This window comes from Curcuma longa, chromosome 20 (genome assembly GCF_044706935.1).
Source record: "Curcuma longa cultivar G26 ecotype Majalengka, Jawa Barat chromosome 20, ITB_CL_G26_1.1, whole genome shotgun sequence".
NCBI lineage: Eukaryota > Viridiplantae > Streptophyta > Magnoliopsida > Zingiberales > Zingiberaceae > Curcuma > Curcuma longa.
In genome coordinates this window covers 11,668,607-11,796,293 of record NC_133880.1, presented here as the reverse complement: position 1 = coordinate 11,796,293, position 127,687 = coordinate 11,668,607, and the positions used below count along the sequence as shown (strand labels likewise).

At 35.9% G+C, this 127,687-nt stretch overlaps 11 protein-coding genes, 1 long non-coding RNA gene and 2 pseudogenes across 17 annotated transcripts; 6 read left to right on the top strand and 8 right to left on the bottom strand.

Annotated features, from left to right (window-relative positions):
• Positions 1-12,833: 12,833 nt before the first annotated feature.
• LOC141813059 (transcription factor MYB114-like) lies at positions 12,834-13,653 on the bottom strand. The gene is made up of 3 exons (XM_074700963.1): positions 13,503-13,653; positions 13,280-13,409; positions 12,834-13,200 (listed from the first exon to the last, which is right to left on the bottom strand). The coding sequence occupies exons 1-3, from the start codon at positions 13,639-13,641 to the stop codon at positions 12,834-12,836; spliced, it is 636 nt and encodes a 211-aa protein (XP_074557064.1). The 5' UTR covers positions 13,642-13,653.
• A 6,600-nt stretch (positions 13,654-20,253) lies between these two features.
• On the bottom strand, positions 20,254-22,777 carry LOC141813928 (E3 ubiquitin-protein ligase MPSR1-like). The gene is made up of 2 exons (XM_074701937.1): positions 21,956-22,777; positions 20,254-20,433 (listed from the first exon to the last, which is right to left on the bottom strand). Exon 1 carries the CDS (start codon positions 22,692-22,694, stop codon positions 21,960-21,962), a length of 735 nt encoding a protein of 244 aa, XP_074558038.1. The 5' UTR covers positions 22,695-22,777; the 3' UTR covers positions 20,254-20,433; positions 21,956-21,959.
• A 2,199-nt stretch (positions 22,778-24,976) lies between these two features.
• Positions 24,977-29,436, bottom strand: LOC141813974 (beta-1,3-galactosyltransferase GALT1-like). Its single transcript, XM_074701978.1, is given in 8 exon segments — positions 24,977-25,137; positions 25,140-25,185; positions 25,345-25,452; positions 26,039-26,218; positions 26,301-26,429; positions 27,398-27,679; positions 27,781-28,016; positions 28,683-29,436. Coding segments are annotated over 8 exon segments (1,896 nt in total).
• Positions 29,437-38,333: 8,897 nt separating this feature from the next.
• On the top strand, positions 38,334-44,492 carry LOC141813106 (uncharacterized). Of its 4 annotated transcripts, none has more exons than XM_074701008.1 (9): positions 38,367-38,419; positions 38,555-38,616; positions 38,688-38,977; positions 41,696-41,767; positions 42,304-42,368; positions 42,436-42,589; positions 43,244-43,327; positions 43,410-43,499; positions 44,287-44,492. In XM_074701008.1, exons 3-9 carry the CDS (start codon positions 38,732-38,734, stop codon positions 44,413-44,415), a joined length of 840 nt encoding a protein of 279 aa, XP_074557109.1. In that variant the 5' UTR covers positions 38,367-38,419; positions 38,555-38,616; positions 38,688-38,731; the 3' UTR covers positions 44,416-44,492. The 4 variants fall into 4 exon arrangements, with proteins under 4 accessions (XP_074557107.1, XP_074557109.1, XP_074557108.1 ...); XM_074701007.1 differs by having other exon boundaries at positions 38,368-38,419; positions 38,691-38,977; XM_074701006.1 differs by lacking the exon at positions 38,555-38,616 and having other exon boundaries at positions 38,334-38,419; positions 38,691-38,977.
• Positions 44,493-48,267: 3,775 nt separating this feature from the next.
• Positions 48,268-51,124, bottom strand: LOC141813105 (zinc-finger homeodomain protein 9-like). Of its 3 annotated transcripts, none has more exons than XR_012600381.1 (2): positions 49,828-51,124; positions 48,268-48,432 (listed from the first exon to the last, which is right to left on the bottom strand). XR_012600381.1 is itself a non-coding variant. In XM_074701005.1 (1 exon), exon 1 carries the CDS (start codon positions 50,942-50,944, stop codon positions 49,904-49,906), a length of 1,041 nt encoding a protein of 346 aa, XP_074557106.1. In that variant the 5' UTR covers positions 50,945-51,124; the 3' UTR covers positions 49,630-49,903. The 3 variants fall into 3 exon arrangements, 1 of the variants encoding a protein (XP_074557106.1); XR_012600382.1 differs by lacking the exon at positions 48,268-48,432 and adding an exon at positions 48,467-48,663; XM_074701005.1 differs by lacking the exon at positions 48,268-48,432 and having other exon boundaries at positions 49,630-51,124.
• Positions 51,125-55,490: 4,366 nt separating this feature from the next.
• On the top strand, positions 55,491-56,484 carry LOC141813900 (gibberellin-regulated protein 4-like; annotated as a pseudogene).
• Positions 56,485-62,919: 6,435 nt separating this feature from the next.
• LOC141813292 (uncharacterized) lies at positions 62,920-64,070 on the top strand. The gene has a single exon (XM_074701231.1). It carries the CDS (start codon positions 62,920-62,922, stop codon positions 64,018-64,020), a length of 1,101 nt encoding a protein of 366 aa, XP_074557332.1. The 3' UTR covers positions 64,021-64,070.
• Positions 64,071-64,408: 338 nt separating this feature from the next.
• Positions 64,409-64,774, bottom strand: LOC141813058 (peptidyl-prolyl cis-trans isomerase-like; annotated as a pseudogene).
• Positions 64,775-68,752: 3,978 nt separating this feature from the next.
• LOC141813294 (large ribosomal subunit protein uL6-like) lies at positions 68,753-71,234 on the top strand. The gene is made up of 3 exons (XM_074701232.1): positions 68,753-69,173; positions 70,765-70,887; positions 70,968-71,234. Exons 1-3 carry the CDS (start codon positions 68,811-68,813, stop codon positions 71,052-71,054), a joined length of 573 nt encoding a protein of 190 aa, XP_074557333.1. The 5' UTR covers positions 68,753-68,810; the 3' UTR covers positions 71,055-71,234.
• Positions 71,235-72,516: 1,282 nt separating this feature from the next.
• Positions 72,517-73,063, bottom strand: LOC141813344 (transcription factor ILI4-like). The gene is made up of 2 exons (XM_074701294.1): positions 72,948-73,063; positions 72,517-72,849 (listed from the first exon to the last, which is right to left on the bottom strand). The coding sequence occupies exons 1-2, from the start codon at positions 73,047-73,049 to the stop codon at positions 72,694-72,696; spliced, it is 258 nt and encodes an 85-aa protein (XP_074557395.1). The 5' UTR covers positions 73,050-73,063; the 3' UTR covers positions 72,517-72,693.
• Positions 73,064-74,854: 1,791 nt separating this feature from the next.
• On the bottom strand, positions 74,855-76,350 carry LOC141813342 (uncharacterized). The gene is made up of 4 exons (XM_074701293.1): positions 76,091-76,350; positions 75,956-76,005; positions 75,647-75,875; positions 74,855-75,576 (listed from the first exon to the last, which is right to left on the bottom strand). Exons 1-4 carry the CDS (start codon positions 76,278-76,280, stop codon positions 74,957-74,959), a joined length of 1,089 nt encoding a protein of 362 aa, XP_074557394.1. The 5' UTR covers positions 76,281-76,350; the 3' UTR covers positions 74,855-74,956.
• Positions 76,351-82,394: 6,044 nt separating this feature from the next.
• On the top strand, positions 82,395-85,858 carry LOC141813057 (beta-D-xylosidase 4-like). The gene is made up of 4 exons (XM_074700962.1): positions 82,395-82,817; positions 83,083-83,364; positions 85,077-85,246; positions 85,651-85,858. The coding sequence occupies exons 1-4, from the start codon at positions 82,395-82,397 to the stop codon at positions 85,856-85,858; spliced, it is 1,083 nt and encodes a 360-aa protein (XP_074557063.1).
• A 12,047-nt stretch (positions 85,859-97,905) lies between these two features.
• LOC141813056 (uncharacterized) lies at positions 97,906-106,845 on the bottom strand. Its single transcript, XM_074700961.1, has 5 exons — positions 106,683-106,845; positions 106,368-106,483; positions 105,890-106,063; positions 97,966-98,030; positions 97,906-97,921 (listed from the first exon to the last, which is right to left on the bottom strand). The coding sequence occupies exons 1-5, from the start codon at positions 106,714-106,716 to the stop codon at positions 97,906-97,908; spliced, it is 405 nt and encodes a 134-aa protein (XP_074557062.1). The 5' UTR covers positions 106,717-106,845.
• A 13,983-nt stretch (positions 106,846-120,828) lies between these two features.
• LOC141813094 (uncharacterized) lies at positions 120,829-124,889 on the top strand. The gene is made up of 5 exons (XR_012600376.1): positions 120,829-121,033; positions 121,106-121,179; positions 121,281-121,341; positions 121,451-121,532; positions 124,802-124,889. It is a non-coding gene; the product is annotated as an uncharacterized LOC141813094 (long non-coding RNA).
• Positions 124,890-127,687: the final 2,798 nt, after the last annotated feature.

Here is a 127,687-nt window from a genome sequence, read left to right as displayed (position 1 = left end):
TAACACGCATTACAAGGCACCAAGAGATAAGAACAAGGAACCGATGACAAAAACTCTATAAGACTCCACTCCCAAAAGAAAACTCCACTACCAAAAAGAAGACTCCACTACCAATAAAGAAGACTCTATTACCAAAAGAAGATTTCCCCCTCATCCTTCACCCCTAAGGAAAATCCTCTAAAAATAGCCTCCTCTACACAACCAAGGCGTCTAAGACCTCCTACCTGAAGTTCTCCACACCCTTCCATTCCATCTTCCTTTTCTTGTAATCTAAGTGTATTTGATGTGCTACTAGTCCAAATGTGCTACCCAGTATTGTAAGTGTGTTCTTTCTTTGACTTTTCTTTTGCTTGAAAGTCTCATAAGTCTTCAAGTTTATGTAATCTTGTGCATATATTAATACTAGTTTAGTTTACTAATGCCTAAGTAGAACTTCTTCTAAGCCAAGAAAAGAAGACTCTGGTCCTATTTTTCCTGTTTCTATCCTTAGTCCTTCTCTAAGTAATCTCCAAACAAGATGAACAGTAACTGTGAAAAGAACTAGAAGTTAGGCTCATAAGACCTGAATAAAATCGGTGCAAAGTTCCAAACCTAGTTCTCTCACAGGTGAGGCTCATTGGAAGATAAACAGGATAAGAAGACTAATCCTTAGGGGTGAGCAGTACCCGTCCGGCCCGCTAAACCCGCCCGCCACCCGTATCCGGAACCCGCCAACCCGCAGGTTTAAAAAAAATTAAAAATAAAAATGGATAGAAAATTGACAAACCCGCTTGTACACGGGTGGGTTTCGGGTTTTAATTTTAAAATCCGACTAAATCCGACCCGCCCGCCTATTTATATACAAATAATAAAATATATGTATACATATATTAAAAATGATTTGTTTAATAATAGATAAGGACAAAAAAAGAGGTGTTTCCAGCAGCAACCCCATTTCTCACACTTCGGCACTTTCCTCTCTCCCAACTTTCAAGCTTCAGGAGTCAAGAATCAAGGGTTTCAAGTATGTAATTTTCACTCTTTAGTTTCAAGTTTCAACTTTTCACTAGTTGTGTGGAATTTCGGGTATTTTCTCTAACTCTTCTCCTGGAACAAAACATTGATTCGATTCATCCAAGCTCTTCACTTCCAAATTCCGATTTTGTTAGATTTTTGCTTGGTTTGGTTAACAATAATTTTTATTTTACTGCTGTTTGTTTTGTATTAAATATCAATTATCATTATCATCACTTTTATTCTACTTCCAATGCCATTATCTGTGTTTTGCTTCTGCTGTTATGCAACTCGTTTGTTTTTTTTTTTTTTTTGTTGAAGCTTACTTTCTTGTACATTCGATAACCCGCCAATCCGCCCGCCAATCCGCCCGCCCGCCGGCACCCGCCACCCGCCGAATTTGATGCGAAAAAAAAATCGAGTTGGGTTTAAATTTTATTAACCCGCCAATGGTGGGTCGGATGGGAAAATCGCACGAACCCGTCCGACCCGCCCGCTTGCTCAGCCCTACTAATCCTACTTCTTAGCCTCGAACTTGTATCAACCACATAAAAATCCAAAAAACTCAACCATAAAAACTCAACATAAAATCAACACAAAATACAAAGCCTGCAAGAATTGGTATCAGAGCTTTAAGACCTTGGACCATGACAATATATGACGTCAACCCCTACTCCTAGCTTAGAGTACTTGGACCTAGCTCTTTATCCAATTAGAACAACGACCACAGCCGACTTTTATAAACATCATTGTTACATAAGGACGAAATCCCCTAGCCATGCTTTACACGTTCTGCATAGCTAAATACACTTACAAATCTATAGACAAAACTAGGAAGAACCATAGAAATCTACCAAAATCAGAACCATATAACTTTAAAACAACTAATACAAACGGAAGAACAACAAAATTAAGACTTAAATGATCTAAAGAGAAATATTAATTGTTTGAAAGATACTCAGGACTCTTTACTTCAAAACAACTAATACAAACGGAAGAACAACAAAATTAAGACTTAAAAGATCTAAAGAGAAACATTGATTTTTTGAAAGATACTCAGGACTCTTTAAACAGAATATTTAGTCAACTTAATTTACTTACACTTTCAAAGAAAAAGGATTTTCTCATACTAGCTAAACTAATAGAAGAAAAATAAACCTAGACAATTTGAATTACAATCTAAAGATCTACTGATCCAAGTAAAGAACTTCTTAGAAAAATCAAAAGAATAAATAGAACACGATTTTAAAACAATACATGGTATTTTAGAAGAATTAAAATATAAATGAACAAACTACAATATGAGAATACATATTATGAAGAAGTTTTGAACATTACACGACAATATTCTAAAACCAAAAAAGACAGTTATTATAAGGTAGGCTTTCTAGAGAAAGGAGATCAAATCTTAACACAACAAAACAATACTATAATAGCACTACCAACTTCATTACACCATCGGATATTATTAGAAAATAAATTATTACATTTAGAAACTCAAGTACAAAAGAACAATCAAATAATGGAGTGGAAGAATAGTATAAACCTCTTAACCAAAGATCTCAGTAAGCTATCTACAGGGAATATTATTCAAAAAAACAACCAAAAACATATTCTTTTATATATATATATATATATTACATGAATTATAAATATTATATATGTTAACAAGCTGGGCCCGAATTAAGTTCATTAAACTTTTAAACGAGTTATATTCGCAATGAGCTCGAGTTATTCGTAAACTATTTAATCTTATAAGAATATATTTTACTTTATATTTTTAAATATTTAGATTATATTTTTTATTTTTAGTTAATATATTTTATATTTAATAAAAGGTGTAATCGAACCGAATCGAGCCAAACAATAAGAGGTTCGAGCTCAGCTCCGATGGTTTTTCCCTAAGCTCGAGGTTGGCTCAAGTTCGATTCAAACTTTAATTCTTATGCTTGAGCTCAGCTCGTAGCGAAATTAAATAGTTCATAAATAGCTCGAACTCGGTTCGAAAATAGCTCATTTAAAAGTTAAACTAAGCTTAATTCGACTTGGCTCAATAACTGATAATATTTATAATTCATATGATAAACAAGTCTCTTAACGAATATGTTCGCGAGCCTCTTAACGAACATATTCACGAGCCTCTTAACAAATCAAATATTGTCAAGCTCATGTTCAACTCGATAATGTTTTCAAGCTCGAAGTCAAGTTTAAGCTCGGCTCATTAACTTAATTGAACAAACTTTTTTCGAACCAAGAACCAAATAGCTCGCGAGTAGCGTGGCTCGTTTACACCCTTATATTTAAAAAATATTAAAACCATATCGATAACTGCACAATACAGTATTGAAACTGTATCGTTCCGGTTCATAACCGGAATCTCGGCATAGATCGAGATTTTAAACCATGAATACAACGATTAAAAGGAAATGAGAATATAATCAAAATTTTCTAAGATATAACATGAGTAATAAAATCAAAAGACATTTTTTGAGGCAACAAAACCATCGCAATCACAATTCATAACACAAAAAATGCTCATAAAATAAATTTGTAAAGAGAAACATAGTCATTACCTCGAACGCCAGCATGTGTTCTCAAAGCTCAAGGAACTAATTTGGGATATTAACTTAATAATTTCTAACTTCCCTCATTCAGCACCTGAAGTCTTGAAAAAGCTTCTCAATATTCTTGAGAAATGATTGTTCTATTTAACAAACAATTGAAAGAATGCAAAACTTGCATTTGAGAGAAAATATAAATGCATTAACTTATGAGATGCCCAGATGGCCTATTCCTCAATAATAGCTTTTTGAGCTTTCAATGACTCATGATGAGAGCTTCATAGATATGCAATGTATTTAAGACAAATAACATAAACACCACGGTAGAAGAATACACTACCACTGGCAAACGCCTGAAAAGAGTTTGAGTTGAAAGAACTAAGCAAGAACTTAGTACTAAATGTTTTGGAGCTTTTGAATCCTGCAAGTTTGCATTCAAGAGTGAGGACACACTTGGATACTAATGATGACCATCACTCCAACATTTTTGAAAGCGATCTTCCAGCAAGCCTAAAGATTAGAAAACAATGAAAAAATTAACTAAATTGATTGTTTTATCTTAACATCAACAAGATCGTCAGTCAAATGAGTAAATGTCATTCTCCTACTAAATTTTAGAAGTGCCAGCACACAACAAATACAATAGTCTAAACAGAAATTAGTACTTCAACTAGTAAGGGTTACTTCACATTGTACTCTTCATCTACCCACCACCATACCTGTGTTCAATGCCAACAATAGAAACACTAGTACCTAAGTCCAAGTAATAGACACTGGGTGGTAAGTGCAATGATAATAATTTCACAGCAAGTACCTTTTTCCCTCTAGCATGAGAAGATATAATGAAGTTACATGGAGACTCAATTGTAGCAGCTGACTACAATTTCCATGCCTAATTTTGACTTGACCATTTGTCATATTCCAAGCTTCCTACATTATGAAAAAGAAAGGACAACAAATGGCAAACCATTTATATCAGTAGGATATATCATTATCATTAAGGAATTGTTAGATATATATCTATAGTGCAGACCACTTACCAAAATTTCCTAAAGTATCTATTATATTAATGATAAGTATTAGAATAGACCATCTTCAGACTGTTCTTTCAGTATATATCTATCAAAATTACAACAGAAAAATAGGTCAAGATAGATACACATAGCTAGATATGGGCATACGTGCATGCTGCATGTATCTGCTGAGCAGCCCTCTCCCTCATTTCTGCAGTACCAATATTTGGTTAATCATCACCAACAATAACAGAACTATCAAAATCAACTACTTTGGCGTCTCTATTTTTGCAGGACAAGTGCATTATCACGCAAGCATGATATTACACCTTGCAAAGAAGAATAAATACGGATCAGTGTGACCTTCAAATGTTCCTTCTCATCCCCTGTGCAACCATAATGTACAGAGAATAAACAACTTCCAGACATGAATAAGGTACATAAGGTACATTATATATATATATATATATATATATATATACACCTTGGAAAACTTGCTTGAATATGTAAGTTGCTTGACAAAAACAAACTGTTGTTGGATAAGTAGGAGTTAAGGCATTTTTATCTCACCTACCTCCATAGGCATTTTTGTATGGCAAGTCTTGAAAAGATCATCAAGAGCTGATTGGAAATGAATATCCAAGAGTTCAGTTACAAAGGAGAGTTCATCATTGAGTAGGACTATGCCACCAAAGAAGGGGTACCACTTTTTCATTCATTTCATTCTCACTAACTTTGCTACAAAGCTATTCTTCTATCAATGAAACAACAGGTTTACTAGAAGAATCTATACATTCACAACAAATAATCAAGAAATACATAGAAATAACTGCATAAGCCTTAATACTAAGAGGAGAAATTCTTGAAGACTTAAACAGGTCGATAGGGTAATAGAGAATTAAACTTGCAAGAAGAGAACAAAGGGCATCATAGCCAACTCCATTACCTGTCATATCACAACCAAATCATTTTAACCAACCCTCGAAGTATAAAAAAGTTAAACCAGTTGTCAGGCTATAAAATGAAGTTCTCTATAATAATTATTTTAAGACATTCCAGGATGGGACCTGAAATGCATATCCAATTGCTAACTTCAGTTCATCCCGAAACTGAAATAGCACAATACTCCAATGTTATTTCAAGTGCAGACGAAAGTAGCCTGCATGTACAATAATTCTGAGAGTGCATATGACAACAAAACAAATATAAAAAGTATAGACAAACCTTCATAGTTAGAGATGCATTAAAATCCCTTTCACCATCAAAACCTGGAACTGGGGAACCTTCAAAAGAGGATAATATTGTCATTAAGATTGGTTTAACAAGGTGGACTGCTGCCTCTTCAGAGTTTGAAAAAACCGAGGCACAACAAAGATACCCAACTTCAGTGATAGCTCCAAGAAGAATATTTGAGTTCACAAAGATGGATATTTTCCTTGAGGCCTAAAAATATCTAAGAGTGAGAATTCACATGAGCACATAAGAAAACTGCAAATCATTGAGTCAAAGTAGTTTCTGAAGAAAACAAGGCAATAGTATTTATGGCAATTTTTCGAGTAGGATTTGGAGCATACAAAAGTAGTATGGAGCATAATTTAAAATCTTGTATCGTTTCGCAGGGGTGAGCAAAAATTCGGTTAAACCGAATAAATTGATCAAACCAACTGAATTTAAAAATTCGGTTTGGTTATTTCAAAATTTCGATTATTTTTTCTTAACAAATCGGTTAATTCGGTTTGGTTTCGATTTTAAATTTTCTTATTCGGTTAAACTGAATAAACCGAATTAATCAAAATAAAAAAAATAATTTATAAATTTCTAAGTTAGTAGACTTATAAATCCCTAATTAATTAGTAAATTTTTAATAATATTTAAAAAATTCGGTTATTTCGGTTAATTTGGTCGAAAACTGAATTAATTGATATTTTATCGGTTCGGTTTGTTCAATTTTTATTTGAAAATTCGGCCGATTAGGTTAGTTTAAAAAAATTTGATTCAGTTTGATTTTGGTTAATTCGGTTCAGTTCGGTTCGGTTTGGTTCGGTTTTAACCGAATACTCAGCCCTAGTTTCGCCCTATTTAGGCAAAATAATTCGTTCTGCTCAAAGACCCTATGGACGCATCCCACTGGCCTGACAATGCGTCTAAACATGTCATGCTGGCTCGGTGACACATCCGTATGTATCATGCAGGCCTAGAGGCGTTACAGAATAAGGGGCCAAAAGTTTTTAACTTGGTTTGATACACATAAGCTTAATTAAAATCTAATTAAATTATCAAATTAGTTTAATATATATATATATTTTTAAATTATTTTTATTTTTAATTATTTAGATTAAATTTTTTATTTTTAGTTGATATATTTTATATTTAAATAGGGGTGTAATCCAATTGAGCCAAGCCAAACAGTAAGAGGTTCAAGCTCGGCTCGGCTCGGTTCATTTTTCCGTAAGCTCAAGTTTGATTCATAATAAAATTAAATAGTTCGTAAACGGTTCAAGGTCAGATTAAAAATAACTCATTTAAAAGTTAAACAAGCTTAATTCGAGTTCGACTCGTTGATATATAATATTTCTAATTCATGTGATATATACATATACGGAATTGCTATGCTGAGCGCCGATTTCCTGAGCGCCCGTGAGCGCTTCCATCCCGGCCGTTCATTCGATCGCGCGCTCAAACTCAACCGTCCAAAAAATCGCGATTGCACAATGTTTCTCCTCGGACCTCCGCCGCTTCCCGCCGCCCGTTCATCGTCGTCCGACCACCGTCGGCCGCCGGACCAGGCCCGTTGGAACCATCGTCGTCCTTAGTCTAATGAATTATATAGCAAAGAAATCTAGCTGATACTTCACCAACCACTAAACCTGAACTAACATCTCAATATAGCATGGAGCATGAGAAGCAATGCAATATTTTATCTTGTATTTTGCATACCTACTACCGTGTAGACATTTTGGAAGACTAGAAAAAGACACCAAGAGGTGATCTGACATCAAAGAATGTATCAACCTGATAGGAAAATATATAATATATAATAGTAAGCTAGTTAAGAATAATTTCTTAGAATCAATGGAATCAAAATATCTCCACAATGGCATGATATTGTCCACTTTTGATCTTAAGCCCTCATAATTTTGTTCTTGGCCTCTATCCAAAAGGCATAATCCCAATGGAGATATCTTCCATCCTTTTAAACACATGATCTTTTGTAAGCCCTCATAATTTTATTCTTGGGCTCTATCTAAAAGGGTTCATCCTAATGGAGATATCTTCCATCCTTTTAAACGCATGATCTTTTGTATGTGTTTTAGATGTGAGACTATGTTTGCACCCTTGCAACCTAACAATCTCCCCTTAAACAAAGGACCACAGGCTCCTCCTCAAACGAAAAGCCTCCGTTTGATGTCCGAATCCTCGATCCATAAAAGCGGCCTCACTCTAATACCACTTGTTAGAACCGATATCTCTATAATGACATGATATTGTCCACTTTGGGCCTAAACCCTCATGGTTTTATTCTTGGGCTCTACCCAAAAGGCTTCATCCCAATGGAGATATCTTCCATCCTTTTAAACCTATGATCTTTTTCATGTGTTTTAGATGTGGGACTATGTTTGCACCCTTGCACCCCAACATAATTAGTTCATCCAAAGTGACCTGCCATGAGACTTCATGTGATTTTATAAATGTCTTTGAAGATCTCATTGCAGTTCAAATGCAAGTTTCCATCAACTTGAGATATTCAAGTCATCTTAGTCATGAAGACTTATGCTTTGATATCTTAAGTAAGCGTCTTTATGAAGGTGTGAACCCAAGATGATTGAGTATAAGCCAAAGTGTCTAAAGGTGATTGAGTAGTCAACAAAGGATTCACCACTCATTTTATTAAGAGGCGTATATCCTATAACCACTTGTTAGGATTATTACTTGTAAGTCTTTAGCCAAAGTAGAAACACGTCAAGAGGATGATTGTCTTAGATAAATTTATTGAGTAACTTGAATCCGTAGGATAAAAAATTACTGTTTAAGCTAGGTGTGACGTAGTTAGCCCAGTGGGGGCTAACACATAGACCATGTCTTGAACTAAGCGGGTATAAGATTAGTGAAAGGAACAGATACATGAACAACTATAGCTGTTAAAGGGTTCAGAAATAGTTCTAGAATCAACTGTGATTTTTCAGTTAATTGAGGGTCATGATGGACCACTAGGTGTCACTCATGATCGATCCATAATTAATGATTAATTATGGACGATCAACATAAATCTGGAACCTATAAGGTCACACGCACAACGAGTTTCTCCAAGAGACATTAAACGAGTTTGTGAATTATGTTTCTCAGATCGAGAGAAACTGAGTCCGATTGGACATGACGAAGGGCAAATATGGAAGATATTTCACCGAAAAGGAAGTGCGGATGGGTCACGCCTTTTGAAGACAAAATGTGCCCTTTTTAGTTTAATTATGAACCAAATTGATTTAATTTTAATTAAAGGTGGTTTGATTTTGAACCAATCCGATTTGATTGTGAACCAAACTTAAGGCTAACGATTTGGAGTTTGTTAATGGATGCGGGTTTTTGGTTAGTGAACCAAATCCGTTGCAGATCTATAAATACAACTCATAGTGAGTTATTTACAAAGATTAAAAACCTAATTGTTAAATTTTAAATCAACCTCCTTTCTTTCTCCTCCTTGTCGCCCAACACACAAAGTCTCCACCTTGAGTTATATATCATCACCCACTTGTTCGGGGATCTTGTTGCTGCCGGCCAAAGAACTCCTTCCAAGTTCACCACCTGCTAAGAATCTTCTCTAAGATCAGCATCCTCCCAAAGGTCGGTCATCCTTGAGCCAAAGGAAGCTACAACCGACGATGGAAGTAAAAAGCATGATGAATTCATGTATCACTTCAAATTCAGATGTGAATCCAGGCAAGAACATTGGCATTGCTTCAACTACTCTTCTTCTGCAAGTGGAGAAGCATCTTGTAGCCATACCATTGTCTCAACAACAATTCAATCGGGTAATATTGGCATCAATGGGATACCTTCGTCATCTTAGGAGAAAATAAGTGACCAAGCTCTCAGGCATTTACATGGTGGATTACCACGTGTGCAAGGTTCCTCTGAGATTCCTGATGAAGGAAACAGTATAACAGTAACCCAGCCAACTGCTGAAACCTTTGGAATCTTATCTGAAAATTTATATGATTTAACAAGAAAAAAAGCACTTGATGGAAGATGAACCTCCCAAAGGAATTGACCTTAACAGACACATTGACCAAAGCATGGTGAGTGCTGCTGACACAACTCTCCATTTACAGGATCCACATGATACGTACTTTTCATAGAGTAGGTAATGACCACATGCATCTTCTAGCACGAAATATGTGAAGCTTCAAGAATTATCAAAAGAAGATGAAGAACCACTGTATGCCTCTCCTGTGAATTCAAATGAGACCATCCCAGATGTCGTCCTCCAAAATGGTGTATAAATATTTAAAGAGGCTTCCAGAAAAGAATCAAATAATGAGCCTAATAGTATCTCTATCTCTCAAGATATCTCTTCTGGTATTCATTTTGTCGAAGATATTGTTGATGAGATCATGGAATCATCAGAAACAGGTCATCCTCTTTGTTCAAAACCAACTACTTTGTTAGCCTCCAACAACTCAAAGGTGCAGCACATAATAATCTCTAAACTTTCAGATGTAGATAGACTTGAGCTGCAAGTTGAAGGTCATTGAAACTTGATTTTTTTTTTTGGTCAGATATTAATGGTGAAGACCATGAACCTTCTGAGAGAACCTCCCCTGCTAAAAATGAATTGCACGATGATGTAATATGTACAATGGAGCCGATTAGGGTTTGAGAAAGTGGCCCACACCCTAACAGTCGCAGATCTCCTAGCAGAATCGAATGGCATGGCCAAAGGGGTGGTAAAGAAGAGGAGATCGAGATCGAGATGAGGAAGATCTAGAGTTTCATTGCCGAGGGAGAAAAGAACCTCTAAGGGGCATTTGGTTGCAGGGTTATCATTGATAAAGTCACATCAGCAAATGAGTTATAATTCAGGAATATTGATAAAGTCACATCAGCAAATGGGTTATAAGAAGAGGAATATGATAACCTTGGTAGTTTAAGATTTTCTATAATTCTGGAGGTTAACGAAATTTTTTTCATAATTACCCTTCAATTTTAAAACTTAATTAATTAAAATGTATAGTGAAATCAAATTAAAACCGAGTTAATTAATTTATAATTTTATAAATTTAAAAAGATAATTTATTTTAAATTTTTAAAAAATAAAATTAATAAATTATATTTATTAATTTAATATATTATTTTATTAGAATAATTATTTTAATACATTATTTTATTAAAATATATAAATTTATGTTAAATTTTAAAAAATAAAAGTAATAAATGATGTTTATTAATTAAATAAATTATTTTATTAAAAAATTATTTTACTAAATTATTTTATCAAAATAAAATTAATAAATTATATTTATTCATTTAATGAATTATTTTATTAAAATTAATATTTTAATAAGTTATATTATTAAAAAATATATAAATGTATGTTAAATTAAAAAAATAAAATTAATAAATGATGTTTATTAATTTAATAAATATTTTATTAAAATAATTATTTTAATAAATTATTTTATTAAAATAAAATTAACAAATTGTATTTATTAATTTAATAAATTATTTTATTAAAATAATTTTTTAATGAATTATTTTTAAAATATATATATAAATTTATTTTAAATTTAAAAAAATTAATGAAATATATTTATTAATTAATAAATTATTTTATTAAAATAATTATTTTAATGAATTATTTTATTAACAATATATATATAAATTTATGTTAAATTTTAAAAATAAAATTAATAAATGATGTTTATTAATTTAATAAATTATTTTATTAAAATAATTATTTTAATGAATTATTTTATTAAAATAAAATTAACATATTATGTTTATTAATTTAACAAATTATTTTATTAAAATAATTATTTTTATGAATTATATTTTAAATATATATAAATTTATTTTAAATTTTAAAAAATAAAATTAATGAATTATATTTATTAATTTAATGAATTTTTTATTAAAATATTTTATTTTAAAATTTATTTAAAATTATAAATAAATTATATTTATTTTTTGATATGTTATCAATTTATTATCATTAATAATATTATTAATATTTATTAATTTAATTTAATTTAATTTATTTAAATAAGGATAATATAGTAAATAAAAAATTGATTATGTTTTATTCCATCAAAATAAATAAGTTGACTCAAATAACATAAGGTTATATTTTATACTCCATAATCTTGATCATGTGATTACTAGGTAATCACATAACCAAGGTTTTATATGATAACTGAACCAAACACACCCTTAGAGTTTTGATCTGAGGAGAAGATGGGTCGCTTGCCTTGGAGGGTATTGCCTGTGCAGATTTGTTGTTGCCAACTCCCACGGGCAAGCACTTGAAAGGAAAACCAAGTCGGATTTTTTTTAGTGTTAGGGTTATTACCTCACTGTCACTTTTTTCTTCAGCAGAGCCGTGATTGTCATTAGTTTTTTCGTTCAGTGCTAATTATTGTAGCGTCTTGGCTTATATTTTCCACAGACAATACCAATTTATTCCGGCCAAATACCGTTGATGATCAAGTCACTGACTAACAAACTGCTGACGTGTATGCTCCTCGAAGATAGCCGTCGAAAAAGATAAAGAAACTTAAAAAGTACTAAAAAAAGGAGTTAAAATGGTGCATCAATTGAGAGAAAACTTTAAACCTTAGTGATCAATAAATGGTTCAGTTTGATGATATAAGACTATGACAAATATACACATGAATCGAGAAAGAATAAGATTAAAAAAATTAATTAATAATAAAATAAAATAAAATTTATTTAAATATATATAAGAATATAATAGAAAATCGAGTTCTATAACATAGAGAATCTAGATACTCAATCCCACTAAATTCTATATAGTTAAATAGAAGAATCTATATAATCAAGCTCACTGAGTCATTTAGCAATGCTTAGTTAAATTTAGAGAGAGTAAGCTTTTAGTCGTTCATTTGTCGTTCAAAGTCATAATTTTTTGGAGTTTTTATGCGTTTCTTTAGCTGCAAACTTAACTTAAAACCTTCAGTTAATCAAGAAAAGAAACTTTTATTCTAAGCACTAAGATCATTATTCATGTGTTTGAAGATAAATCTCCACGTGGCTACATGAACAAATCTCCCCAAATTCCGGCATCTTGTTCGAAGAATTCAAAGTCAAAAATGCCTCTCGGCCATTGCCCGTCGGTCTCAAAGCTCGCTAGTTGCTCGAAAACACCATCCTGATCTTCGATCGAAAGTGAGAAAGAAGCATCCAATATCTCGTCTTCATGGATCAGTACTGCTTCTATGCACTCCTTTCCACTGCCATGTCCACTTAATGGAGTCGACTCACTCTTGCACTTGGCCATGCCCGTGCCTGTGCCCGTGCTCGACTTGACTGTGAGCTTCTTCTTCTTCAACACGGTGTTCCAGTAGTTCTTGATTTCATTATCTGTTCGACCGGGCAGTCGTCCGGCTATCAAAGACCACCTACAAGGTTTAAACTTGAATGACAAGCGAGAAGCACACTCTATAAACACAAACACACATTCTCTTCAAAACCATGCACCTGTTTCCCAAGAGGTTATGGAGCCTGATGATGAGGTCCTCTTCGTCGTCCGATATGTTCCCCCTCTTGATGTCCGGCCGCAGGTAGTTCAGCCATCGAAGCCGGCAACTTCTCGGGCACCGATTCAGGCCTAAAGCAAATTAAACCCCCAAAACCAGTCAGAGACACAGATCGAATTAACTCAATCCTAAATTATAAAATGTTGAGATCTAGATGAAGTGACCTGAAGCTTTGGGCACCTTCCCCCACTTGCCTACGCCATGAGCTGCCACATAGTCCAGTAGGATCTTGTCTTCAGCAGCAGTCCAGCAGCCTCTGTTGAACCCTAGTTTACTAGGAGGTGAGGTTTTCTTGTTCTCCATGTTTAGTTGACAGGAGAGGTGTGCATGGGAATGCTCCGGCGATGGATAGACCAGTCTCTTTATAGAGCAGTGTCAGTGAGAGGATCGGAGCTGTAGTTGAACTGGCGTAGGGCTGCAGGGCTATTGTTTGTGGTAGGTCAGCGCCGTGACAACGTCGTCGTCGTCTCCAATCTCCATGGACGTTACCGAGAGAGAGAGAGAGAGAGAGAGAGAGAGAGAGAGTGCTTAGGCCTCGTCCATTGTGTGGTTGCATGTTCTAACGCTCCTTAAATATATCAAAATATTGCCTTAACTTATTTTTTTATTTAAGAACTATTATAATAATTTTGAGTAAAAATTACTGCAACGTTAAAAAAATAATTACCATACATCAAATATTATTATATTAAAATATTGTTTTTTAATTTGGTTATTTTTTTTAACTTAGCCAAATTTATCTTAGCAATTTTATTCAAAACAACTGTAATATGCACGCTATATTATATTAATTTCAATCAAAATTACTACATTAATAATGAAATATAAATATTTTTAAATGAAAAATAGGATGAAACTCTATTTTACTATATCACCTTTTGTTTTTTTCCTAAAATAGAATTGTCACACAAATTAATCTTACTAGTTGACTATTTATGGGTCCATACAATCAAAAAAAAAATTCTCAAAATGGAATAGTTATTCACACGAACTTAGTGTCAATAATGAAATTATTTCTGATGGGGAATCAATGTTGAATCTCACCTGTCATTGAATATATATATATAATATGGTCGTGGGGCCGACCATGTGGGGCCGCTAAGGTGGCGGATTCATCTTTTTTGCAGAAGAATATATATATAAGCATTATCTTGATTTCATCGAGATTCGAGTTCTTATCCATTTATATAATTCTGTTCTATTATAACCAACTCTGCTATATTCCAGGAACGAATATATATATCATTATTGAACTCTCACATGAGAGCTTTAATTTGTTCCTTTTTATCACTTCTTAAACAACGATAAATTTTGAGTCATGTCATATCGATCCTAATATGATTTTATAAAATTTTTATTTTCTTTAAATTCAAAAGTCTAAGTCTGAAGATAGAACTTCTTTTATTTTATCTAAAATAAATTAATAGAGTAACTGTGCACACTCAAAAAATCTTCAAAATATTTATCTCAATATAGATTGAAATTTTATTTTTTTTATTAATTTTCTTAAATATCAATTCAATAAAAGGTGGAATCCGTCATCCCAACAGTCTTACACGGTCGGTCCCACGACCATCTATAAGGAGATAAATCGAAAAGTTACAATTGACTACTATGGAGAAGGACATTATCTCGATTTCATTGAGATTCAACTCTTGTCCACTTCAACAAATCTATCATGTAATAACCAACTATTCTGCAAAAAAGATGAAATCCGCCACCTTAGCGGCCCCATACGGTCGATCTCACGACCATCTGTGAGGAGGTAAATCGAGAAACTGTAGTTGGTCATAACGCAGAAGGGTATTGCCTGGCTTCGTCAGAATTCGAACCATTGCCCTCTTCTGCAAGTCTGCTGTGTCGTAACCAACTCAGCTATGCCCCGGGGACATGTAGTAACCAACTCTTCTGCAAAAAGGTGGATCCGCCACCTTAGCGGCCCCACACGGTCGGCCCCACGACCATCTGTGAGGAGGTAAATCGAGAAACTGCAGTTGGTCACGACGCAAGAGGGTATTGTCTGGCTTCGCCAGGATTCGAACCCTTGCCCTCTTCTACAAGTCTACTACGTCGTAACCAACTCAGCTATACCCCGGAAGCAACCAACTCAAACCATGATATCATATTCCGAGGGGCTAATGCAATTTTATAAATTGAGTCGGACGATCATGATTTAGACACGTCCATATATATATTTTTAAAATAACAAATGAGGCCGAGACCACACCAAGTGAGGCTTTAAATTAATTACACGTGACGAGCTCATCAAGCTGTCCACGCACTTTGTTAGAAAAATGGATTGATTGAGCGCGACATTTTAGGTTTAGTACTTTTTAAATTTGTCATAATACTATCGTAACTGTCCATTTATTAATTAAAAATATTAGATTAGGTTTAGTACCTTTTAAATTTAATTTGTCATATATAATACTATCATAAGTGTCCATTTGTTAATTAAAAATATTAGATTTGATGCCATGTGTATAGATCTTGTATTCACTGTTGTTTTTCATGACATAAAATAATGGGTTACTTATTGTCTAAGTACTTCTTATCGTTTTTATAATGATTTTGATTTTAATATTTGCGCATAAATTTCAAAAACACCCTTGTTTTTTTAAATCATGAGTGCACTTTTAATTTCCTTTTATCAGAAGAGTCGCTCGTCACATTCAGTCCATCTATAAAATTACACAATTATCTTCAAATATATATACTATATAAAATTGAACTCGATATTAGAGAGGGTGAATAACATTATAAATTTTATAAAATTTAAAAAATAAAAAATAACTTTAAACAATATAAATAGATACAACGGAAAAAGGATAAGCAATTGAAACAGATATACTAATTTTTTTATTTCTATAGCATAAATTGTTAGGACGCATGATATAAATAAATTGATTTTTATTACGATTAATTTCTTTCTATAAAGATTTTAAAGATGGAGAAATCTTTTAAAAAATCTAAAATAAAGCACATAAGATACAATAATGTATGAGAACAATATAATGGTAATGTTACACTCGAGTTATCATATTCGAAAAATAAAGCGCGATGTTGCAGCACGTAGTTAAAATAGCATCTGAAGAGCACTGAATGTGAGCACTAGCACGTTAAGAATGATTGAGAATAAGATGCTTGAAAGCTCTGTCTCGTTGCTCTTTTTATAGGCCTTTATCAGATGCTGATGTGGCACCTCCCGGTCGACTGGAGCATCCTCGGTCGTCTAGAAGTCTGTTGACATGTCTGCAATGTTTATCTAATAATAAATATTATCCACGATCTTGACTGATTGGGATCCCCCGGTCGCCTAGAGTTAGGTCAACTTCCTTCTTTGACCTAACTTTCCGTATCGTAAGATTCCATTTATATCGATTGCCTAGAAGCATCTAGGATCGCCCAACTCTCACTCTAGTCACCTGCGAGATCTCAACTCCAACAATCAAAAGTTATCTCCAGTCAATCGCTCGGGCTCCGTCGCAATCATTTGGAATCATCTAACTTTGCTTCCTTGCACTTAATACACATAATCAGTATGATATTGATTATAGCTTTATTTGCGCGTACCTTAGCTAAATGTTCAGCTCTCACCGATCCATCTAGTATGATTTGCTAAACCACAGTTTCCAGTTACCTCCACTTGAACTTGTATGCCTAGTTCATAAATAGGACTTTTCTACTTTGTTCCCAACCAAATCTTCTAATTGTTTGATTTCCAACTAGGATTTTACACATATCTAGCTTCACTAAGACTTAGCCAATTTGCTTGATTCCTAATTAGGATTTTCATCAGTCAAGTAATCTATTTTACTTGACATAAAATCATCATTTCACAACAACCTAACTTTACATTTAATTATACATCAAAATATTGGATTCACTGTAGTGCTCCCAATACCAACATATTGTTCAACATTATTATCTTCTGCCGCATGCATAAAATTTTATATCGGTCGGATATGTTGTAACAGTTACGAAATATGATTGTTATTGAATAGAATAAGTCTGAGTTATAGCAACTACGATTTCATAATTACTACAACGTAAATGTTAAATCTGTATAGTAGTAATTATGAAATTATAATTATTATAATATAAATATTTTTAAATATATTAAATACATATAGTAGAAGTGTTTGATAAGTTAAGATTTAATATATGTGATAGAAATAATAATGTTGAATAATATAATTGACAGCCGCTGTGTCGTTATAAGGGGGAATTGGTGGAGTAAAGCGTCCTTTTTCATAAAAACTTTTAAAAATATATGCTTTTGATAATTTCAATGCAAAGAGAGCCTTTGATTATTGCCTTAATATTTTTTTTTACTAAAAAGCGGTTTTGTGGTGGTAAAGGCTGCAGCCTAATTAAAAATTACATGACTTTTAATATTAAACTATTGAAAATATTGTTTTTTATATAAAAAAATGAATCACGTTTCTCACGTTTGTCTTGTTTATGAGTTAATTTGAATTATGGATTAGCTGTCAAATTATTAAATTACTTTCAATTATGCATTCAGTACAATATATTAAAGCAATAATCTCACATGATATCTTATGATTAACATGTACAAATGATTTTTTAGGGAGAACTCGGATCCATGATTTTGAGATGGTGCCCATGCCCCCAGGGCATAGCTGAGTTGGTTACGACATAGCAGACTTACAGAAGAGGACAAGAGTTCGAATCCTAGCGAAGTCAGGCGATACCCTCCTGCGTCGTGATCAACTGCAGTTTCTCGATTTACTTCCTCACAGATGGTCGTGGGGTCGACCGTGTGGGGCCGCTAAGGTGGCGGATCCACCTTTTTTACAGAAGAGATGACGTCCATTCATAATAGCGAGCTTATGGCAAAATTTACGGGCGAAAAGAAATTATGGTCAGGTCGAGAACCCGCCTTGGGGTGGTTAAGGTGGAGCTATCGCACAGGGCCTCACTTTCGATGGGCCCAAATTAGACCTCAAAGCCACTTTTTATAGGCAACTCATTATCATCATCATCAAGTCAATCCCAAGCATTATATGATAAATCATGATGAGATTTTTTTTTCTATATCAAAAGAAATCATAATAATAAAAATGAGATTATGTCCCTATAATGATTAAAATTATGCATATCAAAATAATATTTTTTGAAATCTCCTTGAACACTTGGTTTCATAGCTTCGTGATCCCAAAGACTTTCTCTAAAGTAGTTGAAATCTTCATTAGAAGTGATATTGTGTGGAGAAGCCAACTATTAAAGAATGAAGCATTGAGAGTAAAGTTTAGGGCAAAATATAAAGATAGGCATAGTAAGTTAATCATGTATGATCCTATAAAAATATAATTACTATTCTTGTCCGAGATTGCGATCTTACAAGTTAACGAGAGGCAATTGATAAGGAGGCTTCGAGGGTGAAGAAAATGCATGGGATGTCTGCAACACTCAACGGGAATTAAAAAGAATGTTGAAGTTGGATTCGGCATGGCCATTCCGACGCTGAAATTAGCACAGAGATTAAGAAAAGTGGAAAGCAAATGAAATAGTAGAGGAGTCTTGAGAAGAGTTTGAATGTGTCTACGTACCCCTGCGTCTACGGAAGCAAACGACCTTTTAAAGGGTTGCAACAATGCCTCTGCGTGGCCCATGTGTTTGCTCACGTCTTCTGGACGAAATAGTTACGTTGCACACGTCTTCCAAGAGAAACGGCTACATTACTCACGTTCTCTGAGAAAAATGATACGGTAAGCCACGTAGGATGTAAGCCCCCACTAGGGGCAACCGAGTTGAAGCAATTGGGTGGATCGAGCCGAAGGAGTCTAATGGTTGAGTTGAAGGAGTTGGATGGACCAAGCCGCAAAAGTCACTCCAAGGAGTCGGGTGAACCCCGTCTGAAGAAGTCAAATGGATCGAGTCGTAAGAGTCGATCCAAGGAGTCGGACGGACCGAGTCTGAAGGAGTCGAATGGACAAGCCACAGAAGTTGATCCAAGGAGTCGAGTGGATCAAGCCTGAATAAGTCGGATGGACTGAGCTCCAAAAGTCAATCCAAGAAGTCAGATGGACCGAGTCTGAAGGAGTTGGATGGGGGTCAATCCACGGAGTCAGATAGACCAAGCCCCAGGTGTCGATCTAAGAAGTCAAGTAGGCTAAGTCTGAAGGAGTCAGATGGACCGAGCCGCAGAAGTCAAGTGACTCCTTTTGACCTTCATCTATGCTTGACTCTTAATTTGTTGACTTGACCTTTGACTTGGCCCGGTCATGTGTGAATCTCCTTATCCACCACATCAATTACCTTTTGAGTAAATTTGATTACTTATGAAATGATCAGGATTTTCTATGGTATAGTTTCATGAAGTAGAAGACTATTTACTAACATAATCAAGATTTTCTTCATCTCTTTCATTTATTGTGTTGTTGTTGGATTACACCAAAACTAGAGGAAACCGGTTGCGATGATGTTAGATCTCTAGGTTTACCCTTCATTGCCATTTTTATGAGATGCCATGGAAGAGGAAAGATGATGGGGTTATTGTGTGAGGAATGTGATTCAATCGGACACTCGATGAGGACTTACTTAATGAAAAGCTAGATTTAGATGAGTCGATCATCCGGTTGACATGATAGGCTCAAGGTCCTTGGTTTGAAGGGTCACTGACTTGCAAGCTTGACGATGGGATAGATTCCTACAAAAGCACATCGGGTGTAGTAGTCTTGGAGAGTGCCTAATGGGATGCCCGTATGGCTGAACCATGTCGTCTTCATTAGATGATGTGCTTTGCGGAAGTTGGATTTATCTAGAGAATCTCAATGGGATTCTCCATTACCTATGAAACATTAGATGTGCTTTGCCGAAGCTTATGGTTTCTTCCTCACTCAGAATCTAAAAGTTATTACAAGAAAACTTACACGGATACAGAGAACAAGATGAATAATGAAGCCTTAGGAACACTCTAGTTGACAGTAAAACCCTAGTTCCTTCAAACAAATAGATAATCACATAAGCCTTTCAACAAGCTATTCACTTCATTATTTTCAATATTATCTAAGCAGTGGCTACAATCCCCTTCTCATCTTCAATGCTCTTCAAATGCTTCTCGACCATCTGTATGAATGATAGTAAAGTGTCAATGATTTTTGCATGCTTACATTCACAACAGGGATGAACAACTCCAACAAATTAAAATAAAAAAAAACATAACAATCACACACTTCATGCATTTAAAATAACAATAATCATCATAAAGGACACTTAACTTTTAAAAAAACAGTACAAGACCAAGAATTTGCAGTACTATGCAATTGCATCTTGCTTCCACCTTGGTCGAGAACAGAGTTTTCATAGGTTTCTCCTGCCACTGTTCCTGCTCCTGCCATGCTTTGTCAAATCCTAGGACACACCAAAGCACCATTAAAACCATCCTAGGACACCACAAAGCAACCATGAAGCCCCACCTGCTTTCTTTCTCCGCTGGTCCATAACTCCACTCCACGTCCATTTAAACGCCACAAGCTTCTCCCTCTTCACCTTCCACCCGCCATTGGCTAACTCCTGTGAAAGTTCCCTCCCACCAATGGCATCTCCCCTTTCTAACACTTGTTCTTCCCCGTTCCTGCAATTATTCCTTGTGCCACAGTAGAGAACACAAAGATTCTTTACTACTCTCTCACTCTGTGAGTGTGTGTGCGCGAGCGTGTTTTGGATCATGTGAGGTCTTGCATGGGAGGATGAGGTCACAGTTGGCAGCCAAGGATGACTTGCCGGCTACGCTCTCTTCTGCTTATCCAATTTGGCCGGCAAGTCGTTCCTGGCTACCAATTTGCCTCCTCCTCCTCACGCTGGACCAAAGATGAAATCTTGATTCATCTTCTGTTCTTAAAGCTTTGTTCTGAAGCTATACAAGAGAGGATGTGGCCTTTAGCTGTAAGCTTGCTTCTAATTTTATCATGTTATGGCCATGCTTCAGCAGTGAAGTAATGGAACAGAACGCGAGATGTTTCTATGGGTGGGAGATGGAGAGAAGTGCCCTGTTTCAAAGCACTGCACAAGAACCAGGTAGATGAAAGCAAAGCTACAGATCTATAATAAATTTTTACAGAGCTTAAATGCAATATATAATAGACAAAAATATGAACTGGACAACAGCAGGTTCTTGTTGAGTTTTAGATTCATGTGATGGATAATCAAACACAGTAATGTGCTGGAGAATTATTCTTAGCATATGGAATGAGTAGAATTTGATGCGAGAAAAAACAAATGCTCAAATGGTTCATTGTCAATCGTTATCATTCCATTGAATCCAATCGAAAAAGAACGAAACAAGAAATCACATCACTTTGACAAATTTGCAAATTTTGATAGTAATTGATTTGGTAGCAAAACTCCAAGCGTGGTGAATTATCCAACAAAAGTATCTAATAGTTCGATGTTACGGATGGGAGAAGATTGGTAGATTTCTTTCAAAATGATTCAAATGCCATTCCAGCAACCAATTCGAATATTGGCGTCGATGAGATCAAGGGAAGAAAAGAATGGTTCAAACGGATCCAGAGATAAAGTCGATCTTTATTCCAACGCAAAGCACAGAAAAGATGGGACAAGAAAGAGAAGAATGGTTTTGACCGACCTGACTACATAGCTCCAACACCACCGTCTCTTCCGCCGCCTCCGCCGCCGTCTTCTGATGTTTCCGGCGAAGACGAGGAGGGTAGATCGAGATCGCTGCGTCTGCTCCTCCGGCTGCCGCTGTAGATGATGGTGACCCAAAGCCCCCTTCTCCTCCTACTCCTTTCCACCTCGTTGCCCTCCGCTTCTCCGCGCCCCTCGCCACCAACCATCTTCGATCCGGCGTCGTCCTCCGCTGGCATCCGGAATCGGCACACGGGGCACGACCCGCGTATGCCCAACCACTTCACGATGCACCCTTCGTGGAACCGATGCCGGCACGGCATCTCCCTCACCGCATCCGCCTCGTCTCCTCCGCCACCCAGCCCGTCCAAGCACACCGGGCACTCTTCCTCCTCTCCCAACACATCCCGCACCGTCCTCATCGCCTCGATCGACGCCTTGGACGCCGGGGGTGGGCCTCCGCCCACGCTGCTCTCGGACAATAACTCCGCCACAAGCGCGGCGTCCCCCCGCAGCACCACCATCCCTTGAGTCACGGGGTTGAAGAGCACGATCCGATCGGCCGGCTGGGAATCCTCCGCCGCTTCCTGCGGCGGCGAACCCGTCACTCCAAGGATGAGCTGGACGAAGCGAGGCGGCCTGCCTTCTTCCCCTTCGCTCAAGGCGTTCCGGATGAGCCGCTCGAGGCCGTCCTCAGCAGTCGCCGCGGCCAACGACTCCTCTTCCTGCGCCGCCATCGCTCGCCGCCTCCCAAGGAGTGCTACTTCTCTAACTGACCCTTCCACTTCGAACGGCGAGCATCTTGTACGAGCTCAGAAAACTGTCGAAGGCGGAACTCAATTCTAATCAACCCATTTTCTACCCGTCTCCCAATTGGAGAACCATTGGAAACCGCCAGTAGTAGGACAACGCAAGGAAGATATTTTTTTTTCGGTGGCGGTGGACCCCGCATGTAGTGGCACAGCGGATCTCATCCCGATGATAATAATTGAGAGCGGCAGCCGGCAGGAGTGGGAAAAGATATTTTCTCCAGGCGGATTCGAACCACAAATTCGGCCGAAATAGCGAACCGGTTCGATTCAAATCGAATTAGGCTATTCATGATTATAAGCCAAACTTTTCAATAGGACATGATACAAATAAATTTTAAAATATTATAATTCAAGGCACTCATTTATTAATGATATTTAAATATTTTAAAGAATATTTTAAAAAATTAATGAAATTACACTAATTTTTTTTAAAAAAAAAGAATAAAATCACTATATTTCCTCTAAATTTTTCAAGAACACAAAAAAGGGACACAACTACCAACTAATGCTAAATAATAATATCAATATATATTTGAAATATAATTAACTAATTGCTCCACCGGGGTATAGCTGAATTGGTTACGACTCAGCAGAATTGCAGAAGAGGGTAATAGTTCGAATATTGGCGAAGCCAGGGAACACCCTCTTGCGTTCTGCGTCGTGACCTCAACTGCAATTTCTTGATTTACTTCCTCACAAATGGTCGTGGGACTGACCGTGTGGAGCCAAAGGGCCGACCGTGTAGGGCCGCTATTGTCTCTTTATAGTTGGTGGATTCAACCTAAATTACAGAAAAGATAAAACAATCTAAAATCTCTTTCCTTTAACAAACACCACAACAAATTCTTACTAGAGTAGTGAGTAAACATACCGTCTCATCTCCCGGTGCATTATTCGCTCCATCGTTTAGTATCATCGAACATGGATCCAAGGATGAACACTAGCGTAGCAACACCATGTTATCACCTGAGTTTTAGTTCAGTGATGATATCAGCCACTCTTTATGACTGCAAATGAATATTTGAGACAGCTGAGTAAATAGCTCTATGAACAAATGGCTTGAATTGAATCAGTGAGTGGATAAATGATACGAAAACAGATAAGATTGCCAACTATTTCAACAACTGTTCTTCCATTATGAAGCAAAGAGAGGTATCTGCTGTTTCCAACATCAGAAAAGAAGCCATTTGTTCATAGAAGCATCTTTGGTTCGAAACGCCAAAAACAAGCTCCAAAACAGATGGCCTGGCCATAGAAAACATCTTATCGTCATCCCTCCTTAGTCCTTAGGGTTGGGATTACTACCAAAGGATACATAGTGTGACTTAACCTTTGAAGATATCTTGAAAAGGCAGAGTACTTACAGTATACAAGTGGGTACTGATGGCGGTGAAGCTCGTGTTACCGAGACTTGGTGTTCTCTGGATATCCACTTGAAATCATACATAGGACACCTAAGTTGCTGTCCAAGAGATCTGAAACAGGAAAGTAGCATTGAATCTTAGCAGCGTAGAGAGGGGTGCCAACAATTTTTGGCTGCATTGATTCAGTTATGATGAAACATAATATAAGACGACATGAACACTTTAAGAACATGCAAGAAGAGAGCAAAGTAACAAAGTAAACCTGTCAAACACTGATGATCAAGAATGAACTAGAGAAATCATGGCATCGTCACTGTAGCTCCAAGAAATCATTAAACTTTGTGAAACTTTCCAAGGAATTTTACTGTAACAAGCAAGGTAGGACCATTGTGGTCGCTCTCCATTCAACTATCAACTACATAAGCAACTTCTCCCTTGAATAATAACCAGATGAGAATATATTATGGCATCAGTTTACTGGAGTAACAATCTCTCTTTCTCTTCCCCCAAGGTTAGAATAACACCACATTCTAAAATCAGAGTTACAGAAATTTATCATGTCAATATCTCAAAGAAACATCAACCAGTCAACCATGTTGAACTCTGCAGTTCGACAGCCATCAAAGGGGATTAGTTTAGGCAATAGCATCCGGTACAAGAATGCAGTGTTAGTTTCAAGCCAAGAAACATTGTTTCGAACTAGCCTACTCCCCGCAACATCTTGCTCATTTTGTCTCCAGAAATTTCTGCCACAGGCATAGCATTTCCCAAGGTTCCTGGTAATGAGCAAGAACATAACCAGCTTCTTAGTTTCAAGCCAAGATGACATTGTTTTGAACCAGCCTATTTCCCACAACATATTGGTCGTTTTGTCTCCTGAAATTTCTGCCACAGGCATAGCATTTCCCGAGGTTCCTGGTAATGAGCAAGGACATAACCAGCCTCACACCCATCAATATTAATCCTTTCTTCATTCACATATTTAATATCTGATCCTTTCTTTTCATCTCTTCTATCCATATGCCCATTGCAACGTCCTCTAGCTTGAACATCTGCAGGTTAAGGTCCTATCATTTAGTGAATCCTGACTGTAACAAGAAACATACGGACTATGAGGCGTATTCTGCATGAGTAATTCTAAGTGCACAGATTGTTCCTAGTATTTCAATATTTCAAGAAAAAAGTCACATCTAAACAGTTTGCACTGATACCCTTAAACTCCCCTCTTTGTGTTGCTTGTACACTGATTCTGCAATGTCGTGGGACACTGCATATCCTGGACCATGAGCCCAAGGGGGATACTTCTCATCAGGCCATTCCTACATGAATGTTAGCAGTTGAATGAGATCATTAGTTTCCGGAAGAAACTTTAGGCAGATGGTAAAAATATAACCATTGCAACCCAAAATTAAGAGGAAAGTAGAAAAAATACTTGTATAATTGTGAACGTAAATAACTATTAAAACACTTCCACTAACCACCTAGATGGGTGTCTTGATGGTGGTGATTGATAGTGTTTTGTATTATGAAAACTCAAAAAAAAAAAAAAAAACTAACTGATTTTATCATTAGTAATTTGAATTTAATGTCAAAAAATACAGGCTCTTAATTCGATGGGTGTCTTGAAGAGTTGAAGGGACACTTTCACCACATAATATAAGAGGGACATCTTTCCCTTAAGAAAATCATTTGCACATCTGTGTGCAAGTGTGTCAAGTGTAGGCACAACACAATATTCATTGAAATGATCAACACTAGCAACATAGGAGAGATTTCTTGTGTTGATCATCAGTATCGACTTCGACTTTTGATAATTTACCAGAATGATATATTTTGATTGTGGCGCACAACATTGGGCATTTCAAACCATGAACTCTGTGTATAATAATAAGCATAAAGAATCACCTGAATTGAAATGTACCACTTGCTCTCCACATTTCGGTGAGGTTGTGCATATGAGTTTATCCTGCCATATAAAAGTCCGCTTGTGATATTTATTCCCACTAACGAAGAAAGCACCTCATCAACACGAACAAAAGCATCATCATCTGTTTTCATTATGTATTTGGCTGATACAATATTTGTCTGTCAAAACAAGTAACAAATTTTAGATAAGAGAATATCAAATTAAGAAGGTAGGTCTTCAGAAACAAAGGTCCAAGCTTACCCCGTAAATACAAATAGCAATGGTTTTCAAGGTAATTAAGCTATAATAATCCACAAATGGCATCAATTGGATGTCTCCATATGTACCTGCCTCATCCCATAGCTCCTCATTTACCATTAGATTTTTATGCTGCATGATAAATCATACCACGTGATTTAGGTAACCCAAGTATGCAAACCAACACAAACTACAATCATGGAACCCAAGAGAACAAAAGAGTGGTTTATTTAGTCGAACTCTCAACAAAAATTCACAAACTATAATGTGGACTGGGATTAATTTTCTCGAAAATAACGGAGAAGAAATCTATCAGAGGGATAAAAAATTGAACATGCAAGTATGCAACAACTTCAGAAGTAAAACTGTCTGTCTGGTCCAAGGGAAAGAATAAACCCAATCTGAATTGTTTTTATTCTAAAAGCAATATCCATGGCATTCCTAATCATCTAAAAACAATTGCAGTGCTCCACTCAGGTTTCCTAACCTTTGCCATCTTAATAGTTGGATTCAAATCTTCTTCATATATTCCTTGGTAAGAAATTCCCATGAACCTATTGACTAGGTCCCTAATTATAGAACTGAAATGAAATGAACAAGATAGTGCCAAGTTAACATATAGCATTACTCAGGTATAATGATTCCTTTTAAGATTGTATAAGCCAATGTCCAATGGCAACAAATGCCTTTCTTGCTAGGCTGACGAACCTAGCTCCATATCATGCACACTCTTCACTTATTTTCAAATCTCTGAAATTTCTGACAAAGTGCTCTGTAATATTCCAAAAACAACCCAAATTATCAAATCCAAACTCCTTGACCTCAGAAACAAAAAGTAGAGTCATTGCTTCCGGTTACTTGATTATTGTCAAATGTCAATTCTTACAATTGCAAAAAACTATTATGTAGGAACATCATCTTGTAAGAACTAATATTGATATTTATTTATGACATAAGCACTGACTTCAACTTATAATTTAAAATAATATACTATTTCTGATGATCCAGACAGGAGATGAGAAGAGAGAGAGCAAAGAGAGATCTAATTGCATTTAAGAGATGCTGATTGAATTCAGAAATGATAAAGCTGCCTTGCTCACCAGGCCTACAAAAAACCGCACAACAACTACTCTAGTCCTCACAGCATCATACTGCATCCATGTCCTTCTAACTGCCATTCTCTGTTTGAAATTGTTTGCAGTTGAAAAGATGCCAATAAAAAGTTGAACAGCTTGGTGCATAATTATGGGGTTTGACTTCAGCAATTCTAAATCGATAACATGCTCAGAATCCTCAGATGTAGGTAAGCCACTGGCAAGGATAGATATCAACTTTATGTCTCCTGAAATTCTTACTTCACTAACAAGCCATGGCTCCAAGCTCTAACAAGCCAAATAAGTCAAACAGAAGACGTAAACAATTGTCAAAAGTTACATAACAACTTGAAAATAATAAACAGATAATTTTCAATGTAGTATATTACTTCTCTGAATGCAAAGGAAGTTATATGTCTTCCATCTACAGTCATCTGGATTCCCTCTATGCCCACTCTAATGGTAGCAATGAAAAGAAATCCTTGCTTAAAGGGAAAATATTTTCTCCGCTTATCTCCCTCTTTATTGAGTGAAAAAGAATTAGAAATATTGTGATGCATATTTGAGATGAAAACCCTATTTTCATCATTACCGACTATTGAACTGCATCCCTCCAAATCATCCACTGCAACTAACAAAGAACCAGGAACAATTAGAAAAAAGAAATATAATTGAGGATACTGCATTACTAGATCTTTCAAATCCAAATCTTCCAGTAGATCTCCACCAACCTCAGCACCAAATTTTCAACAGACAAATTCATCAAAGTTATAATACTGTCTATCACCGCATTAGCAGCAACAGGCAGAGTGTAAAGGATATTTGCATGTCATCACAGCACAAGTCCGAGCTACTTGAACAAATAAATGTGGCATTTGGCGGCTGTAGTTGTCTAGTACTAAGTAATTTCTAGGATCTAGTAACACTACTAATCAACAAAGAAGAGAAACTCGGTAATCTGCCTCTTTGAGCAATAGTTTTTGTAGTTTGAATAAATAGCAAGAATCAAAGTTAAATTGAATCAGACAACAGAAAAGTGTAGGAGATATCTCCATGATAATCAGAACCAAAAATCCATTACTTTATGCTCTTTTTAAATGATTGTTAGAACTTAGAAACTTGAACGAAACTTCTGAAAAAACTGAATACAAGAGATGACCAAAGTTAAAGTAACCAAATGTTACTAGGTGAAATAAATTAAATTCAGAGCGATATTCATGAAAAACTATGTGCAACCAAATCATTAACATTAGCATCTTAATAATGTCGTCAACTTGCTCAAAATGATTACCTTTCTTACTGCCATCAGTATTTGAAGAAGGACAACGCTCCTCTGCACCCCAATCTTTAGTTGCAGACCAAGCATTCTGGACAATCACTGGATCCTCTGTTAATTTATCACCTTGAAGACGAACATTGTAGTGAAAAATTATAGGAGGATCAGGTTCCCCAGGAAGAGCTGTTCCTACTAAATCAATGCGGAAATTGCCAAGGAGACCTTCAGGAGTACCAATGAGAGTAATTGAAGAACCTTGAATCAAGCCGCATGGAATTTTCAATTTAAATGTGTCATTAGCAAATTCTGAAGCATTCATATTTTTAATAGAATAAGGGCATTGCTTATCTTTGTCTTTCTGCGGATTACTTTTGTTAGATGTTTTGCCCTCTATTGCAGCCATAAGGCTTTCCCATGCAGAACTAGCTTCCGCAATTGCCTCAATAGCTTGAGGTAATCCGGTAGAATGATTTGCTAGGTGACCCAAATGATACCATGTTTGCAAAGACCATTTCCCTATCTCAGAGAGATTAATTGGCGTAAAAAGATGCTGGGTCATTTCATTGGCAGAAGCTATGGAATAACCATCCCCTGGATTTTGGATTGCAGGTGCGTCTTCAGAAGCCACCCACTCAAGCTGTTCTGAAGAATTATGAGACAGGCGACTTTGAAGTAATCTTTCAGCTAGGGTGTTCTCCAATATCCCATATCGTAAAACCAACAAGGTGAATAGAAAAATTAATATAACACCTCCAGGCCATATCTTCATTTTTTACAAACTGAGTTATAAATATATTATCATACTATCATTCCCATATCCAGGCCTTTGGAAAGCCAGATGTTTACACTTTAAATCCAGAATTGTCTTTGATTATAATGTACAGTTTAAAAGTCAAAGCACCTGCATCTATGATAAAATAGAATTTAGTGCTTACATATAGATCATAAGATAAGAGCAAAACATTAAGACAAAATGTCAGTGTTATATCTTAGAGTTAATACTAACTTGAATGTTAATGAAAGTAAATGATATGGAAAATTACACACATCTGGATTTTTAATGCCAAGGAAAAAAATAAGAAACGAAGATAACTAGGTTCTCAATTCTTGAGTTCTTGGGGGAAAAACATGATTAATAGGATTGGTAAAGGCATTATTTTGCCAATTTACAGTCAGAAAATGAAGTATCATCCTAAATAAATAGAAATTATGAATACAGCAGCAATCACAAAAACTAAGAAAAAAAAAATGAAGTTAAATAATTTCATGTAAAAAGACCCAACAAAATGCATATTAATGTACATTAATAGCTAAAAATTAATAGTATTGAATGGAAGTTAATTAAAAGTATATTATTAACTAGCATACTCTTAGATTAGAGATCTAACTTACAAACTTATCGAGTCCAACAACTACAAAATACATCCTTTCAAGATTCAAACTTTAATTCAGCCCAAAAAACATATATAATTGTCAACATGCAAGGCATAATGGTGGATTTTCCACCACCTAAGCATCCCATACCAATGTCTCAACATGCCATGAATTAGGTTTGCTTTGTTGAAGATAGCAGTCGAGGATATTAATCAAAAATTGATTTCAATTACTGATGATTTATTATGTTTGGATTGCAATCGCAATCATATTTATCATTATTTCTATATTTCTTATTATTGAATTGAATGCATCTTATTGAAATTTGTAAACACTTACAGTGATTCCTTATCGATTCTATTCACCGTGCTAGTCATCGGAAGGATGATTACCAACGAACAACCCTTCACGCTTTCACGAATCAATTTCCTTTCAAGTCGGATGTTGTTCTTTCCAAAAGAAGCAAGATGTCTCACACCAGGAGTTTTCCAAAACTAATCTCTCCCTCTCTGTCTTGCACTTGGATGCACACTTTTAATAAAGGGGAGAGTGGAGAGGGAGGGGGCAGGGGAAGTGGCAGGCAACTGCCCCCCCCCCCCCCCCCCCCCCCCCCCCCCCCCCCCCCCCCCACTACCAACATCTTCCACTTGTTCAAATCAAGTCACAAAGACCAAATAAAAACATTCAAATGATACTTAAAAAAATAGTTCGTGCGACAGCAAACATATTGAGTAATTAATATTAAAAAAGTTGTTACACTTTACATAGCCACTCTTCAAGATAAATTGGAGACATCGATATCTTGTATTTACCCTAGATTAAATCATTTACATGAACATGAACATGAGCATTTCTAAACCCTCATAATGACTATTATATCAAGAGCATGTTCAATATCTTTAATTAATACAATTATTCACAATCACATTTTATGTACACAACAAAAATGTAATTGGTCAACCAATGAATAAATATTAAAGATGTAAATCTATTTTAATCTTCCTTTTTAACTAGAATTTATTTATTTTAATCAGTTATTTTTCTAGTCATGTTCCATAGACCGAATCATCCATAGTCATTAGAATACATAATAAAGTAGTAGATCCTGATTAAAATTTCAAGTGGACAATTAAATAGTCAATTATGGTAAAACTGAGATTAACCTATAATCTTAAAGGTCTCACATAGTAGAGAAGTAAGGATTCATTCTCCTACAACCTTTATTGTCGCTATAGCACATGTGGTATAAATTATATACTACGATGTTATTTTCTTTACTACTAAAGAGCACATGTTTTTCATTTTTTAATTTTAACATAGTACATATTTTGATCTAGACATTCTCAATGTCTAATCCTGAATTTAACTCATGAATTCTAATATGGCAATCAACAAGTTTAGTAAATAGTGGATATATTTACTCTGATCATTATTAATTTACAATTATCTCATTTTGATATAACTATCAAGGTGACCCTAACTTACAGATATATCTCCTTTCACAGCTTCATTAGTTATCTATGTGAGAGGACGAATCTCAATCCGTCAATATTTTTATTGAGATTTTATCTAAATGTAACAAAGACATATATATTGAATAGATTATGGCATTTCAAAATCAATCATCTTACAATATCTGATTGTCTTTACAATATATTATGCTCCCAAAGACTTCACATGTCCTTGAAATGACTTTTTAGTCAATGTCTTAATAAAAGAATCAATAAACATAGCACGTGTAGGGATATACTCAAGAACTATCTTTTTCTTGTCAACAATATCTCTTACAAAATTATACTTAATATTATGTATTTTCCCTTGCTGTGATATTTAGGATCCTTAAAAAAATTATAACAGCTTGATTGTCACAGTACACTATAACAGGACTCCCACTTAAAGCTGTCAATTTGGGTTGGGTCCATCGGATTGGCCTGCCCCGTCAAATAATTTAGATGAGTTAGGTTGAAATTTTATCAACCCATTTTAAAGTGGATTCAGATGGGCCGATCCGCCTAAGCCCACGACCCACGTGGGTCGGCCGCAGCGGGCTTAGGTTGGCCCGCGAGTGAGAAAATTTATTTTTTAAAAAATTTAAAATTAAAGTAGAAAACTCAATGGATTAGTGGACTTGACCCGTCTAAATCACAATCCAAATTGAAAAACTTCAACTTGACATGTTTAAACTATAATCTCAACTTAAAATTTTTAATATTTTTAATATTTTTTAAATTTTTGATAGGCCCATAGGTTGGCCAGCCTAACTCGCAACCCACTTTGGGTTGGGTTGGGTTGAAAATCCACCCACTAAGTTAGTGGGTTAACCCGTCCCGCCCCGCCATATGATAGATTTCTAATGAGTTAATCCACCCATCTATGGATTGACCCGTTTGATAGCTCTACTCCCACTGTTCTCAGCAATCTTCAGCTGCTTCAGGAACCTTCTTAACCATACAGCTTCTTGTACAACCGTTGAACAAACCACATACTGAACTTCCATTGTTGACAACCCTACACAAACCTGTTTCAACGAGTCTTTATTCTAAATTTCTTCGGCCTATGTGTTTATTCTAAATTTCTCTCCTTTGTCTTTATTCTAAATTTCTTTGGCCTTTTCAAAGAGTTCCTTCCTTTCCAAAGAGTTCCTTCTGCTTCAACGCCGCCACCTATTATAGTTCCTCCTTGTCCACGTGCCTTGCTCTCCTCTCTTTTTTCCTTCCTCTACTTGGGAGGTTGGCCCAGACTCTCCCTTCGTTCTTTGCCTCTCTTCCAGCCGTCGGTAACCATCCTTCCTATTCTTTAGGCCAAGAGCAGAACTCTTCTTTTCTTTCTCTTTTTCCTTTCAAGCACCAGGATTCCAGTAATCACAACTACAATTTCTTCTTCTTCCTCTTCCTGTTTTTCCCATAGTAAAAGCAACATCACTTTCCTTCTCCTTAATTTCAAGGATAACAAGCTTCTTCCCTCTCTTTATCTTCCTCTCTTCTCATTCTCAGTCTTTCTCTTCTTATTCTTCTAGCAATGTCAATGCCAGCAAACCTTCCACTTTTTCTTAATAGTAACAATCCTCTCTTTCCTTTTCTTCCTCCTCTCCTCCTCTCTAGCTCCATATTTTTATTATCATATTTATTATAGTATTTTCCATTTATTACTTTGACAATCTGTATATATTGGCTTGTTAGTCTGCGAAAAGAATCAATGAAGCAATTGTCTTCTCTTTACTTTTCTCTTTATTCTTTCTTTCTATCTCTATCTATTTCAACAGTCAAGATCTACTTAGATGAGAGACATACCCCATTAATTTATCAAGTCAAAATGCTACATAGTGGCTATCTCATCTAAGCTTATAAAGCACCTCTAAAAGCACACAACTCAACATGTGTTAAAGATAACTTAGAAGTACATAATTTGGTCTTCCCAATCTAATTAGATGGTTTTTTTTAAATCATTAATCTAATTGCACTTCTAAAGCATACGATCACCATATAGTTGACAATACAAAAAAAGCCTACAAAAAAAGTTATTGGTTAATATATTATTAACTGATAAGTTATTACATAACATAAACAGACTACTTAATAAGTCAATAACCCAAATTTAATTAAAAATTACCTAATTCCTCCCAATTGAAGGTACAAACAACATTGCCTCATCAGCCTCAAGCAGAAGACAATCACACTGTTGCATTTGCAACGCCTTAATCACTCAGTTGCTATAGTAATGTTCTTCCTCCAATTTGCTTCTGCCTTGTGTTCGAGAGTAGTTGTGTGAGATATGCAAAACCATGGCTTGAACTTTTAGACAACCGAGACTCATTACAGCCATTGCATGCTCGAACCCAGTCTCACAGTTGTGCCCTCTCCCTTTCACCTCTTTTTATTGAATCACATGGTATCTTAACTGATTTCTTGACAATCAATCAATTTATCCAACTAGATTTCTTCCTAGGATATTCTAAGGAACATTAAAGGGTTCTCATCATATGCTCAATCTCACAAACATAGCAAGATGATCTTTGAGAATGTCAATCTCAGTTGATCCAAATCAAGATCAACTGATTTTGACAACCATAAAACAAAGTAGTAAGGTAGCACTTACTATGACTGAGAAGGAATAAAATCAAAGCATGGAAGTAGAAGCAACAAAAGAACAAAATGTAAATAGTAAGTAGCTGTTTAACTACAAAAAGCTATAACGAGAAAGGATCATTCCAAAACAATAAGAACCAATGACCAATGACCAATTATTTTACGCCCACACACAAAGCATAAAACACTTGTTAAGCATCCTCCTCTTCCGTTACTTGCAAGTAGTAAATCGTCAAGACCTTTTATACAGTAATCCAAATTTCGAACTAGTAACACACTATCAATTTTCTTATAGAGTGCAAAGAGTAAGACATTTTGCCTACATCTATAGGTGTCTGTTGGACTCATCATTTTCTCACAACTTACTGCTGCTCACCAATCCCTCTTTTTCAATTTCTGAAATAGTGTCGCCCCAACCACCTAAACTTAGCTCAAAATTGCGCCCAAGCCAAAATAAATACGAAAAATAATAATAATAAGCAGATTCAATATCCCTTCCTTTTCTACAAAAGAAACACCGATCTCTAAGCGCAAGGGAGATATAGGTAACCATACCTCAGAATCTGAGAGAGATCAGTGGCCAAAGGAAGTAAATTACGACAATTAGGCTCGATCTCATAGGCTGTTAGTGTCTTTGAACACTAAAGCAACTGCGAACAAAGCTACTTAAAAACTCCCACAGTAAGGTGACAACGCAGTAGATTGAGCAAAAATGCGTTGCTCGAATGAACGAATATCACATCAATTAGGGAAAAAAAATTGCAAAACCAACAAAACAACGCAGCATTCCGCGTCAAATCTGGCTGAAAACAGAAGGGGGAAGAAAGCACAGACGAGATCGAACACGGGAACGGCAGAAGAATCATACCGCATTCAGCCCTCGAGCAGGCGACGAGGTGAAACCTCTCCGTGACTCGCCTTTTCCACGCCGAAGCATCGAGAAGAATCGAGCGACGTTGTGCGAGTACAGAAACAAAGACGAGGGAGAGAAAGAAAGAAAGAAACAGAAATATTCGTATCATAATTCAAAAATAAATCAGCGGCGAGTCAGAGACGCATCCGGTGAAGGTAAAAGACTTTTAACTGACCAAGACACGTGTTCATAAAAGGTAAAGTGCATGGTGTATATTGAGTATCTTCGCGACGGTAAGCGCACCGAGATGATAAAGTAAGTCTATATTTTCTTCGACTTCTTCTCCATTTTTCTTTTTTCAAGTATAAGAATTTAAATATTAATAATTAATTGATTGATCGATTGATTGGAGGGATTTGCAGTTAAGAAATTGCATGAGTCGCGTTCGCCAACTGACCCACGCCCGCACGACCTCGGCGAATCGGGATCGACTGCGGCTTCGCCATCTCGCCGTATCCACCCGCCTGCTGATTCGCTTATAATGTGGTCCCCAGAACTTCTCCGACGGAGTGGCAGGTAGAATTGTCGGGTTTGAAACACGTAAGTAACGAACTATTTAGCGGACCCATCTCCAAACCTACCGACAGATCTGGAGCGGGCCCCACTTGCAAGGGACCAATGGAAACCTGGTACTGACGAGTAATCGGAGTGGGCCCCGCAGTCAAAGTCGAAAAGAGCGTCAGTGTTTTTGATGCCGGTCTTCCATTGAGAAAGAACGACAAACTAATCCCTCACCGTCACGACTGGCAATCACAACGAAGGTATGAGAATGGGTACAAGAACAATCCTCTTTGTCATTACATTTCGATTGGGCCAACGGCCTGAGACCTGAATTTCCACGACTAACTAATCTTCTTACCGTCACGACAGGCAATCACAACGAAGGTATGCAATAGGTACAAACAGGAATCTTCTCTGTCATTACATTTCGAGTGGGGCCCACGGCCTGAGACATAAATTTCCTTGAAGGGACACGTGGCAGCGAGACGTGGACTATAGATATGGACCTTATTATGATTTTGTTTGGGCAAACAAGCCAATTTATGAATAAGTTTTAAAATATGATAAATTAAACATTTTTGGGTTTTAGTTGTCCAAATATATGTGCTAAAACATCAAATATAAGTATTTAATAAATTAATTTGAAATATAAAAATTAGAACTATAACATATTCAGCGGCATGTTCTAATTTTCTATATAAAATACGTATATAATTTCCAAGGCAAAAATCAAGAAGGTATTTTTTAAATCCTCACAATCACATCCCATTTTAATTTTTTTAATAGTTATCTCATTTTACTATTTAATTGTGTATACTTTCTTCATTGTCCTTTAATACTGTTCAGTATTATTATCTTCTCATCTATTTTTCTAAATCAATGGAATATATTATAATAATTATGAAATAGTAATTACTATAATATAAATAAAAATAATAAGAATTCGATTTCATAATTGCTATAATATAAATAAAAATTTATATCACAACGATTATATATAGCTATTACAACATAAATAAAAATTTATATTATAATAACTACGAATATCTCTGACTGATTCAAAATTTAAATAGAAAAACTAATACTGAAGTCATTTAGGTAACTATATACTGCTCAACGGTAAAATGTAAAATTTTTTTGATAAAAAAAAACAAAATGAATATCCTTTATGATGAGTTGAAAAATAAAAGATCATCTTTTGTCTTTTGCCATAATTTTTAATTCCTCGAGAAAAATCATGATCTCGGAGAAAAATCAACATGTATTCAAAATTTATTTCTGTTCTCATACATTTCTATTTATCTCGAGATCATACTGATTATTCCTCAAATCATATTTATCAATTATGGGGACCATGTAACTGTCCTTTATTATAATGTTCGTCATATATTCGCTTTTTCTTCTGTAAACAATGTAATTTGTCATCTTAGTGGTCCCACACGATCAATCCCACTATCAATTTATGAGAAGGTAATTCGAGAAACTGTAATTGGGTGTTGTAACTAACTCAGTTATGCTTTGGGGACGTCATATATTCGCCCACCTATGTTTAGTGGATCAATTTTTGCGATGCTTTTATCTGTCGTAATCAACTGCAATTTCTTAATTTACCTTCTCACATATGATTATGAGATTGCTGGAATAACGAATTCTAATTTTTTCTAGACTAACTGTGTGTCTGAAAACAGTAAATAAGTCATTATTTATTTATTTATGATTAAATTATTTAAAATTTCTCCATTAAGATTTAAGAATTACCTTATGATATTAAGTATGAAAAAAATTTTAAATAAAAAAAATTAATTACTCATGGAAGTTTATCAGGGTGTTCTAATTTGATACATTCCGTGAGCAACTAAATTTTTTATGTTTAATATTATAATTTAACTTTTAAATCATAACATTTTTTTAAACAATTTAATTATAAATAAAAAATAAAAAATAATATTATTTTAGGTGCTCGGAATACTTTTGAGTGCTCCAAATATGATGTTGGAAATAATAATGCATTTTAAAATGCACATAATATCAAAATTATATATATTATTTAAAAATAAATGTGTCAAGAGTGTTGGATCTCGACCCGTAACTGTAGGTCGGCCGTTGAGTAAGATTTTTTTTTTTTTTTGACAATTTAAATATTCTAGGACGATCTCTACTCCAGTTCGTCGTCGTCGTATAAATTCAAAAGTATAAATGTATCTCCGTCTAATAATTAATGTATCAAATTTTTAATTCCATAAACGAAAAAAAATATCTCACAATAGATCGTAACTAAGGGTGAGACCTGGTCGAGTCATTCTAAGCCGGCCTGAATTGCTTAATTACTTCAAAAGTCAAATTAATAAAAATATTAAAAAATTTAAAAATAAAAATATAGAAAAAGAAAATGTAAAACGGACCCTCCAGCTTTCACCTGCTCCGCCTCATGCACCCGGTGTCGTTCACCCGGCGCCTCGGTGGCCCCCACTTCCCACTGTCAGAGCCGTATGTCGCGGGTGGCAGAACGCGTCTCGGACGACGCGGCAACGGCGCTGCCAAAGTCGCCGTCAACACTTGACGGCACCGTCAATTCTTCGCCTACTTCTTCCCCTCCGTTAGTCACGGTTCCAGAACTTTCCAATCTACCCAACGCGCCGGTATCTTTAAATCGAAGCACATGGGCCGGACCACTTCTGCGTCCAATAGAAGGTGCGGTATAAAAATGGGCAAGAAATAACGAGTACTAAAGACTCACACAGGAAACCATGGTCCACTAGGGGGGAGAACCGATGGAATTAATTGCATATAAAAGAGCTAACCAACAAGGGATGGTTTGCCCCAAATCCATCGACGATCTCGCGACGAAGTCCACGCCTCGATTCTGAAGTCGTCGACAGGTCTGCGATTGCTCCTCCTCCTTTCTCCTCTCGATTAGGTTTTGGTATCTGTAGTGCTCTATATCGTGCCTTCGTTGTGTTTTTTTCGGCCGATCGCCGTTTGTAATCTGGTTCGATTTGCGCGGTTGCGTTTAGGTTGTTGCTGTTCGATTCCTTGCCGTCCTTTGCTTCTTGATGAACACTTGCGGAAACAATTTGTATATAGATATTCTGGACTTTGGCTATTGATTAACAAACTAGTTCCTTTGTAATCGGGTTTTGTGAATAGCAGGAACATTTAAGAAGGAATTTTGGTTTTAAAGAAAGAAGGTAATGGGCGATCATGTGGTGTTGCATGTTGACCGCTTGATCGCACCCGAAACTACTGAAACGATAGCAAGAGAGGAGGATTCGACGCCATCTTCGGAATCTGGTACCGTCTCTGGGGAAGAAAAGGAGAATATCAAGGTTTCTGAGGAAGAAGAACCTCTTATTCAGATGGTAGACTGCCGCATCTGCCAAGAGGAGGATCACCTTAAGAACTTGGAGGCCCCATGCGCTTGCAGTGGTAGTCTGAAGGTTTGTAAATTTTGATCGTTTTGCTTTCTTGATTTGAATTCTTTAATCATGCCAATCGGTTCAATATATCTTAGTTATTTTAGTCTCCTTCCTCTTCAATCAAGTGGAATTAGTTGTAGCTTCAATAGATGATAAAATGCCAATTATTGAGATGGTAGAGACATGTTTAAATGCAAACTAATGGATTTTATATTTAGAAGAGTGAAAAATATTCAAATAGAAGATGTTAGAAGTAGAATAAGATAAATGATTGCAAAGGCGATTTAATTAACTTGAAACATAGAGCTTGTTAGAGGAATCACATTCATGTATCTGATTCTAAATAATTGGGAGAAAATTGCATGATGTCGACACAAAAATGATTCAATTAATTTGAATATTTATTACTAGTTACATAGCTTCACATAGTACTCTAGAGGGGTATGAATTCCAAGTAGTTGTGAGAAAAATGACATGATGGTGCTAAGTTCCTTACTTCAAGGAAAAAACTGACAATGATTATGTTTCTTTATTTTTGTCAAAACCAATGTCATGCAACTGATTCCCATGGAGTTTTTTTCTTCCAATATTTTTGTTTGCTAATCTACTTCATAGGTTCTAACAGATCAAGCATGCCACCGTCCCACTTTATATTGCATTTTGTTCTTTTATTTGCTTCAAAAAATTTCTCTGGCTAGTTGTTTCTTCTCTTTCATGTATTCATTTTTGCAGTAAGTGATCTTGATACTAGTAAATAGATGAACCTTGTGGAAAAATGGATCTAGGAATATGCAAACGAGTCAATTTAATGTGCTCATTAGCAAGTCATTTGACTCAATCTTCAAGCATGTAGAATATGGCTATTTATCTTGCATTTTCCTACAAATTTCTTATAGTTTTTTATGGTTAGATGATTTGTCAAAAATTGAGTTGATTATTATCTCTCCTTAAAAATGTTTTCAGATAAACGAGACTATTACTTTCTTCTTGCATTGAAGTCACGAAAATGCATAAACAACTAGTTGGAAACCAACAGTCAAGCTACCGATAGAGGAACTAATACCATTTAATACCTTGGATGGTGAAATATAGACACAAAAATTTCTTCTTTACATATTTGGATTTTTCTTGTGTTGTTCTGCTTTTTCATGGAAGTTTCTACCTTTTCCTTTTTTACTTCTAAAGAAGAAAGTAACCCATAAAAAAGGACAGTCCGATGCACGAAGCTCCTGCCAATGTGTAGTCCCAAGAAAAGTCTATGGTACGCAGTCTTACATTGTATTGCAAGAGTGTTTCTGCGACTCGAATTCGTGACTACCAAATCACATGACAACAACTTTATCCTACATAACATAATTAAAAAGAGAAAAATTTACAAACATCAAAGTGAGACGAGTTTCATTTCTCTAAATATATTTATGAAATGGCTAGACTGTGTCAAGAAAATTTTTATCTCAAAGGACTTGGTCAACATTAAAAAAAATCAAAACGGTTTGCAAGTTATTCCTATTCACAATCACACTTGGTCACCCTCCGCTCCCTGTGATGCTTTGTTGATTGCGATTCTTAAGGACTAATTCATTTAGTGCAGATTAATTTGTGCTAGATTGACCCCTTAATTTTCAACTTTTCATCTAGAGGGCCTCAGAATTTGTAGCAAACCTCTTTCCTTTTACTCTATTTTCCTCAAGGCGATTGATATTATTAGGGACTCCTCTAAATGTGTTTTTATTCAAATTAGGAATGAGACAAACATGCCAGCCTTGCATGTTGTCAAAGGAAACTTGATCCAGTTCCAAGTCAAGTACAATCTCCTGAGTTTAATAGTCAAATCTTGTCATAGCCAGTTGAAAGGGTTATGTAAAAGTTGTAGTGGACAGCAATTAAGGTATTCAAATTGATGTTGAAAGATGAGTCTCTCGTCTAACCCACCTAGACTGCGCATTGGATAGTTAGTTACTGGATCTAGTGGATTGTCCAATTGAGCCCTCAGCATACAAGGCTTCAAGACAAATTCCTCCATATTATGTCAAAGCTGATCTTAGGTCCCTCTTGATGCAATGATCTAATCACTGAGAATGAATGCATTCATAACATCATTCAAGTGGATAGTTGGATCATAGTTCAAAGTAACTTTACAGATTAGACCGAGTGGTACCAAACAAGAAAGGATGCCAGAAATAGTCAATTGAGGATAATTTCTTGTTTTAGTCGCTATATCTAGATTGCAATAGAAACAGAAGATGTAGATCGGTTGCTCTTATTCCTTGTTTCTGACCATTTCAATCTCATAGAGCCATTACACTTGATAATAATTTAAAGTTACTCCTAATATCAGACGAATGTGTTATGTAAGTTGTACTCCAATCCACCATTCTTCTTTCTAGATCTGTTATTATTTGAAGCTCAGCTGAATGGGATTATTCTTATGAAATTTTGCAATCTTTTGTATCTTCAAGTTTTAGAGATTATGACTGCTCTTTGCTACTTCTTTATACTGAAATGATGTTGGAATAACCCTTTGTTTTTTTATCGGAATAGACTGATCCAAATAACTTAAAAGGACTCAATTAGTACAATGATCCTACATTTTACTGACACTATATGTGTAGTTAAAGCAACTAGTTATTATACATTCTTTATTTCTCACATTGTTTTATATGATAATGATTTGGCTGTTTTACATGTGTCTAAGAAGTTCTTGGAATTTTACATTCTTGAAATTTTACATTTATGCAGTACGCCCATAGGGCATGTGTGCAACGTTGGTGCAATGAGAAGGGCGATATAACCTGTGAGATTTGCCATGAGGTGAGTCCCAGTTCTGGTGGTAGTTTCTCAGTATTCTCCTCTGTGTATCCTCATTCAGGTTCTTTTTAAAGGATTATACAATTGAATATATTCTGTCCTTATAATGGCAAATTTTTTATTTTTTAATTGAAAACATTCCTTCATGAATTTGGTGACATTGCAGTTTATATTTTTTGACATTATAATTCATTGGTTTATCAGACATTCTATAGCATATGAAGTCCCTAAAGTCCTCCAGGTTTATGCACGATACTTTAGTGATCATATGATGTGAGTTAACCTTAACCTGCTCATGCTTTAGGCTGTCTTCTACCTAGGTTCTGTCATTTCATCTTGGCACTGGGTACACATTGATTTTCTAAGTGCTAATCTGTGTTGACTAAGTGCTTCCATACGTGTCGTGAAAGAATGATTATGACGGTAGCACACATTCATTTGAAAACTACTTTAATGAACCAACTCTAATTGTCGGGACTTACATGGCTTGATGATGATGGCTACGTTGATAATAATGAGCCCTTTTCCATGGTTTGCAGCAATATAAACCTGGGTACACAGCGCCACCACGAGCCACTCCTGATGAGACCAGAATAGACATCAAGTATGTTGTCTTAAATATTCCTATATCTTGTGCTGACTTCCATATTCTTACATTTTCTTCCAAATAGTGGTGGTTGGATAATTGCAGGTTCTCCTTTGGATTTTCATGACCCTCGGGTCTTAGCAATGGCAGCAGCACGCCGCCAACTTGTTGATGATGAATATGACGAGTATGCTACAAATGCCAGTGGTGCTGCTTTTTGCCGCTCTGCTGCTCTAATTGTAAGCCTATAGTTGATGTTGAATTAGCAAGTCTTACTGCTTTCATGCATCACATGTTGTTAATACCTTTCAGTTTATCTAGTCGTTGCAACCCATTGACAACCACACTAGTGCTGTCTTAATTTTACTGCTCATTAAGTTTCTGTGAGCTATTTTCATTTTGAATTTTATGTTCTGCTTGAATGATACAGTAAGCACTGTTTTAATTAAAAACAACCAAATTATTAATTTGTTTTTTGTATATTTTGGTTGTCTGCTGGAACGATAGAGTAGATGGCCGCTATGTTGATCTGTAAATAAGATCTTGAACAGTTTAAATGTTTTTATGTTTTTGCCATTGTCTATGATATCTTTGGGTTAAACAGAGATCCGTTGTAATTGTTTAGTCAATATCTAAAAATATTGATGCACATGAGTAATGTAGGAAGTCAGTAGCACACTTTTACTTCTCAGAGGATCAGATACAGAACAGCATTAAGGAACTCTGTTTTTCATTTTTAATCTTGATTCAATTTCTCTATCTAGGAATTCCTTTCTATAGAACTATATATTTTTTCACAACCTTATGCATTGTTTTTAATATAAAACACTAATAAACCTTTTTATTTTGTTTGCAAGCATGTGATTTTTTTTCTTTTCTAATCTCTGTTGCAGCTGATGGCTCTTTTGTTGTTGAGACATGCAATGTCTCTTACCAATGCTAATGGAGATGAGGATGATGCTTCCGCATACTTTTCAGTATGTCAAACTTTCAATCTAATATGTTTTTCTTCGATCTAGCTTCTTCCAAGTCTTCATGATACCTAGTGATTGTTTTCAGCTTTTTCTCCTACGGGCTGCTGGATTTCTCTTGCCATTCTATGTCATGGCTTGGGCTATAAGCATCTTGCAACGCCGGCGTCAGAGACAGGTCAGGACTCGTCAAATATTGAACTCTCCAATTCTTTTACCCCACTACGAACAATATTTGGCTGAAACTTCTAACCTTTTAAGCATGGATAGTTAATTTTGATTTGTTTTCCCCCATTTTTAGCTTCATATCTTTGAATTGCAAAACAAAGGTCATCATGCAGTATACGGATAGTCTTTCTCAGCTGTTGGTAATTCACAACGATAATTTGTGCACTTACTAAATTTCAATCCTTTTCATCGGAACAACTTCTTGTCATCTGAGTTCCAGCACCACCCAAGAGAGATAGGATCCTAGATCTAAGCCTGCCACACCTGATTGATCCGGAGCCTGTAGCTTTGATTCCATCCGAACAAACCAAATGATTATCGATACAATTAGATATAAGTTAAAGATCAATTGAATATCAATTGCACATGGATTCCAAGAACCTATTGTAATGAAAGAACTATGACCAAAAGTTAAACCATCAAAAAGGATACAACAACTATTAGGCCTTTATCTCATAGAGTGATGTTGGTTATATGAATCATCCTACTCCATAGTTTTGATCTACTATTATATTGTTATTTATATTCAAATGAATTTTATCCTAATTTATCATTGATTATCGGTTATATAGATCCTTCTATGTTATTGGTTTCGATCCTCTATTATATTTTCATTTATATATAAATAAATTTTATTCTTATTTCATTGTTAACTAATTCTTCGTTGATCATTCTCTTCTTCAATTAAATGATTTTCTGTACTGAAGTATTGCGTTATGTCGGGCGACAATGTGCAGGAAGCAGCGGCTTTGGCAGCGACTGAATTGGCCTTCATATTGCAGTCCGGTCGACAAAGAGGCTTGCACCTCACATTAGCACCCGACTCCCCGGCCACTCCTCACCAAGACCCAGAGCCAGACTCATAGATGTAACTTCGTATGTAGCATTCTACTCGACTCAATTTCTTCCCTTCATATATATATTCTCTTTATGATTTTGTAAATGTCGACTTAGAACTTCCTCCTCGCTATCGTGCATTTCCTTTTCTTTTTTAATTTTTTTATGGAAAGATGATTTAATGTCTTTTTTTATTCCTTTCGTAAATAAATTGCATGAAGAAAATGAGAGTTTACATTAAACTTAATGAAATCATCATTACATCATAAATTATTAAATCGCATAGATTAATCTGTGTTATCAAGTTGTTTCAAGTTATAAATAAATAAAGAGAATAGATAGGAAGTTATAAATAAAATATTTTTTTAATTAAAAGATAAGAGAGATATTAATGGAAATTAATATTTATTTTTAAAAGATTAGGATTTATTGAAACTAATAAATAAGCTATGAATGTGTTCCGGTCATTAAACACACGTGGACAAGTAGGTTGATTAAATGCCACGTTAATTAATGACGCACCAAACGATGAAGAAAAGTTAGCTTATTTGCCCATGAGTTTATGGTGAGATGATAAAGAAGTGAGATAGTATTTTTAGATAAGAGGATTTGAATTTCTTCTCGGATATTAAAAAATTTAAAAATTTATGATGTTAGGTTGTCTGTTATAATTTAATTATAATTTTAATTTATTTTAATAATTGATAAAAAAATTTATGAATTAAATTATTATTTTTAAAATCAATTTGATTGTAAGAATTGAATACCTAAATTATATATATAAAAGAAAATATAAATTGCTCAATGATTAAGCTCGAGGTTAAGTCAATTAGCCTTTAACTGTGATATATAATTGTTTCATAAACTCAATTCAAATTCAATCACACCTAATAAAGTTGCTTGAAATAATATGCAAAATCATTGTATTTTCTTGAAATCAAATGGCTTATAAATAATTTAAGAATTAAAAAAATTAAAAATCCGAACAAATACTTTTGCTTTCTGATAAAAAAATAATTAATTATTAAGATATATTCCATTCATTGAACCCCTGCGTTCACGAAAATGATTGTTTTGAATTTTTTTTCAAAATTTTTATGGTATTTGTTCCCAAAAAATGATTTCAAAATTAATAATTATATATAAAAAATATTTTAAAAAGTACTTTTGCCATTTTTTCAAAACCTTTTTTTTCCAAACGCATCTGTTGATAAGTATAAATAAAGAGGAAAAGGACAAAAAAAAGGTGATTGAGTGAATCAACTTAACCCTTTCGGCTCACCTTAAGATAAACATAACATCCTTATCATCCTTCAACCGTATTTGCATTCATTCATTTATATATACATATATATTTAAAAAATTAATTTTCAAATTTTTATCTTCTAACAAGAATCTTCTTGTAGATTGATTCGTGGCAATCACTTTAGACACTTGGAAAGATGCATCTTGCATGTTACCAAATTGTAATAACTAATTAAAAAAGTATTAAAATGCCATCAATATTTAACAGACTTTGAAAATTAAGCCAGCATACTCTTTAAAGTTATTGTTAAATCACTTAAAAATATTGAGAAAAGTTGATGAGCTTGACCCAATGCTCACCATAGGAAATGAATAATCTCATAAGTTGGATAAATAAGAACCAATATTTAAAAATAACTTCTCATGAACTAATATGAAAAACAAAATTCAAATCAATTTCTTAAAGAATAAAAAAAATTCTTTAAAAGATTGTGTTGGTGCCCCGGTTAGTTTTGATGTGATCAATCAGGTTAAGTTAGGTCCTGTGTTGTTCTAATCCCTCTGCTAAGTGTGCAGGAACTTAGGTACAAAGGAAGTCGAGCGTAAGACGTAGCAGACGAGAAGGGTTGCACGGGAAAGTGAGCCGACGGGCTCGGTGCAATCCGAGGGACGCGGAAGCTACGGAAGAGTACACCGGTGGAGCGAGAAGGACGTGTGCGAAGTCCGAGGGACGAGAAGCCGGGAGGAAGCATGCTCGAGGGGCAAAAGGCCGGAGTCGGGTTCGGGTGAGTCTAACTCCGGTTGGCCAGAAATCACCCAACCAAATATTCTACAAAAAGTCAACAAAAGTCAACCTGTTGACTTTGACCATTGACTTTGAATTTGATCGTTGACTTGACCGGAGAAGACGACGTAGACTTGGACCGTTTGAACGTGGCGGTTGAAAAAAAAAAAGAAGAAAAATAATAATAATAAGATTTATCTTTTAAAAGATAAATGCTTATTTTTTTATTAAGGATAATTCTCTTTATCTTTTATTAAAGATAAAGTTTATCCTTATTTACTCAACGGCTACGATCAAGCTTATCTCTGATCAACAGTTAGGATCGCATCAACGGATCAACGACCAAGAGAAAGTTTATCTACGATCAACGATCTAGATCTATTCTCTTGTGCTATAAATAGACTTAGAATTTTAGAGTTAAATCACCAATTACTTTTGTAATCTTCTCTCTAAGTCTGTGTGCTACAATTGTAAAGGCTTCTCCGCCTAAAGGAGTTTTTTATTGAGCGTTAATTGCCTTGGAAGCAACGATCCAGTTGCAACCAAGTTTTTCTTAAAGACGAGTGCTAATTCTCTTAACCGTCTATTCACCCCCCTCTAGCCGGTCCAACCCGATCCTACAGATTGAAGGGACAAGAGGAGTAATTTAATCAAACATCATTTTTTTTACTAATTACTAATTATTTTGTGGTTCTCATTAACATAAATTAATTATTGATTAAAGTAGATGATGGATGATCTTTTTATGGCCTAAAGTACCTTTCCATGGGTACCAAAAAAGAGGAAAGGAATATAATTTCTTCATGTATCTTATCCTTAATAGAACTTATTTACATAAAAGTGCTTGGTCTTTCAAAAAACAAGGTAGAAAAGTATAATACACTGCTGTAAACAAATTTTGAGCCAATTTGTATTTAAAATTATCAAATTCAAACTAAATTCAAATATATTTAATAATTTTTTTCAAACTAAATTCAAATATATTTAATAATTTTTTCAAACTAAATTCAAACTTATAATATTTTATTTGATCATTAAAAATTATTAGCAAACCAAACTTAAATTAACTATAATTATTTTTTTCATAATTTTAATTTAAATAAGCTCAATTTGAAATTTAAATCATTTCAAACTATAATTATGCTCAAACTCAAATTTTATTTGGAATAGAACTCAATCAAAATTATTTATATTTTAGAACTCAAATATATTTTTCAAAGTTCAAATTTGAAATCAAATATCAATATTTTTCATACTACTCAACTTGATTAAGTTTGTTTGCACCCCTAACATAAAATACAAAAAAAAAAGGTCATTAGCTCTTAAATAACGTAATTGATAGATAATAACATTATCCCCCTTTAAATATGTTTTGATAATAAAAAAAAATCAAGTAAAATAAAAGTAAAGTTACTGGTACCACTAAAAATTTGGGAATTACTTACGTGAACTAACAATTTGGACTTAAATGAAAAAAAAACATTTCTATTCTTATCCATGAAAAATTAATTTAAAAAGCATGCCATACAAAAGCCATAAAAATGAGTAGCACATACAATTCACCATTAAAAAATATTCTTAATTTAAAACAAGTTCTTTTCTTTTAATTAAAAATAGAACTAAAAATAATTATTCTGCCAAGCTTCAAGGTTAGATAGCATTGGGAAGAAGGCACTTAACTCCAAAAATAAAAAAAAAAATAAGTCAACATTTAATAACCATTGACTTGAAGAAAAAAGAGATAAAGATAATAATGCTCCAAAATTATGATCAAGGAAAGATGGAAAATAGAGACAAAAAACAAGTCACAAAGTTCCCACTTCTTAAATGATTTAACTGACAACACTGGGCATTTTTTTCAATAACATGCACCTGGTTTGAGTGATAGATAATCACTTTCAATTTGATTCTCAATGCTTGTTTTTTTTTTTTCATTTCTTTCTTCATCTTCAGCATAAGAAATAAGAATAAATCAATGAAGATGAAGTGTTAAGAGGTCTGATCAACCCCACCAACCCTGGACAAAGATCTTTAATAAGCACAATGAACAGGATTCAAGGAGCTAAATTATGAGGAGAATTCAGAAACAAATAAACAACAACAGATGACATGCCTTCTCATTTAAGGGCATATAGAGCCAATAATTAAGGAAGAGGACCACAAATCTGACAATTTTGTTGGATTAGCATTTATCTCTATGGGAGTCACATTCGTCTTGGCTTTCTCCAATTGAGAATTCATTTGAAGTCTAAAATTGAATCATATACAAAAGATGTTCTTAGGTGCTTGCTCCAGTAGCAGTAATAATTTGAATTTGGAGTTCAAAGTTTCACAGATAACAAGAAAAAGCATGTGTCAGCAACTGAAGTAGATCAACAGGAACAAATTCAAAAAAACTAATCTCAGATAAATCAAGTTATTTATGAGCAAACCAATAAAGTGGTTCAATATAAATAGAGGTAAAAGTTAAAATGATCAAGTAGGCAAGATGAAACATGATGACTTAAGAGAAAGTGTAGCACTATATTAATCCATCATAGTATCTAAGATGTAGCTTTCACCCTTTCAGGACAACAAGCTCTAAATTAGAAGCAGAAAGGCATCTTTGATCTTTCCATGATGTTTATTATATTCCACAAGGAACACAAAAGAGACAAGGAAGCACTAGGTGGTTTCAGCTAATGAAGGAAAGAACTCACTGTTTAGATAATAAAATATTCCCACTTCCAAATTCCAAGAAGATGATTTGATAAGAATAACATAGTCTTGATTGATAGGATTATGTAATTGATTAGGCATCTTGACTGAATAATTTATTCCCACTATGCTAATTGCGGCTAAACGTTTGTTATAGATCATTAATATATTTGTCCAAATGATTGTTCTTGAACCAGATGAGATCCCAAGATATTTTTTAATGAGATCAGGAAAGCAGGCTAAAAAAAAAATTAGATTCATGAGAAAGTAGATCACAAATCCTCACACTAGAGCAAGTTTAACAAAAGGATTAACTATTTAAGCACCTTGTTCTAGTTTGTGATCACTAAGAACCCTGAAAAACTTAAAACTCTAAAAGGCCATAAATGCATTTATGAGTTTCATTTTAGTTCTTCATTGGTAGAACCTAAAGAACACAGTACTGAAGACATGCAAGAATTCAAAAACTAATATCATCTATTGAATTCTCTAAGACATCATCATTCACTAGCAAACATGGTGGAAAAGATCTTCTTTTTTTATTGAAGAACAGGAAAAGAAGCATTAGCAACCTTAAAACATAATGCTTGGATTCCTCTCTCTTCTCTCTTCATTATACTCTAATCTAGTTAATATCAGCAGCTAAACTAAAGTTAATACTGAACAGAGGAGAAGCTTGAAAGAGCACTAAATTAAGCATGCATGAACTACTTACTGATAACTAGCAGTCGATACTAGTGCAACAACAACAGCAGCAACATCAGTATTAGCACAGTGAAACTGAGCTCAGCTCAAGAGGAGGAGAAGGAACCGTTCACCACATGGCCGTTGCCGCCGTCGGCGTCATCCCTGCCGATGTGGTGGCTGCCATCGCCATTGGTGCCAAGGTCGGCGTCATCCCTGCCGATGTGGTGGCTGCCATCGCCATTGGTGCCAAGGTCGGCATCGTCCCTGCCGATGCGGTGGTTGTCATCGCCATTGGTGCCAAGGCTTAACCTATCCGTTTGGGCACCGCTGCCAGCGCCGGCGTTGCTCCCACGCCGAGCGAGGCCAAGGAAGGTGTGCTTGTTGTTGTGCATCCAGACCTTGAAGACGCCCTTGTCTACGCCGATCTCGCGGCACCACTCCTCCACTAGCCCCTCGTCCCGCTTCTGCATCCGCCACCCCAGACGCTGCGACAGCTCCTGCATCCGGCCTTTCTGCTCCGGGCTGAACTTGCTCCGGAACCTCTTCCGCGGCTGCGTGGCGGCGGCGGCGGCTGCTGCCACGGACGCGGAGGGGACGGCGACGGGCCTGGCGGGGAGGGGGATCGGGGAGGGCCCGCCGTGGAGGCCGGCACTGAGGGCGAGGAGCATGTGGGGGGCGGAGTGGAAAGGCGGCGGAGGCGGAGAGCGCGATCCGCGGTGGTGCGGCGGAGGGATCTTTCCCTCTCCCTCCTCCTCCTCGTCATCATCGTCGTCGTCATCGTCGTCCTCCTCCTCCTCCTCCTCGTCGTCCTCGGTGCCGTCGCGGTCGTCCTCGGCGCCGTCGCGCCGGTGCGGCTCGGGGAGCCGCCGGTGGAAGTTGCGGTGGCAGCCGCACGCGGCGCAGCGGAGGGAGCTGGGATCGGCGGGGTCGGCGTTCGGGGAGAGCATGAACTCGCCGCACCCGTCGAGGGCGTGGCCCCCGAGGCTGGCGGCGTGGTTCTTCAGGCACTCGCGGTACATGAACTCGGCAGAGGCGGGCGGCGGGCGGTGCATACGATGGTACTGCTTGCGCAGGACGCCGTTGGGGAGGGAGAAGGGCTTGGGCCTCGCCTCGGCCTCCGCCGCGGCCTTGGGACCATGCTCCATGCCGAAAGCTAGCTAGGGTTTGTAAACTGCACCTGCGGGTTTTTGGCTTAATTTATGAGCTCCGTCCAAATACACAATAAAACCCAAATTTTTAGAGAAATGACAAGTAAGCTTTGAAGACGATGAGATTGAGCACGGAGTTCAGAGGAGGAAGAAGAAGAAGAAGAAGCGGAAGATGGATTAAAGAGGAAGAGGAAGAAAGGGATGAGAAATTAAATTGTTGATAAAAAGTGAGGATAAAAGTAAATAATCAGAGAGAGAGAGAGAGAGAACAAGTGGCAGTGGCACTTGGAGAGCCACATGCTGTCAATTTTAAATTGGAAAGATGAAAATAATTTTATTTAATATTTTTAATTTATTATTTGTATTTATTAATTATTGTTCGTAATTATATGTTAAAAGAGTATTTTATAATTTAATACCAAATTATTGATGACAACTACTCTAACATTAAAAGGATATATTTAAGAAAAAAAATCTACTTTTTTAAGATATAAAAATAAATAAAGAGTGCATTTTTAATTTTAATCCTTTATTTTTCAGACAATGTGAATCATCAAAACTTAAATAGCTACATTGAAATTATTAACTTTTTGTTAGTTTGCAAATTTTGCATTTAATGTCCCCTTTTAATAATAATCAAAGTAGGAGGGCAAATATTTGATGAGTTTTAAAATTGCAATTAAATTAGAAAATTAATAGCAATTTTTAATTTCACCACTAATGGCAATAATTTAAGCATTCAAGTAACTGGTTAGATTTCAGAAACATACAACAAAAAAATCATTGATAGGTGGCCGGTTGGCATGAATGATCCGAAAAGATAATTTTAAATGATTTTCTTCAAACATAAAATATGCAAAAAGTAAAATTAAATAGGATATAAATTAACTATTTTTTTAAAAAAAATGGACAATAATTAAAAGGACATTTTTTATTAAAATTATCAAAGAGATTTTTTTTATTTATTTTTATCAAAAAGGACATCCTCTATATTTAAATATAATGTATTAATTGTATGAAAAAGGCATTTCAAAATATTTATATCATAATAGCTACTATAAAATATTCATATTATATTAGTTATAAAATTGTAATTGCTACAACTCAAACTTATTCACTTAGCATTCATATTATAGTAACTACAAAATTATAACTGTTACAATTCAAACTTATTATGTTCGATAACATTTTTATTATAACAATTATAATTTCATAACTACTACACCATAAATTTATTTAATTCATACAATTGGCTAATAAAACTGAGTGAAAAAGATAATAATATCGAAGAGAGTATCCTTATCATTTTACAAGGGAGGCTGATGGAGTAAGATGTCTTTATAATTAAAAATAAAAAGAGATGTTATTTGATGATTCTAAAAGAAGGACGCTTCTTTAATTTTTTGCCTTTTTTTATAATCCAAACATTCAAACTTTGTTAGACACTAATTCACCTATTAAGTAAATTTAGAATATAATTTACACATTCAAATATTAACTTCTAAAATATTCATCTTATTTAGAATTTAATTTTTTTTATTGTTCTTTTAAGTGCTTTAGGGGATAAATAAACACAAAATTTAAGAAAAGGAGGGAGATGCAATAAATAGGAGAAAGGGAAGTCATAAGTGGGGAGCACATGAGTTGTTGGGGGTAATTGATTTTTCATGTATAAGTGTAATTATATTGGTGTAAATGTTAGTGGGAAAAAAGAGATTATTAATTTTCTCAAGTTAAGGGAGTTGATTGGGCATGAGAGGGATTGGGTGGCTAGTGGAGGAATTTAGAACAAGGCCTTGGAATTCGTTGCCTAGAATGGTCCCATTCAAAGGATAAAGAATGAAAGGTTTAACAAGTGCAAAATTAAGTTAATAATAATGATACGAAAACTAATAATAATTCACTTGTCCTCATATGGGAACACTTCAAAGCTTATTCATGAGAAAAAAGATCCTAGAATTTTCTCAACCAAGAAAATATATATATATATATATATATATAAGAGAGAGATGGCCTATAAATTATCATACATCAAATCCAAGTGTTTTTTTTTCCAAAAACTTCCAAGGATTTTTTTTCTTGACAAGTAAATCCTTTGCAAGGGAAAAGGGAAAGGATATTGTTTGATGACTCTTTAAGTGCAACATTATGGAGTTATTTCAACTAGTCCTTCCACATTAATCCTTGGATTATTCTAAATAGAGGCGTATAATAAAAAAGGATATGTAAAATTTTTGTTTTTTCTTAAAAAAAATATCATAAGCTAAGTCTAACACTTATTATTAGACAAAGCACAACATGTGAGTTGAGATACTTGAGTTAGGTATCAACTTGTGAGTCTTTTGTGTGGAGTATAATAAATTTTCTAGTTGAACTATCAAGTCAATTAATAAAGAGCATGAACATCTTTACCTCTTTAGTTGAAAGAGAATTGGATAATAACCCACTTTGGTGTGGCATGAAAGGACATCAACAAAACTATGAAAGAATCTAGCCCAATATCAAAATTGATTATAAATATGTGGGAAATAAAACTCTTAATTCTACCACAAAACATCTTTTTCTCCTTTCCAACAGATTTTTTTCTCCTACAACTTATTACTTTTTTACCAACACACTTAATGCATTGGCTTTCAGTAAAGACAAGAGTATCCAATCAAAATATAGTTATGGTGCTATAGAAATGGGCTTCAAAGGCCGATCTTCATCTCAAAAATATGGGAAGGGCCAAAACCCATTGTAGATTTGGAATTGCAACTCGATTTGACTCTAAGGTTTTTATTCTTGATTCAGACCTTGCACATATATGAAAAGTGAATTCCATAAATTTATACAAACACTTAATTCAGTGGATAAGCTTGTTTATAGTCAAGGGAATGTAACTAAACTGTATTGAGTTTGTTGATGAACATTAGGTTGGATGAACCATAAAAAATATTAGAACATCATCATATGCTGTACTGTGGCATAAATTACTTTCATGTCATAGATTTATCATGAAAGAAAAAAAGATTGCAATATTATTTTATTAAACATTCAAAACTTAAACTAGACAAGTGGAACAGTAAAGAAAGGCGTAACAAAACCTGTGTAGCTTTCAACCCATTCATGATGGTCGCCCTTAGTGCAACCTGTAAAAGGTAAGGGAATCAATTTAGATCTTTGTGAAAGCCGGATGATAGTAAGAACAATCGTAAATGAAAAGGAAAAATAAAATAAAAGAAGAAGAAGAAGAATAGTGAGAGAAAACAAGAGGAGGAGTCTGAAACCTGCAACTTTGAGCATGTTCATGTGACCACTGCATGTGGAGGTATCACAAGAGTCGGCAAAATTAAAGAGCACCGGGAGCTAATAAATGCATTCATAGGGCAACAACATAGTTTACTGCGTCCTTCTTCGGATCACCTCCATTTATCTCCACTATATATGAACAAACCAAATTTTTTAAAAAAAATTAAAATCGAAGAAAAATGAATAAAAAGATGGCAGTTCACTTATGAAATATTTGTCTCTCTAAAATAAGAACAATAGCACAATAAAAATTAACCAAATCAATATTCATCTCTTATCTTACATTTTATGTCAGAAAACTTTACTGTTTCTAACCATTATCTAGAGAAATCAAAAATTAACCTCTAGTGCTCCTATACACCATAAACATGTAAGAAATCTTAGCTATCATTATGTAAAACTAAACTATATTGAAAATTATAGGAAAAAAATAAAATTATTTAACATCTGGTGGCTTGCTAGGCTCAACACGATGTCAAATCCAATAATAAAGCACACCAGGCACCGCAAGAAAGGATCACAGCTAGGTAGTAAAACAATGATTGTGTTGTTATGACAAACTACATGCATGTGAAAAAAGGGAACTATGAGCATGTGGGCGTGTCTCAACATCAAAGGGGCCGACGATGGAATCAATGGAGTTCATATTTGGATGAGAATGTATCGCACCTTGTGGTAGATTTGCAGGGCCATGATCTTACAACAATGCCAACAAGAATATTGGCAAGGAACTCAAACCCAGTGACTCTGACCTACCCGAATCTTTAGGATTAACTTTTAAATTGTCTCCTAATGTTTAATATCTTTTCAAAATGCCCTTTAAACTTTGATTAACATTAAAATCGCCTGAGATTTTCATTTGCTAATACTCATTTCATTCTTTTAAATTATCATCTCAATCGCTCATTTAGGAAGATAAGACATTTTGATAATAAAGTAAAGAAATTTTAAAAGACAGTTTAAAAATAATAAAATTTTAAAGGGCATTTTAAAAGATTATTAAATGCTATGGAACATTTTAAATTGCCTATTAAAAATATGAGAGGCAAGTAGGGTCCGCCTGACCACCCATATGGGATAATAATGCGGTGGCAGAGCAGTTGGACCCAGTTTGGCCTTCCATCATGTGCAGCCTGAGACCAGCACATGCACCCCAGTTTTTCCGTTGTCCACTAGGTGAGTTCTCTGATGCTACTGCACTTATTTTATCATTTCCTAAAGATTCATGTCTTCCTCCATCTAATCTATATATATGAACACTTTTGCAACTTCCCATCATATCTCTTCTTTCTCTCCATTATCTATTGATATCTCTACGCTTGGGAAGCACAATGGCCATGGCTAAGCTTGTTATTGTGCTTGCCATTGCTCTGCTAGCCATTTCCATGGCTGATTCCAGTTACAAGGTGAGCTTCCATTCTTACCAAAACATATTCTAGACATCTAAAAGTTTTCCTAAGTTAGTTGTCTCGTTCCAGGTTCTAGCCAAAGCTACTGAAGGTTCTTCAGAGCAATACATGCAGGTACTAATATTTGCTTCCATACCCATTTTCCAGAGTAGGTAGCAATACTTATTTCTATGACGATTTTGTCAGGCATTGAATGGACAAGGATCCCTCCGAACCTCTCGTAAGTTCTCTTAAGTTTTCTTCCTATAAATCATGTTTAAGAAATGTTTCTTGTGTAATATTGGTTGCTTCAGCAACAAAAGAACCAAGGTAGTTGAAATCATTAGATAAATCTACTAAAAAACTTAAAATAGATGAACTGAAATGCATAGATCCAGTTGAAACTCTAATAGAAGAAGAAGATGCAATATGTTTCAGACTCATTGGTCGACTAGATGTGTCAGTTTCTTTCTTTTTGGATTTTTAAGTGCTAAATGTTCTCGAACAGAATGCCCATCACAATGTTCAAGGAGGTGCTCCCAGACGCAGTACCACAAGCCATGCATGTTCTTCTGCCAAAAGTGTTGCATGAAGTGCCTCTGTGTGCCCTCAGGCTATTATGGCAACAAAGGAGAATGCCCTTGCTATAACAACTGGAAGACCAAGAGAGGAGGACCTAAATGCCCTTGAGTCGAGGAGCTTACATTTGCTCTAACATATTCATATTGTAATCTTATCTTGCTGCACCTAAAATGCGCCTATATTATCACAAGGGTGCCCGACTTACCTCACTATGGTTTGCCAGTGTGGTGCGGGGAAGTATGTCTTGTGTTACGAATCTATATTTACAATTGATCGTTAATGAGCTATAATTATGTCTTTTGTGGAGAATGGAAAAGTTTCTAAAAGAAAATGACTAGAGTAGCAGAGTGGACAAAATGTGGGAAACTAATCCAAAGATGCAAAGCAGGTAGTTTCTGTAATCCCATTTTATGAAGAATGTGAATTTTGCTCCAGTGTTGGAGCAAAAGGCCAACAGGGTCAAACCTTTTGCTACTGATATCAACAACAGTCAGATGAACTCCCAATCAGGGTTAAAATGTGCATTTGATGAACATATATGATTCCTATCCACCTAAAAATGACATCAGGATCATGTCGAATGCACATTGCAAAACACATGTGAAAGATATTTTACCTAAGCAGGAAAAATAAATGTCCAATCTGAGACAGATCAATGGCAAGGACCATGGAAACGGTATATACATATTCACACTAGGACAAATCTTCTGAGACGTTAGCCTTTCTACAATTTAATAAATAATACAATTGATGATACTAGGGCAAAAGAATTTCGATTGTGGTACACAGAGGGGCAATTTAATAATCTGAACACATGTAAAGGCCACTGAAAAAGAAAAACTAGCAAACGCATGAAAATGAAAATGTGATGTAAGTTCATACATTTGTGCTATGCACATGGATCTTAGTTGAAAATGTGGATCACTTTGCCTAAGCTAGTATCAGCTTGTAAATAAAATATAATGCTTGGCCTTATATATGTTTAAACATATACTGTACAGTGTGTTTATTATAGGGTATAGATATGTTCAAAGGTTAACAATAGATTTTATACTTAGAAAGAAAGTTGAGTCGATTAAAATAAGAAACTATAAAGAGTAAAGGGGGACTTTAAAAAAATTAATATAAAATAATTCAACTGATTTAAATATTAGGTGTTATACAAGATTGCATATAACTCAATAAAGAGATGAAATTTATATAGCTTACCCTATATAATTGGGATTGGCATGGAATTTAATCTAGAATCTTTTATAAAACTTACGTTTGGTTTACTTTGATGGATAATTAGGAAGGGGATGAAAGAGAAAGAGAAAAACAATACAAAATACACGAGTAATTCAGTAATTCTTTTCTTCCTCCCCCTCCTATCTTTCCATACTAGTAACCAAGCTAGCCTAAGTACATCGTTATGAAAAGATTGACAGAGTAGATTCTCTATAATGTGTAATTCCTACATTATGTAATTGATTGTGACCTCCAAATTTTGCAATTGAACGGCCTATTTATTCTCAATGAAGGTGTGGGAGAAGAAATGATTTCTATAGTATTTCCTTTTTTTTCAATGCTATGTCTTCTGCCATTCCTTGAGATACTAATCTATACATGACCACTATTGTGCTCCTTTAGTAGTTTAGTTGATTATATAAAGCAGACTGGGAAGGAAATTTCTGTTTGTTTGCCAAAATTAATATCTTATCATCTTTTTCATAAAATTAAAAAAAAAAATCAAATAACCACAAAACTATACCTAAAATCGACTTCAATTTCTCGAAACCCAATTCCAATCCAAGTACAATGAGAATGCGAGTTCATAATGGATCAGCAAAGCAGAAACATCAAGCAAAAAAGGGGGTGAAAATCATCCAAAGCAGATAAACAACAAAAATCTAATACAGAGAAGTTAATGCTTCAATCTGTCTTCGCATGCACGATAAAAAAAACGAAAGAGAGGGGGATTGCCGCACCTATAAAGCTCCATAAAATGAGATCGACGCCATTGGATGGTTCATCGCATGAATCGTGTGCTCAAACTCCATGTAGCCCCAAATCGCGTGGAGAGCGAGCACAGCACCGGCGACGCTACCTCGCAACGATCTGCTTGGAAGCTGTCACGCAACGTGAGTGGATCGGGAAGGAATGGCGAAACCCGATCGAAGATTGCGAGGGCTTTGAACGCCATGGCGGCAAGAGAGGCGAGGCGAGGAGCTTAGAATTTAGATCGAGATTTATTGGGTTTTTATAGCTCCAGCCCAGGTCCAGATTATGCAATTGGGCCGAGCCCAATATAATGGCCCAATTACCAAAGCAAGATGGTTTCTTTTATAGAATTTTTTTAATATTTAGATGTTATCTTGCATAGGAAAATGTTAGATATTATAAATATTAATTTCATGGTGAATTATTTTCATAATTAATCATCTCAATTTATACAAATATATGATTTGATAAATATTTTATAAACATTGAAAATATATGGTGTGACATTGTGAACCGAGTCTTGTATAGTCTAAAATTAACTTAGCTATTGAAATGATTTGTTTAAATTTAGTTCGAGTTTGACTTGAGTTTGGTTTGTCGAGATGTTATCAAGCTTTAATTCAAGTTATTTTGTTTAAAACTTTTATATTTTTAAATTTATTTGGTTAGTCAGTGAGTTTATACAACATATTTATTTGTTCATTTAAAAGGTTTTTTTATTAATAAATTTGATAAGAGATTGGTCGATGACCATAGTTCACAAGCTCTGTTCGTAGACATTATACAAGAGAATTATTCATAAATAGTTCACAATCTCAATTCATAAATATTAACAAATCAAACATATATGTACTTTTTGAATTATGTAATCTATAATTAGGGTTGTACACAAGTTTGATGTTCGACTTGGTAAGAACTTGTTTATACACACAAGATAAATTAAATGAATAAACTTTAACAACTCGTTAAACTAAACGAAAAGCTTGAGTATATACATGTTCAGCTTGTTAATGTTGATAAACAACATTCATAAACAATGTTCAAAAATAACATTTGTGGACAATGTTCGTGAGATCAACATTTATGAACAATGCTTATGATTTATGTTCATCAATAAAATTTTTTATTAACATACCAAATAAATAAAGAAAATTTTAAAATAAACAAATAAGTTTGTATTATCAAGCTCAATAATAATCAAATAAATTTAAAATGTAAAAATTTCAAGCAATCAAACAAACTTGAATTGAGAGCTCAATTAACATTTAAACGAACTAAACTTAAGCTCATAAAAAAAACTAAATCAAGCTTGAACAATCATTTAAATAGATTGGTCTATTTTAAGCTCAACTTGGCTTGGCTCTAACTGTTTACAACCCTGTAACATATTAAAAAAATTATATCTAACATTGTAAACTCGAACTAACATATCAATACTGTCCAAAAAAAATGCATAGAGTGCAAAACCCTAAATATGGAAGGGAAAGAGTACACCTGAGAGAATGACTTGTGAGCTCAAAAGAAGAAAGAATCAACCTCAAGCTTAAATTTTGAGGGTCTCCATGTGGTGTGTTTGAAGCCTTACCCTATCTTAGGAACCAAACACCCCAAAAAAGAGAAAGAAGAGGGCCCCCAAAGTTAAGGCACTCTGTATCTTTCACATTCTCATGCATTTCTTCATTAATTGACTTATTGATTGAGGGGTAGTAGCGTGGCTAAGTGCCTTTAATTTGGCAGGTTAAGGGTAGGGCACCCCTTGACGAGGAGGGCCATGTCATACATATATTAGGGTGCATTTGGTTGGGAGTTATAGTTGATAATTTTAATTATCCATCCAAGATTATTAATAAAAAAATTTTTAATTTAGATAATTAATCATTCCTAAGTTATCTTGCATTCCTGCCACATCATGAAACGTCAAGAATCCGAGAATCCAACCTCCTGGTGAAGCCAGGCAATACCCTTCTGCGTCGTAACCAACTGCAGTTTCTCTTTACCTCCTCACAGATGGTCGTGGGACCGACCGTGTGAGGCAGAAGGTGGTGGATTCCACATTTTTACAGAAGAAAAGAATCCGAGAATTCAACCTAGAATACGACTACCTCCGATTTTGGAGATTTTTATTGATTTTGAGGTTATTTGCGTCTGTCGCCTCCGTTCCTTCACACATAAAACTCGTCAGGGGCAGGAGGTGATAGGCGGTGCCGGAAGGCTCGATGGGGGCTAAGGTGATAGCCAACATTGGAGGGCTCAACAGGCGGCATTTTGTGGGCGGGTGTTCAACTGGAGACGTGCGACGTTCGACCGAGAGATAGGGCAATGAATGACGGGCAACATTCTGCAAGTGTGCATTTGGTAGGGGAAGGGGGGTGAGGGCTCACAATCTCTGTTGCACTTATGATTTTTTATAATTAAAATTTTTTAATTTATAATTTTTTATTAAAATGTTAATTAATTGAATTAATCAACTTTTAACTATAATTGAGATAACCTAAATAGATCTAATTTAAAATCTAAAAAAATTACTTCAAAAAATTCTAAAATATTATTTAAATTTATTTTTATATATCATTAATAATAAATAATAATATAATATTTTATTTTATTAATTGATTTGGTGATTTATATAATTCCTTACGAGTTATACATTAAAACCTTTAAACAAATAAATTTTTATTACATTATCTAAGATTGAACCATACAATATAGGTTATATTTTATTTTTGATAATTTTGATTATGTGATTACTAGATAATTACATAACTAAAGTTATATATGATTACAATGAACCAAATGCACCCCTGATGGTATGGGGGTGTGAGGGTGTGAGGATTTTTGAAATTAGACTAATAGATGAATCGAAGAGTTTATTGATTTGCTATGGTAATTCTATTTTTAGGACTAGACTAGCAGATGGAATGAGGATTCTATCGATTTGGATCGGAGTTATTTATGTTAAATGTGATACGAAGATACCTCACGATGGAAGATTCTTGAGTTAAGGAATATTTTTTTTTATGTGTAATTTTGTTAGGGCAACCAGGGTACGTAATTTATTAACTTTTTTTCTAATATCAAGCTGCATTTCCAAGTTTTATATTTAATAAAACACATACTTATTTTTCATTATACCCCACCTTCATCTTGTACCGTCAATCGACTATTATATAGATAATTGATTATCTCCGTCGATTTCTAAACTTTCTATACCCATCTGTGCACGAGTGTGTTAGTCAAGTGTTAAAAATTTATAATTGTAAAGAGTATATTAAGTTTAATTTGAAGTGTTTTTTAAATGTTCCAAATTTAATACTTCAACCTATGTCTAAGGGTATGATTATACTCAGGAAATTGTAAGGAGTATACTAAGTTTGGTATGAAGTATTTTTGAAGTATCTAAGACCGTTAATGAGTTTTGACAAAAATAAATATAGCCCTATAATATCTATAATTTTAAAATCTTAATATGATCTGAACCAAAAGACTCCTAGAAACCCTTTGATGGTGTTTGTCAATGCATATGATAAATCTAAATCCTTGAATAAGCTCATGATAAAATATCTTAAAGCCACGTCAATTTCAAAAAACATACAACTCTTTATCTAGATTGTAAAATTTATATCTGAGAGTATAGTTACACTCTGGAGGATGCAAGGAGTATAATAAACTTGATTTGAAGTGTTGCTAAGGTCATTAGCGAATCTTGATCAAAACTCATTGATAATTTTAGACAATTCAAAAACACTTCAAAGCAAGTTTATTATACTCCTTGTAACTTCCTGAGGATAGTCATGCTCTCAAACATGTTAAGATTAGAATATTAAATTTGGAATATCTCAAAACTATTTCAAATCAAACTCATTGTAATTTTTATAATTATATATTTTTAACAGTCGAGTGGAGTCCGCAGATAGAGCATAAAAAATTTAAAAAACTAATGAGATAGTCAATTATTCACATAGTAATCAACTAATGATGTACATAGTAGTCGACTAATGATGCAGTAGTAGTCAACAAGTGATGAAGGAGGATATAATAAAAAATAAATAAGTATTTTTTATATTAAGAAAAGTTGAGGAAAAAATTAAGAATGCCCTACAATATGTCATAAGTTGAGATTAATATGTCATAAGTTGAAATTCAAATTATAAACACTTAGTAAATCATTCTCTAGGATGAAAACTCGTGAATTTTTTATATAAGAGAGAGAATGGAAGCGAGATTATTACTTACTCTCAACTTGACTCTATAATAGTACAAAGCGGAGGGATTTAGTATTTTTTTTAAAAATATTTTCTAACTTTTTTTTGTTGATCGTAATAGAGATTACAAAAAGGTTACATTTTAGTTTTTTATGCCTAATTTATCTCAACAATTTGCTAAGCAATTGATTCTTTTTTATTTATTTATTTATTTGTTTGTTTGTTTTCTAAAAAAATATCTTGATGTTATCATCAAGAGGGTCCCACCTTCGCTGCCGCAGGTGATTGGATGCTAGAGAGGAGCAGCACACGTGGACTCTGACCCAAATGCCAGGGCCAGTCACAGTACACTCGCTGCCATGAAATTAATAAAATACAGAAAATAAATAAATAAATAAATATTATTAGCATCTTTCCTTTTTTTTTTTTACCAAATATAAAAATAATAAATTAATTTATTGATTTATATTTCACGCTCACTGCGCGATCTAATTCTCACTGGCGTTGGGTTTCGGAGGACGCGCGCATCATGGATCCCGGCGGCGAGGCTCCCCGGCGGCCCAGCTTCCGGCCGCTCCAGCTCCTCGAGAAGAAGGAGCTCGTCGAGTCGTGCTCCACCTCCGACGCTGCCTCCTTCCCATCGCGGGTTGCTCTCTCCGCCACGGGCCGCATAAACGACAACAGCAACGGCGATGACACTGCGCCTCCATCGGCGGAGGCGGCGCGGATCAAGCCGCCCTCAAAGAAGAGCTCCACCAAGGACCGCCACACGAAGGTGGACGGCCGCGGGCGGCGCATCCGCATGCCGGTGCTCTGCGCCGCCCGCGTCTTCCAGCTCACCCGCGAGCTCGGCCACAAGTCCGAAGGAGAGACCATCGAGTGGCTCCTGCAGCAGGCGGAGCCGGCGGTGATCGCCGCTACCGGAACCGGCACCATCCCTGCAAACTTCACTTCCCTCAACATCTCTCTCCGCAGCTCCTGCTCCTCCTCCCTCTCCGCCCCAAACTCCTTCTCATCCTCCTCCTCCGCCGCCGCCGTCACGCCGCTCTCCGGCCACCCCTTCCGTTTCCGCAGCGAGTGGGACTTCACGGGGACGACGACGGGGTCTCCATCTTCCTCTGCTCCTCCCCTGCTTCTCAGCTTCAGTACTTCCAGCGCTCTTGCTGCCTCTGCAGCGCCGGTGAGCTCCGAGACCGCGGACCTCGCGAACGCGAGGAAGCGGCGGTGGGAGGAGGACTTGGTGGGGCGGCGCCACCACGAGCCGACACAGAATCCAATCATGGCGGTCGGCTACGGACAGCCTGGCAGAGTGTGGATGGCCATGGCGAACCCTAACAACCAACAACCCACCATCATTGCCACCACTGTCACCACTTCCGACCCGTCACCATCAATCTGGCCATTCCCAAACACCGCCGGCGCCGCCCCCAGCGCCACCGAGTCCGTCTTCAGGGGTCCGATCCCCAGCGGGCTCCAGTACTTCATGAACTTCCCGCAGCCGCCAGCCGCCGCCGCCCAGCAACTGAGCCACGCTGGCGGAGACGCGCCGCACCTGGGGATCCTGGCGGCGCTCAACGCGTACGGCCGGCCGCCGCCGACCAACGCCACCTCGCCGCCGTCGAGCCAATAAATTGAGCACTGTTGCGATCGTACGTAATAATTTCGCCACCGTCTTTTAATTAATTTGCATGCGATTCCATCCATCCATTTCACGTTCATTCGATTCCATTTTTGTTTTCTTCATGGAGTTAATTAAATTCTTCTTTAATTGCTCGATCGATTTCATAACAATTCAATTAGTTAGGAGGTGGTGAGGGAAAGGTAAGGAAGGGGAAAAAAAAAAAATTTATCTCTGTTTGGGTTGGGGTGAGGTAAGGTGGGGAAGGGGAAAGAAGGGGAAGGGTTCCCCTTCCATGCCCATGAATAACCATAATTTCTTACACCCCAAATCGGGGTGTAAGGAAGGGGAAGCAAGTTTATTCCAATTTTACCCAAACCGAAGGTGTACCACGCGGAACCTAGTCACCGGCGCCATCGTCGCCATCAAGGTCGTCGGCGAACTTCTCGCCGTAGATGGACTCGCTGCCGGTGCCGTTGCCGGCGGTGAAGTCGCCGCCTTGGCACATGAACCCGGGGATCACGCGGTGGAATTTCGAACCCTTGTAGTGGAGCGGCTTCCCAGACCGCCCCACCCCTTTCTCGCCGGTGCACAGCTTACGGAAGTTCTCCACCGTCTTCGGCACCATGTCCGCATACAGCTCTATCACGATCCGCCCTGCGCCCCTGCAGGAGCTCCGCCGACGGACATGTCAAAGAACACACGAGGATTCGCCATCGTCGCCTCGGGGAGCAGATGCCAAAACCGTCGCTGTAAGATCGGTTCTCGCTTTGACAATTCAGGATGGGAGCGACGCCGAGATGTCGGAGAAGAAGAGCAAGGAGAAAGGATATTTTTGACTTTTATATTTTTAACTTTCAAATCCTTTCCTTTTAATCTTCCTTTCCTCCCAAACAAAGTTATTTTTCTTCTCCTCCCTTCCCTTTCCTTCCCCTCCCTTTCCCTTCCTTCCCCTTCCATTAATGAACCGTCCCTCACCCGATCCAAACAGAAGGTTAAGGTCCTTATAAATTTACCCTAACACCCATAATTTTACACAAATTTAAATTTCATCAAACATATTCTCTTACAATACAGATAAGACTGAGTACAGTACATCCAATGCGATTCGATATTTTTTAATAAAACAAGCTACATTAAACACTTTTGCTTTGTTTTTTTTCATATTTTTTTTGAAATTTTGAATTTTTATTCTCAAGGCTATTTACTTACTCATGTGAGCAAAGGCTGCCAGTGAGGAGTTGCTTTTGTTGAAATAGCATGATGATGGACCCCCTGCAGTTGCTCTTTTAACTTGCACCTCTTCTTGTTATGGCCAAAAGTCTCATTTCAAGCTTCTGGCTTTTTCCACATGATGCCTCAGCTTTTGGCCTCTATCCTCCAAGTTTGAAACTGCACCATCATCATCATCTTCTTCATTGGGTGATTCCTCACTGCAGTTTCACAAAATTAATTTTCAATAGTTTCAAGTAACTTGCCAAAAACTAGAAAAAAGAACACCTTTCTTACGGGCTTTGATCGCGAGGAATCCCTACAACACATAGGATCGATTAGTTTGGACTCTCCAATGTAAAAATATGTTGTTCATGTTCCCTCCCACACATCTGAAAAATGTAAAAAATTAACACAGGTAGTACCTAATATGCTGAAAGATATGTTAGGATTAGATGAGAAGAGCAGATGTCGAAAGTGTAAATCGATATTCAGAATTTGCTCAAAGGGGTTGTGAGCATAGAGAATGCAAGAACACACACACAAAAATATGCCTTCATCAAAGAACCTCTGATTAACACGAGAAGTTGCATTCGATAAAGGGAAATCATTATAGTCTGGAAAAAGAGTTGTGAGATTGTTGATGATGACAAGGCTCTTAATGTATGAGGAACATAAACGCACCTGAATGTGCATTCTAGATCCATTTTATGTGATTTGAAAGTCAATCATTTCACCTCTAAACCTTAAGTTTTAGAATATGCTATGTTATACGAAAGTGAATGTTGAACTATGAAGAGATCACACAAGCACAAAATTAGAGTTGTAGAGAAAATAATATTAAACAAGATAAGAAACAAGAACATTATAGAGAAAATTAGAATTATATCTATTGAGGAAAAACTCTGCAAAATGCAAAGACACATTTAAGATGGTACAAACATATACTTAAGCGATCAAGAAAACTTGACTAACAACAATAAAATTGTAGCAGCTGTAATTTTAACACAGGGAACTTCTAAAGGACAAAAAGGAGAAGAGAAAGTATACAAGAAGTCAAAGCTGATGGAAAGTATCATTATCTACCCTAAAAGAAAGCAGCAAGAATCAGTGACATGAAGGCAACTGGCAAAAGTCAAGTTGTCTACTAAGTTGCAATTGGATTCTATAAAGGCAGATGAGAAAGGAACTCTTCGATTAACACATTACTGAATCCTTTATATCAGAGTCAGCATCAATCATGGGCGACAAGTAGAAGAATGGAGTTCACATGAGTTGAAAGCTTTACAGGATAGGTGTTTGTTTGAAACAAAATACGTATAACACTCCAGAAAAAAGCCTTTATATTACAAGTTTTGTGTTTAGACAACATATCAAGGAAAGTAGAATAGCAAACAGCCAATCATAAACAGGAAAGAATAACAGTTTATTAGAATTGTCACAGGAAATATGTAAAGAATATACTTCTCTGTCTTTCCTCAATTATAGTTTGGTGAAGCCCATTTTGAGTGCCCATAAGAACGATCATCTAAACCATAGGTTAGTTGGAAAGGTAGGTCCTTCTAGCATACTGAGCAAACTCAAACTAATATTGGACTTTTCCTATCTATGTTAGGATTTGGAAGACAATAACATAAAAAAGATACTTCACGCCTACTATTTTTGTTTTAGTATCATCCGACATAATACAATACTAAAAACAAGGTCCACGAGCAAACCTTGAACAATTTATTAAATTAAATGAATAAGCTTAAATACATATGTGTTCAGCTCGTTAATATTCATAAACAAATATTGTGATTTGTTCGTAAACAATGTTCATGAACAATGACCACGAACAAAGCTTGTGAATCATGTTAATCAACAAAGCTCTTATCATACTTATAAATAAACAAAGAACTCTCAAAACAAATATACAAGCTCACTAACCAATCAAACAAGTTTAAAAGATATAAAAATCTCAAACAAAGAAGCCCGAATTAAAAGTTTGATAACATCTAAATGAATTAAGCTCAAGCCAAGCTCAAACCAAACTCAAGCTTGTAAAAAAGAGACCAAGTCAAGCTTGAACAACCATTTTAATGGCTTGATTTATTTTAAGCTTAGTTATCTTATCAAAAAAGCTTGAACAACACAAAGCTTGGCTCGACTTGGCTCGTTTGCAGCCCTATGAATCATGATTTACATACCATGTTTGCCTTTCTACTTCCTCCCTTCAACTCTGCTGCAGTAGTGCTAAGATGTATTTCAAATTTTCCACTACACTTCAACCTGCAAACAAGGAAAAGGTACATCAACATGAGATTTCAAATTTCTTTGTTAGGTCTCTCAGACTATCTTGCCCAAGAACTCACTTACTAGCTCCATGATACGTGAAGGATTGGGGCACCTACACTTCATCATGGCTGCAGCCACAAGAGTATTGATCTTTTTTTGTGCTGGCATTCTCGGGCAAAGCAACATGGAACAACCATCCGTTGTTCAAATCAATCTGCCTCTCTGCAAAATGATCAGTTTACTTTGATACCCAATAGCTAGTAAATGACAGGCCTGCATCTTCAGATTCCTTCCCAGATGTCATGATTCCCGGAAAGTTCAGTGCTTCCCCTGGTTCCGATGACTTTTTCGATCCGACCACTCGTGCCCAAAAGAAATCTTCTTCTCTTCCTCAGTTCGTCGCCAAACCCTAATTCCTCCATTCTGGAAGCAAATTTCACAGCTCTATCGCAACAACCTGTGCACCAAAATCACAGATTTCGATTGATCATCATGATAGAGTCGCAAAAGATAGGGAAAAAACACATGAAAAATTCCACTTTCTATTCACCATACAGCATGCTCAGATCTACACCTGAATACATTATGCATCGGAAGCTATCCCATAGCTAGTAAATGGCAGGTTTGCATCTTCAGATTCCTTTCCAGAAGTCATGATTGCCGAATAGTTCAGTGCTTCCGCTGGTTCTGATGGCATTTCTGATCCGACCATTCGTGCCAAAAAGAAATCTTCTTCTCTTCCTCAGTTCGTCGCCAAACCCTAGTTCCCCAATCTGGAAGCAAATTTCACAGCTCTATCGCAACACCCTGTGCACAAAATCACAGATTTCGATTGATCATCAAAATAGAGTCGCAAAAGATACGAAAAAAAACATGAAAATTCCACTTTCTATTCACCATACAGCATATGCAGATCTACACCTAAATATAAATCACCCGCACCTTCGATCGATCGATCGATCGATCGAGGAGAGCGGCTGGAGATGGATGAGCTTCGAAGGGCGTCTAAAGTCACCGGCACGGTGAAGCGATCCATTTAACAAAACACTGGTTTCGTTGAGGCGGAGGACGAGACACCAGCGAAGGCCTCGAGATCTTGACCGTTCGATGGAATTTGAGCGTGGATCGTGAGATCCAGCTCACGGCAGCTGGAATCACCATTACCAAGCGACACGTGTCTTTAAGATTCGCGGTGATGAACGAATCACAGTGTCAAACCCTAGATTAATGAAACGATCGCAGGATAAAACGACTAGGGTTTCGCTACTCGTTCGTTCTCGAGTCCGCGGCGGATCGTGAGACAGCCGGCGAAGATGAAGACCATCCTGTCCTCGCAGACGATGGATATCCCCGAGGGCGTCACTGTGAAGGTGAACGCCAAGATCGTGGAGGTGGAGGGCCCGCGCGGCAAGCTTACCCGCGACTTCAAGCACCTCAATCTCGACTTCGAGCTCATTGAGGGCGGGAAGAAGCTGAAGGTGGACGCTTGGTTCGGGTCTCGGAAGACCACGGCCGCCATCCGCACCTCCTTAAGCCACATCGAGAACCTGATCACGGGGGTCACAAAGGGGTACCGCTACAAAATGCGGTTGGTCTATGCCCACTTTCCCATCAACGCCTCCATCACTCCTAACAACGGCTGCATTGAGATCAGGAACTTCCTTGGGGAGAAAAAGGTCCGATCTTTTTTATCCTTTTAGTCTGTGTATTTTTATTTATCTCTATTTCATGACTAGTTTTCGCGTCAAATCAAGCATTACTGTTACCTGTTTGAAAACTTCCCATGTATTTGTAAGAAAACTTGCATTTTGGTCATGAGAGTTGGTAATGAGAGATGTAGTTTTAAGTTGGCTACAGAAATATAGACATTTTGATTTGGTTTATGGCAATTTTCGAAGATTATAGATGCATATATTGGACATTTTGATTCAGTTCATGGCAATTTGCCAAGATTATAGATGCATATATTTGACATTTCGATTTGGTTCATGGCAATTTGTGAAGATTATGGATGCATATATTAGACATTTCGATTTGGTTCACGGCAATTTGTGAAGATTATAGATGCATATATGAGACATTTTGATTTGGTTCATGGCAATTTGCAAAGATTATAGACCATATATTGCCGGTTCTAGTTTTTCTACACTCATCTATCTGCTCCGTATCTTCTCTGCTCAAAAACTTACTACTCATAATAACCATCTATAGTGTGGTGCCTTTTGTTGTTCTTCAATGTTATTAGTTAATTGCAAAATTTTCATTCGATCATTTTTCTCTCAAATTTTCTTATTTGACCATTGAATTATCCTAGTATCAATATGGAAAATGATTTTGGTATTTTAGGAATATAAGAAACTGCAGTTGCACTTGTCTTCTTGGATTATAACACGATCCACAATTTTGAACTATTTAGCATTTTTTTTTGTCAAGGATGTGGAATGATGTTGTTCCTTTTAGCTTAGATGTTGGTGAATTCTTTTCAAGACCATCCTATGCACTCCTCTTTTTTCATTAATTATCCTTTCTCTGTTCCCTATGTCCCTAAATATCGAAATTGAACAATGCTCATCAAGGAAGAATCATACTATTGATTTGAAATCATTACTGTTTCTAAATGTTTCATACTTTCTGTTTTTGCTAGTGCTTCATAGACAACTATTTGATTCATGCTGGTCCGTTGGAAACTTCTCTATGCATTCATGATCCAATCTTTCTTTCTTTGCTTCTACATAGTTTGTTTAACCTTTTTCCTTCAAGTTCACTTTTCCATGGATACGAGTAACTAATTATCTTTATCCTTGCTTGTGAATATTACAGTTTGGGCATGTTCAAATAAGAAAACATATTCTGTTTTTAGACAAGTTGAATCAGTTAGTGTTGCAAATAAGAGACTTTAAGAATTAGTTAGCTTAGTTAGACTAGATTTAAGAGTATTTAGTGTTACTATCATGAGGATAAAATCCACTACCAAATTTATAGGATTAGCATGGCTTGCTTACGACGAAACCGTTTATATATGTTTCTACCTAAAATTGGAGTTTTGAAACATATCTTTCATAGATGGCCAGAAATTATTATTATCAATGTTGTAAGACAAATATTGAACATTCACCTACAAATTGGAGCCTAATTTTTTTCAGGGCCTCTTAATCTCCATTGTTAACCTGGAAAAATCTTCTAATTCCATTCATTTACTTATATACACCCCCATAGTTACCATGTATTCAACTATGATATTGGCTCGTGATCTTAAAAATGCTCCAGGTTCGTAAAGTTGATATGCTTGAAGATGTTAAAATTTTCCGGTCCGAGAAGGTCAAGGATGAGCTTGTCCTCGAGGGCAATGATGTCGAACTCGTCTCTCGCTCCGCAGCCTTGATCAACCAGGTCAGTTTTATCTAACTGCACAGTAAGTACCAGCAATCAACCCCAGAGTGCCCTTCTCACTTTCTTCTTATGCTTCACAGAAATGCCATGTCAAGAACAAGGACATCAGGAAATTCTTGGATGGTATTTATGTCAGTGAAAAAGGAACAATCGCGGAAGATGCATAGTCCAGTCGATCCAGAGTTGGAATTTCTTAGCTTCTGCTTGTTTTGGTTGTTCATTTGTGTTAAAAAGAGCTTTAGGGTTCTCATTCGTCTTAAAAGTTCAAGATTTCTGGCTGTGGAGAACGCTTTTGTTTCTCTGTTTTTCATAACGAAACTATGAAGAAACCGTTTTATGTTGTGTAACAGCAGTTATTTTGTTTCCTTTCTGTGGAATATTGGATGTAACCGAATGAAGTGGCACGGGACACGTGGCTGCGTTTTACGAGTCCACGTGTACCGCCAGCAAACCCGCGCGTGATCTCCTATTTAAACACCTGCCGGTTCCAGTGCTCGAAGACCTAGGTAGAGAGAGAGAGAGAGAAGGTGGAGGAGGGCGGCGATCTGCATCTCAAAGCCGCAAAGGGCCGTCGCCGGTGGCCGGAGTGAGAAGGAGCCACGGGGCGCTTTGGGTTCACAGCCAGGTGTGGCGGATCCGGGTTTTAGAGGCTGAGCGCCACCAGGCGCCGCCGTCCTCCCGCGGGCTCGGCGACCGCACGGGCACGGCAGCCCGTGGATCGGCTGGATCAGGTTCGCTTTCTCGAACTCCGTCGTCTTATTTCCTTCGTTACTTTACCCTAATTTTGTTCTTTCCTTTTTCGATTCGCGCATCCATCTGTTCCTTCGTTACCTGATTTTCGCGTGATCTGTTTTCTCGAACAAATTTTTCCAGAAGATCAGATTCGCGCACGAAATTTCTCTGAGAAAACTTCTTTTCGAAATTTGATTAGACTCATTGTGCTTTTCGATTGTACCAATTTTATCGATGCACTCGCCAATTCAATTTTCAAAAATCAACTTCTATAATTTTTTTTACGCCAAAAAAGTTACCAGTTCTCCTTCGAATCATAGGAAGGTCACTGTTGTCGCTTTCCCAGCGATCAGAAAATTGGATTTTTCTTTTTTTTTTTAAACCATCATTGTTCTTGTGAAGTGCAAGTAAATAATTTTTGTGCTACTTTATCGATAACACATTTCCCTCTTCAACTAACTCCGTAACTACCGGACTGGAACCCTCTCATCAGCCGGACAGTGGGCCCCCCAGTGGGCCCACTCGTCCTCTCCCTATGCGACGTCGACGTCTCGTCCCCTCTCCCTGCTCCGGCCATGCCAGCGTTCACGTCTCTTCGAGCTTATCCTCCTCTCAACTCTCAACTGCACAAAATTCGACTGCCATTAATGATCCTTTCATACGCGCAAAATGTGTTCTTCTCGAAGTTCTCATTGACTTAGCGGCCGTCGTTGACGCCCCCAAATTGCTCACAGTGCGCAGTCAGAACATAGGAGTTAGCGCATAGGAAGAATGCACACTGCATGCGTAAGAACAAGAGATGGACAGTGGATAGTAAACTACGGCACTTAATCTCGAACCTCGATTACATGGGAAGCATTACCGATTTTTTTAAAGCAGATGTGTTGGTCGGTTGCCTGCAGAGAAAACAACTCGAACCAGACTTCGAGTCAAGGAAAATCTATCATAGAAATCGCTGCTAGCTTCATCGTCCTAACTCCTAAGCTTTCAGAACAGAGGTACGTACATATATCTTTACGTCTGTTGTGTAAGAACAGAGCAGAGTAAGTCCTAACTGATGATCAGGAATCTGAATCAGGAGGGGAGCAGGCTCCGGATGATCTCCGCCTCCGCGCTGTTGCTGTCCAGCGTCGCCATGAGCGCCGAGAGCCGGTCGCTGAGGTCGTCCACCTCCCTGTTCAGGCTCCTGATGTAGCTGCACGTCTCCTTCAGCAACTTCGCCGCGGACGCCTGCTCCACCGGAGAGGTTAGTCGATAATGCAATGCTCTGTCATTCTCGTACCTTAACTGCGTAGATAAGATAATCGTGTGCGCCTTTGGCTGCTTACCCGGCCAGCGCCCCGGCGGCGGGTTTCCGGGAGGAGAGACTGAAGCTTGGAGATGAGCTCATTGATCTCCTCCTCCGAGACCCTGTTCCTCCGGCTCGACATCTTAAATCTAGAACGCAAAGGGAAGGGGGGAAAGCAGTGAGCGCAGAGCAGTATTTTTATAGTGAGAACGAAAGAGAGGAGAACAAAACGGTGGAAGCTAATCGACAGAAAGGCGTAGGTCCAAGATGTCCCCTTCCTTGTTCGTCACGCGACCCGACTCGCCACCCGACTTCTCCGCCAATGCGGCGTTGTTCCCCTCCCATGGCCCACGCGCTTCCGGCTCTCCACGTGTCCTTGTCCGGTGACCCACCTCCTATACTGGCTCTGTTTCTTTTTTGTTAATCAAGGGTTTAAATCTCGTGGGGGGTTTGTATTAAAATCGAGAAACACTCGTCCCCAGAGATGCCTTGTGATCCTGTCTCCCCCGTGTCGGCGTCGCGGGTGGATGACCTCGTTCTCATTATTCCCCCTTTTGTCTTATCCATCGGGGGCCTACTAATCTCCGTCTTAAGTATCTAATCACGTGTCTTAACGCGGTTAATGGCTGCATGGACGGCGGGTGAGTCGGCCTCATTTACCAGGTCCGCGAATCTCCCAAATTTTCGCGATGGCGACCCGTCCGACGGCTCGTGGGCCCCCGGCCCATTAAGGAGATCATGTGATTCGGTTCCCTGAGAATTAGGAGGAAAATTTATTTTGTCCCCGCCCTCCCATCTTTATTTACCTTTGTTATTAAATTTGGGTAAAAATTAAAACGCCATCCTTTATTTTTCAATTATTAAAGGGGCATCCTTTAAATGGAGGCGGATTTCGGTATAAAGGACGAAGCGGTGTGTGCGCCTGCGCTTCCTTCCAATCCATCAGTGATGCGTTCCACATGCAGCGAAGTGGAAAGAGACCCCTTGTTTGGCTACTCCATGTGGGCGAGCGAGTGCTGTGACAAATTAGCGCACTGGGAGTGGTGGCGACCGCACTGCAATGCACTGCACTGCACGCGGTGCTACTGCGACACGCCTCGCTGCGCTTGTTGTTGTTGTTGCTGCCGTTGTCAAAATTTGGATGGGTCAGCTTCATGTCGACTTGTCCAACAAGTCCACATGGTGAGCTTTAATGTAAGTTTGTCATGTATAGCAGGGGAGCAGCGCGAGCAGCGGAGGACGCGCAAGCACGATCAAGTGACTATGAAATCAGATGACAGAATTGATAGCTCGAGTGGCCGCTTAACCAGGCTAACTGTGGTGCTTTTTGTTTGTTTGGTCGGTTGGGTTGGCATTTAGAAACAATGAGATTGTTATGCTGCGTGACAACCCCATGCGTGACCCGTGCGCAATTCTCTGATCCACCGCCATTGCTGCCGCTCTCACTGCGCCATCTGGCCGCCGCCTCAACCGCGATCAATGCGCCACTCACCAGCGCTTCGACCAGCGTTAGATTGCAATCGGATAGTGATCGGAATTTGACGAATTTGGCTGAAAATAGTCGCCCCCACTGTGTGTCCACTGTCAACGGTCTTTGACTGCAATTCGATCGAAATCCGGCCCGATTGTCGTTGATCACGCCGGTCCTTCTTCGGTCGGTCTCCGACCGCGATTTGATCGGAATCTGATCACGATTTGGCTGGAAACGACGCTGCCATTGCCGTATCTATTTCCGATCGAATCCCGCCGGATTCCGACCACTATCCGACTGGAATCTGACGTTGGACAGAACGTCGGCGAGCGGGGCATCGATTGCACCCGAGGCGGCGGCTGGCCGGCAGTGGCCGGACGGCATGGCGAGCGGTGGCAGCGGCTGTGAGTCGCGGGTGTCGTGCACGGATCACAAATTCCTCATCGCACAAAGTAGCATTTCTCTTAGAAACAAACTTAGGAAGAAGAGTGCTTGATAACTTTAAGATTTTGACAAATGGGCCTTATTGGGTTCGACCTACGCAGGCCCATAGGAGAGCGAGCATTGCGGGCCGGGCTTCAGAAGGAAAACTCGTAGAGCATGTGGTGGCGGTACTCCTCCCCCGCCGCCACGATCTGCGACGGGAAGTCGGGGCGGTTGACGGCGTCGGGGAACCCCTGCGTCTCCAGGCACAGCCCCGCGTGCTGCTCGTACACCGCCCCTCCCTTCCCCCGCACCCCTCTCAAGAAGTTCCCCGTATAGAACTGCACGCCCGGCTGATCCGCCCACACCTCCATCCTCCGCCCCGTCTCCTCCGCCCTCACCGTCGCCACCCTGCTCAGCCCGCTCTTCCCCTCCCTCGAATCCACCGCGTAGTTGATGTCGTACCCGCCGGGGACGCAGTCGATCCTCGACCCCACCGTCTCCGGCCGGAGGAAGTCGTACGGCGTGCCCTGGACCGGCGCGAGCGCGCCGGTGGGGATGAGGTCCGCGTCGACGGGGGTGATCCGGGAGGCGAAGATTCGGACCTTGTGGGACAGGATGCTGCCGCTGTCGTGGCCCCGCAGGTTCCAGTACGTGTGCTGCGCCAAGTTCACCGGCGTCGCCTCCGTCAGCGACTTCCCCCGCATCGCCACGCTCAGTTGGTAGTCGCCGGGGATGCTGTACGTCACGTAAACGTCGAGATCGCCGGGAAACCCTGCAACCTCAAATCCTATCATCATCATCACCATTACCATTATCATCGTCGTTTACAGTCTCATGAATACCTTGTTCTCCGTTGAAACTGCGGTAGAACAACGTGATTGAGGGGAACTCTCCCCCGACCATCTTCTTCACAGTCCAAATAACACGGCTGAATCCTCTGTGTCCACCATGAAGTGTGTTATTCCCATCGTTCCTGAACAATCTGTGCACAGTTCCATTAAGAACAAACCGACATCCAGCAATCCTGTTCGCCACTCTTCCAACTACAGCTCCGAAGTAAACTGAATTATTCTGAAGAACAAAGAGAAAAGAAGACCTGAATCGCCACCATAATTATCTTCGACTCATCAAAAGCATGAGCAGATTCTTACGATGTATGGACCAAGTCGATCGTAGCCGAGAACCACATCGGCCAAATTTCCTGCATGGAAAGGGAGGAAAAACCTTGGAGTACTGGTTGTTTCTGTTTCTCGCAGAGATGAAATCGAAGAAGAGATGAGTAGAACCTTTGGAATCAGGGAGGATGACAGAGGTGATGATGGCGCCCCAGTTGGTGACCTTCACCGAGAAGTTGCCCTTCTTGAGCTCGTAGATGCCCACCGCCTTCCTAGGGGCTGCTGCATTGCAGGTTCCACTCTGCAAGGCCAGAGCCATGAGGAGGAGGAGGAAGAAGGAGGGAAGGGAGAGCTTGGCCATGGCTGGAATGGAGGAAGCGGAAGAGGAAAAGGAAGATGAAGAGGGAGGTATGTAAAAGTGGAGGTGTGCAATTATGAAAAATTGTGGAATTAAAATAGAAAAGTGCAAAAGAGATAAGGATAAAGTAGTGAGTTTTCCTTTTGGAATTTTTTAATTTTTTATTGGTAATTTATGGATGCTTTCAGTTTTGCCACTTAATTCTTAATTATTATTATTATATTAAAATGGAAAGGATTAAATAATAATAATTTGCTTTTACTTTTTATATATTAAATTTTGTTGATTTACCATATCAGTCACTCAAGTTAAGAAAATACTAAATATACACCTGACTTTAATATTTACTAAAAAAACATCTCTTTTCCTAACATTTTATTTTTTTATTTGAGAAAATAAATACCTTCTTATAGTAAATTATATATAATAATTTGATGTATTAGAATAAAGACGTATTTAATTTTTTTGTTTTTATTTTGTTTTATCTTGCACACAAAAAAAGGGGTGCGTTGGCATATGCATAGCCATAACAACATATAATACAAATAAGAAAATAAATATCATAAAAATAAATGATAATAATAATAATTAAATTGTTATCCTACTTAAATAGGATTAGACCTAAATGAAAAGAACAGTCTTATATTATGTAAATTATCAAAAAAGACATCCTTTTAAAAAAACCTCAAAGGGACACCATATTAGATGTTTTATCTCAAGAATATCCAACCAAAAAGAATCATGCATAATCAAATCATCTATTTCAAATCGTGGTAAAAAGAATCATGCATAATCAAATCATCTATTTTAACATCTATTTCAAATCGTGCACTTATCCTATGTAATTATTATTTATTTTTTAATTCAAAACACTTTTGTACTTAAAAAAGATTGTTTTCCTTTTTTCTAATTGTATTTTTTATTATATTAATAGAAAATTTTCTTTTCAGAAATCCTAATATATAAATAAATTAATTTTTGAGATAATTATATATTATAACTCTCATTAATTTTTAGTTCGATTTATACAATCAATCTCAATTAAATTTATCACAAATGATTTTTTAATAAACATGAAATATAAATAAAAAATATCAGTTTGTCTTAATTCGGAGGAGAATATAAAATAAATAAATAAAAATGATTTAATTGATCGAATGTAAATAGACGGTAATTAGGTAATATATGCTAGATAGAGTATGAAATATTTTGTATTCATTATAATACCGTTAATGTCAAATAAAATACAAATTATGTGTGAATCCAAAAGGCCTGTCCTGGATTCTAATCCAATCCAAAAAATATTATATTAATATTTTAAAATTTATAATTTGACATCTACAATTAATTTGTTCTTTCATTCTTTTTTTTTTCTTTATTCATTCGAGTGATGCTACTTGTCACAACATATTCCCGTCACAAATTTGTGATGGGAATCTGGACCGTTCAATCACAATCATTCATTCAATCACAATCATCCATTCAATCTACGACAGGATTTAATCTTAATTTTAAAATCCAATGGTGTAGATCTTTCACAACATTTGTGACGGGAATTTTATTGTGACAAGTAGCATTTTTCTATTCATTAGCCCACTCCTTTCACACTACAAGCCCAACGACCCACTCTGAATGCCTAAATACATCTCATTATTAGTAGTAGCTACTATAATATCTAAAAATTACTAAATATTTATTTTATTAAAAAAGTAGAATCTATCACTTCAACGACTCCACACGATCGATCCCACAACTATCTATGAGGAGGTAAATCAAGAAATTATAATTGACCACTACGAAGAAGATATTACCTCGGCTTCGTCAAAATTCGACTCTTGCTCACTTCACTAAGTCTACTCCGTAATAACTAACACAACCATGCTTACAATGTATCTTCTTATTTCTAAGGTTATTGTAATATCTATGATCAGTTGATACAACGTGTAAAAACTACTTTATAGTTATTACTAATAATTTTGATGAAATTTAAATAATTTTAAATAAGTTAATGAAGAGTATTATCAGAGTTTATGATATGGAATTTAAAATTTATGATTTAGAGTTTTTAATTAAAATAGTTATAAAAGCTACTAAGAAACTATTATACAATTATAGAAATTATTACATAATTTTTTTAATACTATAATATATATAGAAGCTATTAAGTATTTGTTACAATGTTGTTCTTTATTTCTATGGTTATTGTAATAGCTATGACTAGCTGATATAATGTGTAGAAATTACTTTGTAGTTATTATTAATAATTTTCATGAAATTTAAATAATTTTAAACAAGTTAATGAAAGTATTGATATAATTATGTTCAGGATTTATGATTTAGGATTCAAGATTTTCCGATTTAAAATTTTTAATTAAAATAGTTATAAAAGCTACTAAAAACTAGTATAATACTATAATATTATTGTATTATATATTACACGTTATAAGAGCTACAGAGTAGCTTCTATATCTTATAATAGCTATTCGGTAGTTGCTATAATAATATTAGAATAAGAAATATTCTCACGATAAAATATTTTTTAATTTTATTATTATTTTTAAATGGATGCCTTTTTATGATTTCTTTTATTTTAACGTTGGATTTTCTATAATATTTTTATTTTTATTTAAATATATTTTATTTTATTTTATTATTTCTAATTAATGAAATCCAAATGGAACGTATTAGATTATATATAATTTTCTTTAGTTCTCTTTAGAAATGTGATCAAAATCTTTCGTGTTTTTTAATAAGTTAGTTTAGTGGGAAATAAAAAAAAAAGGAAAAAAGGGAGAAGATAGAAGCTAAGTGTACAATGCATGTTGGATGTATTAATTGCATTATCTACCTAAATCAACAACTTTGTTTTAATATTAGACAAAAATTTAAAAGCACACCTAACTTTTTAATATATATATATAGAGAATAGATCCTACGCGATTAAATTTACGCGATTGTACATGCTCAGGGATTTCTTGTCAGCATGACAACGAAAAAAAATCATGATCTCACAAACCCGAAAAAAATTGCAATCTCACAAATCCCAAAAATCGCGATCATCGCCCTCGTCGCCACCTCTCCCGCTTGTCGTCGCCTCTCCATCCCGATCGCCGCTTGATCGCCGCCGTCGCCATGTCCCATCGTGATTTTAGGATTTGCTAACCCAAACCCCCCCCCCCCCCCCCCCCCCCCCCCCCCCCCCCCCCCCACGCTGCTGCCAGAAAAGGCTTTCATCGAAGTCAAGGTCAATCCAAACCTCCTCTCTCTATTCTATGATTCACTCCCTCCTGTTGTTCGTGTGCACAAGCTATTAGTCCAATTCCAAGCACTATAGAACCCTTTGTCATGTGCATATATAGCCATTTGGCACTTGACAAAGGGTTATACAACAGACCTTTCCATACTCTCCTACATACTACTTATGAGAGCTTCTTCTTATACATGTTCATAACTTTAATGATTGCAATTCATTATAAACCAACCTCATAGCCACAAAACTCCTAATATGGAACTAAAGGCTCTCCATTCACAATGAAGTTTCCTTCCATTTATCTCTTTTCCCATTCATATTTTCAACAATTAATTAGTTTCATGCCCTACTTATAAATGTTCACATGTTTATTAAAAGGGTTTCATTCAAATTAGAATTAAACATGACACGATCTATTCTATCAACTTGGTGGTTAGAGGTGTCGATGTTTAGAGGTTTAATGTTTTGAAAACCCTAATTCTATCAACTTGGTGGTTAGAGGCATGAATGTTTTGAAAACCCTAATCATTGCTAGTTGGTATGATTTGTCCATTCTAACAAAACTGAAGTGGAAGGAGACAATGCATGAGACCACATGACTTTTGGCATGAGTAGGGAGTTGTAGTGCTCCATGAGCAATTTCCTTACTTAGGGTTTAGGAGATGCCCTTCTATTAGATCCCCCTTCCATTTAGGGAGATAGAAGATGCCTTTTGTTCTTTAGCAGCTTGCTTAGTTTTCTTCCATTTGATCGACAAATGAGCAAGAAAACTATGGATCAATGCCATGTAAAGTATGATAAAATAGTTTAAGCACATAACAAATATAATCGTCAAGCGAATTAAGGCACTCCCTACAATCAATATCCTAAAAGGATGAGGAAATGTACACGATGGCATTTAGATTGTCACGGGATAAGTTAATACTCAATTTTTATCAACGAACATAATACAATGATGACAATTGAAAACTCAAACATATAAATTAACCTAAAAATTATGAGTAACAACTAAAGAGGATGCTAGCTCATTTAAACAATTCTAATTTTATTAAAAATGATAATTATTAAAAATGTGTTACAATTATAATAACTATGTTCATTTAGAGCATCTCAACGTATGCGTTAATAGGGGTGTTATAATACCCTTTGGTCATGGCCCACCCCACTGACACTTTTTTTTTATTTTTTATTTTTTTATTATATTTATTAAACAGTTAGTTTTAACAACTATTAACGGTTAGTTTTAATTTTTATTAAAAAATTATAAATTTTAAAATTAAATAAAATGGTTAGTTTTTTAACGGCTAATTCAAAATTTTATCTATAAATATCTACTAATGTGTACACATATTTTCATTCCATTTCATTATACTTTCAACACTAAATATTCTCCCCATCTTTTTTTTTAAGACATCTTATTTTTCTACAAGTAAAATAATAGAACGTTTTTTGAATTCTAACAAAATCATAAAAATCCACAAATCCCTTCCACAATGGTGTTTAACACCAATGGAGTGATATAACACTGCACCATCTTTCCAAAATCCATACTTCCCCTTTATAATGGTGTTTAACATTTGTTATAACATCCTATTAGGCATCTATTGTGGATGCTCAAAGCACAGTAAATCATTATTTTTGAAATAAAAAATAAGATAAATGGCCTTTTTTTATGTTTTTCTTCTTGTCCAACCATTATTTAATTAACTCTTAGTAATGTTTATTCAATTAGTTACTTAGTAATCACATGTTCCTTCCACTCTACTCCCATTCTTAAAATTTTGTTTTTTTTAAAAATAAATAAATTTGGCTAATAAAACCAAATCCAGCCAAATGGTCTCTTTCTCCCAACTTCCATGGCGGCAACTCCACTCTGGATCATAATTCTCTATTCTCACTCCTTGCCTTGCCATTTCGTCTGTCGCCTTGATCTTCGTTTTCTTACTGCGAAGGTCCGTGAACGTAGTTTTTATGATTCGAGTAAAAAAAAAACAAACAAAAATCTCATTTTTAACCCATTCAATCAGCCAATTAACAATGGCAGTGCAGCCGAGGGATCCATTTTTTTTTTGCATAGGGTAGAATTCGTCATCTCACTTCACACGATCAATCTCAAGACCATTTGTGAGAAACTTTTACCCTCTTCTGCAAGTCTACTCCATCATAACCAATTCAGTTATGTCCCGAACCGGATCCATGACTTGACCATGATTAATAGGAGCGAATAAAAATTTAATTAAATCGAATAAATTATTTAAATAGTTGAACTTTAAAATTTTAATTTAATTATTTTTTAAAAAATTATTTAATTTGATTTGATTTTCAATTTTAAAATTTTTTATTCGATTAAATCAAATTAATCAAAATAAAAAATAATTTATAAATTTATAAAATTTTTAATTAATTAATAAATTAATTGATATTTCATCAATTTATTTTTTTTTAATTTTTATTTAAAAATTTAATAAATTCGATTAATAAAAAAATTGGATTCGATTTTATTTAATTCTATTTGATTAGCCTGTCGAACAGGAAGATAAGATAAAGTTCATCTCTCTGTTAATTCGATCGAATCATCCGCGTCGCCATCAATGACACCGAAATCCTCGCTGCGTCCGATCTGTGACGTTGCTTATAAAGGCGAGACTTTTGTTGTTCGATTATTGCAGTGAAGGTTAGTGCAGTGCGCCAGTAACCACTGTGTTAATCTCCATTAACGGCGGAGTAGGGAAGCGCACCGAAGTCCTGTTTCACCATCCAACGCATTCACGCGCTCGATCTCTGTGAGGAGCGCGAGCTCGTGACCTAACCACTTCCGCCGCCGCCGCTGCTTCTGGGAGGAGGAGGGCGAGGAGGAGGGAAAAAGGATGGGGGAGCGGTCAAAATCGCACCTTTTGGCTCTGCTCCTGGCGGCGCTGTGGTTGCTGGGCGTCCTGCGGCCCAATGTCGCCGAGACCGCCACCCCGATCTTCGCCTGCGACGTGGCGGCGAACGCCACACTCGCGAGCTTCCCCTTCTGCAACGCGTCGCTCGCGGCGCGCGAGCGGGCGGAGGATCTGCTTGCCCGCCTCACGCTGGAGGAGAAGATCGGGAACCTGGTGAACAATGCCACGGCGGTGCCGCGGCTCGGGATCCCGAACTACGAGTGGTGGTCCGAGGCCCTCCACGGCGTCTCCTTCGTCGGTCCGGGCACGAAGTTCTCCAAACTCGTCCCCGGCGCCACCAGCTTCCCCCAAGTCATCCTCACCGCCGCCTCCTTCAACGCCTCCCTCTTCCAAGCCATCGGAAAGGTGACATTTTTACGCAATGCCGCTAAATCTCAAGCTCTTCTTCTTCTTCTTCTTCATGAATGAGCATTTGAATCTCTTGCTTAGTTTCAGAAATCCTCTTCGCTAAAAAAGATGAATCAAATCTGAGGCAACAAACACCATGCCTTTCTTTGATTCATCTGCTACAACTTATACTGTCAAACATCTGCCAGATTGTCTAAACACCAAATCTTGCAAACAATTTGTTTGTTTTTCATGAATGCTCTTCACTTCAAGCATCTTGCAGGTGGTGTCGACCGAGGCGAGGGCAATGCACAATGTAGGTCTTGCAGGGCTGACGTTTTGGAGCCCGAACATCAACATTTTCAGGGACCCTCGGTGGGGGAGAGGGCAGGAGACCCCTGGGGAAGACCCTTTGCTGGCTAGTAAGTATGCCACTGGCTATGTGAAGGGCTTGCAGGAGACAGATGACTCCGAAAAGCTCAAGGTTGCTGCTTGCTGCAAGCACTACACTGCCTATGATGTCGATAATTGGAAAGGCATCGAACGATACACCTTCAATGCTAAGGTAATAAGTTTTTGCAACAAGTTTAGTCTCATATAGCTTTGCTATTTGTTATTGTATCACACTGTTAATTGTAGTAGCCCAAAAGCTTTAGTGTTAGAAAAAGATTCTATCTTTCCTAAAGTAGAATGTGTCGAAACTACGAAACTAGGGATTCATACACTAAGTATCATCACATTTACTACGATGTTGATAATTCGAAAGGCATCAAACGATACACCTTCAACGCTAAGGTAATAAGTTTTTGCAACAAGTTTAGTCTCATATAACTTTGCTATTTGTTATTGTATCACACTGTTAATTGTAGTAGCCCAAAAGCTTTAGTGTTAGAAAAAGATTCTATCTTTCCTAAAGTAGAATGTGTCAAAACTACGAAACTAGGGATTCATACACTAAGTATCATCACATTTACTATGATGTTGATAACTGGAAAGGCATCAAACGATACACCTTCAATGCTAAGATAATAAGTTTTTGCAACAAGTTTAGTCTTATATAGCTTTGCTATTTGTTATTGTATCACACTGTTAATTGCAGTAGCCCAAAAGCTTGAGTGTTAGAAAAAAATTCTATCTTTCCTAAAGTAGAATGTGTCGATACTACGAAACTAGGGATTCATACCCTAAGTAGTCTTGTAGTTTCCTAAAGATAATTGGAAAGAGATCGATACACCTTCAATGCTAAGATAATAAGTTTTTGCAACAAGTTTAGTCTTGTAGGTTTGCTATTTGTTATTGTATCAAGCTTTAGTGTTAGAAACAGATTCTATCTTTCCTAAAATAGAATGTGTCGGAACAACGAAACTAGGGATTCATACACTAAGTAGAATCTATTACCATCACAATTACTGCGATGTTGATAACTGGAAAGGCATTGAACATACACCTTCAACGCTAAGGTAATAAGTTTTTGCAACAAGTTTAGCCTTACAGCTTTGCTATTTGTTATTGTATCACACTGGTAATTGCAGTAGCCCAAAAGCTTGTTGTGTTAGAAAAAGATTCTATCTTTCTTAAAATAGAAAGTGTCGGAACAACGAAACTAGGGATTCATACACTAAGTAGAATCTATTACCATCACAATACTGCAATGTTGATAACTGGAAAGGCATCGAACGATACACCTTCAACGCTAAGATAATAAGTTTTTCCAACAAGTTTAGCCTTGTAGCTTTGCTATTTGTTATTGTATCACACTGGCAATTGCAGTAGCCCAAAAGCTTGTAGTGTTAGAAAAAGATTCCAAAAGAATGTGTCGGAACTACGAAACTAGGGGATTCATACACTAAGTAGAATCTATTGCCATCACAACTACGATGTTGATAACTAGAAAGGCATCGAACGATACACCTTCAACTCTAAGGTAATAAGTTTTTCCAACAAGTTTAGCCTTATAGCTTTGCTATTTGTTGTCATATCACTGGTAATTTCAGTTGTCCAAAAGATTCTAACGAGGAGCCATTGCTACTCCGAAAGGTAGAATGTGTTGAAACTGCAAAAGAATCTATTACCATTACTTAGCTGATTCAAACAAACTATGTCATATGTGTAAGGTATAGAAGAAAGGTCATTTAGAAAGAAATAAGACTTCAGTTGGGCTAGAAAGTTGTATCAGGATCGCGTAAATTCTCCTCTCTTTTGCAAATCGATACAAGTTGATACTTGCAATCTGATCGAACGGGTTGTGACTGAAACTCAAATGGATTGTTTTTGTAGGTGACAAAGCAGGACATGGATGATACCTTCCAGCCCCCCTTCAAGAGCTGTGTGATCGACGGGAATGTGGCGAGTGTGATGTGCTCCTACAACCAAGTCAACGGAACGCCTACTTGTGCCGATCCTGACCTCCTTGCCGGCACCATCAGAGGAGACTGGAAACTCAATGGGTCTCTCTCTTCTTCTTCTTCTTCTTCCCTTCTGCAATGTTCCTCTCCAAATCAGTTCACTATTTTTTTCATTCATCATCAAATTAGCATCTCACTTCCTTTTTGTCACTCGAATTAGTTCATAGCTACAACAATATGGTATTGACCATATATGCACATGTTGTATCTATTATTAATCGTAGTTGTAGCAATTACGATTCATAACTATAGGTGAGATCCTAGTCAACTTATTTGTCAATATTAGTTTTCATAGTTGCTATAATATATTTTAGTAGTTACAAATTAGAGTTCCTATAGCATTGTGGCAGTTGGATTTCTGAAAACATAACTCAAGAACAGACGAAAACTGATCGAAATAGAGTTGATGAAGTATCATGAATCTGATACTGATCTCATGCTTGCAGATACATTGTTTCGGATTGCGATTCGGTGAGTGTACTCTACAATGATCAGCATTACACTAAGACTCCTGAGGAAGCTGCAGCGATCTCGAAACGTGGCCATAATATAAGGCAACAAGAAGTGAACCATGTAGAAAGTAATGACAATGTCTCCTTTGCTAGAAACCATGCAAGCACCTTGTTGATGAAGCTCAAGCCAACACACACGTAAACTATATAAGATCAATGCATATCATATAACACTTTGCAAAGACGCACATTCTAGATATTGATTTATCATAGGGAATAGCAAATATCATTGTTGGAGGGATGTTGGCAAGGGCATGAGATGTGAGTAAATAGTAAGCCAATGATGTAAAAAATATATTAATTGATTTCCTTTTAGTGTACATCTATAAAAATAAAGAATATAATATTTTTGCACTGTTGCAAAAAGTACTACACATCTTGCCCAAATTTAAGCATAATAGTAACTAGAAGATAAAATACTTTACTTTCTAGTAATACACATGTAATTTTATAGAAATAATTTTCTTACCCACATAATGATAAAAGGAAGAACTTAGGAAACAAACAAAGCAAGGACAAAGATAATCAATTTTTCCTAATTTCATAAACAACTATATACAACACATGTAAAAGAAAAATTTAGAGCTGGAAAGAAATATTGTCGATGAATTTAGTGAAAAAATAGATTATTTCTTTAGCAAATAGGAAAAGGGAGCCAACAACACAACGGTCTCAAGACGCAATAATTTGATTATTAATTATATGATACGTTGCATAATGGAAGGACATACACTGCAAAAAGTTTCTTCTTATATAGTAGTTGTAATTTTCCAACAATCTATTTTCTGGCTCCCAGACCTATAAAAAGAGAGCGCAAGAAGCCACTTAAAGTTGCAATTCAAAAAAGATTAGATTGACTTTTATTAAAATGCAACACTTATAACCGTAGTTCATGCAATCATGACATTCTTATGATAAAATTGCATCCAAGCTTCTATTATCAAACAAGGTACAACACATTAAGGTAACCTTGATCATATCTCAAAGAAAAAACACTACAACAGAAATTTTACAGAAGTAGAAAAGGAAAACGTATAGGTATAAGAAAGCACATATCTCATGCTTATGAATAAAAACCAACTTGATGCCCAAACAATAACCAATGTAGCTTCATAAATTCAATAGATATATAAGTCTTCCATAAGAATTCAACAACATTAGAAACAGATTCCACTCATCAAAAGACTAGCAAATCTGACTTTATTCACAAGAAACAAGCTACAACTACCTAAAATCATCGATTAAAATCTTGAGCTGTTAGCCACCCACATTGGGCGAAATGGCTAGTTCCACCAGCGGACTGACACTAGCACAGGCGGTTTCGTTTGGAACACCGTCTGGAGGCGTCGCACGGAATTAGCAATGCCTCTGAAGGTGTCGCCTGGGTTCGACAACGTTGCCAGAAGCGTCGTGCGAACTCGGCGAAGCCTCCATAGGCATCGCCCATGCATGGCGAAGCCGTCGAAAGTGTCGAGCGGACCCAACAACGCCTTCGAAAACATCACACCGGCCTCATGACACCGTCGGAAGCATCGTGCAGAACGGGAGACAGAACAAGTAAAGGTTTTTATAGCATTAGATTTTAATAAATAACATAAGTTAATAATTTTAATCAACTCCTAATTATGATTGAGATAATTTAAATAGACTTAATTACAATATAATAAAATTATCCCATTAATTTAATATATATACATTTATTTTTTATTTTTTATTTTTTATTTTTTATTTTTAAATATTTAGATTAAAATTTTATTTTTATTTAATATATTTTATATTTAAAAATACCGAAACCATATCGACATGGTACGATACGATACCGAAACAATATTATTCTGTTCAAGAACTGAAACCTTGGCACGGCTTGAGATTTTAAACCATACCTAAAATAAGATTCAACAAAACTGTCAGAAATTGCAATAGACAAATCCTGCTCCAAAATAACACTACATGTCAATTTCAGAGACAACAAACAAATTTCCACAAACCAATTATGCATTTTGGAAGCACATAAATCAAAACAGTCTTCTGAAACAGAAACTAAACTTCAGCACCATATAGTTTTATTAAATTGAAAACTTCAACACCATAACAGTTCACTATAGTAGATTGAGTTAATACCAATTAACTAAAATTTCAACTCTAGTGCAGGAAATCCATTGCTATCCATGGAGAATCCCCAATAGAGCAGGCTTTAGTAGTACCATCAGTCAACAATTGTCCTATTTCTCGAGCCAAAACCTCCAACATTTTCTTCGGTAGGGATAAGAATTGTGTTAACAAAAGAAAGATTATGTTAACACCAATAGATTATGTAATCAGCAATAAAGCAAGACTAACAAAACTCTTTATCTTTTAATCAAATCTCTAATTGTATATCTAGTATAAACCATACAATAAAAACAAATCCATCACATTATTTCACCCAAAAGGAAACTTGATAGATAACAAGCATCTTTAACATATATATTTGCTTCCAAAAACTTAACAATAAAATTTGTAATAAATAATAATAATTTTAATATCAAACAAATATTGATTGTTGAGTTTCAAAGTACTTGGTTTAGGGTTATGGATTGTGAATATTCAACATCCACTTGAAGTTATAATCCCTAAAAACATTACTAAAATTATGGACCCAAAGGTTAATTCATCAAACTCCAAATGAAATCAATGCTCCATAATGTTGGGATCATCTCAGTGCGTTGCGCTTGCTTACACATTTCGCAAACGTGCGCAGTAGAGGAAAATAATTAAACCTAATTATTACAACACTTGCAACACATGCATACAAGATATAACATGTACATGACATGATTGAAATTTAAAATTTTTCGGAATAATAAATATTCTACACGTACCTGGTGTATGAGACTTAGCGAGAATAGCATCAATTAAGCGATCCTTGTCGAAATTCCGCCTCTACTGGTGATCCACGTCAAGCACTCGTCTAGATGGTTTCCTAACTCACTAATCACATCATCGTCTTCGGTACTAGCCGATGATCGGCAACGATTGATATGAGAGAAAAATCCTAATAATCAAAACACGCGACAACATTTGTCGTGATAGAGTTTTGGAGTTTTCTAACTATCACTGGCAATCGTATTCCCGGTGTAATTTTCGATGGTTAACGTTTGACCGCCAATAAAGGACATATGGCCAAAACCTTTCCGACATTGATGGAACGATCTCCGGAAGCTTCACAAGCTCCCGGCGGCAAACCCGACTTCAACCCGATAGCATCGCTAGCAGCGACTCTCGGGAAAATGTGAATTCCTTGTTATGCCAAAAACCCTTGATCCGGATTCCCTTCTTCTCGTGATCATCATCAAGAGAAGATGACAACCGGGAAGAGTAGGTGACAACCCGATACATTATATTACACTGTATGTAATTATAATAGCTTTTATAGGTTAACAAAAACCTTTCTAGAATGTGTAGTATTAGAAAGGTTTGGTTTGGTACTATCTCTAGAAACAATGACATTCGATTTTCTCATCATGAAACAGATCATCAAAACAGTCATTATAGATTACAATCTCAGGTGTTTCTAAACACCAAATCCAGGAAGATTGAACGGCAAGCTTATTGTAGTGTGAGTCAATGAAACTAGGAGAATACCATTATTTATCTTTTATATTCTTGTAGAACCATCAATAAATGTTGAAACTTAAAATTCTGTGTCAATGGGTTAGTAGATTTCACATGCTTCCAAACTATCATGTGCTAAAGAATGAATGAGCAAGAAGCATATAAAAACCTCCAAATTGAAGGACAAGTTTGTTAAGCATAAATCCAAAGATGTATCAACTATCTTTATTTTAGTTAATCCCAAACCTCCAAATGAGGACAAAAAGAGATCTTCAACTGCATTGTTGTAGAGTTGAACTGCCTCTTAAAGAGAAGTGAAAATGAATTTTCGTCCTTCCAAGAGCTCTATATAAAATTAAAGTGCAACATCCTTAAATAATGCCAAGTGAGAAATAACAAATGTATGCTCATAAGTAAACACAAAAGAGAAGAAATTTGGGACCTAAAATCATCGGCAACATTCACAACAGCCTGTCATCCCATATATACTACTCCCTAATTACATTATCATTAGCCTCCTAACTTTCTAATTGTGCACTACTGAAACTTCAGCAGAAAATTTTAGTTGCAAATTAATTAGATGATAATGTTTATTAATCATAACACGCAAGCAAAAAGATTTAATGGATAAAAAAGTTGAAACCACAAGCATGGTAATCTCAAAATTTTAAGACAATAATCTAAACAAATCACAAATAAATCACATATAAAATCACCATATAACTGAAGGTTCAACTAATTCATTGTAGAACATAGTATACTAGCATTGATATAAAACTTATATTAAACCCCTCCTTAATTGAAGAAATTTGCTCAATTCTAATTCACACATCTGAAAATTGTAACCACATAAGCACTACTTTTTACAGCATAAAAAACAACAAAACTTGTTAGTTGTGGCAATGCTTACTGAAGTACTTGTTAAAGCAATTGTGGAACTTAGAAATATTATAGAGTGTAGATAAGGCATGTGCACAAGACATTGGCAAGCAATCCGATGGAAACAGAGTGGTAGTGAGTTGAGTATGTGTGGCTCATCAAGCTACATGAGAGGAAAAACCATGGGAGGGTAAATCGCAAAATATGGAAAAGGGTGTGAGGACAAAATTATGAGAGGGAACACTGTCATATTGGGGTGGGGTAAAGAAGCGATGTCTATATATACAACTACATCCATCGGGCATGTATATACATCTGAAACAACTATTCCAAAATTATTTCATAAGCTTGGGATTACACTATGCATGACAATTTACCTACTGGTACAAGGAGCAGACCAAATAGTAGTGTTGCTAGATTCAGTAGAGTTTTCATCTTTATTTTACTATTATGAAAGAATTGGCAGCATAACAAATATAGATGTAGGCTTTTTCACTTTACCTAGATATTTTCTAAAGAGAAACACAATGAATAATGACCTTACACATGGTTTCTCCCATCTTTCTAAAACAAAAAGATTGTTATGAATTCAAGGTATAAAAATATATAATATAAAAAGGACAACATACACACCGTTGCATCAGCATTCCAATGTCCTTAGCTTCTGGATTTCCTTCTCCTTTGTTTGCCATAGATTTGGCAAGTTACAACACAAGTGAACATAAGATCAGCCTGTGCACGTGCTTGTGGAGACAGATCAAACCCCTAAGCAAGATCCATTGCATTAGCAGTTCCAGGAATAGTACCATCTGCAAATACAAGGCTGCAAAAGGTAGACTAGGTTGTGGAACAAAACTAAAAGGATAACTGACAAGCACCAACCTTCAGAAGCCCTCTGCAAATAACTTCAGATAGTCTGCATGTTTGCCCAAGTCAACTACCCTCCTACACATTTTTTGTTTCTTTTTCAAGGTAAGAGAAAGGAATGGGTAAAACTTGTGTACAGAGTTTTCGCATAAAAACGTGTATTGAAGCATAACACCTCTATTCGCACTAAACCTTAAGAATATATGACATATAATTTTATAAACTTAATAGAATGCCACCTAATTAATAGAATAAAAAGGTAATCTTAACAAAGTGAAAAGCTAATGAGAAACATATGAAAGATTAAACAAGCAAATAGGTCTCTTAATAGTTAACAGACAGAATTTGACAAATGAATGAAGAAAGCTTTGAAACATCATGAAAATGCACCAAATATAACCTTATCCATTCCATAGATGTCAGCTTTAACAAGTTTTGAATAATATTTCGTGTGAGTTTTACCATCCTTCAGTCTCAACTTAATTAATAAAAGCGACTCTACGGGCTTCGTTACTGGAAACATACAAAGCATAGATTAACAACCCAGAAATATAAGCAGCCTCATGCAACAGTTTGAAGAAAAATTCTAGACAGCAATGTTTATATATACAACTCCATCCATCGGGCATGTATATATATCTTAAACAACTGTTCAAAAATGTTGGTGCAAAAAGTACCAGATGATCGAACCTAGGTTTTGATAATGGCAAAAAGTTCAAGTTAAGTCTGTGAAGTAGACTAATAAGTTGAACTAAGTGTACAAGTAGTACAGGGAAGTCCTAGTTGCTGCTAGGCAAACGAAATCCTGATCAGGAGGACTGGGCAAGGAAGTCCTAATTTGGAGAAATAGATAAGGAAGTCCTGATCAGGAGGACTAAACAGAAAGTCTTGATGGATCAGAGCACCAGACGGGAAAGTCTAAACAAGTTTAGAGGATCAGACGTTTAATAGTGGAAGTCCTGGAAGCCGAGGATCAAGACTGAGCAAAAGTCCAATAGGTTTGGAGGACCGGATTGACAAAAGATAAATTTTCCCAAGTAGAGTAGATGGGGATGCGTTCCCGAGAAGGAGAATAGTAGGCGTCGGTCTGACTTAAAATTTCACTGAAAATCTGAAGTTAAGGTCGGACAGTTTGCCAAAACTGTCACTTTCTTGTTTATATTTTGTTCTGGACTAACTTGTGATGTAGGAAAGGAGAGATGAGAACTTTGAGTTCCGAGCGCCCTTTTCTGGATCCAAGCGACCGGATGGTCCAGGTGCCTGAAAGGAATCCAAGCGCCCGGATATCAGCCGATTGAGCTAGCGAGGCGGATGAGGTGACAAAGTCCCAGTAGTTGAGACACCTCAGCCTCCAAGCGCCTGAAAAGGCTCTAAGAGCCTAGATCAGGATAAGGCATTGCGTAGTCAAAGTTGATCCAGCAACCTCCACGTAAACATCCGGGCGCCTGGAATGGATATAGACGCCCGAAAGATGCCAAGTCAGCGTCGGTGATTGACGGGATGATGTGGAGGCACCTAGAAGGACTTCTGAGCGCCCAAATTGGCCTTTATAAATAGCTGTGAGGAGAAACCCGAAAGAACAATACACATGCTACTACGACGACTTCCTGCATGCGAATAACCCATCCAGTACGCCATCGTAACACTAAAGAGCTGCGCCGACTTCGCTTCACTTCCATTTTCCTAGTCGGTAATATTTGTATTTACTTAAGTTATTAGGACGGTAAAAGTTTATCATTCCTAACATATTTTGTAATGTGAAAATTTCTTCTCGTATGATGGGAATTTAATAGTGGATTGTCTATCGAAAACGATCAAGGATCGTGAGCCTTGGAGTGGCAGCCGGGGGCGCGCAACCCCTCCGAGCGATCCCTCCGATAGCTCAGCCTGGTGTCGGATCGTGTCGGTGGGCAAGTGGAACAAAACATTTCAACCGTTTCGACTGACTCGGCACGAAATTTTAATCCCTGCACCTCCTTACACCCAGATCACTTGGACTACAATGAACAAATCTTAACAGAGATAGAAAAGGGAATAACAATAGAATCCTAATGTGTGGTTAACAAAGGAGAAGCTAACTAATTGCAACTACAAAATAAATAATAGGAAACTAGTTTGTTTAAGCATGGAAATACCAAGATAAAGTATGTTTATTAAATTTTTAGGAAAACACTATAAATGACCATTACATCATTAGTAAGAAGTCCTTCTATATTATAGTTGAGACACAAGCTTCATCAATAAAATCCTAGTCTTTTAAGAAAAAATATAGTTCAAGAATAAAGAACATTTTAAGAAAAATAATAATTCAAGAATAAAGTCCCTCACCTTGCTATTAAAGGGACTGAACTTAGTTTATAATCTCATCTAGCAAAGTGCAATATTGTATTAACTCACCAAATTTAGAGTATTTTTTAAAACATATATTATGGCAGCCAAGAATGGTCTTAGAGAAATTTCATCCTATTATCTTTGCTCAAGGAGTCCCTTTCCACCTCCTTGCACCTAGATCGCTTGGACTTGTGTGACGCGCTAGAGAGGGGGCGAATAGCACGTCCGTCTCATTTTTCATTCGTTTATTCTATCAGAAATACTTAGCAACGGAATTAGATAACAAGCACAAGGACACGCGGATTTACTTAATTCCTAACCCCTTGGGGTTAATACATCTAAGACCTATATATGGGAGGCACCCGTCCACTAGTGGTCTCTTTTCCAAAGCTTGTTCAGAGGCGGAGAAATATGTCTTACAATATAAATAATAATAATAATAAATTAAAATATGTAAGACTTAAAGAAATAACCAAACTGTGTTGAAGCTAATCCGGAAGTCCTGAGTGTCACGCACTCCTCCTGGAACTTCCCCGATTGCACGAGTCTAGCCCCATTCGTGTTCAGTAGCACCACTAGATGGAAAGGATGGCGTAGAGAAGTTGTGTCTCTGTTGTACACATTCAGCCTCCTTATATAGCCCCCTCCGGGAGCTTGGAAACCTTATCCGTGCGCCTGGATAAGATCTGATCTGATCCGATCTCCTCGATCTTATCCAGGCTGAGTCTTCTCGATAGGGGCGCCTGAAAGTGGAATAGAGGCGCCTGGACCGTCCAAGCGCTTGGAAATCTTTAGGGCGTTGGATACAGTTGACTCAGGTTTGACCTGAGTTGACCCCGGACTTGGTTCGGTTGCCTCTATTTACTTCACTTATGCTTTCTCCATTTTCTTCCAGCTCTTGGTTCTTACAAGACAAGCATACAAACATGCAAACAATCTAAGCTTTACCGTGTAGGTCTAACTTCGAATTTCCAATGAAATCATGGGTTAGACTAACACCAACTGTTCCCACACAGGGAACACGTCCTTACCCACTCCACTCGGGAGAATTTACCTGCCAACCAAGTCCTCCAGACTTGGTGGACTTTCGCTTAACCTCGATCCTCGACCCCTAGGATTTGCTGCTAGACCTACTAGTCCACCTAACCGCCTAGACTTCCACCACGCATCTGGTCCATCTGACCTGTCTGGATTTCTGTCATGCATCTGGTCCTCCTGACCTGCCTGGACTTGCACCTGGTGCACTTAATCCTGCTAAGACTTCTGTCTGATCCTCCAAATCAGGACTTTCTTTTGCCTAGCCTCAACTATGACTTACTTTGCCTAGCCTCAACTAGGACTTGCTTTGCCTAACCTCACTCACTAGGACTTCCTTGCCTAATCTTCCAGATCAGAACTTCCACTGCCTAGTCTAATTGACTAGAACTTCTTGTTAGTCTTTTGATCAAACTGACCCGACTAGACTTCACTCACATCTAAACATTAGGCCCTGTTTAGATTAACCCTTGGTCAAACTAACCAGATCTAGGTATATTGTCAAACATCGAAACTCTAGGATAAGACCTAGTACACCTTACACCAACAAACAAATTAAGAGAGATTGGAAAGGGAATAACTTAAGAGAGATTGGAAACAAGTTAATACAGTAGGCATGTTTGAAGACAACCAATAAATTCTATGATTAGAGAAAACTTAATATGGGATTGAATGTATGAAAGGTAGAAAGGGATCAAAGGCAACTCAATCCATGTAAAAAATGGGTTAAGGAACTGATATTGATAGTGAATTATGATATTAATTTTATATAGGGAATAACAATCCCAAATAAATAAAAGATAGCCTTGATAACAACACCACGACTCTTATATTCTATAAGTTAATATGAAAAAGTTAATACAGTAGGCATGTTTGAAGACAACCAATAAATTCTATGATTAGAGAAAACTTAATATGGGATTGAATGTATGAAAGGTAGAAAGAGATCAAAGGCAACTCAATCCATGTAAAAAATGGGTTAAGGAACTGATATTGATAGTGAATTATGATATTAATTTTATATAGAGTTCAATATCCATTAGTAGATCTCATATAGTTGGGATTTGTGTTATTTATTGTTCTAGTTGAAGAAAGCACAATAGAGAAAAGTTAGATTTGCAATACTTTCAATTACTCATGGTGGGAGCTTCATAGATATGCAGTGTAGGTGAGATTCAAATACTGCAGCAGTTAAAGTCACAACATGGGAAAGACATAATATTAAAAAACTAACCTAGTTAGCAAACCAATGATGCATGTTGAGAATAAAACTGCATCCTAAATATAGAGACATAAGTAAAGGAATGAATGTGCATGGTTAAAGCAATGTATTTAGGATAAACAACATAAATAAGACGGTAGAAGAATACACTACCACTGCTAAATGCTTGAAAACAGTTTGAGTTGAAAGAACTGAGCAAGAACCAAGTACTAAATGTTCTGGAGCTTTTGAATCCTGCAAAGTTTGCACTCGGGTGAGGGCACACTTGGAAACTAAAGACGACCATCACTTCAACATTGTTGAAAGAGATCTTCCAGCAAGCATAAAGATTAGAAAACAATGAAAAAATTAGCTGAATTGATTGTTTTATCTTAACATCAACAAGATCATGAGTCAAATAAGAAAATGACATTCTCCTACTAAATTTTAGAAGTGCCAGCACACAACAAATACAATAGTCTGAACAGAAATTAATGAACTAATAAACTCAAGCACTTCAACTAGTAAGAGTTTACTTCACATTGTACTCTTCATCTACCCACCACCATACCTGTGTTCAATGCCAACACTTTAACAAAAGCATTAGTACCCGGGCACAAGTAACAACCATTCGGTGGTAAGCTCAATGATAATAATTTCACAGCAAGTACCTTTTTCCCTCTAGCATGAGAAGATATAATGAAGTTACATGCAGGCAATTGTAGCAGCTGACTCCAAGTTCCATGCCTGATTGTGACTTGACCATTTGTCATATTCCAAGCTTCCTATATTATGAAAAGGAAAGGACAACAAATGGCAAGACATTTATATCAATAGGATATCATTCTCATCAAGGAATTGTTAGATATCTATCTATAGTGCTGACCACTTACCAAAATTTCCTAAAGCATCTATTATATTAATGATAAGTATTAGAAGTACATAGCTAGAAAATATTAATGATAAGCATCTTCAGACCTTTCTCTCAGTAAATATCTGTCAAAATTATAACAAAAAATTAGATCAAGATAGATACACATAGCTAGATATGGGCATACCTACATGCTGCATGTATCTGCTGAGCAACCCTCTCCCTCATTTCTGCACTGCCAATATTTGGTCCAACGGCCCCAGCAATAACAGAACTATCAAAATCAACTACTTTGGCTTCTTTATTTTTGCAAGAAGGGCGCATTATCAGGCAAGCATGACATTACACCTTGCAAAGAAGAGTAAATACGTAATAGTGTGACCTTCAAATATTCCTTCTCATCCCTTGTGCAACTATATTATCATAATGTACAGAGAATAAACAACTTCCAGACCGAGGAGTAAGGTGTATATATATATATATGGCTTGTAGGGATCAGGGCATGGAACTCAAATCTCAAGCCAAATTTAAGCCATCAACCTTAAAAAACCTGCTTGAATATGTAAGTTGGTTGACAAAAACAAACTGCTGCTGGATAAATAGGAGTTAAGGCATTTTTATATCACCTGCCTCCATGGGCATTTTTGTAAGGCAAATCTTGAAAAGAACATCAAGAGTTGATTGGAAATGAATATCCAAGAGTTCAGTTACAAAGGAGAGTTCATCATGAGTAGGAATATGCCACCGAGGAGGGGGTACCATTTTTTCATTCATTTCATTCTCACTAACTTTGCTACAAAGCTATTCTTCTATCAATGAAATAGCAAGCTTACTAGAAGACAACCCACACATCCACAACAAGTAATCAAGCAATACATAACAAATAGCTGCATAAGCCTTAATACTAAGGGCAGAAATTCCTGCATGCTTAAATTGGTCGATAGGCTAATAGAGAATCAGACTTGCAAGAAGAGAGCAAAGGACATCATTGCCAGCTCCATTACCTGTCATATCACAACTAAATCATTTTTACCAACCTTCAAAGTATAAAAAAAGTTAAACTAGTTGTCAGGCTATAAAATGAAGTTCTCTATAATAATTACTTTAAGACCTTCCGGTAAATACATATCCAATTGTTAACTTCAGTTCATCCTGAAATTGCAATAGCACTGGTCCTCCATAAGTTATGGCTATTGCAAGAACTTTTAGATGATACGCCAATGCTGTTTCATGTGCAGTCAAAAGCATAGCCTGCATGTACAATAATTCAGAGAGTGCATATGACAACAAAACAAACATAAAAAGTATAAACAAACCTTCATAGTTTAGAGATGCATTAAAATCTCTTTCACCACCAAAACTTGTAACCGGGGAACCTTCAAAAGAGGATAATATGTTCATTAAGATTGGTTTAATAAGGTGGACTGCTGCCTTTTCAGAGTTTGAACAAACTGAGTCATAACAAAGAAACCCAACTTCTGTGGTAGCTCCAAGAAGATTATTTGAGTTCACACAGACAGATATTTTCCTCAAGGCCTAAAAAATATCATAGAGTGAGAATTCGCATGAACACTTAAGAAATATGAAAATCATTGCATTAAAGTAGTTTCTGAAGAAAAACGGCACAAAGCTCATCAGATGATGTTTTTGGCAAGTTTCCAAGTGGGATTTGGAGCATACAATAGTATGGAGCACAGTTTAAAATGTCGTGTCGTTTCCCCCGATACAAGCGAAATGTTTCACCTAGGGGTGTAAACGAGTCAAGCTGCTCACAAGCTATTCGGGTCTTGGTTCGAAAAAAAATTCGTTCGATTAAGTTAACGAGCTGAGTTCGAGCTCCAAAACATTATCGAGTCGAGCTCAAGTTTAACAATATTTGGATCGTAAGCTCGCAAACATATTCGTTTAAAGCCTTGGCAGATTCTTCTATCATAAGGGTAAGTGTTTCTTCTACTCCATCTGGAAGGTGTAGGACTTCGGTTCTATGATGTCTAAAAACTGAAGTGGTGAAGGATAAAGCTCCATGATTATATAAGCGTCTTGGATTTAAAGCATTTAATTGTGCATTGAAAAATAGTTTTAGATTTCTTTCAACATCAATTATTTCTTCTAATGGATGAGTAGAGGTACTGTTGTATTGTGTTGAAGGTCCCTAAGGGTTCTAGAAGGACCAGTAAATGTTTCATTTTGGGTTTGAGTTTGTCTTGTAAGACTCATTTTGTATAAGTTAGAAAAGAACATGTTTTTGATTGTTTTTTTGGAATAATATTCCTTGTAGATAGCTTACTAAGATCTTTGGTTTAGAGGTATATACTATTCTTTCACTCTGTTGTTTGATTGTTCTTTTGTACTTGAGTTTCTAAATGTAATAATTTATTTTCTAATAATGTTATTCGATGGTGTAACGATGTTAGTAGTGCTATTATAGTATTATTTTGTTGTGTTAAGATTTGATCTCTAATGTAAAGTTCAAAGCTTCTTAATAATATGTATTCTCATATTATAGTTTGTTTATTTATATTTTAATTCTTCTACAATATCATGTATTGTTTTAAAATCGTATTCTATTTGTTCTTTTGATTTTTCTAAGTTCTTTGGATCAGTAGATCTTTAGATTGTAATTCAAACTGTCTAAGTTTATTTTCTTCTATTAATTTAGTTAGTATGAGAAAATCCTTTTTCTTTGGAAGTGTTAGTAAATTAAGATGACTAAATCTTCTGTTTAAAGAGACCTGAGTATCTTTCAAAAAATCAATGGTTCTCTTCAGATCTTTTATGTCTTGATTTTGTTGTTTTACCGTTTGTATTAGTTGTTTTAAAGTTATATGATTCTGATTTTGATAGATTTCTACGGTTCTTCCTAGTTCTATCTGTAGATCTGTAAGTGTATTTAGCTGTGTAGAACCAGAGTGCAAAGCATGGTTAGGGGATTTCGACCTTATGTAACAATGTTTATAAAAGTCGGTTGTGGTCACTATTCTAGTTGGATAAAGAGCTAGATCTAAGTACTTTAAGCTAGGAGTAGGGGTTGACGTCATATATTATCATAGTCCAAGGTCTTGAAGCTCTGATACCAATTCTTGCGGGCTTTATATTATGTGTTGATTTTATGTTGAGTTTTTATCATTGGCTTTTTTAGGTTTTTATATGGTTGGTACAAATTTGATGTGTGTAGGAGATGCATATATTTTTACTGCCTTTATTGGACATCTTTATGCATTTTCATATTGATACTCTATATTTATCACATCCTTTATTCATGCACTAGGCACAGTTTCTCTATTTTCTAATTTGGAGGTCTGCTCTCGTACTTTTGCACTTGTAGGATGGAAATCAGAGTGAAACAAGGCGGAATGAAGAAGGAACAACACAAGCCAAGACTGGGTCGTGCCTACAAGGCACGACCGTGCCATGCTCTCAGAAGAGCTTCTCCAGGCATGCCACTAGGCACGGTCGTGCCCCAGAAACAGAACCACCACATCTTCAGATCGTGCCTACAAGGCACGGCCGTGCCCCAGAAATAGAGCCACAACTATGCTAGGTCGTGCCATCAAGCACAACTGTGCCTCTCTTCCAAGTCAACAGCCTCTTCGGATCGTGCCTACTAGGCACGGTCGTGCCAGCGGGGAGTTGGAGCTGAGTTTTTCGGCCGTTCCATAAAACACGGCCGTGTCGTTCCGTGAAACACGGTCATGTCGTGCCAAAAGGCTATTTAAACAACTTTTTAGAACCCTTTTGGGGGAGCCGTTAGAGGACAACAAGGAGGTGCTGTAACCACGTTCTAAGGGGGAATTCGCCGTCACATCCATCCTCCCAAGACTACTCCGCCACTTCCATCCACCACGACGAGGAGATCACAATTCAAGGAAGACCGCACATATTGATAAGTCCTTTTCCTTTTCTTTCTTGAATTTTGGAACAATGATGAATTTTTCTTCATCCTTCTTGAATTGTATTCCCTCCATCATGTAGTAGATCTCTTTGATTCTAGGATGTAGAAAAAATTGAGATGCAACGGGTGATTGTATTCGATGGATTTGTATTTGCTATCTTCTATGATATATTTATACTTTGATATATAAAATTGTGTCTTGTGCGTATTTAGTGATATTTTGAGGACTTGATTTCATATGGATGGGAGTGAATTATGATTTACAGGAAATCTTAAGATCGTATGACCGAGGTGCCATGTGATAGGAGGTGAAGCTTTTTAACCGAACTTTCCGAGGAGATTCTAAAACTGTAATAAATTCTCATGAGAGATAACTAACGGATATTGATTACAAAGAAGAGGTCCTTAATTGGGTATATATAAAATTGTGTCTTGTGCGTATTTAGTGATATTTTGAGGACTTGATTTCATATGGATGGGAGTGAATTATGATTTACAGGATCTTAAGATCGTATGACCAAGGTGTCATGTGATAGGAGGTGAAGCCCGAACTTTCCGAAAACTGTAATAAATTCTCATTGTGCTCGGTGATAGCGGGAGAACTATATTGCCGAAGTGCTCGGTGATAGCGGGACTATCTACTATCTAGGTATCATCTCGAATTAGTAACCATAACATTAGAGATTCATGATTTAATTCCGATGAAGCCTAACAAGGTCTAATTGAATAGCTTGGTTAGAATCCCTACATTGATATAAACATTAAGGAATAGCAAAACATTCATGATACTATCAGTCATAACTCTCAAGGACTTCGAAATCCTAGGATCGTTTCCCATACCTGTCATATAGTTGATTCCCTATCGTTCGAGGATTAGGTCCTTCAGTTCTTCTTTCTCGCCTCAACACCAAAACCATTTTGTTTGCAACTCTTTTGTGCTAGTCTAGTGATTAATTCTACGGTCCCTGTAAATTCGATAACTTTTTATTACTTGACGACAATCGTACTCTTGCGGGAGCCTATCAAAATTCTAAGCTAAGAAAGTAGGATTAGTCTTCTTATCCTGTTTATCTTCAAGTGAGCCTCACCTATAAGAGAACTAGGTTTGGAACTTTACCCCAACTTTATTCAGGTCTTATGGCTGCAAGCCTTGCCTTACTAAGCCCGCACAGGTCTTGTAAGCCCAACTTCTAGTTCTTTTCACAGTTACTGTTCATCTCATTTAGAGATTACTTAGAGAAGGACTGGGGACAGAAACAGAGGAAATAGGACCAGAGTCTTCCTTTTTTGGCCTAGAAGAAGTTCTACTTGACCATTATTAAACCAAACTAGTATTAATATGCACAAGATTACATAAACTTGAAAACTTACAAGACTTTCAAACAAAAGAAAAGCAAAAGAAAGAACACACTTACAATACTTCAGTAGCACACTTAGACTAGTAGCACATCAAACACACTTAGATTACAAGAGAAGGAAGAGGAAATGGAAGGGCGTGGAGAATTTCAGGTAAGAGGTCTTTAGATACCTTGGTTGTGTAGAGGAGGTCATTTATAGAGATTTTTCTTTAGGGGTGAAGGATGAAGGGGAAATCTTCTTTTGATAATGCAATCTTCTTTATTAGTAGTGGAGTCTTCTTTTTGATAGTGGAGTTTTCTTTTTGGGAGTTGAATCTCATAGAGTTTTTGTCACCGGTTCCTTATTCTTATCCCTTAGTGCCTTATAATGCTTTTTTTTTATTCTTTTTCCTTGTTAATGGATAGTGACGCCAGCCTCCATCATGTTGTCTAAATTTATTTCGCCAATAGGATCTAGCGAGGGTATAGAACTAGAGCTAACAGGTCTGCGACGAGTAGGGAGCCTAGTAGAGATCATATGACTGCAGCCCAAATACGGGTTAACAATATGAACTGAACCTCCTAATTTTCTTGCCGCCCAAATACAGCTTCATATTTAGTATTTATAGGAAAGGGAAAATCTTTTGTTTAGCATAGCAAAGGAACATACCTTACGTTGTCTGTCCATCTGCAAAATTATCATTAGTGAAAAAACCTAGATAATGTATCTGCTAAGGAATTATTACTTCCTTTAATATGTTCCTAATGGATTTTTAAGCCTCTATTGATAATGGAATCAGAGAATTTCAGCCATCTTTTTGTACTAAAACTTTTTCTAAGTGCTTTTGTTTGTTGGCTATATTTGACTATAGCTTCACAATCAATTCTAACCGTTATTTCTGCTTTATTACAAATGAAGAGTCTAAAGGAATCTTCATCCTCTACCAGGCTCCCTACTCCTCGTTGCAAGCCTGCTAGCTCCAATTCTATACCCTCGCTAGATCCTGTTGGCGAAATAAATTTAGACAACATGATGGAGGGCCGACATCACTATCCATTAACAAGGAAGAAGAATAAAGAAAAAGCATTACAAGGCACCAAGGGATAAGAATAAGAAACCGGTGACAAAAACTCTATAAGACTCAACTCCCAAAAAGAAAACTCCACTATCAAAAAGAAGACTCCACTACCAATAAAGAAGACTCCATTATCAAAAGGAGATTCCTCCTTCATCCTTCACCCCTAAAGAAAAATCTCTATAAATAGCCTTCTGCTCTACACAACCAAGACGTCTAAGACCTCCTACCTGAAGTTCTCCACACCCTTCCATTCCCTCTTCCTTCTCTTGTAATCTAAGTGTATTTGGCATGCTACTAGTCTAAATGTGCTACCAAGTATTGTAAGTGTGTTCTTTCTTTGGCTTTTCTTTTGCTTGAAAGTCTCGTAACTCTTCAAGTTTATGTAATCTTATGCATATATTAATACTAGTTTGGTTTACTAATGCCTAAGTAGAAATTCTTCTAAGCCAAGAAAGGAAGACTCTGGTCCTATTTCTCTTGTTTCTATCCTCAATCCTTCTCTAAGTAATCTCCAAACGAGATGAACAGTAATTGTGAAAAGAACAAGAAGTTAGGCTCATAAGACCTAAATAAAGCCAGTGCAAAATTCCAAACCTAGTTCTCTCACAGGTGAAGCTCATTGGAAGATAAATAGGACAAGAAGACTAATCCTACTTTCTTAGCCTAAAACTTGTACCAACCACATAAAAATCCAAAAACCCAACCACAAAAACTCAACATAAAATCAATACAAAATACAAAGCCTGCAAGAATCGGTATCAGAGCTTTAAGACCTTGGACCATGACAATATATGACGTCAACCCCTACTCCTAGCTTAGAGTACTTAGACCTAGCTCTTTATCCAACTAGAACAGCGACCACAGCCAACTTTTATAAACATCATTGTTACATAAGGTCGAAATCCCCTAGCCATGCTTTACATTCTGGTTCTGCACAGCTAAATACACTTACAGATTTACAGATAAAACTAGGAAGAACCATAAAAATCTACCAAAATCAGAATCATATAACTTTAAAACAACTAATACAAATGATAGAACAACAAAATTAAGACTTAAAAGATCTGAAGAGAAACATTGATTTTTTGAAAGATACTCAAGACTCTTTAAACAGAAGATTTAATCAACTTAATTTACTTACACTTCCAAAGAAAAAGGATTTTCTCATACTAGCTAAACTAATAGAAGAAAATAAACCTAGACAATTTGAATTACAATCTAAAGATCTACTGATCCAAGTAAAGAACTTCTTTAAAAAAATCAAAAGAACAAATAGAATACGATTTTAAAATAATACACGGTATTTTAGAAGAATTAAAATATAAATGAATAACTACAATATGTGAATACATATTATGAAGAAGTTTTGAACTTTACACAACAATATTCTAAAACCAAAGAAGACGGTTATTATAAGGTAGACTTTCTAGAGAAAGGAGATTAAATCTTAACACAACAAAATAATACTATAATAGCACTACTAACTTCATTACACCATCGGATAACGTTATTAGAAAATAAATTATTACATTTAGAAACTCAAGTACAAAAGAACAATTAAACAACGGAGTGGACGATTAGTATAGACCTCTTAACCAAAGATCTCAATAAGCTATCTACCGGGAATATTATTCCAAAAAAACCAAAAACATATTCTTTTCTTATTACATGAATTATAAAAAAAATGATAACATAACAAGCTGGGCTCGAATTAAGCTCATTGAACTTTTAAACGAATTATATTCGCAACGAACTCGAGTTAATCGTAAACTATTTAATCTCATTACGAATACATTTTACTTTATATTTTTAAATATTTAGATTATATTTTTTATTTTTAGTTAATATATTTTATATTTAATAAAAGGTGTAATCGAACCGAGTCGAACCAAACAATAAGAGATTCAAGCTCGGCTTCGATGGTTTTTCCCTAATCTGGAGCTTGGCTCAAGTTCGATTTAAGCTTTAACTCTTATGCTTGAGCTTAGCTCATAACAAAATTAAATAGTTCGTAAATAGCTCGAACTCGGTTCGAAAATAGCTAATTTAAAAGTTAAACCAAGCTTAATTCGAGCTCGGCTCAATAACTTATAATATTTATAATTCATATGATAACAAGTCTCTTAACAAACATATTCACGAGCCTCTTAATGAACATATTCGCGAGTTCACGAATCAAATACTGTTAAGCTTATGTTCAACTCGATAATGTTTTCAAGCTCGAAGTCAAGTTTAAGCTCAACTCATTAACTTAATCGAATAAACTTTTTTCGAACCAAGAACCAAATAGCTCGCAAGCAGCGTGGCTCGTTTACACCCTTATATTTAAAAAATATCGAAACCATATCGATAAATGCATGATACGGTATCGAAACTATATCATTCTGGCCCATGATCGAAACCTCGGCACAGGTCGAGATTTTAAACCATGAATACAACGATGAAAAGGAAATGAGAATATGATCAAAATTTTCTAAGATATAACATGAGTAATAAAATCAAGAGACATTTTTTGAGGCAACAAAACCATCACAATCACAATTCATAACACAAAAAATCCTCATCAAATAAATTTGTAAAGAGAAACATAGTCATTACCTCCAATGCAAGCATGTGTTCTCAAAGCTCAAGAAACTAATTTGGGATATTAACTTAATAATTTCTAACTTCACTCATTCAGCACCTAAAGCCTTGAAAAAACTTCTCGATATTCTAGAGAAATGATTGGTGTATTTAACAAACAATTGAAAGAATGCAAAATTTGCATTTCAGAGAAAATATAAATGCATTAACTTATGAGATGCCTAGATGGTCTATTCCTCAATAATAGCTTTTTGAGTTTTCAATGACTTATGGTGGGAGCTTCATAGATATGCAATGTAGGTGAGATTAAAATACTGCAGTAGTTAAAGTCATAACATGGGGAAGATATAATATTAAAAACTAACCTAGTTAGCAGACCAATGATAAATGTTGAGAATGAAACTGCATCCTAACTATAGACATAAGTGAATGAATGAATGTGCATGGTTAAAGCAATGTATTTAAGACAAACAACATAAACACGACGGTAGAAGAATACACTACCACTGCCAAACGCCTGAAAAGAGTTTGAATTGAAAGAACTGAGCAAGAACTTAGTACTAAATGTTTTGGAGCTTTTGAATCCTGCAAGTTTGCACTCAAGAGTGAGGGAGGACACACTTGGAAACTAATGATGACCATCGCTCCAACATTTTTGAAAGAGATCTTCCAACAAACCTAAAGATTAGAAAACAATGAAAAAATTAGCTGAATTGATTGTTTTATCTTAACATCAACAAGATCGTCAATCAAATGAGTAAATGTCATTCTCCTACTAAATTTTAGTAGTGCCAGCACACAACAAATACAATAGTCTGAACAGAAATTAATAGTGCAACTAGTAAAGGTCACTTCACATTGTACTCTTCATCTACCCACCACCATACCTGTGTTCAATGCCAACAATAGAAACACTAGTACCTAAGTCCAAGTAATGGCCACTGGATGGTAAGTGCAACGATAATAATTTCACAGCAAGTACCTTTTTCCCTCTAGCATGAGAAGATATAATGAAGTTACATGGAGGCTCAATTGTAGCAGCTGACTCCAATTTCCATGCCTGATTTTGACGTGGCCATTTGTCATATTCCAAGCTTCCTACATAATGAAAAAAGAAAGGACAACAAATGGCAAACAATTTATATCAGTAGGATATCATTCTCATTAAGGAATTGTTAGATATATATCTATAGTGCAGACCACTTACCAAAATTACCTAAAGCATATATTATATTAAGGATAAGTATTAGAAGTAAATTAGATCAAGATAGATACGCATAGCTAGATATGGGCATACCTGCATGTATCTGCTGAGCAGCCCTCTCTCTCATTTCTGCAGTGCCAATATTTGGTCCATCATCACCAACAATAACAGAACTATCAAAATCAACTACTTTGGCTTCTCTACTTGCAGGACAAGTGCATTATCAGGCAAGCACGACATTACACCTTGCAAAGAAGTGTAAATACGGATCAGTGTGACCTTCAAATGTTCCTTCTCATCCCCTGTGCAACCATAATGTACAGAGAATAAACAACTTCCAGACAGGAATAAGGTACATATATATACCTTGGAAAACTTGCTTGAATATGTAAGTTGCTTGACAAAAACAAATTGCTGCTGGATAATTAGGAGTTAAGGCATTTTTATCTCACCTGCCTCCATGGGCATTTTTGTATGGCAAATCTTGAAAAGATCATCAAGAGCTGATTGGAAATGAATATCCAAGAGTTCAGTTACAAAGGAGAGTTCATCATTGAGTAGGAATATGCCACCAAGGAAGGGGTACCACTTTTTCATTCATTTCATTCTCACTAACTTTGCTACAAAGCTATTCTTCTATCAATGAAACAACAGGCTTACTAGAAGGCAATCTATACATTCACAACAAATAATCAAGAAATACATAGAAATAACTGCATAAGCCTTAATACTAAGGGGAGAAATTCTTGAAGACTTAAACAGGTCGATAGGGTAATAGAGAATTAAACTTGCAAGAAGAGAACAAAGGACATCATAGCCAACTCCATTACCTGTCATATCTCTCTATAATAATTATTTTAAGACTTTCCAGGATGGGACCTGAAATGCATATCCAATTGCTAACTTCAATTCATCCTGAAACTGAAATAGCACAGGTAGGTCCTCCATAAGTTATGGCTATTGAAATAACTTTTAGATGATACTCCAATGTTATTTCAAGTGCAGATGAAAGTAGCCTGCATGTACAATAATTCTGAGAGTGCTTATGACAACAAAACAAACATAAAAAGTATAGACAAACCTTCATAGTTAGAGATGCATTAAAATCCCTTTCACCACCAAAACCACCTTCATAGTTAGAGATGCATTAAAATCCCTTTCACCACCAAAACCTGTAACTGGGGAACCTTCAAAAGAGGATAATATTGTCATTAAGATAGGTTAAACAAGGTGGACTCAAAGCAAGCTTGTGTTCTCAAGGCCTAGAGAACTGATTTGGGATGTTAACAAAAAGTACTAAAAAATATCAATTCAGCATGTCAAAGATAGAAATGGAGGATATGCATTGAGAAAGTTTTTCCCCTTACTTGGAGAGCATAATCAACTTGACCATCTTCACTATCAGACGACTTTTCCATCATGCATACAGCAATGAAAAGAACATGAGAATATGATCAAAATTTTCTAAGATATAAATGACAACCTAAGTAATAAAATAAAAAATGAATTTTTGAGACAACAAAACCATCACAATCACAATTCATAGCATAAAAAATGTCCATCAAATAAATTTGTAAAGAGAAACATAGTCATTACCTCCAATGCAAGCATGTGTTCTCAAAGCCTAACAAAAAGTACTAAAAAAATATCAGTTCAGCATGCCAAAAATAGAAATGGAGAATATGCATTGAGAAAGTTTTTCCCCTTGGAGAGCATAATCAACTTGACCATCTTCACTGTCAAACAACTTTTCCATCATCATGAAACCATATAAACTCTCATTTTCTTTAAAGGCATCTAAGATATCTACAAAGTATGAATTTCTAGTTAAAACCTTTCATGCAAACTCTACGAGTCAAAAGCATATTGAAAATATTTCCAAAAAATACAACATCGTTTACCTTTATTTTTATTATTGTTCTTGGATTGAAACATGCAAACTATGTTAACCTATTTAAAGGAGTACACCAATAAAATTGTCTCAGCATGCTAGTTAAAGTAGTTAGATATTCAATATATAAGGTACTAGCACAATTAATGAAGTTAAAAGGAATAAAAGTGCATTAAAATAATGAGACTAAAGTAACCAAATACCCTCATAAAATTTATTTGATTTTGCATAATTTGAGAATGCATATAGCTACTTCCTCTGCAAATTCCTACAAGAGAATCAAGAAAATAAGACATAAGAGAGATTAGAGATTGTTACAACACACCAAAACACTTGATCCTTATCAAAAGTTAGCATGGATTTCTTGAAATTTAGTATGCAACTACTTCCAACCCCTATGGTAAGGAATAATAACAGAACATCGGCAAATCTACTCCTTGAAGATCAATGGCTCTATTCTGTATGAAACACAACCTATATATATGGCTTGTAGGGATCAAGACATGGAACTCAAATCTCAGGCCAAATTTAAGCCATCAACTTTGGATAACTTGCTTGAATATGTAAGTTGCTTGACAAAAACAAACTGCTGCTGGATAATTAGGAGTTAAGGCATTTTTATCTCACCTGCCTCCATGGGCATTTTTGTATGGCAAATCTTGAAAAGATCATCAAGAGCTGATTGGAAATGAATATCCAAGAGTTCAGTTACAAAGGAGAGTTCATCATTGAGTAGGAATATGCCACCAAGGAATGGGTACCACTTTTTCATTCATTTCATTCTCACTAACTTTGCTACAAAGCTATTCTTCTATCAATGAAACAACAGGCATACTAGAAGACAATCTATACATTCACAACAAATAATCAAGAAATACATAGAAATAACTGCATAAGCCTTAATACTAAGGGGAGAAATTCTTGAATACTTAAACAGGTCGATAGGGTAATAGAGAATTAAACTTGCAAGAAGAGAACAAAGGACATCATAGCCAACTCCATTACCTGTCATATCACAACCAAATCATTTTTACCAACCCTCGAAGTATAAAAAAGTTACACCAGTTGGCAGGCTATAAAATGAAGTTCACTATAATAATTATTTTAAGACTTTCCAGGATGGGACCTGAAATGCATATCCAATTGCTAACTTCAGTTCATCCCGAAACTGAAATAGCACAGGTAGGTCCTCCATAAGTTATGTTTATTGCAATAACTTTTAGATGATACTCCAATGTTATTTCAAGTGCAGACGAAAGTAGCCTGCATGTACAATAATTCTGAGAGTGCATATAACAACAAAACAAACATAAAAAGTATAGACAAACCTTCATAGTTAGAGATGCATTAAAATCTCTTTCACCACCAAAACCTGTAACCGGGGAACCTTCACAAAAGGATAGTATTCATTAAGATTGGTTTAACAAGGTGGACTGCTGCCTTTCAGAGTTTGAAAAAACCGAGGCACAACAAAGAAACCCAACTTCAGTGATAGCTCCAAGAAGAATATTTGAGTTCACAAAGATGGATATTTTCCTCGAGGCCTAAAAATATCTAAGAGTGAGAATTCACATGAGCACATAAGAAAACTGCAAATCATTGCAATCAAGTAGTTTCTGAAGAAAACAAGGCAGAAACTTGATCAGATAGTATTTATGGCAATTTTCCGAGTAGGATTTGGAGCATACAAAAGTAGTATGGAGCATAATTTAAAATCTCGTATCGTTTGGCTCTATACAAGCGAAATAATTTGTTCTGTTCAAAGACCCTATGGACGCATCCCACTGACCTAACAACACGTCTAAACATGTCGTGTTGGCTTGGTGACGCATTTGTACATGTCATGTAGGCCTGGAGGCGTCACAGAATAAGGGGCCAAAAGTTTTTAACTTGGTTTAATATAGATAAGCTTAATTAAAATCTAATTAAATTATCCAATTAATTTAATATATATATATTTTTTTTTTTTAAAAATATATATTTTATTTTTAATTATTTAGATTAAATTTTTTATTTTTAATTAATATATTTTATATTTAAATAGGGGTGTAATCCATGAGCTAAGCCAAACAGTAAGAGGTTCAAGCTCGGTTCGGTTCGTTTTCCTTAAGCTTGAGCTCGATTCATAATGAAATTAAATAGTTCGCAAACGGCTCGAGGTCAATTTGTGAACGGCTCGAGGTTAGTTTGAAAATAGCTCATTTAAAAGTTAAACGAGTTTAATTCGAGCTTGACTCGTTGACATATAATATTTCTAATTCATGTAATATATATATATATATATATATATATAATATATATATATATATAATATAAATGAGAATCTTAACGAACATGTTCGTGAGTATCTTAACGAACACGTTCACAAGCTCACAAACCAAATACTGTTAAGCTCAAGTTTGACTTGATAATTTTTTCAAGCTCGAAATCAAACTCGAGGTCGATTAGAGTTCAACTCGTTAACTTATTCGAACGAATTTTTTTCAAATCAAGACCCGATTAGCTTGCAAGCGGCTTGACTTGTTTACACCCTTATATTTAAAAAATACCAAAACTCAACTGGTACCGAAACTGTATTGTTCCTATCTAGAATCGAAACCTCGGCACGGGTTGAAATTTTAAATCATGTTTTAAACCATGCATACAACGATGAAAAGAAAATGAGAATATGATCAAAATTTTCTAAGATATAAATGACAACATGAGTAATAAAATCAAAAGACAATTTTTAAGGTAACAAAACTATCGCAATCACAATTCATAGCATAGAAAATGCTCATCAAATAAATTTGTAAAGAGAAACATATCCATTACCTCCAATGCAAGCCTGTGTTCTCAAAGCTTAGAGAACTGATTTGGGATATTAACAAAAAGTAATAAAACAAAATATCAATTCAGCATGCCAAAGATAGAAATGGAGGATATGCATTGAGAAAGTTTTTCCCCTTACTTGGAGAGCATAATCAACTTGACCATCTTCACTATCAGACGGCTTTTCCATCATACATCCAGTGATGAAAAGAAAATGAGAATATGATCAAAATTTTCTAAGATATAAATGACAACCTAAGTAATAAAATAAAAAGAGAATTTTTAAGGCAACAAAACCATCGCAATCACAATTCATAGCACAAAAATGCTTATCAAATAAATTTGTAAAGAGAAACATAGCCATTACCTCCAATGCAAGCATGTGTTCTCAAAGCCTAACAAAAAGTACTAAAAAATATCAGTTTAGCATGGTAAAGATAAAAATGGAGAATATGCATTGAGAAAGTTTTTCCCCTTGGAGAGCATAATCAACTTGACCATCTTCATTGTTAGACAACTTTTCCTTCATCATGAAACCATATGAACTCTCATTTTCTTTAAAGGCATCTAAGGTATCTACAAAGTATGCATTTCTAGTTAAAACCTTTCCTGCAAACTCTACGAGTCAATAGCATATTGAAAATATTTCCAAAAATACAACATCATTTAACTTTATTTTTATCCTTGTTCTTGGATTGAAACATGCAAACTATGTTAACCTATTTAAAGGAGTACACCAATAAAATTGCCTCAGCATGCTAGTTAAAGTAGTTAGATATTCAATATATAAGGTACTAGCATAATGAATGAAGTTAAAAGGAATAAAAGTGCATTAAAATCACTTAATCCTTAAGAATTATTTGATTTTTCATAATTTGAGAATGCATATAGCTACTTCCTCTGCAAATTCCTACAAGAGAATTAAGAAAATAAGACATAAGAGAGATTAGAGATTGTTACAACACACCAAATCACTTAATCCTTATCAAAAGTTAGCATGGATTTCCTGAAATCCAATATGAAACCACTTCCAACCCCTATGGTAAGGAATAATAACAGAACATCGGCAAATCTACTCCTTGAAGATCAATGGCTCTATTCTGTATAAAGCACAACCTAGACTCATCAAATATTTCTCACTACAAAATAGATGTTCATATTTGAGCAAAAACAAAAGGTAATAGGTAACGATATTGATTAGCTACCTTAAGAATTATTTGATTTTTCAAATTTCTACACTTCCTCTGCAGAGAGAATTAAGAAAATAAGACATAAGAGAGATTAGAGATTGTTACAACACACCAAATCACTTAATCCTTATCAAAAGTTAGCATGGATTTCCTGAAATCCAATATGAAACCACTTCCAACCCCTATGGTAAGGAATAATAACAGAACATCGGCAAATCTACTCCTTGAAGATCAATGGCTCTATTCTGTATAAAGCACAACCTAGACTCATCAAATATTTCTCACTACAAAATAGATGTTCATATTTGAGCAAAAACAAAAGGTAATAGGTAACGATATTAATTAGCTATTAAAAAACACATTCAACATAACAACATCCTATCAACATAGGGAAGAATCAAGAAAGGCCATAAAATATTAGCAACCTGGTATGCAATAGGTTGAAAAGGATGAAAAATGTTCAACATTTGTTTGCAGGCTGGGTTAACTTCTCGTCCTGCCAATAATTTTGCTCCCTGCCTATAAGAAATAAATCTAGCCTTTGTTAATGTTTAATGAACCAAGAAGCAAAAGATGCACTGATATGGGATTAAAGATTTCACAAGTAGAAATAACAAGGAAAGAGAAGTTTTGTGAGGTAACAAAGGTTGCAATTGATTTTGAAAGATGACCACTAGGTTCAATTAGTTAGATCACAAGAAAAATTAATTGGGATCTAGGTGTAAGGGATAGGGGTAGACAAATGAAACACTAGTTAACATTTTTAAGTGGTTCAATGGATCTAAATTCTAATGATATAGTCTAGCATAGAGAGTTGAAGGATAAGATCCATGTAACCAATTACATAGTTCAATATTAAAATTGGTTGATAAAAAAGTCCATTATAGTATAGGACAAGCAAGCAAACTATTCAGCGCATGCCACAGTGAGTTACAGATCTAATTAAGTGAAATAAGCTTTGCAAATAAACTATGCATAGAGCAATTAGTGAACTTTTCATAGGTAGTTGGATCTCATAAAGTCGTGAGCATAAAAGTGCAAATTCCACCAAACTGAAAGGAAAAACACCAACACAATTTTAAGCTATTGCATTTATAGTATACACTATTCCTAACCCCTGAGCCCTTCAGAAGGCAAGCAAAATTCTTAAGGAACATTCACTAACTAGGATGAGGAATAAGAATGTATGGTGAATAAATAGTAACATTGTGAATATTTGCAATTGACTGTATATATTCAACTTGATCTTTTTTTCTCTAATCATTCAAAATGAAAAGCAAGATCCATGCATTTGGGATGCTACATATGAATCAATAGATTTATATAAGGTCATATTATCAATGTTAAGCAGATCTCTTTTGATGATGTGAATTAGAGACTTCTAAGGGCATCATTTACTCCTTGATACCTTCCAATCTACCTGAATCAGCATTCAATTCTAATTGAATCAGTTAAGGTAACAATGGATAATTCATAGAATTAATCAACAAATTCAAATATTTTGATGCTTTTTTGTGACAACTATTTTTAACCGAAACATTCTCATATCACCTTTACCATATTAATTTGTTCTATGCCTTGCATCTTTACTAACAAACCCATTTAACCTACAAAGAATTTGTTGTTCATACCACCACAGTTTCATAATACAATTAAAATAATCTGAATGCTCAAGTTATATTAGATAATTGTACACAGCAAACAGCAAATATCATATTGTTTGACAAATCATATGATAATGAATAGTTTTATAGAGAGAAAAGTAAACATCCATGTGCCTAAGTATTAAATTCAAGGTTCCACAACCAAGCATAGTCTTTACAACCTGTTGAGTTATTATATGAAACAAAATAAATTCCACAAAAATGCATAAATTTTGAGGACACTTTCCTCGGTTTCTGTTGGCATCAAGAAGGTTGGTGATGATGGATGGCTAGGGCGACAATTAATGGGAGGTTTTATTTTAGATCTAAATATGGCATGGTTATCATTCCTTCTGTTTGTTTGTTTGTTTGAGGTATAGGGACCTTTAACGGCTACACAAGGCCCTTTTACAAAAGACAAGACCTAAAGATTATTTATGTAATTGAAAATTTAGAGCAGACACATCATAGGAGAATTTGGCATCTTAGAGTCACGAGGATTAATCTACCGTTGTTGTACAGTGAGCTCTCTTTTATCATAGGGTCAATTCTAGAGGTTAGAGGTTGAGTTCAGGTGCTAAGACTGTGTTGTGATTACCTATAGTATATAGAGATTTTGGGGATCTTTGGACATAGTTGATGTCTATGCTAACCTTTTTGAAAAAAAAGACTCTTTCACAATGAGTGTTAGTCCCCAAGTTTAAATTTAAGCATATGTGACTGATAACGCATGTAGGGAGGTCTGTTGTAGAAATTTTCTGACATGGTTTGTGTTTCCCTAATTAAATTAGGAGGGGAGGTAAATCGGGAAGCTGTAGTTGGCCATGACGGAGGAGGACATTGTCTCGACTTCACCAAGATTCGACCCTTGCCTATAATATTTTATTCCTTCTCTATGTTATTCTCTTCTATTTGGATGGGATTGAACATAAATAATTAATATGTTCAACTTATATTTATTGGATGTTTAAATTTCACTTTCCTTTAGTTCCGGTGATTTTGGAAAAAAATAAAATAGAGGAATTAGATTAAAATAAATTCCTTTCTCTACTCTATTTTTTTTAAACAATCTCTTCATTTCATTTCTATTTTCTATTTTATTTGAATGATATCTTCATTTCATTTTTCTTCTCTTCTATCTTATATCTATCTAAGTAAACTTAATATTAATCAAAATCTATTAGCTTAATAGTATAGATAAGTTAGTTTTGTCAGACTGTGGATTATAAATCATCATGATCAGTTCTAAGCTCAAATTAGCTAGATTGTATTTGATAGTTGTAGCTAGGCCATTGCAAACTTTGGCTCAAAGAGCATTCAATACTTCACTACAAAAATAATCAGTATTAGCGACGAAATTTTCCATCGCTAACAAGCTTTAGCGACTGATTGGCGATTGATTTTTCTCGTCTCCAAAAATTTGATCGTTGACGCCATTTAGTAACAGAATTTAATTTTCATTATTAATTAGCGACGGAATATATAATGTTCATCGCTAATCTTTAGAGATAAAAATTTTAATCCATCGCTAAAACTGTAAATGGAATGTATTTTTCTGTCTCTGATATAGTGACGGATGTGTCGTCGCTAACTTTAGCGACGATTTAAATTTCCGTTGTTAATTAGCAATGAACATTTAAAAATTCTATCACTAATAGCAAGTAAAATTTTACAACTTCTTTCAATTATCGTAGTTACCTATTTACGTTTTCATAAATAATCATAAACCATCACAAGTGCTGATTTTGACAATACATACAATCCAACAACTTCAATAAACAACACTACAATCACAAATCGATCCAACAACTTACCAAATTCAATATCTTTCTAATCACGATACAAGTTAAACCAATACAACAACTTAACAAATTCAACATCTTAAATCAATCTAATCACAACATATCAAATATAACAAATGAATATATTCAATATATGAAATATCTCATGTTAAACTAATTAAATCATAATACAAACACAAATATCAAATATTTGAATACAATGATAACATATCAAATATAATGATAATATATCAAATATCTCAATACAATTACAACCTATGAAATATCTAAAATATCCAACTAGTAGTATTGAATCTTATAAAAAATATATCCTTGTAAGAACATTATATTTGAAATTTTCATTAGCAAAGATACTATTTAGAAAGGCATTTTATAATTGATATACATTGTTACTTTGTTAATCGCAATATATGATATAACTTCTTGTTAGAACTATGATATCTTATTCCCTTCAACAAAAGGTGGAATCCGCCACCCGAGCAGCCCCACATGATCGGCCCCACGACCATCTATGAGGAGGTAAATCGGGGAAGCTGCAGTTGGCCATGACGGAGGAGGACATTGCCTCGGCTTCGCCAAAATTCGACCCTTGCCTATAATATTTTATTCCTTCTCTATGTTATTCTCTTCTATTTGGATGGGATTGAGCATAAATAATTAATATGTTCAACTTATATTTATTGGATGTTTAAATTTCACTTTCCTTTAGTTCCGGTGATTTTGGAAAAAAATAAAATAGAGGAATTAGATTAAAATAAATTCCTTTCTCTTCTCTATTTTATTTAAACAATCTCTTCATTTCATTTCTATTTTCCATTTTATTTGAATGATATCTTCATTTCATTTTTCTTCTCTTCTATCTTATATCTATCTAAGTAAACTTAATATTAATCAAAATCTATTAGCTTAATAGTATAGATAAGTTAGTTTTGTCAGACTGTGGATTATAAATCATCATGATCAGTTCTAAGCTCAAATTAGCTAGATTGTATTTGATAGTTGTAGCTAGGCCATTGCAAACTTTGGCTCAAAGAGCATTCAATACTTCACTACAAAAATAATCAGTATTAGCGACGAAATTTTCCATCGCTAACAAGCTTTAGCGACTGATTGGCGATTGATTTTTCTCGTCTCCAAAAATTTGATCGTTGACGCCATTTAGTAACGGAATTTAATTTTCATTATTAATTAGCGACGGAATATATAATGTTCATCGCTAATCTTAGAGATAAAAATTTTAATCCATCGCTAAAACTGTAAATGGAATGTATTTTTCTGTCTCTGATATAGTGACGGATGTGTCGTCGCTAACTTTAGCGACGATTTAAATTTCCGTTGTTAATTAGCAATGAACATTTAAAAATTCTATCACTAATAGCAAGTAAAATTTTACAACTTCTTTCAGTTATCGTAGTTACCTATTTACGTTTTCATAAATAATCATAAACCATCACAAGTGCTAATTTTGACAATACATACAATCCAACAACTTCAATAAACAACACTACAATCACAAATTGATCCAACAACTTACCAAATTCAATATCTTTCTAATCACGATACAAGTTAAACCAATACAACAACTTAACAAATTCAATATCTTAAATCAATCTAATCACAACATATCAAATATAACAAATGAATACATTCAATATATGAAATATCTCATGTTAAACTAATTAAATCATAATACAAACACAAATATCAAATATCTGAATACATTGATAACATAGAATATAATGATAATATATCAAATATCTCAATACAATTACAACCTATGAAATATCTAAAATATCCAACTAGCAGTATTGAATCCTATAAAAAATATAATAAGATAAGTTAGTAATAAAACAAGGATATGTATCTATTATGAAAATTAATAAATTTAATTTGCATGTTCATGAGTGATAATTAAATAAAAAAGAAAAGTTAAAAATGTTAGCATATCTCTGATGCAGCTATTGATCAGGATCCTGATGGTTGTGAGGGTTTTGAGTCTCTTGAGAGTCAAAGTCATACGGCGGCTCCGGCATTTGACTCATGCGAACCATGAATCCTCGCATTTCTCACTCAATTTCCTCGTATCTCAACTAGGTTTGGCAAGACTCTTGAAATTCTTGCTCTAATATGGAGAGTCGATTCTTCAATGCAATATTTTCTTGCTCTAGGGCTTCTACCCTAGTAAATTCCGCTGGGATGCCTCCTGACTCTAGGGACCATCACATGATCATAAATGACCCTAGGGGTTCTTTTTTCCTTCCACCGAATATCATAATAGATCTCATTTACCTGTCAATGGAGAGAGTCTGCATTCACCTCCCTCTCTATCAAGCTGAGACACCTGTGCAACTTTAGCAGTCATTTCAGTATATTTTAAAATTAATTTATATAAGATATAAAATTAGAAAAATTAATCATTTTTAACAGTTAAATAAATTTAAAATTTAAAATCTTACATCTAATGCATACGATTAAGGATCGACAAATATATCATCTTTAAACTTATGTGTCTTGGTAAAAATCTCCTAACAAGTAGAAGGTCGCTGTAACTCATGCTCCTGAATATTAAATACTGCAATTAAATCAAAATAAAATCATTGATAATTAAATAATTTTAATATAAATATATTAATTGTAAACTCACTAAGTCCATGACATGCTCGACAATGGAACGGGATTTAACTATATAATTATAGATTCGATACTAGAGCAAGCCAACTTGGTTTTCTGTTGGCTCGAGTTGTGGCTGAATTTGACTGTCATCTTTCTGCAACCCAGATGATTTGTCATGTATCCTAAATATCAACTAGGATAAAAGATGATCTTATACCCTTTCTTCTGTATTTATATGGTAGATCTTTGTAAAGTTTGGCATAGACATTATTCCATATTTCTTTAAATACCTCCTCGTGCCCTGGCTCCTACATATATTTTTCTGTAAAAAAAAATATAAATAGTATAAACAAATATAACTCCTGATAATAAAAATAACTTGCCAAAAACTCCTAATGGTAAAAATCTCGCATGCTCTCGTCTACATACCTCTATATAGTATTAGAAAGACACACACTCAGCTGAGTTGCTTATGACGTAGCAGAGTTGCAGAAGAATAGAAAGACACACATAAATATAAATTAAAAATTACTGCATTACAAAATATATAAATATTGTATATATGTTATAAAAAATATATAAATTAAAAATTACTAATAACACCAATACTTACCAACCCCAACAACTCTTAAGACAATCTATCAACGAGTGCTGTTGCCTGCTCTGATATATCTATATCTGCACATTAACATTATAACACATACACATTCAAAACAATAATATTATAACACATACATGTAACAAAATAAATATTTTTAACTTGTTCTGAATTAATTTATAATAATGTAACATTCAATCATCGTTATGATCTAAATTATCAGCATTAACATTTTCAAGATCCTCCTCGCTACACTCAGTTAGTTCAACAAGTTCCTCACTACTTGACATCTCTCCATCATCTATCTCCTAATAAGGCACAGTAGCATCTATAAATAAGGCAGATGTTGATTGAATCTGGGAATCTACTAAATGTATCTCCACTTCTTCATTTTGAAATGCATCATGGTGTTGGGCCATGATGGAATTCAGTATTTCTATAGTCAAGTGAGCCTTCATATGACAAACTGCTAACCATTTACTAACTCTTCTTGCCTTCGTCAGGTATTCAAGATAGAAAATCTAACCCGCTTGGACCATAAAAATGAAAGATTCAAACTTGCTGAACCTTTTATTTGCATTCACCTCAACTAAATTATAGTTTGAATATATTCTAGTTTATTCTGGAGTTGGATCATATCAAGAACATTTGAATAACACACACCTTTTTATGGGTAAGATAAGATATTTAATCTTAATGATTTCTTCAAATCTCCCGTAATAATCAAACTCTGAATTATTGTTATTGATAGATCCTTTTACATAAATACCAGAATTAAAGGTTATCTTTGTGAATCCTATTATGCCATGTGGAATTTAAAGTCATTAACGAAGTTACTAGAATATATTTGTATCTTATAGAGGGGTCCAGATGCAAGATTGATTATCCTTCCATCTTTCTCATTTGATATTCTATGATTGCTCACCTACAATAGTAAGTATGATATAAATTAGGTTAAAATTTGATACTGATGTATGAAAAATTATTTATTATTTAATTTACATATATTTGAAATCACAATATAAATTTTATCTCTAACTTTTTCTCAACTTCACTTGTACTGATTGATGGATTTTAATACTGAAGTTGTTGTTTGTAAAGACTATAATGGATGAAAAATAAATTTAAGACAATTGGGATACTAAACATAAATAAAAAGAGATTAGTAGTTGATTATATCAATCAACTCACCTTATGTATGATTTGACCTCCTCACATTCAGGAGTATGTATGTTCTTACAGTATGATATTCTTATAAATTCAACCATCTTGAAATAGAAGCACTAATTGACTTATCAGGAAACTTGAAAATAGAAAGTATCATTAAATTAATTAGCTGAGTATCATTAGAATTTTTAGGATTCTTTTGATGTTTGGTTTTGAACTTATTAACAAAATAATATGAGTAGAAAGAAGTTGCTTCTTCAACCAGAGATGTAAAATACTGGAAACTAGGGGTTTATTTGTAAATAAAGTTAACCTTGATTTTATAGGTTAGGGAAAGATTAAGAGGGAGTTTAATTAAAATTAACCTTAAAGATTTATCGGGTTTGATTAATTAAACCTAAACCATCTTAATGGGTTATTGGTATTTAAGGGTAATATGGCTGACTCGTTAAGGGAGGCTTAAGAGATCCGGTTGAGGAGTGCTACAGTAGCTGCAACTCCTCCTCATTCGCGATTCCCTACTATTCCTCCTCAAAACCACGCCTCCGTCTCTTCTTTCCGCCGAAACCGACGCCGACTGAAGGAGTTGTCCAACGCTGGTACCGGACTTGCAGAGGAGCCAATGACCAGAAAGAGGATCGGTGGAGGACTGCTTGCGTCGGGGCTTGGGTTCGTGAGGTGTAGGCGGAGCGGCTGGCGACGGCAGATCGAAGTGAGAAAGGCTGATCGGTAAGGGTTTGAGTTGGATTTCTTTGGAGAACTTCGAGTTCCTTGGATCTTGATTTCTTTCTATTTCCACAGCCACTGAGGAGTGCCGATCTGATTGAGTGTCATTGGATTTCGACTGCGAATCGGAGGAAGAAGAAGCCGAATAGGTAAGGGAGTGAAACTAGGTTTTTCTTGCTTCGGTTTCTTGTGTTAGAACTGGATGGATGACTTAGAACCTTCGTGGATTTGGATTGCCTTCTTTTCACAGCTCAGTGAGATGAGTTGATTTGGTTGAAGCTTTCGGTTGGGGTGTGGCAGCAAGAAGAAAGGTAAGGTTGTTGAGTTAATCAGGGTTGCTAGGTTTCTTGAATTAGAATTGGTTGTGTGGTGAATTGACCGAGAGTTTCAGATCTTAATGGGTTTGTTTTGTTCCTACAGCTTACTGATCTGATTGGAACTTGAGGAAAATTCCAGCAGCAAGCTAAGAAGGAAGAATAGGAGTTTTCTTATTGATTCTAAGGTGAGTATTGTTGATTAGTTATTTTGGATTTAAGGTTGTACTGTGTGTGTAAGGTGGAACATGATAGGTTCCTGTTTGATGGATTTCAGACTTTGGTTTGTTGAATCTGTGTTTGATCAGTAAAATAGGTTAGGTTAGGTTTTGGTATTAAGGTTGCTATTAATTAGTTAAGAATTATTGTTGTTGGATTTTATCCATGTTAGAGTTTATATAGGATCATTGGGTTTGACCTATGTAAGGAAGGGATTTGACCGATTGGTTGGAGTTAATCGGAGTATGAATGATTAAACTAAGTATGATTTTAGTATGGTTCATTAGTTTAAGTGTTGTATTATTGTTGTTGCAGGACCTTGACTTGACTGGTCCTATTATACACCGAGTCTAGTTATTTTCTGGGGTTCAATTGTTGACGATCATCTGATCAAGTGGGTACCCTACACTTGGTCAATACAGATTTTCTATTCTAGTGCATGTATTGTCATTATCTTATTTATCCTGTTGATACCCATGCTGTTTGAGATAGTATCTAGTTGATACCTTTGATAATCATTGTTTGATACCTGTTGTTGACCTTATGATGATCTACTGATGTCATGTTTGATACTCTTGTTATCTGTATCATTTATCATGTTGAGACTTGTATGACTCGTTGCTTGATACCTGTTGTATGATCTTTATTTGATCTATCCATGGTTAGATTAGTCTTCACTATGGTATCATGGACATATATTGACCTCTATTGATTCTGTTGAACATGCTAATTAACTTTAGCTATTATATGTTGGGATGATCATCATACATCCATAATAGTTATAGGTGTTGTTATTGTTGGATCTTACCTGCACCGTGTTATGGTGTCATATAGGTAAGAGGTTGCACTACAGTTGGGTGCGACCAAGACTGGCTACATTGCCCTCCTGCCACACTGCCCCTCCTCACTTATCTTTAGTGGTCAGTTGTCGGAGATATGTACTATGTCCTGTTTGGCCCCTCAGTTCACTGAGCTCTGGGAGAGTGACTGGGGACGATGAATGCGGGCAGTGACAGATATTTTGATTGCGTTGATTGATGCATATTACATGCATTTGTTGGTAGGACTATTACATAGTTTACTTTATTCATATGATTGTGGCTGTTGCACTTGGTTGCTATGATTGTTGCATTGCGTGTCATTACATACATGATTACATGCTATGATTATGATACCTGTTGCACTGCATGATTCTTCCTTAGTGGAATCAGTTATTATACCATGTTGTATACCTTGATACATGATACCTCGTTGATACCTGCTACCATGTATATGTTATTCTTCTATACATGTTTATCCTGGTTACTATATCCTTGTTATTCTTTCTGATATCTCTACATGCACTATTTTCTGTACCCACTGAGCATCTAATGCTCACTACCCAGACCCTGTGGTTACTTTGTTTTCTCCCCAGGTAGTAGATATGTTACTTGGAGCTTGGAGTTTCGGTCGACTGCTGTTGTCTTACATTCGGGATGTCGTTGGTTGGTATAGTGGTATTTCTTTCGGTTATGGATTTGTATTTCTCGTTGGATTTGTAGTGTGGTCATAGACTGTAGTATGTTGGATTTATACTTGTTATCGGATGTTGATTCGGATTTTGATGGTTCCGCTTAGTATGTGTTGCTTTAGTCACATACTTGTTTAGCCATGCATGTGATTATTGTTGTGTGGCCATGTATGCCTTATCTTGCATGTTTGTGTGTATCTGTGATGTGTATTAGACGTGTAGTCCTATTTCCAGCCGCCTGTGGCTTGTATCATATGCATGTATTCAAGGAAATTATCATAGTTACTGGGGAGATGTTGCCGAAATTTTTCGGACGACCACCCGGGACATGACAAGAGAAGCATTACATATTGGCCCCTCGACTCTTGCTTTATTATTCAAATGGATACATCCATCTATACTTCACAAGACCAGCTAGTTGTGCCTTATAAGGTAGGTAAATGGATAGATGTTTCATTGAATAAAAAAAAACTTGGTAGAAATATGTGCTAAAGCTTACATAGTATAACAACAATATCAGTTTCTAGCTTAAGCATATCAACCATCATAATACACCTGACAAACAAATTCTCTAAAAAATAGGCTCAATTTTGTAAGTGTTTATCAAGCATTATTAGGTAGTATGTCATGAAAAGCTATTGGAATAACTCATTGCATGAACACGTGATAATTACAACTCTTCATTCTAATTTTTTTTAAAACTTTTTATATCCACGCATCGGGTCATATTAGAAGCATATCCATCAGGAAATTTTATTTGTTTCAATCAACTTCATAAATTTTGCATACCTTCTCTGTCTAATGTATAATAAGCCTTTGAAAATTGATTTGTTACTTCATTCTAATGTAACTCAGGTTTGTTAACCAATCCTTTTAATTCCTCTTGTGATTTTACAGTGTCTTTAGTTCTTCTAGGAACATTCATCACTATATTGAAGATATTATCAAAAAAAAATTTCTCAACATGCATCACATCTAAATTATGTCGAATCAATAAATATTTTCAATATGACAGTTCTCAAAAAATGCTTCTTTTCTTTCAACCATATTTGCACATCCTAATAATATATTTATTTATCTCATTAGAATTAGGATCATATACTGGTAGGAATCTATAATTGTCTATTTGGTCAATGATTTTTGCACATGACTTCATTGTTGGCGGCAGTTTTTTGACTATAACATTCTTTAGAAAATTTCTATTATTTCTCCAGAAAGGGTGTTCAACTGGTAAAAATTTACAATGATTATCAAATCAAAATGCCTTCCCACTGCATGATAATGAAAATACATCAGACTTTATCATGCAATGTGGACATGCTTACTTACCAGCTGCGCTTCATCTCGATAATATTGAGTATACTGGAAAATCACTAATTGTCCATAATAAGGTAGCATGTAAGGTAAAATTGGTTTTACTTGCAATATCATAAGTCTCTGATCCTATATTTCATAATTCATTCAACTCGACAATCAAAGGTTGTAAAAAAATATATATCTTCTATTTTGGATTTGTTGGACCTGGAATAAACATAGTCAGAAACATAAATTCATCTTTCATGCATACCCATGGCGGTAAATTATAGGGTGTTAATATAATTGGTCAAGATGAATATTGCTGTCTTGACTGATCAATAGTTGAAATTCATCTGCAGAAAGTTCTAATCTCACATTACGTGGTTTCATTGCAAAAGGTGGAAAATATTGAATCAGGATGTTTCCATGCAGGAGAGTCACAAGGATGACATATTATACCTCCTTCGTGTACATGCTCATGATGCCACCTCATGTGGCCAGCTGTCGTGACAGATGCATACAAGCGTCGAAGCCTAGCAGTTAATAGAAAGTAATACATAACCTTTCATGTAATATTTTTCTTTTTCTTCCTTGCTATGTGACTACGATGCTTATAATGAGGGTGAGTATAGATTCTGCATTTAATCAGTTCACTGTCTTCATTCCAATATATCATGTAGTTGTTTACACAATAATCAATCTTCTTTACGAGCAAACCTAAATCCCTCACAAATTTCTTTATACTATAGAAACTATCAGTCATTTGATGATTAACAGGAAGCAACTCTAACATGAATTGATAAATTTCATTATAACATCATTCTGAGAAATGATAATTTCCTTGATGTTCAATAACCTTGCAGTAGATGATAGTTGGAAATAATCAGATAGAATACCTTCCTACACTTATCTTTCACTAGCTTTTAACATGTCATATAGTTGCTGAACTTCAGGTGTTAGTATTTTATCTACAGTAGAATGATCAACTACATTCATCACATTATAAACCATTGATTGCATCATATTCTCATTAGTTGTTAATTCCCCTAAAGCAGTTGTGCCAAATGAAGAAGCAGTCGAAGTTCTAATTAAATCAAACAGATAAGGCTCTTTGTGATAGTACCAGTTGTAGTAATTTGGAACAAAACCATTTCTACATATATGGACTTTCACGGTATCCTTATTACGGATAGTTTTATTTTTACATTTGTAATGATTGCACGGATAACGTAACTCTATACTATTCATGCATTCTGGATAATTCTTAGCAAAGTTCACAAACTCTTTAACTTCAGCATAATATTCTGTTCGGATAAATCCATTTTCTAATCTTTGTATATCCAAGCTTTATTCATATACATTGTAATATTTTGCAACAATAAATTTCCATTTAATAGAAATAACATCCGACACCGTCGCTGGGTGGCACAACCACTCCGACGCGGTCGTCGGGGGTGCACGACCCCTCCGAGTGATCCCTCCTGTAGCTGGGCTAGGTGTTGAGTCGTGCCGGTGTCGATCGGCAGGTGGAACAAAATATTTCACATGTTTCAACCGGCTTCGCACGAAATTTTAATTCCTACACCTCCTTACACCCAGATCACTTGGACTACAATGAACAAATCTTAACAGAGATAGAAGAGGGAATAGCAATAGAATCCTAGTGTGTGGTTAACAAAGTAGAAGCTAACTAATTGCAACTACAAAATAAACAATAGGAAACTAGTTTGTTTAAGCATGGAAATACTAAGATATCTTATGTTCATTAAATTTTTTGAAAAACACAATAAATGACCATTACATCATTAGTAAGAAGCCCTTCTATATTATAGTTGAGACACAAGCTTCATTAATAGAATCCTAGCCTTTTGAGAAAAAATATAGTCCAAGAATAAAGAACATTTTAAGAAAATAATAATTCAAGAATAAAGTACCTCACTTTGCTATTGAAGGACTGAACTTAGTTTATAATCTCATCCAGCACAGTGCAATATTGTGTTAACTCACCAAATTTGGAGTATTTTTTACGACATATATTACAGCAGCCAAGAATGGTCTTAGAGAAATTTCATCCTATTATCTTTGTTCAAGGAGTCCCTTTCCACCTCCTTGCATCTCGATCGCTTGGACTACAATGAACAAATCTTAAGAGATATAGAAAAGGGAATAACAATCCCAAATAAATAAAAGATAGCCTTGATAATAACATCACGTCTCTTATATTCTACAAGTTAATATGAAAAAGTGGTAGAAATTAACCCAAAAAATCAAAAAGAAAAAAAGAAAAAAAGGTTCAACTCACTTGTATCCATAGGTTAACAAACTTTCTAATTGAATGTGTTGTTTGTGCACACGTGTGTATTTGTGTATGTGTGTGTTTAGGACTACCTACACATGTGACATGTGACATGAGACCCAAACACTTTATTTGTGATCAAATAAATTAACTAGCTTCAAAAAGAGCATTCCGGTGACGTAGTTGTCTTACCTTATATTGCAAAGGCTATTTTCATTACTCGAACTCGTGACCATCAAATCATATGACAATAATTTTACCCTTACGCCAAGGCTCTCCTTTTAAATAAATTAACTAGCTCAACAAATTAACATTATAACTTCTCCATAAAATAGTTTTAAACAACTTACTAAGAATAATAGAACTCTAAACTAGCATGTGCATAAGAGTGAAAAACAAACTGATTGTAAAAAATGCATTGATTCCATCATTGCCAAATTACACAAATAGAATATAACAATAATAAAATATAGAAAACAAGAATGACAAAGATGCTAACCTCAAAAGTATTGCATGTACAAACCAATCCCTGCATGTCTCTATCACTAACGCAACGTAAAGTGGAAAGATTATTGTCTTATGTGCTCCACAACACACTCTAATCAGCATAAAGTAAATTATGTCACCAAGACTCAAAATTTTTGTTTTGAAAATTATATGAAGAAACAAAGTAGTTCACTTAAATTTCACTGGTAACTTGAATTGAACTACAACATAAAAATATTACAATATTTGAAAAGTAGAATCCTCAAATACAGAAGAGACTATATCTAGAACTCATGAAGCAAGAGAAACCCATAACACACCAGCATATGGTTGAAAAGTAATACCCTCAAAACAAAACATTGAAAATAATAAAAAAGCACCCAATGCATGAAGCTCCCCGTCGATACGGGATCTCGGAGAAGGGTCGGACCACATTGAGCTCCCCGTCGTACTTGCCAAGGTTGTATGTCTTTTTTCAACCTACTCAGGTCCAAACCATTCAGACCCCTTAGAGGTTCTAACCAAGGAGCACGAAG

Coding starts and splice junctions, on each gene's coding strand:
- LOC141813292 (XM_074701231.1), top strand. CDS start 62,920: ATGGATCCCGGCGGCGAGGCTCCCCGGCGGCCCAGCTTCCGGCCGCTC.
- LOC141813344 (XM_074701294.1), bottom strand. CDS start 73,049: ATGTCGAGCCGGAGGAACAGGGTCTCGGAGGAGGAGATCAATGAGCTC. Junction 72,850..72,947: donor GCCGCCGGGGCGCTGGCCGG/GTAAGCAGCCAA, acceptor CCGGTGGAGCAG/GCGTCCGCGGCGAAGTTGCT.
- LOC141813105 (XM_074701005.1), bottom strand. CDS start 50,944: ATGGAGCATGGTCCCAAGGCCGCGGCGGAGGCCGAGGCGAGGCCCAAG.
- LOC141813294 (XM_074701232.1), top strand. CDS start 68,811: ATGAAGACCATCCTGTCCTCGCAGACGATGGATATCCCCGAGGGCGTC. Junction 69,174..70,764: donor ACTTCCTTGGGGAGAAAAAG/GTCCGATCTTTT, acceptor AAAATGCTCCAG/GTTCGTAAAGTTGATATGCT. Junction 70,888..70,967: donor CCGCAGCCTTGATCAACCAG/GTCAGTTTTATC, acceptor TATGCTTCACAG/AAATGCCATGTCAAGAACAA.
- LOC141813342 (XM_074701293.1), bottom strand. CDS start 76,280: ATGGCCAAGCTCTCCCTTCCCTCCTTCTTCCTCCTCCTCCTCATGGCT. Junction 76,006..76,090: donor CATCCTCCCTGATTCCAAAG/GTTCTACTCATC, acceptor CTTTCCATGCAG/GAAATTTGGCCGATGTGGTT. Junction 75,876..75,955: donor ATCGACTTGGTCCATACATC/GTAAGAATCTGC, acceptor TTTGTTCTTCAG/AATAATTCAGTTTACTTCGG.
- LOC141813106 (XM_074701006.1), top strand. CDS start 38,732: ATGGGCGATCATGTGGTGTTGCATGTTGACCGCTTGATCGCACCCGAA. Junction 43,328..43,409: donor ATGCTTCCGCATACTTTTCA/GTATGTCAAACT, acceptor GATTGTTTTCAG/CTTTTTCTCCTACGGGCTGC. Junction 43,500..44,286: donor AACGCCGGCGTCAGAGACAG/GTCAGGACTCGT, acceptor GACAATGTGCAG/GAAGCAGCGGCTTTGGCAGC.
- LOC141813059 (XM_074700963.1), bottom strand. CDS start 13,641: ATGGAGAACAAGAAAACCTCACCTCCTAGTAAACTAGGGTTCAACAGA. Junction 13,410..13,502: donor GAAGGTGCCCAAAGCTTCAG/GTCACTTCATCT, acceptor AATTTGCTTTAG/GCCTGAATCGGTGCCCGAGA. Junction 13,201..13,279: donor CATAACCTCTTGGGAAACAG/GTGCATGGTTTT, acceptor TAAACCTTGTAG/GTGGTCTTTGATAGCCGGAC.
- LOC141813928 (XM_074701937.1), bottom strand. CDS start 22,694: ATGGCGGCGCAGGAAGAGGAGTCGTTGGCCGCGGCGACTGCTGAGGAC.
- LOC141813057 (XM_074700962.1), top strand. CDS start 82,395: ATGGGGGAGCGGTCAAAATCGCACCTTTTGGCTCTGCTCCTGGCGGCG. Junction 82,818..83,082: donor TCTTCCAAGCCATCGGAAAG/GTGACATTTTTA, acceptor AGCATCTTGCAG/GTGGTGTCGACCGAGGCGAG. Junction 83,365..85,076: donor GATACACCTTCAATGCTAAG/GTAATAAGTTTT, acceptor TTGTTTTTGTAG/GTGACAAAGCAGGACATGGA.
- LOC141813056 (XM_074700961.1), bottom strand. CDS start 106,716: ATGAGAGAGAGGGCTGCTCAGCAGATACATGCAG. Junction 106,064..106,367: donor CTCATGCTAGAGGGAAAAAG/GTACTTGCTGTG, acceptor TCTAATCTTTAG/GTTTGTTGGAAGATCTCTTT. Junction 98,031..105,889: donor TTTTCAGGCGTTTGGCAGTG/GTAGTGTATTCT, acceptor GATATTTTTTAG/GCCTTGAGGAAAATATCTGT.